We start from the raw sequence: 140535 nt of genomic DNA, 5'->3' as shown, positions 1-140535 counted from the left end.
GGGCTCCAGGCTCTGAGCTGTCAGCCCGGAGCCCGACGCGGGGCTCGAACTCGTGAACCCTGAGATCATGACCTGAGCTGCAGTCGGACGCTTAACCGACTGAGCCACCCAGTTTCTCCATATCTGCCTATTTTCTAAAGCCATTGCTTTGGAACCAGGGCACGGGTTCAATGCCGCCTGGTGATTTGCCTGGGGTGGGGGTGGGGGGGCTGTTTAGCCCAGACGTAGGAGAAAGGGTGTGGGAAAGTGGTTGGAAGAGGCTTATGGGGAAGAGGCTGGGATTACTGGGAAGCGTGGCGCTTGGACCTTCCCTGGACTCCCGTTCAAAACGGTTACTGGGCATCACTTCTATACCCGCACGGCTGGGAGACCGCGCCGAACAGCTCGCTCACGCCCTCATTCCGCCTTCAGGCCAGGAGCGCAGGCCATTCGGAGGCTTGCTAGAACCGGGTGGGGATGAGATTGTTTTTAGGCCGGCAGAATCCAAACCCACTGCGCTGGGCAAAGGACCAACGTCGGGCGGGCCAGCCCTTGGCAGCTGGAGGTGTGTCTGCGGTTCCCTGCTCCCCTCTGTCTCTTTAAAGAGCCTTCTTTCTTTCTACTCCTTCTCCCAGCAGAGGCCCAACCCAACAAGGAGGGTTCTCTCCCCGAGGGCCAGGAGAGGGCTCGCTCCTTCCGTAAAAAATTGCCTGAGCTGGTGCATGGCCTCCGGGGACACGTACAAATGAGTACATGTATGTGTGTGCATGTGTGTATATATTGACCTGTTTACGGTTCTGAGACTTCTTTTGGCCATTTCTTCTTCTTCTTCTGTTTATTTTTCAGAGAGAGAGAGTACAGGCAGAGGAGTACAAGAGAGAGAGGGAGACACAGAATCTGAAGCAGGCTGCAGGCTCTGAGCCGTCAGCACGGAGCCCCGATGCGGGGCCCGAACTCACAAACTGCGAGATCATGACCTGAGCCGAAGTCGGACGCTTAACCGACTGAGCCACCCAGGCGTCCCTACTTTGGGCCATTTCTAAGTGGGTGGTTAGGACAACTCACTTCCCGGTGAGAGTACCCGCCCCAGTGAGGGGCAGAAGCCAGGGGAAGAGCCACCTCCATTTCAAAGAACATCAATCAACTCCGCCCACCAGGCAGTTTCTAGGAAGGAGGCTGGCAACCGGGAACAAGGCCATCGGTGGGAGGAGGGTCAAATCAGGTCCAAATCTGCCCAGTAGGTGTGGTTCTGGGCTCTGCAGAGGGCACACGAGGCAGCTGTAGTTCCCCTCCTAAGAAGCCATGTAACGCACATCTCGATTCAGAACTAGCTCCCAAGAGCTACTCAGGGTGATTTTGGCCCAGAAGAGGATGAGCTTGCCCACATTTCCTGGGCTGGAGGGAAGGGCAGGGGTCAGGCAGGAAGGAGGAGGGCACAGCAGAGCTGCTCTTCTCATCTATGGGATGCTTCCTGATGGGGCTTTTAGGAGCTCACGGAGTTGCAGATCTATTGGTCATTATTCCGCTTTGTGGACCTCCCTCCTCCTTCCCCCGCCCAGAGAGGGAGATGTCCTAGACTTTGGGCGATCGAAGCCCTTGGGGAGATTGCACCTGGGCAGACTGAGATGGGCTAGGTGGCGTTCACTGTCAGCAACTTTGAGTGGGGAGAGAAGGGAAGGTTCTTGTGGAAGGGACCTAACTGAGGCCATCTTGTGTCCTGTGGGGTGGATGTCTTTGTACAACTTGTGGTCCCTGGGCCCCATTCGGAGAGGGAACTACCTTTTACCCAAACACCTCCAAGTACTAGGGAGAAGCCAGTCTTGCGTTTCACGAAACCAAATGAGATTTGGGTTTTCTTTTCACGGCACCAGTTTTATTTTGACGGGCTAGACTGGTAAATCCAAAAAGTCAATTTGACTTTTTTGAAGGTAAAAATCCTGTATGAATGATAGTCAAATTTTCTGATTGACATTGATTACTGCCGATTTATTTAGTTTGTAGTCCCTCCCTTCCTTCCTTCCTCCTTTTTTTCTTTCCTTCTTTCTTTCCTTTCTTTGTTTCTCTGTTTGTTTCTTTCTTTTTCTTTCCTTCCTTCTTTCTTTCCTTTCTTTTTTTCCTTCTTTCTTTTCTTTCTTTTCCTTCCTTTCTTTCTTCTTTCTTTCTTTCTTTCTTCCTTTCTTTCTTTCCTTCTTTCTTTTCTTTGTTTCTTTCTTCTTTCTTTCTTTCTTTCTTTCTCTCTCTCCAATTAAACAAGAAACCTGAATGTCGGGATTAGGTAATTTCTCACTTTCAATTGCTAGTGTTGATCTCCGCTATGGAGAGGGTTCCTGTGTGGAGCAGAGGGCGATCCGTGCACAGTTCATTTACATCATGCACTCAGCGGAAGAAAAAACCGCATCGCTTAGAGGTGCTGTATCACTTGAGAGAAGAAGGTGAGCTCCCTCTTCTGCGTCCACTTCTCCATGTAGTTTTTTCTTTTTTCAGATGGGGGTTGACCTGGCGGATGAAGCTGGCCAAGTCTGCTAGGAAGCTCAGAGACTCCGGGAGGCGACCGCAGCTGGAAGAAGTGCCAGGCCATGCTGAGGACGCCCTTGGCCAAATGGCACTCTGCCTTGTTCTTCCCTTCTTATCGTCTTCCCCCCATGGCGGGATGGACGAGGTGGTGTCAGGTGCTAATGGTCTTATACAGAATACCTGCTAATGAGAAAGAAGAGAATGAGGAAGGCCTCCCTGCCTGCCTTCTGTTCCCTCTTCTTTTCCTCCCTCCGTCCCTCCCTTTTCTTCTCTGCCCTTCCTTACTCGGTCCGCAGCCGCTCTAGTTCCCCAGCGGTTGGCACACAGGTGCTGAGGGTGCTCAGGGACCAGTGGGGGGGGGGGGGGGCAGTAGATGTGAAAACAAATCAGCGTGATGGAGTGTTCTGGAATGTCTGAGAGGCCTGTCGTGGCAGGGGTTCAGCTCATATGTGGTCGGTCCTGTGGGGGTGGGAGAGAGAGGAAAATTGGGAGGGGGTTGGGGAGCTCCAGATCGTGTCTCACCTCCCAGAGGCAAGATGCTGGGATTACACAGGGCCAGCCCCTCTGCTGGGAAGGGGAGAGAACGGGGTGGAATGGGGGGGGGGTGGTATTACATTTTTAAAGTTCATGACCATTTCTGAAGGCTTATCAAGATCCATGCCAGCTTTTAGAATGTAGAATTTATTCTTGCTGGGCTCCTTGGCCAGCCCATGAGGCTGTCAGTCCTGGGATGGCCGGGGGCGGGGGCGGGGGGGGGGGGTCCGGGATGCTTTGCTTTCCTGTTGTGCACCATGGGCTGCCTCTCCTGATTAAATCGGGGTTCAAATCCGTTCCCTCCTGACTTCTCTGTCACACTTAGTATGGCTGGCACCCTTCTGGAAGCTTCCTCCACCTTGCAGTCTTCTCAGGGTTGCTCCTTCCTCCACCTGGTCTCGGATGCTCATCAGGGCTGCCCTTGGCCCTGCCCGTGGCCCTTTCCTTAGCAAAGATTGGTGGCCATGCCTAGCCTTGTCCTTGAACTGCTCTGCAGGGTCCTTGGCTCTAGCATTGCCCTCCCCAGAGCCTTCCCTTTCTCTCCTGTTGGCTTCTTTAATAAACAGGGTTAGTGTTCTTTCATGCTTTTTTTGTTTTTTTTTTTTAAATCAAAGGAATCATGTGTCCAGTTTACAAAATCGGTACAGCTGAATACTCTTCCAGTGCGGGTGCAGACAACAACGTAGAGCCAAAGGATTCTGTTAGTTTTGGAAATTTTTTTAAGCGAAGCCTTAAAAAAAAAAAAAAAAAAAGCAACACCTGGGTGGCTCAGTCCCTTAAGCGTCTGACCCCGGCTCAGGTCATGATCTCACGGTTTCTGAGTTTGAGACCAGAGCCTGCTTTGGATCCTCTGTCCCATTCTGTCTCTGCCCCTCCCCGACTTACACTCTCTGTCTCTCAAAGCAAGCAAGCAAGCAAACAAACAAAAAAGCACCTCCACGCCCACATGAGGTCTCATGTACTTGCGTTCTGTTTGAAGACAGCCGGAGGCCCCCCCTCCCTCCCCTCTGGCCCCGAGAGGCTGTGTTCCTGCAGTCCCTTTTATAGCCTAGTGAGGAAAGGAAGGAGAGCAGGCACCCTTGCCGTGGGGGCATTCAGGATGGGGGGTTCTTCTTGCAGGAAAAGTGTGGAGTGGTCAGACTCCCTGAATTTCCCGTCCCCTTTTTTACTTGTTTTGTTTTTGGTTGTTTTAGGACTTTGTTGCAGGGAGAGAGGGATCCCTAGAGGAGGATACTGGCTAATAATTGGGAGTAGCTCAAGCTCCCTGATGAATGTCTAAGCTGTGAAAAGAGGTAAGGAAATTAACCATCTATTGTTGAATGATTGTTTGCTGAACATCGCCAGCGAAGTCCTGAGGTGAAATGATATGTACCTGGTTCCATAACATAATGAGTCAGAAAGATAAATAATTATGGACCACTGGAGTTATAAATAGGGGAGAGTTGGGGCACCTGGGTGGCTCCGTCGGTTAAGCGTCCGACTTCGGCTCAAGTCATGATCTCATGGTTCGTGGGTTTGAGCCCCGCGTCGGGCTCCGTGCTGACAGCGTAGAGCCTGGAGCCTGCTTCAGATTCTGTGTCTTTGTCTCTGCGCTCCTCCTCTGCTCACACTCTGTCTCTCTCTCACAAAAAATAAATAAATATTTTTAAAAATTAAGTAGGGAAGAGTCAATTATTTACAGTTACTGAAGCAGCTAGACCCACTCAGTGTTGAGTGGGTGCTTCTGGGGAAGGCGGTGGGGAGTGGGGAGGCAGGATTCCCTGGGGGATGAATGAGAAAGGCGTGCCCGGCTCATAGCTGTGTCTTGTTGGGAATTGTTTTCAAAGGGAACCACCTAGAACAAGGAGATGCTTCCTCCCCAGGACAGAACGCCTAACAATTGGTTGCTGTGGGGGGATCCAAAGCCCAGGTGACTCACGGAGGCATATCTTGGTCTTCCTTGCCCAGCTAGATGGTCAGTGGGCAAATACTGCAGCCACAGGTGAGAAGGGCATGGAGGTCAGGGACACAGACTTCAGGGACGAGGGCCAAGCCCCTCCACCAGGTGAGCCACATAAAGCAGCATCTGTGCTGGCCCAGGGTAAGGGAATATAGAATGGGTGGAGGGGGGAGCAGAGGGCTGCCTTAGCCAGCTGTGCCCCCGAGCTTGGAGATTGCAGTCTGGTCCACTAATCCTTTTCTTAAAGTTCTCCCAGGACCAATCTGAATCCTGGAGGAAGTGGAATCAACAGCACAAGGGGCTGATGGCCACAAAAGCCTGGATTCCCTCCTCAGGACCATGAATGACACCGATTCCCCCAGAGTCTGGGCGCCTGGTCTGGAACTGCCCTCATCACTCACCATGGGCACTTTGCTTTGAAAAGCCTATAAGCTTTTTGAAGGTAGAATCTAGTCATTTGTATCCCCTGGGGCACCATTCCCCAAAAATGTACATCTGGTTCATGATTTTAGATGGCGTACAGGTGAATGTTATGATTCATTATTACTGCTTTTGAATTTCAAGACTTGTGTAAATCATTTAGGACCTCACAATTCCCTCCAGGGGGAATGTGTGTGATTTTCCTCGGACACTCCTGACTACCCAAGAACAAAGGAAAGGGGTTTAAGGGCTTGCCATGGTGATGTGGGAAACTAAGGCAAATGAGAAATGAAATTCCCTCCCAATGAAAGTGACCTCCCTCTAGGAGCTCAGCCAACTCGATGGTGACACTTTGCTAGGGGCAAAAGGGAATCTTGGCTTCACGTTACCCTCACCAACCTCCCCCCCCCCCCCCCCCCGCCCCCAGGGTCCTATAAGTCTACTTTAACATATAAAGATTTCTTTGGAAACTTCCTTTATCTCAACTCCCCCAAGACATATGCTGGCAATCATACCCCAAACATATGGTCCCTGATATACATCTGAAGGGTCTCATGACTGAGGTTTTACCAAATGGTAATAAATAGCATATTCCTAACAACACCTAGCCTCAAGGTTCTGGAAACCTTGCTTCCCAAATACCTTAGAGACTGACTCTACCCCTAACCCCCCTCCCAGCTCAGGGTATATGATCATTTCTCCCTCACAACCCCAGTGCAGCTCTTTCTGCCCAAGGGTCCTTCCCCGTGCTGTAATAAAACCACCTTTTTGCACCAAAGACATCTTCAAAAATTCTTTTCGGCCATCGGCTCCGGACCCCACCATCACCCCAAACCCCCTCAGTGGGAACGGTTGCCTAGCAATGTGAAAGTACTGAAAAGTACCACTGAACTTTGTAGTTAATAACGGTTGAGATGCTAACTTTTATATTATGTATATTTAAAAAATATATATATTAAAAAATTATAAACAGATGATGTGGCTCAAATCGAGGTGGCATGTGATATCCCAGTTTGGAAAACACTGTCCCAGCCTCACCGGCGTGTGGTTACAGGTTATTTGCATGCAAATGGGAAGGCTTTTTCAATATTCTGAAGTTGCCTTTTTTTTTTTTTTTAATTTCCATTTCTGGGCAAAAACGCTCTAGTAAACAAACAGGCACAAAGCGAAGAATTGTGACATTTGAGAATTTCTGTATTAGTGCTCTGCTTTAGCTTCTTACTTCTAACACTGGTGTAGGGACTAGCCCAGGTGCAGACTGGGACACTGGGTCCCATAGCCAGTGCGGGGCTAGAATATACTTCCACACCGGGCAGCCCACCCCCATGCTGAGGTCTCTGGGGTGCCCCTCACTGCTTCCTGCTGACCCTACATCATCTTCTAGCCATTGGATACTGCAAAAAAAAAAAAAAAATCCCACCCCTTTGGGATTTTGTATCTGCAAAGGCATTAAGGTGGAGAAGGAGTTGGGGACCAAGCGGTACCTAAATAGTGGAAGCAAATGTCCTTCACAGCACAGCACACACACCAAAGCCAGAGACAACACTGGGTCTGAGCCCTTGAGTGTGATGTAGTTAGTCTTGCCCCCCCCCCCACGAAAACAGACGGCGCACACCCTTGCTGTGGAAAACACAAAGGTGCGAGGGAAAAAACCCACCACCACAAAGAACCTGTCAGCACTGCCTAGAAATAAGCACACGTCACCTTCTGGTCCATAGATTTCCCATTTTTACTGGGCATACTCACACACACAATCTATTTTAAAAATGGATTTTACAACAAATAGTCACGACAAAATAGTTTTACCACCTGGTTTACAACGAAATACATGTATTGTGGACATTTTCTTTTTACAACAGTTAGAATACTTGCAAGGTGTGGAGAAAACATAATTTCTTCTTCTTTTAATGTTTATCTACTTTTGAGAGAGAGAGAGAGAGAGAGACAGAGCGCCAGCAGGGGAGGGGCAGAGAGAGAGGGAGACACAGAATTGGAAGCAGGCTCCAGGCTCTGAGCTGTCAGGACAGAGCCTGACGCGGGGCTTGAGCCCATGAATTGTGAGATCATGACCTGAACCAAAGTCAGACGCTTAACCGACTGAACCACCCAGGCGCCCCTAAAGGTGAGATGTTGGTTGATTTTGGTCAACTCTACTCCTCAGTTTAGCCCCAGTTCCACGATAGGAGTAGCTTTTAATAATCTGAAGATAGAATTCAATTGTTTAAAGGAAACAGGAAGCCCTTGGTAAAGAAACATGTGTCAAGAAACAGAACTTGGTCACAGTGTAGATATGGCTGACTTTTTTTTTTTACAGAAGTTTTTTGGAGAGGAGAAGGCAGAGGAAAGTAGTTGGGACTTTAAGAAAGTGTTACGGACCGTGATGAAAATCCATCCGCTGTTTCAAGGCAACTAACAAATGATCATCTTCCAGTTAGGACATTAGGGTGACGGCCTTTACAGGTTATGGGGTTTGCATGGAAATACCCCATATGCCGGTGCCTGTTAACGGTAACTTTGTATAGCAAGGCAGATGCCAGCTAGAGAGAAAGTGATGCCTGAAGACGGTGCTAATTCTGGAGTCCTGGAAACCAGGAAGTGCTCATCCATCACGTGGCCATCTGAAAGGTAAGGACACTTGGTCATTAAAGGAAATCCCTCCTGCAGTTGATCCTGCGCACATGGCATATCTACACCCGCCAAAAATCAGTTGGGACCCCACATTTGGCGAGTACAGGGCGCTCATGGGACCAACAGTACCGATTACGTGGAATTCAGACTCCCATCTTTCAACACAAGTTGACATGGGTCTCCCGTTAACTTGGTTTTCCCTGGACACATGCCCTCACACCTGGAAAAGTACCCCAGCCGGTGACAATGGCAGGGATGAAGCCGAACCTGGTTAGGCGCTGATGCTAAGGAGACAGCACGTTTTGGGTCCCAAGTTCCAGGAAGAAAATATGGTCTCCACCTACCCATGCTTACCTATCCTGGGCCTGACATCCAGGATGTAAATGGAAAAGCCACAATCCCCGCCTGGGTCAGGGGTCCCATCTTGTAATCAAGTGAAGCATTTGCCTTCATTTCATTTCTGGACTTGACCATTTGCAGTTTCTAACATCTACACGGTCAGAATACGGGAGGCCTCTGAACTTGGGTGCACCTAGAAATCTGGCTCAGGTCAGGGCGAGGAGAGAACGCTCTCGACTCTTGTTCTCCCCTGGGTCCCTGCCCTTCTTGTTATTGTTTTCCTCAAATCAATACAAGGTGACAAGGTTGAGACCATTCACCCGGGGGATCCACGCGGGGGCCTTGGAGGATCCATGAGCTTCTCAAGGAGCGAGAGGGAGGTCAAGCATCCGGTGGAATTCAAGGGCGTGAGGTGGAGTTGGGTGGGCACTGAATTGTCTGCTTGGGGCTTGCCTGGATCTCCCTGCCCAAATGGAGAGCATCTCTTGGTGTTTAAGAGGCCAAGCGTTTGCTTGTTTACTTTTCGCAGAAGTCCACATACGATAAAATGTCAAACAGGCTTGAAATAACATGTCAATGGCTTGAAATAACTGTCTCCACCTCGAAGGCGACGTTTCTGAGGCAGTGAATTTAAAATAAATAGAAAGGACGTGCACGTGCCCACCCCATCTGGGGTCCTCGGTGCTTTCACAAGCACAATCTGGCTGCCAGGGTCTGGCAAGCCATGAGCTAAGAGGAGAGACCCCGTTAACCCAGTGGCCACAGGCACCTAACTTGAAAGCGCGAAAGAGGGGACTATCCGCTTACCACACCCGGGTAGAAATGTCTGAGGAAAGCAGTGAAGCCGGCCGTGCCAGCACTTACAAATGGAACATCGCCTGGGCAGCCAGGCGCCATGGGGTACAGACTCACAGTTCCTGAAAAGGAACAGACAAGGTGACGCATATGGGTTTTCACCCTCACCTCTTTCCCCCTCCATCCACCCCCCCAGCCCCTGCCTTAATGGCTTGCTTACTCTTTGCGTGAATCGTGCTCACAGTTCCGGCCATAGAAGGAGGGGGGGCAGGCACAGAAGGACCCCAGCATGCAGGTTCCCCCGTTCAGACAGCAGGTTCTGTTCAGCTCCTTACCTGAAATGGAAGAAGAGGCAGCTGAGAGGGTGGGGGAACGGAAAAGCTGAGGTCCTGGAAAAGCAAAGGTTAATACAGTGCTGAAGGCTTGGTCTTCCCAGTGCTTGGCGAGGTCTAAATATTGTGAACCTTACAAAATAGGGCTCCGCTGTTTTCTTTTTTTTTAATTTATTTTTCAGAGAGACAGAGCACAAGTGGGGGAGGGGCAGAGAGAGAGGGAGACACAGAATCGGAAGCAGGCTCCAGGCGCTGAGCTGTCAGCCCAGAGCCCGACGCGGGGCTCGAACCCACAAACCGTGAGATCATGACCTGAGCTGAAGTCAGAGGCTTAACCGACTGAGCCACCCGGGCGCCCCAGGACTCTGCTTTTTTGATGTTGCTTTGCTATCGCGCCTCTGCTTTTTTTCATGCTCAGGCCAGGGGTGGTTCCCAGAGAAGCAGGGGGGAGACCGCGTCCCGGGGAGGTGAAATGCACACTGTTGGTCTGGCCTCCAGAGCCAAGTTCAGTCCAACCATCCACCTGGCTCCAGCATCAGGTGGCCACTCAGGAGAAAGAGCATCAGAAAGACAGGAAGCACGGGGGATCAGGACGGGGAGAGTGCGCTGTAGATCTAAGGCAGGTATGTCTTACTGTCCTGGATTCCTAGGGACGGCACCAACTGCAAAGATCGATGGCGAATTGCAGGCTCCTCCAGGGACCGAAGGCCGTTATCTCTCCAGACGGGGTCTCCCTGAGGGGGACGTGCAAGTTCACGGGGGTGGCCCAACCCTGAAGGACAAAATTAGCTCGGTGGGGGTCAGTATTTCAGGCCACGTGAGAATTGCTACCGATCAAAATAAAAGTCCCTCACCGGCTGCGGCGGCGAGTTCCGGTTCAAACGCTTTGGAAATGGCCACGATCAAAATCACACTGGGAGGAGGAAATCAAACATCCGTTGGCAAAACAAAGCAAATCAAGCTCTTCGAGTTAACACCTGGGCTTTCTCAACGCGAGGACAAGACCACAGACCACCAGGGAGAAAATGTAGAACTCCACCTTTGTTTTCCTTTCCTTTCTTTTTAAATGGCTAATTCATCAAACAGCAGAAAGAATGATGAGAATAAAAGCCGCCTAAAAGCCAGTTCCTTCCAATATGTATTATGCCTTCATAGGCTCTGTCCTCATATACACATAATTTTAAGTAGGCGAAAATCTCTTGGCTTCGATTTCACAAATGACGCCGTAACATTCTGTGCAATTGACGAATCACATCTCGCAAACGATTTCACTTAAACCAGTCACTTAGAAGACTTTAAGGTTAGGACAATCCCTTCCCCACCCCCATCGCTCTTCAGGGTTTTGCAAGTATCGAATCTGTCTGTGCCTTTCAACTTTTTTTTTTTTAATTTTTTTCAACGTTTTTATTTATTTTTGGGACAGAGAGAGACAGAGCATGAACGGGGGAGGGGCAGAGAGAGAGGGAGACACAGAATCGGAAACAGGCTCCAGGCTCCGAGCCATCAGCCCAGAGCCCGACGCGGGGCTCGAACTCACGGACCGCGAGATCGTGACCTGAGCTGAAGTCGGACGCTTAACCGACTGCGCCACCCAGGCGCCCCAGTGCCTTTCAACTTTTTAGAAGCAGATTTTTCATTTGGTTGTGACATTGAGCTTTTCTTACACAAGAGAGGAAAGCCCTGGTCATTTGATAGATGGCGCCATTACCCCCATTGGAAAAGTTCAAAGCCAACAGGCAACGCTGGATGGAACTCTTAAGTGTGAAGTTCCAGGTCTCTCGGGAAAAACAGCATCACCGCCGGCAGCCCTTTTGAGGTTCGCGCAGGATGAAGTCAAATGACAGAGAGGCACAGACCATTATCTCTGAAGCTGGTAAGCTCTAGCGGTCAAAAGTTCACATTCAAGATGGGTTCATACCTGCAAGAGAGGCGCTCCATGCTTCTGCGGTCCATAGCTCCTAACACGCTAGGGGGGACGATGTCAGCATGACTTTAATTCACAGCCGTTGCTAGAACGCCTAAAGGAAAACATGGATTTCCTGAAGCGAAAATGGGATTCTAGAAAGAAGGGTATCCCAGATGAGAATTACACTTTGCCCAGAAGTTCTTAGGAGAAGCAGGAACCAGGATGTCCGGGGAGACTGGGGGCTCATCGCCGAGCTCGGTCCTGAGGAATGCTTTGACCTCAGCCGGGGATCAGCCTTGCTGGGGCCTCTCCTTCCTCAACAACCACGCAGGGCGCCAGGGAGGGCCCTCAGGTGGGCTCGGAGGCGGAGACCCAAGCCCATTACCATGGAAACCTCCCGGGAGCTGAGGTAGGAGGCGGTGAAGCCCTGGGACAAAGAGAGAAAAGGTGGGGTCTTATAAAGCTGGTTAACTAGCCCTTAGGTCTTTATAATTAGTTGCCATTTAAAAACAACAGATTTACTCTTAAAAAAAAAAAACGAAAAACAAAAAAAACAACAAATCAATTATTCTGTCCAGTTGGTGATTCCAGATTGGAGGAGCGGTGGAAAGGGACTGCTTTAATCAGGAAACCCTCAACACCTCGGATGGGTCTCTCAAGGAGCTTGACATTTAATTGTCAGGTTTTACCTGAAACTTGCTTTCATCTTTGTTTTCCCCAAAAAAGGTGTGTTGAGCCCAGTGCTTGGCCTTGGGTGTACTTAGGCGGCCCGGTTGGGCGTGTCTCCGCCAGCGGGAGGAGAAAGGCGGGGAAACTCTCAAAGGGGAAGTTCAGGGTCGCCAGGGGTCCCTGGCGGCTCCCGACCTCCTGCGGGGAAGCGTAAATTCCAGGCGGCTCAAATTGGGGGTGGAGTCTCCTCCGGGCTCCCCATGACACGGCAATTAACCCCCTACCCCGATTCCGCGTCCTGTGTTACCCCACCAGCCGTAATTTGGTGGCTCCTCAGAGCCCCAGACCCTGCGGCCGGAGAGGCGCGTCCCAGAGCCAGAGTCCCCACCTAACATCTCTGCTCCCCGGATGATGTCGTTTGTTACTAAACACATACAAAGTCATGGGTAGTTTCCAACTACCCTTTAATTCTCATTTCCAAAGGAAAAGCCTGCTGTTTGCCTAACGTTGCGAGCACACAGGTGGGAGGCTTTTCTGTGCTTCTGTTTTCACCCTTCTCTGTCCACTGAGTTCACACTTCGGCAGGAGTGGGCAGCATCGGGGCCATTTCAGCATCAGTGTCCCCTGTGCGCGCAGGCCATGGCACAGGTGCTGAGAGGCGCCCTTGTTTGCTTCCACACCTGCGTCTTGGGGGAATTACATTTGACATATATATATATATATTTTTTTACAGGGTGGGAGGGCCCCACCGGAGCAATGGTTGGGTGCAGCCCAGTCACCTGAGGGGCTATTCAGTTCTCTCTGAGCTTCAGCTCGAGGTGTGGCCTTTTGACTTGTTAAATGCTTCGGGGGACACGCTGAGTTTCCCTGAGGACGGGGGTCTCAGCTTAAAGCTCTGGGAGCTGGATGTCGGGGGAGGGCAGCGGTGAGGAGAATGCTAATCACCCAACCCCAGGAACTGCCAGGAAGCAAAGAAAGTACAGACAGGCACACCTCCTGTTTTCACGCTTCGCTTCAGGGCGCTTTGCAGACACTACCTTTTTTTTTTTTTTTTTTTTTTTTTTTTTAAACAAATTGAAGGTGTTCGGCGACCCTGATTTGGCCAGTGGTTCTCCCCACCCCCCCCCCCATCCGTCTTTCTCCCTCGCCTCGGGCCTCCCTGTTCCCTGAGACACAATATTGACTTCAGGCCAGTGGATAACCCTACCATGGGCTCTGAGTGTTCAAGGGAAGGGAAGAGTCCCGTGTCTTTCCCTTCAAATCAAAAGCTTAGCGAAGAAGGCGCGTCCAAAGCCGACATAGGCTGAGAGCTAAGCCTCCTTTGCCCAACAGTTAGCCAAGCTGTGACTGCGACGGGAAAAAGGAAAAGTTCTGGAAGGAAAATGAAAGGTGCCCCTCCAGGGGACACATGGATGATACGAAAGCTGATAGGGAGAAAGCTTTTCCAGCCAGGAAATGCCTGGCCCTGGAATTGCCTGCTTAAAGGGTGGGCACTTCAAATCATCTCCCAGGAAGGTTGCACCAGTCTCCTCTCCCCCGCCCACCTAGGCTCCCTTCCCCTTTGTCCTCGCCAGCTGGCTGCAGAAAGCACCTTAATTTGTACCAATTCTGTGTCCGAAAATAGTATCTCGTGGTTTGCATTCACATCGTCTCCGGGTTTTATTGGATGTTGTGTTTCTTTCTCTACGAGCTGCCAGGTAGTTCTTAGAACGAACTTGAACTGACTTCTTTCTTGCCATTTGCTCCGGGAAGCCCTTTCCTGAGGACAGTCCTCCCTTCCCTGGCTTCCGGTTAGGCCGGAGCCCCGACCCGGCGCCCGCTGCTGGAGTTGACCTCGTCTTAGCCACACTGTATTGTGAGCTGCTTATTTTCAGGTCTTTCACCGACCCGTCCCCCAGTGCCTTGTTCCCCAGACGAGGAGGTCCAGAGACCTGGTCAGCCCAGCATCGCAGCTTCCCCGGCCTCTTGTGCAGCGTGACCTTGGGCTGCCTTCCCTCCGGCTAATTTCATTCCGTCTGCCCCATCCCCGGGTGACAGAAATACGTCTCAGCCGTCGCTTCGGGAGGGGGTGGGGTGGGGCGAGGGCAAGGTCTTTGAGAGGCACCGCAGGAGGACAACTTGCTTGCCTCATCTCGAGCCGGGAAGTCCAACAAAGCATGCCCCTCCCCCCGACAGTGAAGGGAAGAAAAGGAAATCCTAAGTGCTCCACACTCTGCTGATTCCGGGCAACTTATTCGGGACAGCTGACTGTATATAAGACAAGATTATCTCGACGCGCTTACCGGAAGTCTGATTTAGGCTTTTAGCCATGTCTATGGTTTAGAATGCTTTCCCACCAAAACTGCTCTCCTGCCAATCAAATTCAACAAATATTGACTGACTGGCTACTGTGTGCTGAGCGCAGTGGGGGAGACAGAGATCTCCGGCACCCTAATCACCGGCTCCTTCCGTCATAAGACGAGCCCAGAAATCTACGCCAAGTGCCATTTTAGTTTCCAAAAAAAAAAAAAAAAAAAATGCTGATGGAGAGGGAACACCGACCGAGTCATGGCTCCAGCAGAGCGGTGGGGGGTCACAAGACCTGGAGAATCTCATTTCAAAGCGCTTCTTAAGTGGATTTTGGATTTGATTGCATCCGGGCATTCTTCACAGCTCTGAATGGTTTTGAAATGGATTAAAAGCAAGTGGAAGTTGAAGGCCGAAATGCAAATCCCAAGTCAAATCAGAAATGGATTAAAGTGAGCTTTCCCCTATGCAAACGACCCTGGGCACTCTGAAGCGTGCCCAGCTCTGGAAACCGTCCGAGCCAGGCTGGACTTCTGACCTACGGTAATTGTGATCCATAATCAGTGGAAGTTGTGTTAACCCAGTAAGTTTGTGAGAATTTCTTACACAGCAATATAGAAGGAATGCAAACACTTTCAGACTTTTTTAAATTGACGTATATCATGCATTCATAAACATGTACAAAAAAACAAGGGTTATAGGTAATAAATGATTCCAAAGTGCCACATAACTACTACCTAGGTCAAGAATAAGACTATTGTTTGGGGCGCCTGGGTGGCTCAGTCGGATAAGCGTCCAACTTAAGTCCAACTTCGGCTCAGGTCATGATCTCACGGTTCATAGGTTCGAGCCCCGCGTTGGGCTCTGTGCTGACAGCTCAGAGCCTGGAGTCGGCTTCAGATTCTGTGTCTACCCTTCCCCCTCTCGCACTCTGTCTCTGTCTCTCTCAAAAATAAACATTAAGAAATTTTTAAAAAAATAATAAGAATATTACTAGAACCCCAGAAATCCACTTCCCAGTTCCTGAAAGCCGACTACTTTTCTCATTCCTAATCCCAAAGATTGGTTTCTCCAGGGTTTGGAACTTTATGTGATCATAAGTGAGTATGTATGTCTGCTTCTCTCTGCTCAACATCATGCAGGTGAGATCCGTCCATGCTGGGTGTAGAACTTCGCTCATATTCATTCCTGTATAATATCCATTGCACTGAATCTGCACAAGGACTCAACACCGCTTATTGAAAAGATCATTCTTACATTTCCGCTCTACAATGCCATTTTCTTTTTTAAAGTTTTATTTATTTTTGAGAGAGAAAGAGCGTGAGCCGGAGAGGGGTGGAGAGAGAGGGAGACAGAATCCGAAGCAGGCTCCAGGCTCTGAGCTGTTACAGCACAGAGCCGGTTGTGGGGCTCGAACCCATGGACCGTGAGATCATGACCTGAGCTGAAGTTGGACGCTTAACCGACTAAGCCACCCAGAGGCCCCTCTACAATGTTGTTTTCATCAGGAATCATTTGTTCACATGTTGTGAGGTTTCTGTTTGTTTGTTTGCTTGTTTTTTAATGTCTGATTCTGTTGCCTTATTCTGTTTGGTTAGTCTCTGTCTCTTCTTGTAGAATACACACACACACACACACACACACAATATATTATTCACCAATAACGTGATTCTACATGTAGACAACCCAAAATAATCTAGAGATGAACTGTGGGGCTTGATAAGTGTTCTGAGCATAATGAGTTGTCCCAAAATGTATTTGTCGAAGTCCTAACCCGTACTGACTCAGAAATGAGTGTTGGAAACAGGGCCTTTGGTGAGACGGTTAAGGTAAAGTGATCTCACATGAATGGGCCTTAACCCAGTATGACTGGTGTCCTTATAAGAAGAGGAGGTTAGGGCAGAGGTGTGTGCACACACAGAGGGAGGATCCCGCGAGCACCCGGGGAGAAGATGCCCATCTGCAAGCCAAGAAGAGAAGCCTCAGAAGAAACCAGACCTGCCGACGCCTTGATCTTGGACCTCTAGCCTCCAGCACTGTGAGAAAACACCTATCTGTTGTTCAAGGCACTCAGTCTGTGGTATTTGCTATGGCAGCCTTAGCAAACTTACATAAGTAGATTTCACAACGGTATCGGATACAAGGTCAACAATGAGAAGTCTGCCACCTGGAACAGGGCCACCCCTCAACCATGCTGGCAACTTGACCTTGGACTTCCAGCTTCCAGAGCTGTGAGAAATGGATTTCTGCTGTGTATACGCCACCCCGTCTACAGTGCTTTATTACAGCAGCCTGAACAGACGGAGACCATATGTGAACAGACACACTGACGATAAATCTGACAGCGTAAGGCCACAAGGGGACTTAATCGGAAAGACAGCACAGGACACCAAGCAGACTAGCTGGTCCGGAACTGGGTCCTTCAGGCTAGAACAAGGCTATGGTGAATTCAAGATTTTAATAATAGGGGGAGAAAAGGGCATTTTTCCCATCTCGGTTTCTGAATATGTATTTTACCTTTTTCCTTATCCACTCATGAAAATCACCAGATCTCAAGTCCATTGTCTTATCCAGCCTCTAGATAAGCCATTCAGGTGTTCCTGAGCGGATCCCACCCCCACCCCCCGCCTCCCCCCGGCTCTATACAGGCTCAGGTGTAGTTGGATCAAGATTGGCCATTGACGTGGACCTTGTTTATGAAGGAGTATTTGCAGATGTTCTTTTCGTCCATGTTCTAGGTCACGCTGTGCCAGACTGATGCCAACACCCAAGGCCATGCTTCTTGGAGTTTCTCAACAAATATGTTTAATGCCGGTGAAAGGAGGAAGGTGAGTGCATACATTTAACCTGCTTTGAAGAGGTTACTAAACTCCAGCTTCGTCATCCTGCATTATCCTCATAAAATTGGCATATGAACACCTGCCCCACAGAGATGCCCAACTACAGGCTTCTTATATTTTTAAGCTGTCTTTTATCTTATCTTTATCAGGTAAAACACCTACTATCAGGCCGCCTGGGTGGCTCAGCCGGTTAAGGGTTAAGCATCTGACTTGATTTAGGTTCAGGTCATGATGTCATAGTCGTGGGATTGAGCCCCATGTCGGGCTCTGCAGTGACAGTGCAGAGCCTGCTTGGGATTCTGTCTCTTCCTTTCTCTCTGGCCCTCCCCTGTTCGTGCTCTCTCTCTCTCTCTCTCTGCCTCCCCTCAAAATAAATAAATAAACATTAAGAAAAAAGATAAACACCTACTAGAGTTGCGGCATATGTAGGCACTTAACATATGTCACTGCCTTTCTATCTCTCTCTCCCTCCTGAGGCAGGTGGACCGATGGTCCCACATTCATTCACTCTTCACTCCTACTGTGTGCCAGGTAACGAGCGAGGCGTGATGCCTTTCAGGATTCAAACAAACGATGGTTTCCATCCTCAGGCCGTCACAGTCAAGAGGAAATGGACATGTAATTAAGCACGTTTCATCAACGTTAGGGAGTCCGTGTTAATGATGCTGCGGTGGCAGGAAGAAGTGAGGGGCCACTTTTCTAGGGGGCGGAGGAGTCGGACAGGGGAACAGGCACTTGCAGAGCGAAGGCACAGAAGCATGACGGCCTGGCTGAAGGAGGAAGCTGGAAGGGCAGGCGGAGCTGGAGAAGTGTGATGGGGGCCGGTGACGGTGATGTTAGTGGCAGGGGGAGGCCAGCAGGGGGAGGGTCCCAGAGACCGGGTACCCCATGAATTCTGCCTTTCGATGTAGCACTATGAAGAATCAAGCAGGAGAGTGACCTGAGCTGGTCTGCGTGTTTAGGGGGGTCTCTTAGGCTTCAGGGGGACCTAAGGCTGGTAACAGAAGTTCTTCCAGGTGACTGTTGCAATAGAGCAGCCGGGGAATGCAGAGGCCTCGAGTGATGCTCAGCTGTGCGCCTGGAGAAGTGGCAGATATGGATGAGGGCGAGAAGGTGGGGTCTGCAGGGTCTGCTGGGATTCGATGGGGTCGGGGAGGGAGTGGTCATGCATTTTAAGGGCAATGTGCAGTTTCTAGTTTCCTAAGCGCATAGGAAAGAGAGATTCAGGGCATCTGAGTGGCTCAGTCAGTTAAGCGTCCGACTCTTGATTTCAGCTCAGGTCACGATCTCATGGTTTGTGAGTTCGAGCCTCGCATCGGGCTCCATGCTCACAATGCAGAGACTGCTTGGGCTTCTCTCTCTCTCTCTCTCTCTCTCTCTGCCCCTCCCCTGCTCTCTCTCCCAAATATAAATAAATAACCTTAAGAAAAAAAGAAAAAAGAGATTTGTGTATAAAATAAGCACAAATAAGCACAAACAGGCTTCTGGACACCATACAGTATGTCAGAAAGGTCACTGGCGTTGTGCATCACAGGCCTGAGACTGGGGTCCGTGTCCACCTGAGAACAGGGAATCCTTGGGCCTCGGAGCTTGGTCAGTGAAATGAATGGAGTAGTGCTTCTCTGCCAGTGTCTCGTGGCCAGCATGTGACCAGAGAACAGAAAACGCTGAATGTCATTTCTGCCACGTTAAGGACATTTTATCTCCTGTTTTGTTTTTGGTATTTTCCAAGGTTAGATATGTTACAAAGCACCTAGAACTGTGCCTGGCCTATAGTAGGCACCCAAAGAGTGTGAGCAATTATTTGTGTGTGTTTTGTCATTTTGTCTTGCCTTTGTGTGTTTCCTCTTTTTTTTAAAACATTTATTTATTTTTGAGACAGAGAGAGACAGAGCATGAACGGGGGAGGGTCAGAGAGAGAGGGAGACACAGAATCTGAAACAGGCTCCAGGCTCAGAGCGGTCAGCACAGAGCCTGACGCGGGGCTCGAACTCACGGACCGCGAGGTCATGACCTGAGCTGAAGTCGGCCGCTTAACCGACCGAGCCACCCAGGCGCCCCTGGCGTTCTTGATAATTACAGATTGGCTGAGTGGGAACCACCAAAGCATCCCTGAGTTTCTAGAGAGCCGATGCATTGGCAAAGTTCTCCTCCAGGGGGCGCTGGTCAGCAACACTGACTGCCGGTGGACCACAGGGCTGTTTGTTCTCGTCCGACTTACAGATGACAGATGACGCGACTCCCTGCGGTGGACCTGGCACAGATCTGAGTTCTGGCCTCTTGCCGTTGAATAATTGTATTTGTGAAGAGGTTTGGCCTCCTCCCAGAGGAACACTAACCCCGTGAAAGTCTTCGAGAGGGTGCCGCTTTCCGATCCCGGGTTCTCAGCGCTCTCTGTGGCCCATGCTGGTGGTGAGGGGAGCGGCCGTCAGGATGGCCCGCTGGGGTCACCCGGGTCTAGGCTCTGTTCTTTGGGGCATGCAGCCCAATAGAAATGCCACGCCAGCCTCACGTGGGATTTTCACTTTTCTGGCTAGCCACCTCGGCAAAGTGCAGAGAATCGGGTAAAATTAACTTTCATAGGGAGCCTGGGTGGCTCAGTCGGTTGAGCATCCGACTCTTGATTTCAGCTCAAGCCATGCTCTCATGTTTCGTGAGATCGAGCCCCACTGTCAGCGCAGAGCCGGCTTGGGACTCTCTCTCTCCCCCTCTCTTTCTGCCCCTCCCTCCCTCGCTCGTTCTCTCTCTCTCTCTGTCTCTCTCTCTCTCTGTCTCTCAAAATAAATAAATACACATTAAAAAAAAATTATCTTCCATAATATATTTTAATTTAGCCCAATTGATCCCAGAGAGTAGCATTTGATCACGTAGTTAGTATGATTCACTATAAGACGAGGGCCAGGGAAGCCTTCCTCAGCCCGGGGCGCCGTGCTTGAGGCTTCTAGGGCCGGGGCAGGTGAATTGGGCCCTCACCGCGCGCCCCTACGTCAGTGGGAAGCATTTTGCAACGGTCGCCGAAGTAGAATGAAACAGTTTATAGCATTTGGGGTTTTTCATCCTTCTGTCATTGTGTCACGAAACGGGAATGACAGGCTTGTGTCACCAGAGGTTTCCTTGGAAGAAGGCTTCGCGGTACGTGTGACTCAGTGTCCCCACAGAATGGAGGTGAGGAATGGAGTTGGTCCCTGGGGGTGCCTGGGTGTGCTTGCGTGTGGGACCCCCTCACACACGAGGCAGAGACGCTGAAGCTGCGGTCTGTGGACGTCGTGAGAGGCTCCCAGGCCCCCGGGGGCTGAACTGCACGAACAAGCGTCTGGCGGCTCCGTTGGTTGAGCGTCTGACATCGGCTCAGGTCATAATCTCTTGGTTCATGGGTTCAAGCCCCGGGTCAGGCTCTGTGCTGACAGCTCAGAGCCTGGAGCCTGCTTCGGATTCTGTGTGTGTGTCTCTCTCTCTGCCCCTCCCCCGCTCATGCTCTGTCTCTGTCTCAAAAATAAATAAAAGACATTTAAAAAAACCAAAACAAAGACCATGCGAGAGTCAGGGACTCAGGGGGACACTGGCGGGTGAAGACCACAGGCCACGGTCTTACGTGCTGCCCCCGGGAAGCTCAGAAGCTGGAAATGCTTTCTGGACACAGCCGAGAGATGCGGCCATCTGCACACGGTGAGTGCAATACGATAATAACAATTCCTTGTATTAACAGAAGTGCATTTTGTGCTTTAAAATACTTCCTGATTCATATCGCTACCTGTGAATGAGAGGCTCTGTGGAACATGCTGGAATATGGACCACTGGACCTCACCCCAGACTTACTGAGTCAGAACCTCCCAGCGGGGAGGGGTCCACCCAGGCCAAGCCCCCAAGGAGCCAGTCCCAGGTACCACTGCACCAGACTGTGCTAATTCCACGTCCTTACGGCCACTTGTGGTGTGGTCCTCCCAGACCAGCAGCTTTGGCATCGCCTGCGGCTTATTAGAGAGACGGACTCTCGGCCCCTCTCTGGCCTCCTGCGTCAGACTCTGCGTTTCGGTAACATCCTAGGTGGTTTGGGTGGAGGGTTGCCAGATAAAATACAGGACACCCAGTCATATTTAAATATCAGATACACCACAAATACTTTCTAAGTATGACTCATGCAACATTAGAAACATACTCATATTAAAAAATGACTTGTGGTTTGTCCAAAATTCAAACGTAACTTGAAAGTATTTTTATTTGCTAAATTCCTGAGTCCTAGTTGGGTGCACATTATAGACGAAGGAGCCTGGGCTAAACAGTGGCCTGCTTCTCTAACCCTGGCATCATAAAGGAAGCCCATTGTATTTGAATGTGTTTGGGGGTGGGGGCAATATTTTCCCCTTTAAATATGGTCGAGCTTTTGAATATGTAGCCCTCTTATAAATTGAAAAAGTATTTAAGCAGTGTTTGAACTGCAACTACCTTTTTCAATTTATATTCTTTGGTTCAGAATATCGTAAACAAAACAAAAAACCAAATGAAACCATTACTAAATAGGTAACTTACATTACGTATCAAAGGAGAAAGATACCGTACAAATTCTAAGTAATGAGAAGCTCATCCAACACGTGATTGGTATGATTTAATATTGTCGCAAGGATTTGGGGCACCTGGGTGGCTCAGTTGGTTAAGCGTCTGACTTTGGCTCGGGTCATGATCTCGTGGTTTGCGGGTTCCAGCCCTGAACTGGGTTCTCTGCTGTCAGCCCAGAGCCCACTTTAGATCCTCTGTCTCCCTCTCTCTCTGGCCCTCCCTTGTTCACCTGCTCTCTCTCTCAAAAATAAATAAAACATTAAAAAAGTATATTGTTGCAAAGATTTATCTGATTCTCATCAACTTGGTATACAATTTAAAAGGATAATTTATTGGGGCACCTGGGTGGCTCAGTTAACCGTCTGACTTTGGCTCAGGTCATGATCTCAGAGTTCTTAGGTTTGAGCCTCGAGACGGACTCTGCTGACAGCTCAGAGCCTGGAACCTGCTTGGGATTCTGTGTCTCCCTCTCTCTCTGCCCCTCCCCCACTCTCTCTCTCTCTCTCTCTCTCTCTCTCTCTCAAAAATAACCAATAAAAACATTTTTAATGATAATTTATTAAGATTTTTTTTGCCTAGTAAAATAAAAAAAACTTAAAATATTTTAATTCCAATATAGGTAACGTGGTGTTATATTAGTTTCAGATGTGCAATATAGTGATTCAACAATTCTCTACACCATTACTCAGTGCTCATTATAAGTGTACTCTTTTTTTTTTAAATTTTTAAATGTTTATTTATTTTGAGAGAGAGAGAGCACAAGTGGGGTAGGGGCAGAGAGGGAGGGAGACGCAGAATCCGAAGCAGGCTTCAGGCTCTGAGCTGTCAGCACAGAGCCCGACGCGGGGCTCAAACTCACAAACCGCGAGATCATGACCTGAACCAAAGTCCGACGCTCAACCGACTGAGCCACCCAGACGTCCCATAAGTGTCCTCATAATCCCTATCACCTATTTCACCCATCCCCTCCATGTGCCTCCCCTCTGGTTAACCATCAGTGTGTTCTCTATCATTAAGAGTCTATTTCTTTTTTAAAAAATTTTATTTATTATTGCTTCTCGGCCTTTTGGCTAAGATCACGTGTGAAAATTTTATTTATTTATTTATTTATTTATTTATTTATTTATATTTTCATTTACATCCAAGTTAGTTAGCGTATAGTGCAATAATGATTTCAGGAGTAGATTCCAGTGACAAGAGTCTGTTTCTTGGTTTCTCTCTCTCTCTCTCTTTTCCCTTTGCTCATTTGCTTTGTTTCTTAAATTCCACATATGAGTGAAGTGATAATGCTATTTGTCTTTCTCTGGTTGACTGGCTTCTCTTTGCGTGATACTCTCTAGCTCTTTCCATGTCATTGCAAATGGCAAGATTTCATTCTTTTTTTATGGCTAAATAATATTCCATTATATATAAGCAGCCCAAGTATCCCTGGAGAGATGAATAGACAAAGAAGCAGTGAGATATATATATATATATATATATATGGACCATAGCAGAGGGTCCACTTCTTCTTTGTCTATTCATCTCTCCAGGGATACTTGGGCTGCTTCCATAATTTGGCTATTGTAAATAATGCTGCTGTGAACATAGCAGATGCATGTATCCTTTTGAATTCGTGTTTTTGTATTTTTGGGGTAAATACCCAATAGTGTGATTACTGGACCGTAGGGTAGTTCTACTGTTAATGCTTTGAGGACCCTCCACACTGTTCTCCAGAGTGGCTGCACCAGTTTGCATTCCCACCAACAGCGCATGAGGGTTCCCTTTTCTTTGCATCCTCACCAACACGCGTTGTTTTTTTTTGTGTTTTAGATTTTAGCCATTAAGATAGGTGTGAGGTGGTATCTCACTGTGGCTTTGGTTTGTATTTCCCTGATGGTCAGTGATGTGGAGCATCTTTTCATGTGTCTGTTGGCCATCTGGTTGTCTTCTTTGGAAAATGTCTGTGCATGTCTTCTGCCCGTTTTTAATTGGACTATTTGGTTTTCGGAGGTGTTGAGTTGTACGAGTTCTTTATATCTTTTGAATACTGACCCATTATTGGATATGTCATTTGCAAATATTTTCTCCCATTTCCTAGGTTGCCTTTTAGTTTTTTGATCATTTCCTTCATGGTGTGGAAGCTTTGATTTTGATGAGGTGCCGATAGTTTATTTTTGCTTTTGTTGTCCTTGCCTCCCATGTTTCCCTTCCCTTCCTTCTCTAGAAAAATGTTGCCAGGGCTGATGTCAGAGAAATTACTGCCTGTGCTGTCCTCTAGGATTTTTATGGTTTCAGGTCTCGCATGTAGGTCTTGAACCCATTTCGAGTGTATTTTTGTATACGGTGTAGCAAGTGGTCCAGGTTCATTCTCCTGCATGTCGCTGTCCAGTTTTCCAGCCCCACTTGTTGAAGACACTGTATTTTTCCCATTGCATATTCTTTCCTGCTTTGTCGAAGATTAATTGCCCATATAACTGGGGGCTTGTTTCTGGTCTTTCTATTCTGTTCCATTGATCTAGGTGTCTGCTTTTGTGTCAGCACCATACTGTTTCGATGACCATAGCTTTGTACGATAACTTGAAGTCTGGAATTGTGATGCCTCCAGCTTTGGTTTTCATTGTCAAGATTGCTTTGGCTACTTGGGGTCTTTTGTGTTTCCGTACACATTTTAAGATTGTTTGCTCTCATTCTGTGAAAAATGCTGTTGGTATTTGGATAGGGGTTGCATTAATAAAATGATAATTACAAATTTTTTAATGTTTATTTGTTTTTTTTTTTAATTTTTTTTTCCAACGTTTATTTATTTTTGGGACAGAGAGAGACAGAGCATGAATGGGGGAGGGGCAGAGAGAGAGGGAGACACAGAATCGGAAACAGGCTCCAGGCTCTGAGCCATCAGCCCAGAGCCCAATGCGGGGCTCGAACTCACGGACCGCGAGATCGTGACCTGGCTGAAGTCGGACGCTTAACGGACTGCGCCACCCAGGCACCCCTAATGTTTATTTGTTTTTGAGAGAGAGACAGGGTGTGAGCAGGGGAGGGGCAGAGAGAGGGAGACACAGAATCCGAAACAGGCTCCAGGCTCTGAGCTGTCAGCACAGAGTCTGATGAGGGGCTCAAACTCACGAACTGTGAGATCGTGACCTGAGCTGAAGTCGGACCCTTAACCGACTAAGCCACCCAGGCACCCCAATAAAATGATAATTTAATTATAAGTGCCAACAAATAGAAGATGTTGCACACAGAAAATAGTCCTTTCAAAACCCAACTATTTTGTAATTAGAGTTATCTTGTCTATAGTAGGCAAAAGGTGTTTTTCTGTTTCGGATGAAAGTGTATGAGGAGTCTGTGGCCATGAAGTGGGGGTTATATGGACCTCTTGGAACAGGCAGGGGTAGAGGCTGGGCGGGGGGATGTGGGGGTGGGGGATGCAGTGAGGTGAGAGCAATTTCTGATGAACTGAATTGTCACAGTGTTGGTTCTTAGCAAAGCATCTTTGTCCAATTAGTAAGATCACCAAAGAGAACCCAAATTCACATATGTTTTAGGAAATTTATTGATTTATTTTTTTAAGTTTATTTATTTATTTTGAGAGAGAGAGAGAGAGTGCACTAGCAGGGGAGGGGCAGAAAGAGAGGGAGAGAGAGAGAGAGAGAGAGAGAGAGAGAGAGAGAGAATCCCAAGCAGGCTCCACACCATCAACGTGGAGCCCAACACGGGGCTTGAACTCACGAATCGTACGATCATGACCTGAGCCGAAACCAAGACTCGGGCGCTTAACCGACTGAGCCACCGAGGCACCCCTGTTTTAGGAAATTTAAAAGAAAAAAAGGGGAAATCCAGATCTCTGATGTCTGTGGCTTCAAACACGGAAAACAGTTTTACCTTCCCTGGGTCCTATCCCTTTCTGATCCCCCGTTTTGTTCGGTTCTTAGCTTGGAGTGCTGAGAGCACGGGGCCCCTTCCCTGTTTCTCTGGCCCGTTGGGCTCGATGCACTCCAGGATGGCTAGCGTACAAAAGGCCGTGCGGTCTGTACGGGAGGCGCGGTAATCCTGGGTTACAGGGCTCGAATTGGCCGGCTCGTCGTTTGCTCTGGGCCAAGCCCTCCCCTCTGAACTGTGTTTTGTCTCATGCCGGGCTGAGTCACATAGAATAGATAGATAGTTTATCAGCACATGTCCTACAGATCATATTCTCGACTGACAAATATAGCCCGTTAGCGCACAGGCCGGAGGCTCCAGTGTGTGTGGCTGCTGTGGGTGTCAACAATACTCCACAGCCCGGATTCCACCTGGCAGGCAGCGGGCAGGGGCCGGGACTGCGGCGCTCTCACGGGTAGGTGGCCGTCGTGGGCGTGGGGACGTGGGGGGAAATGGGAACGAGGGGGCTTGTGCACCTGCTGGTGGGAGGCTGGGGGGCAGTGCCTCCTTGTTTATATCTTTCCCACTGTGCCGTGCATGGCAGGACCCTGGCAAACATCCCCAGTGGAATATGGTGTGTGTGTGGGGGGGGGTGGATTAGCAATTTATCTGCGTTTTAGGGCAAGAAATGGAACTGAATGGAGAAGGAGAGACTGTGGCAGAGGTGGGTGGTGCCCAGAAAGGCTGCCGCTGTGGCGGGGGGTCCCCAAGATTCCTGCTCCTGGTTTGTGAGTCTTTCCCAGGAAACTGCCCTGGTGCCCGCGGCTGAGCTCAAAATGTTCCGGTCCAAAGTGCTGTCTAGGGGGAGATAAATCAACTTTGTTTTTGCCTTCGGTGCCCTGAAAGGGATGATTGACATCTGGGGGCGGGGGGGGGACACTTTCCTTCTGGGGATTGTCTCCCCGCTCTCCAGAGAGAGAGGGCGAGGGTGGGAAGGGGATCGGAGACCCAGAGGAAAACCATCTGGCTTTGTGAGCGGCTCAGCTGTGCTGGCGGCTCTTCTCCACCAAATCCTCTCCGGAAACTCAGGGCCTGGGGCCGTCTCCCAGAAAACCTCCGCTGACCATGCCCCGGGCACAAGAATCCAAGGGTGCTCACGGACCCCTGGTTTGTGTCTTACGTTTCATAAGTGATGATGTCCGTCTTCAACTCTTCTCTTTTTTTCCTTTAAATCACTGACATTTTTGGAGCTTTACTGGGTGCCAAATACTCTCTTACGCACTTGACTGAAATGATCACACGCGCTCCAGTCGCCAGTCCCGTGAGCTGGGTGCCCCTGTCAACCCACGTTCAGAGAAGTACACCGGGGCGCAGAGGGGTTAGGTGACTGTCTCAGGGGCGCACAGCCATAAATGGAGGAGGCGGGACTCCAGCCCAAGCAGGCTGACTCCTCTTAATCCCATGCCCGGTGGCCTCTGCCTCCCTGCTTGGATTTTCTGGTTTAACAAGTTACCAGGAAAGCAATGGGTGCTCCCAGGGAAACTCTGAACCTGTGACGTAAGATGTCATTTAATTCAGAATTTGGCTGAACTATCCTGACGGTACTGACCTCACTTGAGCACTTAGCCCTTCATAACCCTACTGTTTCTAGCCGAAAACTCACTCTGGGTGCCAGCTCTGGGGTCCAGGCAGCGGTCTTACATGAGGCTAGAACAGGATTTGTGCGACGCTGAAGCCCCTTGTTGGCCACGTTACCGCCTCTTCTGTGCGTTGGGGTCGCCAAGAATTCCCACTGGTTGTGGCTGTTCCCTGAGCTCCGGTGAGGCCGAGGTGGGTGTCTTCTTCCCGAGGTAGATACACTGGGAAGAATGCTGTGGAGGGTCTGGAGCTGGTCTGCCCAAGGGAAAGAGGGGGCCCGGGGGTTCTGAAGAGTAGGTCGGGGTGAGGGGCCGGGCCCCTCTCCCCATGGCTGTTCAGGTGACCTCCTGACCTCAGCTCTGTCCCTGTCTCCCCACCTCCCCGCACTTGCCGCTGTCCCTCCCCCAGCCTGGCACCCGGAATGGCTGGGCACCTGCACTGTGGGCTGTGCAGGGTCTCTTCCCCCGGGGCCTCTGCACCTTAGATTCTCAGAGATGTGAGCCCTCTACCCAACCCCCTGCCCCCTCTCTGTCCAGACTGCTGTTTGACAAGAAGGGAGAGGACTAGGTGACCAGAAAGTACCCCCCTCCCGCCTGGAACGCTGGCATATGTCTTCTGAGTGGGGACTCGTGCTCTGGTGCTAGCGGACGTGTTTTTTCCAGTCATGCCCTCTGGCTCGGACGGTGGGTGGTTCTGCGAAGTGATTCTCATGTGCCTGGCTTGCAGAGGGAGCGTGGACAATTACTCAAGCAAACCTGCACGGATAGTCCCCTTCCCCTTCCTCAGGGTCCCGTGGCGCTTCCCCAAGCCCCACTCTCCACACACACTTGAGGGTCTCCCTCCTAACCCGCCTCCACAGCGTCTATCCAGCCACCCTTGTCAAATCCCCACGCCGTGCTGAAATCCGTCTCTCTGAGCCTCTGTTCCCCTCTCCAGGGGGAGAGCTCTGACGCAGGGACATTCACCCTTCTGCATTTGACAAGCGCCCCCAAACGTCAGTTACTTGGGGTTCCCAGGAATCAAAGGACAGAAACGCACAGCAAAGGAACTGGCCCAATATGCAGGGTTTCTGTGTTGAGGTCAAGGAGCCGGACCCTGGCTGCACCCCCCCTCCAGGGCTACCATCATTCACCCGGTGACCTCTCGGGGCACGCGCCTGACTTGGAGCCCACCTCTGGGGCCTCTCCGGGGGCTGCTCCCGTCAGCAAACCGGGGCCCTTCTCAGCGCGGTCTACGGACAAAGCGAAATTCAACCAACCAGCGGGCAACTCAACTTGCCTTGTGTGCTGTGAGGTAAACAAGCAACAGTCTGAGGGAGAAAGTAACAGGGGGCTCTGGCTTAGAGGAAGAGGCCATGCCAAGGAGAGAACACTGAGTTCAGGGTATGGGGTGCAGGGGAGCCCCGTGGATGAGGGAAGGGGTCCAGGCCGAGGCACTGAGGAGGAGAGCAGTCAAGGGTGGACATGCCAGGGCCCTGTGAGGGGCTGGGATGTCCCTTCATCCGAAAGGGAAGTCTCTGGAGCACTTGAGCCAGGTGGCCGCGTGATCTCACCCTCGTCGGAAAATGGCTCTCGCTGTTGGGTGACAAATGGATTGGACGTGGGTGAGTGGGAAGTCGGGGCACCAGCTGTAAGGCTTTTGCACAACCGGGGCCAGCTGTGACACTAATCGGTGGTGAGAAATGCCTGCCCTCTAAGACTTGGGTGATAGATCGGATGCGTGAATGAATGTGTGTGTTTGCGTATGAGTTCATGCCCACATGGCGGGAGGGGTGAGGACACAGAAGGCGTAAAGGAGTGACCTCCAGGTAACGGTGGAGTCAAGGTGAGGAATTAAGGTGGCTGGGGACGGATAGATTCCGAGTGAGTAACTCTGGAAAGGAGTTGTGTTTCTTCGAGAAATGTGGGAGACATCCAGGTGGATATGTCAAGGAAGCGGTGCGATCCAGGCCCTAGAGGTTGCTGTAGATTGAGACCGGTTCTTTTAAGTGGCTCTTATTTCACTGTCCGCTGTATTCGTTATTTATCGCCGTATAAGAAATCGCCCCGACACTTAACAGCTTAGTACAAAAAACGTATTATCTCTCTCTCCGAGGGTCAGGAATGGCTTAGCTGAGCGGTCCTGGCTCAGGGTCTGTCGTGAAGTTGCACTTAAGATGTCTTCTGGGGCTGCTGCTATCTGATGGCTCAACTGGGGCTGGTGGACCTGCTTTTAGACAGCTTCTGCTCACATGGCTGCTGGCAGGGGGCTTCTACTTCTTCCTGTAGGAAGCTTCTCTATTCAGCCGCTTCAACATCCTCATGACATGGCGGCTGACTTCCCCCAGAGCGCGTGACCCAAGAGAGAGAGAGAGCAGTGCCTGGTGGGACTTAGTCTCAGAAGCTGCACGCCATCCCTTTGACCACATTTTATTCATTAGAAATGAGTCACAATCCAACCCACGCTCGGGGGGTGGGGGGAGGAATGAAATTCTACCCCCCTTTTTAGAGAGCAAGAGGGAGTGCAAGCAGGGGAGGGGCAGAGAGAGAGAGAAAGAATCCCAAGCAGGCTCCATGCTATCAGTGCAGAGCCCGATATGCGGCTTGAACTCACGAACCATGAGATCACGACCTGAGCTGAGATCAACAGTCAGATGGACTGAGCCACCCAGGGTCCCCAAGCCCTACCCTTTAAAATATTTTTTTCATGTTTATTTTTTATTTTTGAGAGAGAGACAGAGACTGAGACAGAACACAAGCAGGGGAGAGGCAGAGAGACAGGGAGACACAGAATCTGAAGCAGGCCCCAGGCTCCGAGCTGTCGGTCCAGAGCCCGACGCGGGGCTCAAACTCACAGACCTCGAGATCGTGACCTGAGCTGAAGTCGGACGCTCAACCGACTGAGCCACCCAGGCGCCCCGAGCTCCACCCTTCTAAAGGAAAGAGTGTCAAGGAATTTGTGGGTACAATTGCAAGCCATCACATCCACAAAACAAAATACATTTTATTGTTCACCGAAGCCGAGAAGCACAAACAGGGCTGGCACACGTTTTTGTATGGCGTTCGGACACTGCTGGAGGGGGCTGGTGCTGCGAGCCATGGAGACCGAGCTGGAGACCCCCCCCCCCGCCCCCTGCCTCCCCCTATTCCCCTTCATTCTCAGTGCCTGTCTGCCTGGCCCGCTGTATCTCGCGGCTGCCCGAAGCCCACGCTGGTTGCCACCTACATGTTGGAGATTTCGCTGTAGTTGCAAATGCCAGGCACCAAGCATGGAATCTCTGCTCAGGGGCTGGTGACTTAGCAAGTCCTCCTAGCCTCCAGCCAGCTACCCAACCTGAGCTGACACAGAGGAGAGAAGGACAGACCAGCATCTGGGCGTCACAGGGGCCAGGAGGGAAACTGAGCACAGCAGGTCCCCGTTCCCCGTCCTTCCGCGTGCTGGCCTGCCGGGGCCTTTCCCTCTTGGGCCAGTGGCTCTTGTCCTGAGTATGTCTCCAGCAGGTGGCAACTGATCACAAAACACGGAGGCAAGCTCAAGGCTGGGGCGAGCCCACGGCCAAGTCAGCAGGGAGGGGCAGGCCAGGAGCTTTGTCTTTTGTTATGTAAGCGCCTATATAATATCTTCCATTTTGCCGGTTGGCCCGTGAAGCCTACAGCATTTACTCTCTTGCCCTTTCCTGAAAAGGTTTGCTGACCCCTAGAGTAAAGTGAAAGATTTTTCCAGGAGGAATTTTCCTTTCCACTAGGAATCCAAACTTGGAGAGTCTCTAATTGTTGACGTTTTCGCTCAGGACCCGGGACACCAAGAGAGGTACACAAATGAGCCTGACGACACTCTGTCCCAGTGTCCTTTCTGTTGCCATGAGTGACGTCATGCTTATCCTCTGCTCTCTTCTAGTCCCATGTGGTTTCTTGTCGGGAAGATGCCCTGTGGCTGCGGACCTTGTAGCCCAAATCTAGGGATCTGTGTTCCCTTATGATTCTGCTGTAACCGTGCAAAGCCAGATCTCCAGCAGGGAACTGGGATCAGGCGTCTTCTTGGATTCGTGAATCTTTGCTGTAAAACTCAGTGAGGGCTCGCCCTAAAGCCCTGCGTTTCTTACGGTGCCTCAGGACAGTCTACTCGGACGTGGAGTTTTCTCTAGGAGGATATTGCTTTCTTTGAAACGAGGGTCTCTCAGACTGGATCCTGTAGAGGTGAATTTTTCTCTGTACTCCAGCTTTGGTAGAGTCTACCATGGTGCTATTTCTATAGTTCTGGAGAAAGTTAATGCTCAGGAAATTACATTTTACGTATTTGCAGGAAAGGTTGTGTTGACTAGAACTCATGCTACAAAGAAGAGATTAGCTTTGTCTCTCTTTCCTGAGACCGGCTCTCTTTCCTGAACCTCTTGAGTGACTGTCACCTGCATGGGTCCCTGACATCTGCCTGCTTTCTGCTTGCCCCAAAGTGGCTTTTTCCCTGGATGGGTCTCCTACCTGTCCTTCAATGACTCATGGGCTTTGTTGTAAAACCGCTTCTCGGATCTAGCACACATCCGTAGAGCTACTCTCTGAAGGGTTAACTTTGAACCTGACCGGTTGTTTAGGGAGGCTTCCGTGCTGCCCTGGCCCGCACAGGACACCAGGGGCTGGGCTGGACACGGCCTTCAGGCATTGGTATTTCTTAGCTTCCCTGGATTTCACATTATGTGTAGACCCCTAGCGAATGTGGTCATCTCTTACTGTTCTTAGAGCTTCCACATTTTGTCACACACGTTTGCAAACAGAACGTCTCACCGGCAAGACCTTGACTTAAAATCCTGGCACATTCAAAACCCTCTTCACTGAAGACTAGAACCTCCTTCACTGCTTTGCAAGACACAGGGGAAATGGGGAACGTGGTTGGATGGCAGACAGGATATACTCTTTCCCACCAAAACACTGACACTAACACTGATTTACAACCATTTAAAAATAGAACCCAAAGGATCAAGAAGAGACCATTCCTCTAAGACGCAAACTTGAATCATATTTCTCCAAATGAATGCATGGAAACTAATGAGCAATGGTTTTTGGTTTTGTGTTTTAATGCATGGGCAATTAAGGTACAGATCTGGCTACTCCCCAAGGATTTGCTGGTCTAAGAAAATGACAGACACTCAGCAATAGAGGCCGAGTCACGGCTGGTTGATCTAGAGCACACACGCTGTCCTTCAGCTTGAAGTACCCTTGACTGCCTGGGCTGTCCACGCTGCTCAGAAAGTCCCCTTTACTTTGGTTTTTGCTTTGCTTTTAATGTATTTTTTAATGTTTTTTTTTTTTAGTTTTGAGACAGAGATAGGGCATGAGCGGGGAAGGAGTGGAGAGAGAGGGAGGCGCAGAATCCGAAGCAGGCTCCAGGCTCGGAGCTGTCAGCACAGAGGCCAACGCGGGGCTCGAACTCACAGACTGTGAGAGCATGACCTGAGCCGAAGTTGGACGCTCAGCTGACTGAGCCACCCAGGCGCCCCCTTTTTGCTTTGTTTTTCCGTGTAGACTTGGTTTATGTGTAGAGATCGCCTCAAAGCAATTAGTCTAGCTGGTTCTTTCTCTCCTTTGAATTTTTCTCCATTTCAGGAGGGGGCCTTTGCTCTCTTGTTTGTAGGCTGGTGCCTTGCATGTTTTAATGGAAACTTTTTTTTTTTTTTTTTTTTTTGTCAAAAACCAAAACCTTAAGCCCTTGGTAGCTTAGGCACTCCGGACCTGAAGATGACAGTAAGGAAACTGATAGAAGACAAATTAAATGCAGCGGTTTCTGGTTCTGGGTGAGACGGAGTTAGGCATACTCTGCTGTGTCTCTCCCACCAAAGGCAGCTCCATAAAACCCAGACGGAATACATGGAATATGAAGACTCTGAAAAGTAACTGGTTGCAAGAGAATCAGAGGAAGACCCCAGAATTCCAAGTACCAGGAACCTGAGGTGTGTTTCCCATTTTCCCCTCCAGTGTTCCGCAGCCTGGACCCAAGGCAGCCTGGAGCCCAGAATTGGGCACAACGGTTCCTAGTCGTGCTCCAGGAATAGAAAAGGGGACTCCTAGTGCTCAGAGAGTGGGTGCAAATCCCTGTTCTTCTTTTCCCCATCCTGTCACGTTTCAGCCCCCAAAGGATTCTGCGGTAACAGGAGAGACAGGGAAGGTTGATAGCAGAGGACCTCGGTCACCCAAAGCTTGGAGAAAGGGGATCCTTCCATTCTGATCAGAGGAGTTACAGGCCCCAGAGGGTGGAGAACACTTTCATTGCTTTCGACAACGAAAGCGAGGTCTGAAGCCCTTCCAAGTTTTGCCCTTTCTGGGGTACTCTCCCTCTGCCCTCTGGTGTGAATGGAGAGGTAGGAAGTATCAGCAAAGACACAGAAGCTATAGAGAACCAAATGGAACCTTGAGAAATAAAATAGGCCATCACTGAAAGAAAATATTCCTTGGATAGGCTCATAAACGTAATTGGAGATGATATGATATAGGGAAGAGTGGGACGTTTGAAGATGGGTTGCTGGATAATACCAACCTGAGAAAAAAGGGGGAAAGAAATTTATAAAGAATGAACAGCCTCAAGAATCCACTAAATGGTAGTGAAAGGGTTCATATTTGTGTTGCCGGAGTCTCAGAAGGAGGGGAGAAAGAGGGCAGGGCAGAAGAAAATCGTTGAAGAAAGAATGGCTGAAAATCCCCCGGTTTGGCAACAGAACAAACCTCCTGACCAGAGGAGCAAGGCAAATCCCACACCGGATAAACTCAAAGAAATCCATGCCCGGATTCATCATAATTAAACCGAGGAAAACCCAAGACAAGGGAAAACTCTAGAAAAGTTGTGAGAGAATGATGATGTGTCACCTTGGTGAGAATTATGGTTCCAACAATTGCACGTTTCTCCTGGGAAACCACGGAGGCCGGAAGACACAGGCACAGTGTCTATACGGTGCTGAAGAAAAAGCATTATCTCAGGGTTCCAGAGGCAGCCAACACAATCTTCAGGGTAAAGGTGAAAACGAGATATTCAGATGGGGGAGGACAGAACATTTATCAGCAGACATCCCCTGTCTGAGGGGACATGGGACCACAGGAATGTGGGAGGAACAACAGATATGGTACATATCAGGGTAGACGTGATGGGCTCGCGTCCTCCTAGTGCATTCTTTAACGTAAGATTCATGATTGGAAGCCAAAAATAGAACACTGACAGGTTCGGTGCCTGGGAAAACCGCAGCACAAAGGCGAGAGAGCCTAGGGGAACCTTGGTGGGAGTCAGGTGTCTATGGCTCACTATCAGTGGTGAAATGTTGTTTCTGATAGACCGAGATAAGAAGTGAAGCCAGAGTTGATCCTCCGGAGGGCAACCATGAAAACGAAGAGGAAGGACACAGAGAAACATAGTCAAAAACACAGTAGAGAAGCGAAATTGAATACTAGAAGGCGTGAAACACAAAAGAAGGCAGCAAGGCATAAAGAGGAAAACAAAGGAGGGGGTCATGCAGAAATCGGGTAATAAACGAATGTAGACCTAAACGCAAAGTATCAGGCATTATATTAAATGTAAATGGCCCAAACACACCAATTAAAAGCCACTGTTGGAGTGTGTCTAAATAAATGATCCGACAAGATTCTGTCTACAGGGGAGCCTGGCTGGCTCAGTCGGTGGAGCATGCGACTCTTGCTCTCAGGGTTGTGAGTTCGAGCCCCACATTGGGTATGGAGCCTACGAACAAAAAACAAAAAACAAAACCAAAAGATTCTAGCTATAAAATCTCACATCAAATATAACCGTATACGTACTTAGGTTAAAAGTAAAAGGATGGAATTGAGAAAGTGAAAAAACAACTCCGAACACAGGAGAAAAGTTTTGCAAATCATCTATGTGACGAAGGACCTGTGTTTAGAATATATGAAGAAGTATTTATGACAAGTCAACAATAAAAAGACAAATGGCCCAATTGAAAAATTGGCAAAGGATCTGAATACCCAGGAAGGTATAATGCAAATCAAAGCAACTAGATAGCACTTCCCATCCACTGGGACGGCTCTGATGGAAGAAAACAGAAGAATGAGTGTGGAGAGGATGTGGAGGCGCTGGAGCCCCAAGCAAGGCTGCTGGGGTCATAAGATGATGAAGCTGCTTTGGAAAAGAGTCCCGTGGTTCCTAAAAAGGTTAAACACACAGTTATCAGACGACCCTCCAAAAGCTGCTCCCACGTAGTTACCCAAGAGAACCGAAAACATGTCCGTACAAAGACGTGTACCGTTTGCACCTGAATCAGAAATCTCCTGTAGGTAAAAGAGTTTTAAGGGAGACCAAAGACAGTCCCAGATGCCAGAAATGAAGGGAAAGACGGAAATAAATTGGAGCCAGCATTTTCAGCTCGTTAGACGGAAATTACGGCTCCTCAGCGCTCGGCTGCACAGACGAAAGCTGCGTCCCCCCCTCGGACAGGCAGGCCGTTTATGGCGAGGACACAGCTGAGTCAGAAGATTAAATATTTGGTTTTGTATCCCCACTGACTGCCATTTAGAAGCGTCTGGAACTGGAGCAGAGAGTATTCAACAGCCCTGCTATTGGCCAGCCGACACGCTGTGTGTGTGTGTGTGTGTGTGTGTGTGTGTTCTGATTAACTCACGAACTTCCCTTTGAGTATGTTCCAACCTGTGGGAAGATTAGTTGCTAGAAATTCAATAGAAGGCAGAACCATGAGGCTTGAGGAAGGAATGCCCAGGGGGCTCTGGGAACCCACAATTCAGCTGAGAGGCAAGGGCAGAAGTGTGAACTTCTAGAATAGATGCTTGAAGGGTGATGTTGAACTTGACTTCCCCAGAGTACGATCAGGCTTTAAGAACATTAGCAAACTGCCATCCTGGAAGTAACAGGCATTTCATCATTGCTTAAGAGAATTGATTCATTCATTAATTTTTTTTTTTTAAATTTTAGAGAGAGTGTGTGTGTGTGAACGGGGGAGAGGGACAGAGGGAGACAAGAGAGACAGAGACAGACAGAGACAGGGAATCTCAAGCGGACTCCACATCCAATGTGGGGCTCAATCCCATGACCCTGGGATCATAACCTGGGCTGAAATCCAGAGGTGGACGCTCAACCGACGGAGCCACCCAGGCACCCCTCATGTTTCATTTTAAAGTTCATGCTACAGCTATTTTCTTCTCTCTGTGTGTGCAAAGCTGACATAACGTATGTTTCTCAAATAGGTAATTTCACACGCCCAAAATGGGACACAAAGTGGTCGTATTCGACATTTCTGTCGTCAGAGCCTTGTGGGAAACTCGTGTCAAGAAGCACAAAGCCTGGCAGGAGAAGGAGGCGGAAAGGCTTGAGAAAAGCGCTTTGGAAAAGTATGTGTTTTCTGTACTTGCCTGTGGCTTCTCGGGGACACGGGGGCTTGGCAGGCAGCATAGTGGAGGGGGATGCCTTTCTTCTGGGATTTCTCAGGCAGTGACTCTTGCTCACGGACCTCAGAGCTGTCACGCTGTTGCCTGGCTAGTGAACGTTCGATTCCTGTTAACAATCACCCCCAGTGTCGTAAGGACCCACATACCTTCCAGGCGCTGTACTGGGCACCAAGACGACACAGGGAACTTGGTGAAAGGCTGCCAGGCTGGCCTCACTAGGCCATCTGATGCTCTCCACACCCGGGCGGCCCCTGTGACCATGCCCCGGGGCAGCTCAAGGCCACTCCCCTTCATCCATTTCAGCCCTCACCTATTGAACTGAAGGCTGCATAAGAGTCCCTGTATCAATGCATTTTTTACTCCGATTGAGATGATGTGATGGGACTAACTATTCGTGTCGACTCATGAAGTCTGAGGGAAAGAGAGTTACTTGTGTATGGAATTAAGTCGAGGGCTTTGGGAAAAACCACATTTACAAAAAATATGAGCCACACAATGGACTCTGCACTGCGCAAGTCTGAACATGACAAGCTGGAAAGGTTGCACATGTGGGTGGATTTGCATGTCTGTACTTTTTATTTCCTACGGAGGAACCCAAACCGGTGCTCCTGGCTGATGCGTTAAGGATGTGACTTACCTAAGAAAGGCGGAATGGGACTCCGACTGGCAGACCCATTTTCGGGGGAGGCCCATGACCCTGTCTCAAGTTGGCAGCTGGTGACCTATTTCTATGCTTGAAGCTAAAACACAAAATGCGTAAGGGGTCAATGTCTCTCTATCCTGGGCTCTCCATTTTTCTGAACTATTTGGACGCAACAAATACCTGTTCTGACCATGCTTGATAATTCCGCTGTGGCTGTAAGCCTCACCGCTGTCCCAGGGGGATATCATTATCCCCAGTCTGAAGACGAGGTGGTTGGGGCCTGAGTGACTTTGCCCGAGTTGATACAGCTGGTAAGGGGAGGATTTGGCCAAGCTCTTCCCCCGCATTGTGCTGTAATCCCAGAGAGTTGGGATGTTCTTTTCACCTGCACTCGTCTGAGGGTATCCAATATGATGTGAATCTTGAATTTAAGAACGGGAACCTCAGAGTAGGCATCAGTGGGTCTGAGCGATCTATACTAGCACGAATTATCTACACTAGCACGAATTACACGAGGGGCCTGTGAGCCCAGAGTGACTCTCAGCTCTGTTCCTCTCCTCCCTCCTAGCATCTGGGGTTACCCTAGGGTAGGACAACTTGCTGAATGGGGACCCAAGCCCTGGGGGTTTTGGGGAAAGTATCTGTAGCTGATGTAACCCCCCCCCCCCCCGAGGATTCTAAGGGAGCAGGAACCATCTTCAGAGAGCTGGGGTCCACAGACTCTTCTCCCAGTTGCTTTGGAGTGGTGTTTGCCTCTTGGACTCCGTCGTTCATTGTGGTGCTAAATGCCTTCATGAACAGGTGCGCATATCTCTTGTGCCCCAGGTAGGCCTTGAATTGGGCTTGGGGTCATTGGGCTTGTGCTGTGTCCTATCTTGTCCTAAGAACAGAAAACCTTTTAGGGATTTGTTAGGCTTTTCTAGCTCAAGATAAGAAAAAGAGCCATCCAACTGGCTGGGCAGGTGAGGGGGAAGTGGTGATGGTGGAGGGAGGAACTTAGGTGTTCAAGGAGGAAGCTTCTTGGTTTCCCAAGACCTGCAAAACAGGTAGTAAATTGACCTTTTTATGCAGGTAGCTGAGTTTCCATCATATGATTCATACTGTGATTATTAATACTATCTGAAGGTTAATCTTGAGTCTCTCAAGATCTGTTTCCTGCGGGGACATTAACTCGTCGAAAAACTGATGAATGCCTTATCGTAAGAGGCAATTATCTGGTTAATTTAATTTCACGAAAACAGGCCAAACCCTGCGGCTTGCTCTGTGACCTCCCTTCATGGTACTTTATTTTGTAAGACTGTATTTGTTCCATGAAGCATGTATCAAAACTTAGCAGTTATAAGTAGAGACATAATACAGAATATCCCTACCTGAATGAAATCCAATCACTGATGGAGAGAAAGAGAGAAAGAGAGAAAGTCGCTGTCAGGGTCCAAGGGATGATTTCCTCTTCCAACGAGGCTCCTTGCAACGTTTTGTTTGCACGTGATCGATTTAATTAGTAGGACCCTAAGGGCATTGTTTTACGTGTTTGGCTCATATTTGACGTTCTATTAAAATTGGGGGCGCCTGGGTGGCGCAGTCGGTTAAGCGTCCGACTTCAGCCAGGTGTACGATTTCACGGTCCGTGAGTTCGAGCCCCGCGTCGGGCTCTGGGCTGATGGCTCGGAGCCTGGAGCCTGTTTCCGATTCTGTGTCTCCCTCTCTCTCTCTGCCCCTCCCCCGTTCATGCTCTGTCTCTCTGTCCCAAAAATAAATAAACGTTGAAAAAAAAATTAAAAAAAAAATCTGAAAAAAATTGATTCAAGGGGAAGGTTATTCAATTATATGGGTGATAAAGTGTAAACACAATGACAGTTTATTGATCTCATTTGATCTTTTTTCCTCATCGGATTTTTTTTTTATTATTATTGAAGTGTAACTGGCATGCTATGTCACAGTAGCTTCAGGTGTATGACGTAGTGATTCGACAACTCTATACATTATGCTAGACAGCTTACTTATTTGAATTACTCTCAAGGAAGGGAATGGAATTAAAAAAAGTTTATATGTTCACCTTGACTCTCACTAAACAAGGGCTCATATTCTTATGAGGTTTTGGAAGGAATGAGACATAAAATATTTAAAAAGAAGTCCAAATGGGGCACCTGGGTGGCTCAGTCAGTTAAGTGTCCGACTTTGGGTCAGGCCATGATCTCACGGTTCGTGGGTTCGAGCCCTGCGTCGGGCTCTGTGCTGACGGCTCGGAGCCTGGAGCCTGTTTTGGATTCTGTGTCTCCCTCTCTCTCTCTGCCCTTCCCCTGCTTGCATTATCTCTCTCTTTCTCTCTCAAAGATAAATAAACATTTTAAAAAAATTAAAAAAGAAAAGAAATCCAAAAAACATTTGGTATATGCTTACTTTTTAAAGTCTGTTTATTTATTTTGAGAGTGAGAGAGAGAGAGAGAGCGCGCACACAAGCAGGGGAGGAACAGAGAGAGAGAAAGAGAGAGAGAGAGTCCCAAGCAGGCTCCCCACTGTCAGCACAGAGCCCGACACGGGGCTGGAACTCACAAACCATGAGATCATGACCTGAGCTGAAATCAAGAGCTGGATGCTTAACCGACTGAGCCACCCAGGCACCCCGTGGTAAATGATTATTTTTAATGAAATCTGTCCGATATCCTTTTTTTCTCCTTTTTATGTTGGCTGTACCAAGATATGTGAGCTACTTGCGTCGGTTTGTAATGTGTAATATAGGAAGGGTGTATTCTGTAGGGCTTAACGGGCATCATTTCATTACATTGGAAGGGCATCCCTTCAGGTTTGGTCTAAGAAATGAGGGTAGAAAAGCTGGAGGCATTAGCCTGAAAAGTACTTGGTGGACCCAAGACCTGGCGATGGCTGTACTGTTGCTCGTTGACAATTCGGGCGATTTCTTCTATTCGTTCACGGAGCATGTCTTAGACCCAGGGTCTGCCCCACATCCCTGACTGCTACAATCAGATCTAGATCTGTGGGCAGGTATTTGCATTTCTTTTTATCACAGGTATTAAAATATTTACATTATACAGAAGAGCTAATCATGAAAGGTAACGATGCCAAGCCAATCCCATCACTTTCCCCCAGGATTAAATTCATCTCTCTCCACGTGCTGGTATTTTTAAGTTTGTTGCTTTTATTGCATTATGTATAGACTTCTTTGTAGAACCCGAAGCCCTACCTACTTGGTTGCTGAGTGCTTATCCTCAGCTCAGCTCAGTGACTAGGACCCGGGGTAGGGTGGCAGCTGGGCCAGCCAGGGCCATCGGCGAAATACTTTTCTCAAACACTCCCCTTTCTCCCAGCTGAATGGCAAGTTGGAAACTCCAGTGCTACCCAAAGTGGTTTTGAAAGGCCGAAAAGTCTGCACAGAAACCTGGGGGTCCAGCTCTGCAGAAATCCAGGAACGAACGTTCCAGGCAGACACAACAGCAATGTGAATACTGAGGCATGCGTTGGCGTGGGTGTTCAAGGGAGAGCAAGGGGGCCAGCGTGCGGGCCAGAAAAAGCAAGTGACTGTGCAGTCGTGGATGTGGCCAGACAGGCAAGGCGACGGCACGGACCTGCAGGGCCTTGTCGGTGCGGGAGGACATTGCTTTGCTGTGTGAGATGAGGAATCGGGGACCTTGTGATGGGCTTACTCGAACCGCTGGGTGCATTTGGCCCGTAGGGGGGACAACAGTGGTGTCTGCAAGGAGATGATGGGGACAAGGGCAAGAATGGAAGCAGGGACGGTGGTGAGGCGTGCGGATTCTCGTAGAACCGATCACATCCCTCGAAGGATTTGCTACGAGGTGTGAAAAAAGCACAGAGCCAATGATGAGCCTGAGGTTTGTAGCCAGAGCCTCTGGAAGGCTTTTACGGCTTGAATGGGGCAGAGGCAGGTTTTAGGGTGAGGATCGGGAGTTTGGTCTGGAACATGTTGTTTGCGGGACGCCTTTTAGACATTCAGGTGAAGCTCCAGGGGAGGCAAAGAGGCTGGATTCAGCGAGGAAGTCTTGGCTAGAGAAACAGAACTGATCATCAATAGCATACAGATATATTTAAAGCCATAAGACCGAAAGACAGCCAAAGAATGAGTGTAGAGAGACACGAGAAGAGGCCCGAGGGCTGGGTGTTGGGCCCTTGGGGATTTGGAGGTTGGGAAGAGATGGGGGGCGGGGGGAGGCAGCCCAGTCGCTGGAGAGGCAGGAGTGGAGTCAGCAGAGAGAGGGGTCCTGGGAGCCAAGTGACAGTCAGGCTTCACGGGGGAGGAAGGGCTGTGTCAAATGTTGCAGATGGGTCCGCGAAGATGAGGACTGAATTTGACCGCTGGGTCTGGCAAAATGGAGGTCATGATGACCTTGGGAATAGTTTCTAAAGAACCGTGATGGTGAGTGAAGGGGGTTCAACAGAGAACGGGGGTGGGGTGGGGTGGGAAAGAAGGATTGTGGGTGCGAGCCAGCACAGGTCTCTCGTAGGGTTGACTGTAAGGTGGAGCAGAGAAGCGGGCCCCATGGGAGACGTGAGGTTGCGGGGGTGGAGGGGGGGTGCCCTTTAAGCTGGGAGAGGTAACCGCGTGCTCATGCGCTGATGGGAATGGTCTCCCAAAGCGAAACACTGAGGAGAGAGAGAGCCCCTGCAGAAAGTCCTTGAGTCTTGGAGGGCTGGGTTTAGCCCCGAAGGGAGTGAGGGTCGAAGCGAGGCCAGTTTGCAAGGCCCCAGCCCCGAGTCAGGGCTCTTTTGCCAGTTCTGCGCCGTCCCCGCGGCTTTGCCCGTGGTTTCCCTGCTCGCTCATCCAATGGGGGCTGCACATCGCATTTAGTCTGGGTCCAAGGGGAGCCCAGAGGACACACACATTTAGGTGGCAGGAAAATTGAAACCCACCCGCGCCCGGAACAGACTGTCTCCAGAGGTGGAGGAGGGCCGTCCGTCCACCGGACAGAATCGATTTGTGTGCCCGCCGTCTCGGGAAGTATTTGTGTTGCTGTCGGTTTTCTACAAGTTCACCTTGGTCTCTACAGAGTTGTCAAAGCCTGTCAGGTATCTGGAGAACCGGGGCTGCCTGTGTAGTTCAAATCAGATGGCCTTGAAAGATCAGCATGTTCTTTTCGCCCTGCGTTAAAAAAAAAAAACAACAAAACGAAAACCCTCTGAGGGTTTAAGGTCCCCCTATGTTCCCGCAGCAGAGGAAATGAGGGAGGAGGCTCAGCTGGGAGGACTGAGGGTTGGGTAGGTGCTTAAGTCCCCTAGGCTGGGGGCTGGGGGCTGGGGCCTCGGCCGGGGAGGGACTGTGTCAGCTCCAGGCTGACCTGCCCTCTGCTCCAGGGAGGTGAGGGCGGTTCCCCAGGAGAGTGACTGTGGCTTCTGCTGCCCGTCTAGGATAAAGGAAGAGTGGAATTTCGTGGCCGAGTGCAGGAGGAAAGGCATCCCCCAGGCTGTGTACTGCAAGAATGGCTTCGTAGACACCAGCGTGAGGCTTCTGGAAAAGATCGAAAGGAACTCTCTCACCAGGCAGAGTTTGCTTTCCAAGGAGAGAGACAAACGGAGCAGTGCGTTTGTGTTTGAACTTTCGGGGGAGCAGTGGACGGTGAGTGCAGCGAGGGGGTGCCCGGTGAGCGCTGCTGAGCTGAGCTCAGGGCGTTGGCCTTGGCCTTGGCCCCGACCCAGAGAGCGCTCCTGCCTCTAGAGAGCTTTCCCCTGGATGGGGAGGAGGCTGTTGCCTGCTTCGAACCGAACCGGTTTTCACATCCCTCCCTCTGTGTAAGACCCTGTCGTCCTGCGGGAGGGGGCAGCAGGATCCCCTTGGATCCCTCCGAGGCTGGCAGGGGCTGGGACCTGGGGGGGAGGGGAGGGGGGAGTGGGCCCTCCCCAGAATGGCGCAGCCTTTAAATGCTTAATCCTGCCATCTCTCCCCCAGACTTTAAAATCACTTTGTCTTTGAAAAAAAAAATTTTTTTTAATGTTTATTTATTTTTGAGAGAGAGAGAAAATGCAGGCGGAAGAGGGTCAGAGAGAGAGGGCGACACCGAATCCCAAGCAGGCTCCAGGCTCTGAGCTGTCAGCCCAGAGCCAATCTCTGGGGCTCAAACCACGAGATCACGACCTGAGTCAGTGGCTTAGCCCACTGAGCCACCCAGGCGCTTTTTGTTTCTGGTTTTTTTTTTTTTTTTTTTTTCTTTTTCAAATGAACTGTGACTTTCACCGAACATTTCCCAGCAGGTGGTGGTGACTTTGCTGAAGTGTCAGGGTATGCAAAGCAGTAAAGGAATTTCGGCAGACCCTTTAGCTGTTTTTCCTCTGAGATTCTGAGGCCAGGACAAAGATGCCCCCTTTCTTTCCTCCGGTGTTTACATCGGCTTCCTGCTCCCTCCGCCCCTGACCTGCTGCTTTGCTAGGAGAGGCACCTCCAGGGCTTGCCCTGTGATCCGAGGTTTACTCGTGGAAGCGGCACCTGCTGTGCTGTGGGCAGGTGAACCTGGGCTGTGGTCCCTTTCTGGGGGGCAGGGCTCTCTGGGACCTACCCTTCATTTCTTTCTATCCCCCCAACTTCTAGCTGAAGGGGCTCTGGGCCGAGAGACTAAATTTTGGGGGGTGATCCTGGGGCCGTCCTTTATTGGCCATGTGACCTGGGGCAGTTTAGCCCACTTTCATATATTTTGTGTCCCTCCCAGTAAGACGGTGCTAATGCTTGTGTCGGCCCCTGCAAGGGCTGTTGTGGCGACCAAATGAGTGGATATTTTCTGACACCGATTTCTTAGCTGCACTGCCCTCTGATGCTGGGAGAGATGATCACTGTATGGCCTCTAGTGTTCTTTCTCCTGAGCCCCCATCATTGAGATCCGTGGGTACTGGGTACCTGTCTGGATTTCTTTTCTTTTTTTTTTTTTTAATGTTTATTTATTTTGTGAGAGAGACAGAGCAAGGAAGTGAGAGAGCAGGGGAGGGGCAGAGAGAGAGAGAGAGGGAAAGAGAGAACCCCAAGCAGGCTCTGCGCTGTCAGGGCTGAGCCCGACGTGGGGCTCGAACCCACGAACCGTGAGATCGTGTCCTGAGCCGAAATCAAGAGTCGGACGCTTAACCGACTGAGCCACCCGGGCGCCCCTACACAGTCTTAAAAGTGGCTTCGTGAAGTGGCTGTCGAGCTGGCGAAGGTCAGGCCTGACGCTCTCCCGCGTGCTCTCTTGTCTTCTACATCGATGCCCCGATGTACGCGGCTTTGTGCACGCTGCCCCTCAGCCCCAACACGCTGAGGAACTTGTTGTGACTGACGTCGTTCATTTTGTTTCAGGAGCTCCCGGATTCGTTGAAGGAGCAGACACACCTAAAAGAATGGCACATCAGCAATACCCTGATTCAAATCATTCCTACCTATATCGAGCTGTTTCAAGCGATGAGAATTCTGGATCTGCCAAAAAACCAAATCTCCCATCTTCCGGCTGAAATTGGTATGTTCCCCAGCGGGAGCCTTCGGTGTTCTGGTCTGGGAAGCGGGCAGCTGGAGGGCAGGCAGCATGGCCCTCTGGGAGGCTGCTCGGACGGGGCTGTTTCCTGTGTTCCCAGAGCCGTTGGCTTGCTTGCAGTGTCCCCTTGGGGCAGCGACGCCACCGTCCCGCCTGCGGAACTCGGCACAGGCAGACGTGGGCCGGTTGCGCAGAAGCTAGAAGTGGCTCTGATCAAGGACCAACATGCTCAGGATGAAAGACGAGCTGGCATTTAGTGAAGTGCTTAAAAAAACAAATACAAAATTATGTTTCCTGTCTCCCCCCCCCCCCCCCACCATTTGTACAAACGTGTTGTATCTTTCTTTTGCTTTTGCCGTTAAAAAACCATAAGGGATCTACCCCATGGATGTTCATTTGTTCTGATGACAGGTCGTTTGAAGAACCTGAGAGAACTCAATGTGAGTTTCAACCATCTGAAGAGCATCCCTCCAGAGCTGGGGGACTGCGAAAATCTCGAGAAACTGGATTGTTCCGGAAATCTGGAATTAACTGAGCTCCCCTTTGAAGTAAGAAAGCGATCACGTTTGCACTATGATTTACTTTTATTTGACTTATGACGTGGGATGATCTATAACGTGGGGAAGATGTTTTACAAGATGAAATCCGTCTTTGTTATATCACGCTTTCTTGACATGTCAATCACTATACCAGCAATTAGAAGGTCCTTGAAAGCGTTCTTACACTAGACCAGGAGCTGAATTTAAGTTCGGAAAAGCCATCAAAACAAAACAAAAACAAACACTGGGGCGCCTGGGTGGCTCGGTTGGTTAAGCGTCCGACTCTTGGTTTCGGTTCCTGTTACGACCTCACGGTTTGTGGGTTTGAGCCCCACATTGGGCTCTGCACTGGCAACGCGGAGCCTGCTTGGGGTTCTCTCTCTCCCTCTCTCTCTGCCCCTCCCCTGCTCACTCTCTCTGTCTCTCTCTCAAAAATAAATAAACTTAAAAGAAACAAAACAAATAAAGAGCTACACAAAACTAGGCAAAATGTCCTATTTTCACACAGGATATTTTTATTTAATGCCTATTTAATGTAAGATTCCTGTTGTCTGTAATGCTTATCTGCAATTGTGAAATAAATCAGAAATGGAAATAAAGGGGGTAAGATTTTTTTAAAGTTTATATATTCATAAAAACTTAGAGGTAACAAAAATCATCTTACAGATAGGATTTTAAAAGTTCATTAATCGAAATCAAATGAATTAAGTTCATTACTTTTGGTCTGTATTCATTCATGATTTAACATCATATTCTGATAAAATGGAGCAGCTGAAAGGGAGCAGAGTTTATTGCCAAATAAAACTGAACAGGCTTCTTATGCTGAAGGGAGATATGGATCTCATGGTAACGAACTGGTAATGAACACACCGGAAACAGTAGTGCTCATGTGGTCCTGTCAACGCCCACCGATTATAGTCCTAGATGGGGTGTTATTGTCCTTGCCTGGAAACTTCTGGGTGGGAGGAAGTAGTCGCTTCTACTGTCGCCCCAGGAAATGCCCGACAGTGGTCCAGATGAGGGGTGCCCCCCCAAGGGCCTGACCCCCTTCATAAGACTGCTCATTCCCCAAGCCTCCTTAGTTTAGAAAATGGCTCTGGGCACCTGGGTGGCTCAGTCGGTTGAGCGTCCGACTTCGGCTCAGGTCATGATCTCACGGTTTGTGAGTTCGAGCCCCGCGTCAGGCTCTGTGCTGACAGCTCAGAGCCTGGAGCCTGCTTCGGGTTCTGCGTCTTCCCCTCTGTCTCTGCCCTCTCCCCACTTGTGCTGTTGTCTCTCTCTCAAAAATAAATAAACATTAAAAAAGAAAGGAAGGAAGGAAGGAAGGAAGGGAGGAAGGAAGAAAGAAAGAAAGAAAGAAAGAAAGAAAGAAAGAAAGAGACCCAGTCTTCTCTCAGTTGTCCAGGCTGGAAGCAAGGCAAGTCAACTTGACCTCTGTTGCTCCCATGCCCTGTAACCACTCTGTAAATAAGTCCTGTTGAGCATGCCCTTTAGAATATATTCTGTATCTGACCCCCGCCCAGCACCTTGCCACCAACACCCTAGTCCAAGACCGTGTTGTCCGTCACCTGACCTAGCCTCCTAGGCTTGCTTCTCTGTCCCTTCTCTTCGCCTGCCCCCTTTGTTGAAATATAATTCATACGGCCCCCAATTCAGCCATCGTAAGTGTACGATCCACCGAATTCACTTGTAGGATATTTCGATCTCACCCTCGAAATTCTGTCTTGCCTCCTCGCAGTTAATCCCCATGAGCTGGCATATCAGGCAGCACCAGGCGATCACCATTTGGGTTGTTGTTTTTCACCCGGTTCACTGAAACTATATTGACACCCGCGGGAGCAAATGGTCTCTGGATATAGATTTTTTAGGCTCTTTGCTTTGAATGGGATTCCATAAATGCACAGTATTTGTTATGCTTCCCCAGTTGGCTGCGTTCTAATAGTTCACTGATTCTTCTTATCTAGAACTTCGCGAATTCAGTCCTGAATGGTTCTCAGTGGCCATCATTGTCAACTATCTGTTCAAACTGTGGTTTATTCAAGATAGATGAAAAACCATATACCTGAAGACAGGCTACACGGTTGTGTTAAAGGGAGTGTCATCTGTGAGGGCATCTCAGCCTCACGTGTCCAACTTGTATTTACCCAATGGAAGCACACAGCACCCCAGGTTCTGATGTCTACAGACTCAGGAAACCACTGTTTGCCCGGATGCCATATCCAAATGCTAGCATTAAAAAAAAATTTTTTTATTGGTTAAAAAACTAACATTATGTTTACCATCGTGACCATTTTTATTATTTTTTAAAAATTCTCTTTCATGTTCATTTTTTACTTTTGAGAGAGAGAGAGTGAGCGAGCACAAGCAGGGGAGGGGCAGAGAGAGAGGGAGACACAGAATCCGAAGAGGCTCCAGGCTCTGAGCTGTCAGCATAGAGCCTGACGTGGGGCTGGAACCCACAAACTGTGAGATCATGACCTGAGCCGAAATCAAGAGTCAGATGCTTAACCGACTGAGCCACCCAGGCGCCCCCATCGTGACCATTTTTAAGTGTATGGTTCACTAGGGTTCAATGCCGCCACATTGTTGTGCCCTGTCTTCATGAGGATGCTTCTCTCACAAATAACTGACGTAATCCTGAATTCAAATTCAAATAGACAGCGAGCAGAATAAATGACGTATAGAAAGTTACGGGAAGGAACCGTCAGGAATTTTGAGACAAAGGTAAAGATAATGAAACTTCTGTGTAAATGCGTGTTGTATTTATTATGACTGAACGTCAGATTTTTATCTGGACAACACTGGAATTTTCAGACAAATAGAATTACCTTTCAAAAGAGTTTGTGAGTGTTTTGCTTTGCCCTTGATGAAAGTAGCTAGTGGGGAATGGCTAGATCTGGGCCTTCCGTCTCCTTGCTAGTTGAATACCACTGTGATTTTCCTTATTCTAATTTTCACAGACGTCTTACGTTATTTCCTTTAAATATCCCCAGTAATTTATTTTACAGTCCAAAAAATGTACTTTCTACGTTTATCATAAAAAGAAGAAAGACGAGAGACCGAGGATAGTTCAGTCTTGATTTTTCTGCCGATCTGATAACCCTGGCCACACAGTCAGGGAGTTCAGACTGAATCGTGGGCACCCAAAGCATCTTCTTTGACTGTCACATTACTGTCTTCATGCTCATTTTTTTAAGGTGTTCCCCAAATCCTTTTCTGATACCTTGCACATTTTATTTTTTCGAGAGAAGGGGAGGAGGGGCAGAGAGAGGGAGAGAGAGAGAGAGAGAGAGAGAGAGAGAGAATCCCAAGCAGCCTCCGCACTGTCAGCGCAGAGCCCGATGTGGGGCTCAGACTCACGAACTGTGAGATCATGATCTGAGCTGAAATCAAGAGTTAGTCCCTCAACCAACTGAGACACCCAGGCGGTCCTTCACATTTCTTTTTATGAACTCAAAACAAGAGCAAAATTAGGATGTGCCCGTTCAATAGGACCACTTTGGACTGCGCCTCGCTTGGGCGAACTTGGCAATATGGAATTAGGTATTATATTCAGGTAAATAGAGGCATAAACCTACTGCTTCCTTCTTCTCTACTTTTCACTAATTCCTCCTATTGGTCCAGTTGGTCCCATATTGTGGAACTGTTTTGAAAATGTATTCTGAGAGGCAGGGCAGCTCAAGTTTTATTTCTGGACTCTCAGAATAAGCCAGTAAAAGGTAGCTCCTTATTATGTGTTTCATAGTCACGACCTGACTTACAAAACCAAATCCAAACATGAGAGACATTTTCCTGCTTTATTCGCTCTTCATAGATTTGCATTTGAAAGAAAAAAAGTATATCTCCCAGGGCGCCTGGGTGGCTCTGTCGGTTGGGCGTCCGACTCTTGATTTCAGCTCAGGTCATGATCTCATGGTTGTGGATTTGAATCCCGTGTTGGGCTCTGCGTGGACAGCATGGGGCTTGCTTGGGATTCTCTCTCTTTTCCTCTCTCTCTCTGCCCTTCTCCCACTCGTACTTTCTCTCCCAGAATAAATAAATAAACTGAAAAAAGTATATTCCCCTACAGATTCAGTCACCATGTTAAAAACACAGATTATGGAGATAAGACATAAATAGTAGAGATCGAAATTATATTAAAAAAAAAACCCTGAAATAGTAGAGATCTCTGATCATTTGCCTTGTCCCTTTCTGAGGCTTTTTAAGATTTGTTGGAACTCCTTTGGCTGTCTTCAAGTCATTCTATTCTCGAAAGCTTGTGCTTTTTTGTTTTCTGGGACTTTGCACAGGCTGTTCCCCACCTGGAGTTGCCTTCCCTGTCTTCCCACCTGTCGAGGAACCTCAGGACCCAGTGCAAATACTTCATTCTCCATGAAATCTTTCCTGACCCCTGACCCTTACTCCACCTTGACGTTGGCATATTAGCCACTTATGTCTGTGTTACCGAACACTGCCAGTTGAAACCTTCTTCACGTTAGTTCTTGCTACATAAAAATTGCATTTCTTATTTTGGAAAGTGTGAACTCCTTGAGGGCAGCCTCTATGTGCCGACGATCTTAGTACCCCCAGCATGGAGCACATCCGTAGGTGCTCCAAAATTCATGTTATATGGGTCCGTGTTGCGTAGATTTCTAGAGGCGCCTTTGAGAAGAAACATCACCTAAAAATTATTAGTCGAACTTCATTCTAGAAAAGTAATTAGAGTATACCTGTTGTTATTCCTTTCTAGTTAAGTAACTTGAAGCAAGTGACATTCGTAGATATCGCGGCAAACAAGTTTGCCAGTGTCCCGATCTGTGTCCTGAGGATGTCGAATTTGCAGTGGTTGGATATCAGCAACAATAGCCTGACCGACCTGCCCCAAGATATAGACAGGTAGCTACTCGCGTTCTGAAGGTGAGGTGTGTATGCATTAGTTACTAACGCCTTAAACACCGTTGCCACTTTAAACATGTGTAACCCATGAATGGTCTTCAAAATCAACGAATCTTCCAAGAGTTTGTTGTTTCTGGGAGATGTGTCTGTGGGAAATAATAAGACAATTTCCAGTCTGTGTCATACGTGTGTGTGCACATAGATGTGCATTTGAACACACCTTCATGGTCTTGGTGAACTTTAATTTACTTCTGTCCTCAATAGAATGCTATCATTAGCTTTCTTTTATTCCACAGAAATGGAAAAGCATGCTTATTATCTATGGAATAGAAACCTATCACTCTGTGTTTTTATACATATTACCACTCTGTTTATAGTATCAGTAAGGATCATTTTTATTGGTTTCATTTATTGGTTTATTGTACCAAATCTTTCAAACGAAATTGATACGGTTAGTAAGTTTTTTCCAATTATATACTTGTATGTCATTTTTAAAAAAATTTTTTTTTCAACGTTTATTTATTTTTGGGACAGAGAGAGACAGAGCATGAACGGGGGAGGGGCAGAGAGAGAGGGAGACACAGAATCGGAAACAGGCTCCAGGCTCCGAGCCATCAGCCCAGAGCCCGACGCGGGGCTCGAACTCCCGGACCGCGAGATCATGACCTGGCTGAAGTCGGACGCTTAACCGACTGCGCCACCCAGGCGCCCCATTTGTATGTCATTTTTAAAAAAATAATCACACTGGGGTGCCTGGCTGGCTCAGTCAGTAGAATATGCGAGTCCTGATCTCAGGGTCGTAGTTCAAGCCCCACGTTGAGTGTAGAGCTTACTTAAAAAAAAAACAAAAAATTACACTGGATCATGTAAGATTCATTCATTCATTCATTCATTCCACCAATAATATTAGGCTCCTGCATGGCTGGTCCAGAGTTTAACATGGTTTTAAATCCACAGTCTTCATTATAACAATATAGTAATAAGTAAGTAATACTACTCTAAGTATACTTAAAGTATATAATAATAAGTAAGCTGTTATGACACAGAGGCCAAAACTGGCTCAGTTCTGAAGGTCACTCACATGACCTTTGTGTACTCTTGGCACCTGTAATGCATCGGTGCTTTCCAGGTTGTGAGACTAAGTGGGAACTGCTCTACTTTGAAACACAAGGGGAACTCTGTGAAATATTTGTGGGATCAGGCAAGGTTTTGCAAGTGAATGCAAGAAAAAGCTGGAGGGGGGGGGTGTCACTGAGTTAGAATAAAATGGGAAAGAAGTGAAACACAGCTGGAGCGTAGTTTGCTCGTTTCCTGCTCATTCTGCGGGTTGCTTTTCCATTTCAAAGATAGGAAATATGACGGGGGAGGAATACTGTGCTTTCCAGACGTGCACAAGGCAATATGTTGCCCAAATGTGTTCGTTCTCAGCCCAGCTCCAGGGCGGGTCCTTTCCCACGCCCCGCCCCCGCTGACCCCGGGGAATGCGACGGCTCCTTGGAGGGATGACCGGATGACCGGGTGTCAGGCCCCCTCTCGGCCTCGGGCACATTGTGCAGTTTGCTCATCCCGCTGCTCTCTTTGGGTCTTCGGCTGGCAGTTAAGCCAGCGAAAACTTAAAATTCACATCACCTGGCATGACTCTATTTAAATTTTGAAGTCAGCTTATTCTCGCAGGGGTCGCCTATACAAGGTAAACTGCGTAGGGATTTCATACCAGAATTGATGTGTCATTCGCTTTGGTTTTTCAGCTGTGAAGTCAGTCCTGATTTGATTGCCTTTTGCTCCTTCTTAGGCTAGAAGAGCTGCAGACCTTTATCTTGTATAAGAACAAGCTGACCTACCTTCCGTACGCCTTGCTTAACCTAAAGAAGCTGGCCTTGTTAGTCGTCAGTGGGGACCGTTTGGTGGAGCTCCCCACGGCCCTGTGTGACTCGTCCACACCTTTAAAGTGAGTAGATCCCAGTAGAGACAGTCAGACACAAGGTAAGGAGTGCCTGGAGCCTGGAGCCTGGGCGCCCGCCTGTTTCAGGAACCAGATGAGGTGGTTCTTGTGCTCTGAGGACCTGATCCCTGTTCACAGAGGTTCCAATGCCTTTTTACAGGATTTTGAAGGTTTTGGCCACTGGCACGGGGAGGTAGAACTCAGAGGATTTCTGGGCAAATGCTACCGCTGTTTGAAGCGTGACAGGGCAGTTGTCCAGGGCTCCATGGTCTGTTGTTGAGCCTGGAGGGTCAGTGGCTTTGAATGTTTCCTGGTGGCCTCGCTCTCTGGTTTCCTTAAAGGTATGTGTAAACCACCCCAAACTCAGAAAAACCATCCATGCAAATGTGACACAAACAGATTCCAATCTGGCGTGAGACACTGAACCGTCTTTCTTACCTTGGCAGTGGACTTGAAAAGCCCCTGCTCCACCCTCCCCTGAAGCTGACCCCAGGGCACATCCCCTCGGCTCCCAGCTGCCAGAATTTGAGGCTTTGGGGGTCCCCCCATCACCTCTCTCCTGAGCCCGTTTTGACCCATTCCAGGAAGCTTTACACGAGGCCACTCCAGTGACAGCCATTTCATCACTGTGTCCAGAGTGTCCACCTGCCTTGAGTACCAGTTGTTGGCGAAGACCATCATTCAAGGGGCTCTTTCCCAGGGGCGCCCAATTCTTCCACTGGTAAATGCTCACTATCAGCATAAATCTTCCTTGTCTTCCAATCCTGGCAATAAGATACCTAGCAGACAGAAATAAAGAAGTTGACAACTGCAAAGAGAGAGACTACATCCATCACTGTGTAATCACAAGATGAATGGGGTATGACATCTCCCCACTGCCCCACCATACTCTTTCCACTGGAATGGGTCCTCCCCTGTCCTTGGCTGTCCCAGGAATGTCTTCTGGATGAGAAGGGGCCCCCTGGTGAGAGGGCTGGCAAGACCCACCTGTAAGCCCCTTCCACATTCAGCCAGCTGGGAGCAGGCATGACAGCCTCTCAACCAAGGATGCACGGGAGGGAGACTTCCGGTCAGGAGACTTCCGCTCAGGGTAAAACTGACCTGTGTGCAGGCAACTAAAGTCATGTCAAACGATAATAATTGTAGGACTTGGAAATCTCAAAGAATCAGATGGAAGCTCTTTGAATTAATAAAAGTGTAAATTTTTTTTAATGTTTATTTATTTTTGAGAGAGAGAAACAGAGCACAAGTGGGGGAGGGACAGAGACAGAGAGGAAGACACAGAATCCGAAATAGGCTTCAGGCTCTGAACTGTCAGCACAGAGTCAGACAAGGGGCTTGAACCCATGAAGTGTGAGATCGTGACCTGAGCCGAAGTCGGACGTTCAACCGACTGAGCCCCCCAGGCGCCCCTAAAAGTTTAATAAAAAACCCCCTAGATATAAGTTTGCATTAAGACTTCTATAAATAACCTATAGAAAAATAGTGGAAGGGAATAATGACAGTAATAGTATTAGCCAAAAATATAAAAACCTAGAAAAGAAATCTAGAAATCTAGACAAAATGCTAGCAAAAGAGCTCTTTATAAGAAACTAAAAAGTGCTCCCAAAGCCTATCGAAGAGGTCTTGAATGTTTGGAAAGACATACTGTCTTTTCTGGATGAAAAGACTATAAACATATGATTTCTTCCAAAAATTATACTTAAGTGTATAACATGATCCCAACCATAACTCCAGTGGAATTTCTTTTTTTGGAACTTGAAAAGCTGATGTGAAAGTATACCTAAAAGGCAAAAAGCTAAGAACAGCAATGATAACTTTGGAAAACTAGAGTGACGGGGCAGAATTTGCCTTACTGAGAATTATGATGGGTTTAAAAGGTATAATAACAGGGCACCTGTGTGGCTCAGTCGGGTTAAGCATCCGACTCTTGGTTTCAGCTCAGGTCATGACCTCACAGTTTGTGAGTTCGAACCCCGCATCGGGCTCCATGCTGACAACGTAGAGCCTGCTTGGGATTCTCTCTCTCTCTCTTTCTCTCTCTCTGTCCCTCCCACGCTCACTCTCTCTCTTTCTCTCTCTCTCAAAATAAATAAATAAACTAAAAACAAAAAAACTGGCATGTAATAATTAAAATGAGGTCGTGTTAGGCAACGATTCGTAGGTGAATTATTAGAACAGAATAGGTAGTACTGAAATTAACCCTAGTATATGATACAGGGATTTTCATAAACCAGTGGGGAAGGTATGAGTGACTTAATACGCCATTAAGGAAGTTGGCTACTCAGGGAAAGACAAAGTCTGTTCGTCACTTTATAGCATAAGACGGCTTACGGCACATAGCCATGTATGTGCTGTATATCGTATATAGCATGTAGGAAGACATAAAGCCACAGATTAAATGTAAAAAGAAAACTATAAAAGGAATAAGATGTTAATTATGATAGATTGACCATGTATTTAACACCTATCCTTCTGGAGACCCCGCTGAGATGAGGAAAATAATAAAACCTACAGTCGACAATGATCAGGAAAGCCGGAGAAGGCTTTCCCAGAATGAGAGACAATAACACAACTTTGGGAGACAAATGGCAGACAGAACAGTGGTGACTGATAAAAATTGTACGGAGTAGCCTCAAGTTTAGAAACCAAGAAACTGAGCCCATTTGCCCTGGAGAACTCCGAAGAAGCTCGAGGTCAGAAATTCCAGGCACGTGTTGGTGCAGCCTGAGACATGGTGCTAAAAATAAAGGAAAATCTCATGTAAACAGATGACCCCCCCCACCTTCCAATCTCCTCCTCGATTCCATCCGGCAGACCACTCACCCCCCGCAGTCTGGCCCCCTGACCAAAAGCCTGAGGTTTCCTCTAGGGTGGCCCTGGGGGAAAGACCCCGGAGTTCTGTGTCTGGAGCCTCCCCAGGGGGAAGGCATCACCAGGCCTTCCCAGATAATTGTCCCAAGAATACACATTTTTCAACTTTAGAGTCAAACTTCAGGCAAGATAGAAAAGTTAAATACGGTTTTGGATCAGGATGCGGACAGCGTTGGTGTTAATGCAAAAGTAAAAAGTACGTGATGTCTGCGATGTGCTAAGTACGTGATGTCTGCGATGTGCTTTGAATGCATCAAAAAATAAGACGGCCTGACGAGTGGATGGAGGGAGGACGGCCGGGTGTGTGATAAGGCAAAAGCCATAAAATCTTACGTATGGAACCTAGGTGGTGGGTATGGGGGTGTTCACTGTAAAATTTTTTCGACCCTTTTGAACGTTGGAAAAATTTCATACTAGGATGTTGAAACAGTAAAAGTATGGATCGTAAAAACTGGGAGGTGGGAGGGTCGGGCAACTGAAGGGAAGAGAAGGGATGCCTCCACTTGATGTAACAACATTGAAGTATTTGTCCGGCGTAAAAGAGATTTCCGGCAGGTTAAGTAAAAATAATGATTCACAGATGAAAGAGCTTGCCTCTGGGATCTGAGAGACAGAGGCAGGGTGAGAGACCATGGCTTTCAATAAAAAGTATCCTTGTGCCTATCAAATTTCAAAATACATACAGGGGCGCTTGGGTGGTTCAGTCGACGAAGCATCTGACTCTTGATTTCAGCTCAGGTCGTGATCTCACAGTTCACGGGATCCAGGCCCTGTGTCGGGCTCTGAGCTGATGGCCTAGAGCCTGCTTGGGATTCCCTCTCTCTCCCTTTCTCTCTTTCTCTCTCTCTCTCTCTCTTCCCCTCTGCTCTTGTTCTCTTTGTCTCTCAAAATGAATAAATAAAGCAAAAAATAAAATACAGACAGCGATTACTTGGATAAAACATTGAAGAATGATAACCTACAGGCTTTTTTTTTTTCCTGGATAGCGAAGGGTGATAAAATTAATTCAATGAAAGAGCTTGCAAAGGAAATTACAACTTTGTTGCTCTCTCCACGTTAGACATTAAATAAAGTTAAAAGGGAAATGAACTAAGGAATATGTGTACTGAAATAGGACAGATGGGTGGCTTTATATTCCATGTATATAGAACTTCTACAAACCAATGAGAACAGCTACCGCCCAAGCCGGCCGGGCTCATAGACCAAAGAGTATTTGAGGGATTTCCTTTTTTTTTTCTTTTTATGAAAAAAAAATTGTTTTTTAACGTTTATTTATTTTTGAGAGAGAGAGAGAGTGTGTGTGCCAGTGGGGGAGGGGCAGAGAGAGAGGGAGACACAGAATCCCGAGCAGGTTCCAGGCTCCCAGCTGTCAGCACAGAGCCTGACGCGGGGCTTGAACCCACGAACAGTGAGATCATGACCTGAGCTGAAGTCAGATGCTTAACCCACTGAGCCACCCAGGTGCCCTGAGGGATTTCCTATTTTGAATTGAAATAATAACATCGCCTTTCACATCAAAACATCTTTCAAAACTGTGAAGACAGATCAAATCCCATTTTTGTTTCTTTCCTTTCCATATTTTTTGTTTATTGAGTGTCCTCTGTAACTTAACCCACCTTGTTTTAGAGTTGGATAACACTAATTGGGAGTCATAGCAAACATAGTAGGACATCACCCAGTTTATTACTTAAAAAATTTTTTTTTTCAATATATGAAGTTTATTGTCAAATTGGTTTCCATACAACACCCAGTGCTCATCCCAAAAGGTGCCCTCCTCAATACCCATCACCCACCCCCCCCTCCCTCCCACCCCCCATCAACCCTCAGTTCTCAGTTTTTAAGAGTCTCTTATGCTTTGGCTCTCTCCCACTCTAACCTCTTTTTTTTTTTTTTTCCCTTCCCCTCCCCCATGGGTTTCTGTTAAGTTTCTCAGGATCCACATAAGAGTGAAACCATATGGTATCTGTCTTTCTCTGTATGGCTTATTTCACTTAGCATCACACTCTCCAGTTCCATCCATGTTGCTACAAAGGGCCATATTTCATTCTTTCTCATTGCCACGTAGTACTCCATTGTGTATATAAACCACAATTTCTTTATCCATTCATCAGTTGATGGACATTTAGGCTCTTTCCATAATTTGGCTATTGTTGAGAGTGCTGCTATGAACATTGGGGTACAAGTGCCCCTATGCATCAGTACTCCTGTATCCCTTGGGTAAATTCCTAGCAGTGCTACTGCTGGGTCATAGGGTAGGTCTATTTTTAATTTTTTGAGGAACCTCCACACTGTTTTCCAGAGCGGCTGCACCAGTTTGCATTCCCACCAACAGTGCAAGAGGGTTCCTGTTTCTCCACATCCTTTCCAGCATCTATAGTCTCCTGATTTGTTCATTTTGGCCACTCTGACTGGCGTGAGGTGATATCTGAGTGTGGTTTTGATTTGTATTTCCCTGATGAGGAGCGACATTGAGCATCTTTTCATGTACCTGTTGGTCATCCGGATGTCTTCTTTAGAGAAGTGTCTATTCATGTTTTCTGCCCATTTCTTCACTGGATTATTTGTTTTTCGGATGTGGAGTTTGGTGAGCTCTTTATAGATTTTGGATACTAGCCCTTTGTCCGATATGTCATTTGCAAATATCTTTTCCCATTCCGTTGGTTGCCTTTTAGTTTTGTTGAGTGTTTCCTTTGCTGTGCAGAAGCTCTTTATCTTCATGAGGTCCCAATAGTTCATTTTTTCTTTTAATTCCCTTGCCCTTGGGGATGTATCAAGTAAGACATTGCTACGGCTGAGGTCAGAGAGGTCTTTTCCTGCTTTCTCCTCTAGGGTTTTGATGGTTTCCTGTCTCACATTCAGGTCCTTTATCCATTTTGAGTTTATTTTTGTGAATGGTGTGAGAAAGTGGTCTAGTTTCAACCTTCTGCATGTTGCTGTCCAGCTCTCCCAGCACCATTTGTTAAAGAGGCTGTCTTTTTTCCATTGGATGTTCTTTCCTGCTTTGTCAAAGATGAGCTGGCCATACGTTTGTGGGTCTAGTTCTGGGGTTTCTATTCTATTCCATTGGACATCGCCCAGTTTAAAGGGCCTGACTGTGAGCAAGTGTTAGCGTCTGTCTCAGGGCCTCCTGTCCACTGTCCTTTGCATCTAAGTAGCTCTCATTTTCCCAGAAGGCCCTGAGCAGGCAGGACTGCTCCCATAATCCGGTTAGATTTTTCCACAGGGCAGTTCCACTGGTGACGCTAATATTATGTGGCCGGCTGTGACCTTCAAGGGTAACCAAGAACTTGCGATCCGGTACCACAAAACTTCACTTCATGTGAGAGGAATGTTGTGGTTAAAAATGCACAGGTGAAAATGTGATACTGTCCATATTTTCTCAAATAGATTTGTAAGCCTTATGGACAATCCTATTGATAATACCCAGTGCGAAGACGGTGTGGAAGTGATGGAAAGTGAACAAGATCGTCAACACTTTGATAAAGAATTTTTGAAAGCCTATATTGAAGATCTTAAAGAAAGAGGTACGTCAATCACCTTTAAAATTCTTTTAAATGAATATACAGAATTCTGTGCACTCATGCGACACATTTGACACGAGTCACATCAACAACACGCTAATTGGTTATTTTTCCAGGTACCAAATATCTATAGTTTCTCTAAAATACTAACATTTTCTAGTGTACTTGTCATCAACTATTTGACAGGCCAGGGAGCATACACTTCAGACGTGGCATTACTGACTGTATATGAGTTTTTAACTAAATGACATTGACAAAAGGCTATCCTAGTTAATGGGAAGGTAAGATTCCATTTCAAAGTCCATTTAAGTTCAACTTTAGAAAAGTTGGGTTACATAAATCAAGGTCCACTTATATATAAAAATCACAAAAGGAGAAACGCGAGGTGGCAGACTGGTACCTAGGTTGGGTTAGCTCTGGTTTTCCCATGGGTGGTGATATTACAGAGGAGCACGGGCGGTCACAGGACCTCAGGAAAGGGCGGGAAGCCTTTTCCCCAGTGGCGGTTTTCCAAAGACTTTTCCGGAATGTCAGAAGCCCTTCTTTCTGCCACAAGCACACAAACACAGGAAAAAGGCATAAGTCACTCTTTGTTTTTCTAATCGCCACCTGCTTCCTGGGTATGGATGCCTGAGAGTTCTCTCTTACTTTTCCAGGTCCCTTGTTTTTGTGAGTTAGGTAGGGACCTGCCAGAAAGATGTCCCGCAGGTGGATTTAGGGAGGAGGTGGCCCTGGCCCCCAGAGCTTTGAAAATGTGCACCTCGGTCACCCTCAGAAAATTTGCATGTGGGCTTGCTGCCCGCCCCCCACCCCCCATTCATGGACTAAAGATGATTGATCACATGTAGCTATTCAGGGGTTTCATGACAGCACTGGAAGACACCATTTATTTGTCAAATTAAAACTTTTACCTCCGATCTATTCGGTCATCCCTAATCTTGGATGTTGAAATATTATGAGATAGGAGCGCCTGGGCGGCTTGGTCGGTTGAATGTCCAACCTCAGCTCAGGTCACGATCTCACGGTTCATGAGTTTGAGCACCACAATGGTCTCTCTGCTCTCAGCACAGAGCCGACTTCTGATTCTCTGTCTCCCTCTCTCTCTGCCCCTCTCCCACTTGCTCTCTCTCTCTCTCAAAAATAAACACTAAAAAATCTTTGAGAAAACCAAATATTGTGAAATAAATTAGAAATTTGTGTGAAACATGAAACAAATAGAGAACCATTTATTTTGTCAAAATTTATCTTTGGGTTGTATAATCTTCCTCTTGGGTAAACCTTCATTGTTGTATTTTGTTGATTTGTTCATAGTTACATTTTAGAGTTATTGTTTAAAAATGCAAGAAAGAATTAGAAAACACAGGTATTTAGCTTTGGATCTGTTGGTCAGCGATAACATAATTTGCTTTTAAAATTTAACTTTAGTGTTGATAACTTTTTTCATTTTAATTTTTTTAATGTTTATTTATTTTTGAGAGACAGAGTATGAGTGGGGGAGGGGCAGAGACAGAGAGAGACCTAGAATCCAAAGCAGGCTCCAGTCTCTGGGCTGTCAGCAGAGAGCCTGACGTGGGGCTTGAACTTATGAACCCTGAGATCAAAACCTGAGCCCGAAGTCAGACGCTTAACTAGCTGAGCCACTCAGGCTCCTCTAGTGATGATAGCTTTTGAACTCATTCATTTATTTCTAAATAATTATAATAATTCTATCCTTCATATGTTCATGTTGGTTCACAGGACATTGCCAATATTCAGCTGGTTTTTACCTGTAAAAATGACAATTTCTTTGTTTTACATTTTTTTTAAGTTTATTTTTAAGAGAGAGAGAGAGAGAGAGAGAGAGAGAGAGAGAGCGCAAGTGGGGGAGAGGCAGAGAGAGAGAGAAAGAGAGAGAGACAGAATCTGAAACAGGCTCTAGGCTCTGAGCTGTCAGCACAGAGTCCGATGTGGGGTTCAAACCCATGAACCGTGAGATCATGACCTGAGCTGAAGTTGGATGCTTAACTGTCCGAGCCACCCAGGCATCCCCAAAAATGACAATTTCTTAACAGTTCAACTTATATGTGGTTGGGCATATTTTTAAAGTTTGTTTTCTTTTCTTCATCGTGGTGTCTTCCCTCTTTTCTCTCCTTCCCCTTCACTCTAATGTCTGAGTCAGACCCAGAGTCCAAAGCTGAAAGGAAAAAGGGTAGCTTTAGTGAGACATGTGACCCTCCAACGTCATGTGATTCAAGCATGATGAGGAAGTGAAACTCCTCACTGGTCCTCAAGCATTAGTGAACCTAAAAAATCACCTGCAGGCCCCACCCTCAGAGATTTTTGACTCGCCAGGTCCGGGGTAGGACCTAGAACGTGCATTTCTAACAAGTTCCCAGGTGATGTTGATGCCTTGGGTCCGGGAGCCTCACCTGGAGAGCCACTGGTCTAGACCATCCTTTGACAGAATTTGGCTGTGAAGACAGAGTGGGCAGTAACCTGTGTCAACAGCAAGACTAAGAAAAGGCACACTTCCTAAGATCCTACTTGGTTTAGGAATAGCCCCAACTTTGCTCCCAAACCATCTTCCCTTCTACCTGGTGTCCACGGTCTCAGGTCCTTGGCCTTTGATTTCTCTTTTGTCAGTTGGTATTATTTTAGGGTCATAAAGGTTCCCAGATCCGGATGCAGCTGTGTGAGTCTGTTGGAGAGATTGCAGAAGAATGAGGGTTAAGAATTCTCTTCTAGATGTAAATGTTTCTAACGCACGACTAGGATTGGTGAAGGCAAATGTCACCCTTAATGGGGACCGGAGAGTGCATTTATCTCTACCCTTAACATATGAAGCAGTAACTTGTGTGGTGACCTAAGCCATGGCTTGTAGCTACAGTTGGTGATAAAATGGAGACTGGTTGAATCGACTTGTTCCTCTTGTTACAGAATCTGTTCCCAGCTATACCACCAAAGTATCTTTCAGTCTTCAGCTTTAATACTATCCATCAGAAGACTGCAGAATCTCCCTGTCCCGTGGAGCCAGCAATCTTCGTGTTGTGGAATAACGGTTTGTGCGTAAGGACAAAGTCCAGACACCACGGCCATAGGAAAAATGGATTTCAAATTTCACATTTATGAATACTTCTCTCTGGGGGCTGGAGAGTTGATAAACGGGTTTCTAGAAGTAATATGTAAGGGTTCATTTGCATATACTTATTTCCAAACAATCCACCTTTAATATTTTAGAAAATGCGTTCATTTTAAAAATTATAACTCAAAGACCAAATTAGGAAGTTGATCGCACTGATTTTAAGAATCCAGGAATAAAGAAAGGGGTGGTAAAAAGAACATTTGTATCGGGCTAGTCAAATGAGATTTTATTTTATTTACCTTTATTTTTTTATTAAAAATTTTTTTTTAACGTTTTATTTATTTTTGAGAGACAGAGAGAGAGAGAGAGTGTGCAAATGGGGGAGGGGCAGAGAGAGGAAGAGAGACACAGAATCTGAAGCAGGCTCCAGGCTCTGAGCTGTCAGCACAGAGCCTGACATGGGGCTCGAACACACGGGCCGTGAGATCACGACCTGAGCTGAAGTCGGACGCTTAACCAATTGAGCCACCCAGGCACCCCTATTTTGAAGGAGTTTTAATGTGTGATTTCTTTTACTGAGGAGAGTTTTCCTTGGGCTTATACAAACTGCTATTTTCATATGTTTCAATGATGTTTTGTAAGTGTAGGGTCTTGGGAGAGACTTTGGGCATAATTTGGGCATTGACTGTAGAAAGAAGGGCTGGATTGTCTGCCCGTGCATTGGGCACAGGACATTCAGAGGGTGCACTGGGGGCCCTAGCAGAGTCGGGGCCTGGCTGGTCCTGGGAAGCCTTACGTGGGCTGCATGGATGGTCCCCCTGCCCTGAGTGGGAACCTTGGGGGTCCTGGGACCCACCTTAGACCAGGGAGCAGAGGTAGTACCCTCAGGGACTCCTCCTCCAAGGTGGCTGCACAGGGTAGCAGGGATGGCTAGTCCACCATGGTGAGGAGCCCTTAGCAAGGCTTCCTTGCAGATACCACAGCAGAACTCTGCCCATGGCCATAATGCTGCGGTCCGCAGGAAGCTCATGAGACTGTTTTATGGTGGCAAAGATGGGATTCATTTTAGGGCTTTGGACTCTTACAACACATCGTATGATTTGGAGAAATTGTACAAATATCTATTTTTATACCATTGTCTTGAGCTAAAATCAACAGGATTGTGAGTTGAAGATAAGCTTTAACAAGTAGCTCTCGTGACTAAGAAGGAAAAAGTGCATATTTCACAGATTTATATATGAATCAACTCCTACATGGTCTAGTTCAGTGCTGTTAAGTAGAATTTTCTGCAGTGATGGAAATGTTCTATATCTGTGCCGTCCAAATGTAGTGACCCCCAGATACATGTGCTTTTTGACCACTTGAACAATGACTGGCATAACTGAGGAATTTTTAATTAATTTAGAATTTTTAATTACATATAATTTTAGATTGCCACAGGTGGCTACCATATTGAACACGCACGTCTAGCCAGTTGGGTTTTGGGGGAAGAAACGAAGGGTGATTTTTATTTTCTCTTATCAGAAGGGCTACTATGACACCCCCCCATATTTTGTCTTGGTAGACTGAATCAAAATTCCAAGTATTTTATCCTCAACAGATGCAAAACGGGCAGAGCATTCTAGAATCACATGGTAATACTTCAGCGGAGGATTGCCTCAAGTTAGAAACAAACTCTGAGAAGTAGGTTAAGAGAAGAAAAGAGTAGGAAAATGAGAAATCACTTCAAGTGAACAGCAAACAATTATATTTTTCTTTTTAACTCCTTAAAAATGGGACTGAAATTTATTAATTGAACTGCTCGAATAAGTTTGAGACTTTGTTTCATGCCAAGGTATATGTTGTAGATAGTCAAATAGAAAATAAATCTTAAAGCGGGGGGGGCAAATGGGGCTTTCATGAAAATTGTCCATGACTTCTGTAAAATTTATTTCAATAAAACCAGTCTTTTGTGCGAAAACCTTGTGTTGGTGTTACATATAAGGGAAAAAGTACTGCACCGATATATAAATATCTCATGCTACATAATATCCCAAACCAAATATATTGTTTGAATATGACGTTTGTAGGACACCACTTAATCTATTCATATATGTATAAAAATGCAGCGACGTTAAAGGGACAAAGACACTTAGGTGAAATCATTCAGTAGTGCATTTTACTTACCAGCAAGGTCCGCATCACATTTCTCGACTGGAGCTTTCTAGAATGACCGGTTGGCGTGCTTGCCAAACTCCAGTTTAGGGTAACTTCGTGATGATGGCAAACAGAAAGGTCCAGAAATCAGTTACTGTCTTTCTTTCTCTGTATCCTTTCCTTCCCACCTCAATGTGTCTCTTGAATCTCTCACTACTCCTGAGCGGGAAGGAAAACGTACTTCGAGGTACTGTTTTGTGGTGGCTGTAGGTTTACTCGATTCTAATTTCCCGTGTCCTAGGTCTGCTCCATTCCTGAGGCACAGGGACAGCAAATAGTTTCCCCCACCCTACTTGTCAGTAGCAATATTTGGTATCAGGGTAAGTTTTCATCACGTGACAACACTTCTTAGGATTTTAACGTACTTTCCAATTCTTTCTTGAAATGAAAGTTCTTGACTCTAGTCTTCAGTGAGCTTACAAGTTGTTCAACATCCGCTTCCCTTAATGTCCCCATTATCTAAGTTTTCTACCGTGCTCTAGTTTGTTTTCCTTATTGACATACACTAAATCATTCCACCCATCCCGCCTATGTTCGGATACAGTAGAGTCTTTCTGGGAGGGATATCGGCACGTGTTTCCCACCTCCCTGTATCTGCAATCTCTTTATTGTGCAAACGTGGACTCACACGCACGTGCCCGTTCCAGGCTCTTCTGCAGTCTGGTCACCACCGGGACTCAGGGATCCAGGACTCTCTCAAGAAGTAAAAAGTAAAATAAATCTTTATGTTTTTAAGTTTTATTTATTTTAGAGAGGGGGAGAGAGAGAACATGAGCAAGTGGGGGAGGGGCAGGGAGAGGGGGGGACAGAGGATCTGAAGCAGGTTCTGTGCTGACAGCGGAGAGCCTGATGCGGGGCTCAAATCCACAAACTGCGAGATCGTGACCTGAGCTGAAGCTGGATGCTTAACTGACTAAGCCACCCAGGTGCCCCGAGAAGACAATTTCTAAGGCTGATTCCATCTTAAACATTTTATGATTTGCCTTCCACTAAAAATTAAAAAAAAAATTTTTTTTAAGTTTATTTATTTTGAGAGAGACAGTGACAACATGACTGGGGGGAGAGAGAGAGAGAGAGAGAGAGAATCCCAAGCAGGCTCTGCAGTGTCAGCACAGAGCCTGATGCAGGGCTTGAACTCACAAAACCGTGAGATCATGACCTGAGCCGAAACCGAGAGTTGGATGTTTAACCAACTGAGCTACCCAGGTGCCCCAGAACCCCTTTTTGTATTAACGACCCACCATGTCCTTCCTACCTCACTGGTCACTCAGCTGCCAGCTGTTTATGGGGCTACTAGGTACGCTTGTTCCTTAGACATGTGTTTGTAACTGTCTTGTCCACTATCACATTTTAAGTTTCTGGGGTTTGCTGAATAGGTATACAGACTGGGCTCAAATATTTGAAAACAAATAGCAAGCCCCAGAAGAATTTGCCTACACATTTCTTTTGTGTTCCCAATACTTCTGTCTGTGCTGAGATGTACAAATATTATTTCTGATATTGCCTTGAAAGAGTAAGCTTGCTGGGGCGCCTGGGTGGCTCAGTCGGTTAAGCATCCAACTTCGGCTCAGGTCATGATCTCACGGTTTGTGAGTTCGAGCCCCGCGTCGGGGTCTGTGCTGACAGCTCGGAGCCTGGAGCCTGCTTCGGATTCTGTGTCTCCCTCCCTCTCTGCCCTTCCCCTGTTTACACATGCTCTCTCTCTCAAAAATAAAAAATAAACATTAAAAAAAAAACAATAAAAAATATCTTTCCTTAAAAGAAAACTTCCATGGCAAAAAAAAAAAATTGCATTTTCTAGAAATTTAGCACACCCATTGGTATAGCTATTATAAAGAAAACAACAACCCAGAAAATAAAGTGTTGGTGAGGATGTGGAGAAGTTGGAACCCTTGTCCCTGTTGGCGAGAGTGTAAAATGGTGGAATCACTAGGGAAAATAGCATGGCAATGCCTCAAAAACTTAAAAATAGAATTACTGTATGTTCTACCATTTCCACTTCTGAGTGTGCCTCCAAACGAGTTGAAAGGAGGGTCTCAAAGAGCTATTGATACACTTGTATTCTTAGCAGCACTACTTACAACAGCCGAGAGGTGGGAGCCACCCGGATTCTACAGATGGATAGACAGAATGCGGTATACACAAACCATGGAATATAATTTAGCCTTAGAAAGGAAGGAAATCCTTCCCATGCTACAACGTGGAGGAAACATGAGGATATTACGCTAAGTGAAATAAACCAGTGACAAGAAGACCAACGCTGTATGAGTCTGCCTATATAAGGTCCTCAGGGAAGTCACATTCACGGGGATAGAAAGAAGAATGGTGGTTAGCAGGGATTGAGGGAGGGAGAAAACGCGAGTTGGCATCTAATGGGTACAGAGTTCTGAAAATGAAGAAGTCAGTGACAAGCTGAGCACGCGCTCCAAGTGGATGTATATTTGTTTATTTACACATTGTGTCACAATACCATTCTACTCATACATCAACATGCATTATAAGCCACACAACAAGAAATAGTAAAGGAGAAAGAAACAAAAAATGGAGTTTGAAGGTTCTATCCTCAACCTGGGTAGATGGTCCTACCTTGACCACACAGGTGGTCCTGCCTTGGTCCCCCCTGAGCTATGTGGACCCTGCTGTGGAGACCACTGCTTTGAGACTCAGGTTTTCAGCCTAATGAAAACCACAGCAAGTGCCTCCACAGACTGATGTCACAGGGTCTGGTCAAGCTTCTCTGGTGAGAGGACCCATGAGTCTCCTGAGATTTCCAGATGGTTCTGTGGGCTATAGTGGTTTTGGTCTACAGAGAATGAGCAGGATTTCAGTGTCTTTTAAATAACATTGAATGGAGGTGAAATTAACATGAAATTAACCGTTAAAGCTCACATGAAATCAACCATTTAAAAATGAACAATTCAATGGCGTTTACCGCATTCGCAGTGCTGTACAGCCACCTCCTCCATCTTGGGCCAAACATTTTCATCACCACTCACCACCTCCCCCCACCCAAAAAAAGCCCCCGTACAGATTAATCCCCTTCCCCACAGCCCCTGGCAGTCACCAATCTGCTCCCTGTCTCTGTATTTACCTATTCTGGAAATTTCCTATCCTTGGGATCATAGTACATGACTTTGAACTTGGCGTCACGTTGAGATCCACTGAATAGTCTCTACGATAATCACCACCACGATGACTAGGACGAGGCAAAAACAGCAAACATTCCCATACCTGCACCTGGGATTCGGGGCTCTGTGGGAACAGAGTCCCTCACGCCAGCGGGTGACCTGAACTCGCCTCTCCACGTGGTGGTAGGTGTTTGCTCTCGGGCTCCAGTGGGTGGGGAGGCTGGCAGCCTGCGTGGGCCCTGCATACGAGGGTCTGGGTAAAGGCTTTCCCTTGTTGGCCTGGGTGTTCACCGCGTCCACTGTGGTGCCACTCCCTGCGGGAGAGGGCATGGGAATGATGGTCCCGAAAGTAGGTGAGCTTATGGAGGCAAGTGCCGGGGACATCGGTGCCTGCACGGCTGGACCCACCCCACTCTGAGCACAAAAGCCCTGTAGACATGCCTCACAGTTGTTACTGTCATGCGGCCCCTCAAGAGAGATTTCCTTGATCATAGGAAGCTCCTCCATCGACTTAAATCCTTCTCTGTAGCATTTCTTCAGAATTCGGAACACCAAGTTATTCAGGATCCTTGAGATGTTCTCTGTGGTGAACTCGGGAACCTCAAATGGAGACTGACAGCACTTCCGACATCTCTGGGCAAAGACCCTCATCTTCACCTTGCCCTGGGGTTCCCCCTTACTCTTGTGCATGTGGAAAAGGACCTGAACTTGGGAAGAGGCCCAACGACGAGAGCACAGGGAGCACTGGAACCTGCGGAGACAGAAGATGAGGCCCTCAGCTTGGCCCAGGAAGGCTGAGTTGGGGGCTGGGCCAGAGGGAAGAAAGGGGACCCAACAACACACAGATGTGGTTTCACCGGGGCTGTGGTGAGTGGGGAAAGAACTCAGCGAGCCCCTCACTCCTGCCTCCATGGTGTTGCCAACATGCCCTGGGACCCACAGGTGTCTGTCATGAAAATAGCTAATCACAAGGTGTCTGTGCTGGAGGGGATTTTCTAAGTCCAACTCGATCACGCTGGAGATGAGGCACGTGTTGGAACTAATCGTGTGCAGAGACTCAGTGGGCGTAAGAAGCAGGACTAGACCTCCAGGCTCCTGGCCCCAAACCAAGGCTTCTTCAAATGTAGACTGAAGTGGGTCAAAAAGCTACAGGTGCAACAGCAGCCGTTAAATCAGCCCCCAAGAACCCTGAACTAAAATCCACCAATGGTACAAATGGGTGATGGTTAAGTGTTACCATCTGAAAGTTTATGCCTCCCTGCAATTCACATGCCGGAATCCTACCTTCAGAGGTGATGGACGATGTTAGAAGGCCTTTGGGATGTGATTAGGTCATGGGGGGAGCCCATGCAAATGGGATTAATGCTCTTATCAAAAAGATCCCATAGAGCTCCCCAGCTCCTCCCACCACGTGAGGATACAACAGAAGTCAACCCAGAAGCCACCCAGAAGAGGGCTCTCACCTGACCAGCTAGCACCCTGACCTTGGACTTCCGGCCCCTAGAACCATGAGCAATCATGTCTGTTGCATATAAGCTGCCCAGTCTGTTTTTTCTTTTTTAAAATTTTTTTAATGTTTATTTATTTTTGAGAGACAGAGAGAGGCAGAGCGTGAGCAGGGGAGGGGCAGAGAGAGAGAGGGAGACACAGGATCTGAAGCAGGCTCCAGGCTCTGACCTGTCAGCACAGAGACTGACATGGGACTCGAGCCCATGAACCACGAGATCATGACCTGAGCCGAAGCCAGATGCTCAACTGACTGAGCCACCCAGGTGCCTCTGTTTTGCTCTGTTCTGTTTTTTTGTTTTTCTTTGTTTTTTTATAGCTGCCCAAACAGACTAAGGCAATAAGTCATAGCCCCACAGATCAGGGAGGGTCTAGTGTCCTAGGAAAAACATTGCTCTGCCCTGTTGCCCAGGGTCCCTGATCTGCCAGTATTTCAGGGAGATCACAGTGTCCAGATGTCTCTCCTTTTACGCCCCTCCAACCCAGTTGGGTTCTGTGTGTGCCTGGTCTCAGGGTACAAGAGAATGACACCTCGTCTCCACAGGGAAGAGGGCAATTTCCTGAGCTCAGATATTTGGACACGCACGGCAGGAGAGATGGAGAGAGGGGAAGGAGGCAGGGAAGCACATGGCTGCCCCCACGATGGGCATCATGGGAGACACAGAAGCTGCAGGGTGGCAGGGCCGTCTCGCGCTGATCAGCTTGCCTGTGTGCTCTCTCCTGCTTCGCAGCCCAGTTAGGTTGGGCAATGTGACCGGTTGCCCAATGGGAGGTGGGCAGTGACACGGGCTACTTCCAAATCTAGTGCAGAAGCTCTTGGAAAACGCTTCACTCTTCTTCCTCCGCCTCGGTGACCCTGGGACCATGTGTTAGGTCAAATCACCGACAGTTCGTGGTTCGGGGCGGGGGGGTGGGCGCTGGGCTCTGCTCTTCTGGCTGCTGTCCCTTGTCCCTCCCTCTGGGTCATGCTGCTCTGCTCACGTGCCAGCTCAGAGTTCAAGGAAAGAAAGGAAAGAAAGGAAGGAAGGAAGGAAGGAAGGCAAGGAAGGAAGGAAGGGAAGGAAGAAGAAATGAGCTGAGATTTTGCTCGGGTGCTCCTGGCTTGGGAAGCCGTGGGCCACCAGGAGAGGAGAGCTCTGTTTCCTCTGCCCAGACCCTGTCCCGGAGAGGAGGGCAGTGGGCAGGGACCGAGCCCCTGCCCCAGTCCTAGGAGAGAGTCCCGGGCTCCCAGCCTCTGGCAGGTGGGCAACCCCACCCACCTGACCCTTGGAGCTCTGCTTTCCCACCCGGATAAAAGGGTGGGGCTTTGGATGGACTCCTGAGGGTCTTAGTTTAGAAGGATCCATCAGCCTGGAGCAGAGGGGACAAGATGCATATTCCTCAGCTACCCCTATCCTCTGCCCTCTCCCAGAGGGGCTCCTCAGGCCTCTCCCTCCTAGGCTCCGTCGTGAGCCCCAGGTCCCCCGAGGCAGGGAGCGTATGCAGGGAACGTAGCTCTCCAGTTTTCCTGCTATCCCCTCCCCCGATTTCTCTGCATCAAGGTGTCTGCCTACACCAGTGCCCGGTCCTGCTACGGTGTGCGGTTCACTGTAGTAAGGAAAAAGCCTTCACCGAAGCTAAAGCTTCTTGGGTGACGGGCATCTTACTTCCTGTAGCGCTCAATTTGCAAGCACAGAATGGAATAAGAAAAGTAGCAAGTAGGGGCACCGGGGTGGCTCAGCGGGTTAAGCGTCCGACTTCGGCTCAGGTCGTGATCTAACGGGTCGTGGGTTCGAGCCCCGCGTCGGGCTCTGTGCTGACCGCTCAGAGCCTGGAGCCTGCTTTGGATTCTGTGTCTCCCTTTCTCTCTGCTCCTCCCCTGCTCTTACTCTGTCTCTGACTCTCTCTCTCAGAAATAAATAAACATTAAAAAAAATAAATAAGAAAGAAAAGTAGCAAGTATACACAGCAACGAATAAACAAGAATGTTCTGGAATACGTCCCCTCCCGTTCCCCACTCACCTGGCGAAGGCCCACTGCTGGTACTGTGACCACCCTGGCCGCAGGGTGTTGGGAAGAAGGTCTTTGTCTAGTGTCAAGGTCCATTTGTGCCATGGTTTCAGCTCCTGAATTAATTCCTGGAACACCTGCTTCCATACCTCCACGTCCTCACCCATCGCCGCTGCTGTGGAGAGCCGGGTGCGTCAGGATCTCCTGGACTCTGGACTCTCCTGGATCTGGAAGCAGGACATGAGGTTTCCAGCTTTACAGAGCAAGGGCTGGGGCCCGCTCTCCCTTTGTGGACCTGAACTGGGCCCGTGGACCAGCTCTTTGCCTCAAGGTCAGAGGTCAGTCGAGTCTGGCTCCCAGTTCCGAGAACAGTGCTAGCCTCCGCAGGGAATTTCGAAAGACGCGGCGTGCATGGTTCCGGCCAACAAAATACTACCAAAGGCAAGGTCGGGACCCTGGGTTGGGAGAAGTGGACTCACTCTGGCTCTGAGCACCTGCCCCTTCATCTCGAATGGATAGAGGCTTCCCCGGGCTCTTTCTGGTTCTAGCACTTGAAAGCCCTTATCCGTTGGGCTGCTGTGCTCCCGACTGGGGAGGAGAGCCGCAAAGAAGAGGGCCGTGGCCATCGTGTCCCTCCCCGGCTCCCTGCATCCCTGCTCTGTGCTCTTCGCTTCCCGTTCATAGGACCAGATTTCACAGCCCCCAAGCTGTCCAAGGAGACTCCTGAGGCTCGTCTTCCTCCCCATTAGAAAACAAAGCTGACGCAAACAAAGCTGTGTGTCCAGATGAGGCTGCAAGGTCCCCAAGGGGGTGAGAGGCCAGGGGCCACACCCGACCCCACTTCCTGGAGGGGAGGCTTGAAAAGGAAGGACAGAGGAGCAGGGGGCAGGCAACGGCCCAGGGAGCGTGGGCGAGATTCTGGGGACGACCCCCTCCCCGGCCAGCCTGGTGTTGACCTGCGTCACTTTCTCCTTTCCAAAAGAAAAGCCCCGCCCTTGGCCATCCTCCAGCGTGGCCTCGGCCTCAGCCTCTCGCGGCACAAGAGCCTCTGTCCTGGTGTCCCCCCCAGGTGCCTCTGTGTAGCTCCAGCCACTCTCCGCATTGCAGCTGGGGGAGGAGTGGAAGGCCCCACGCGCACAGTGCACTTCAGCATGGCCTTTGAAGCCCTCACAGGCCACCCTTGGCCCTGCCCAGCCCATCCTCTCCCAAGCCCATATCCACCCCTACACCCTAAGCCACAGCTCCTCACTCCGTGCCACCCAGCCCTGCGTCCTGTGCTCACGTTCGCCCCACGCAGAGCACCTGCCTTCGCTGACGTGGCTCCTGCCCCGGGTCTAGTTCCAGGGCCCAATAGCGCATGCTCCGTGTTCCACGCCCCTTCCCTCGTCCCCCCCCCACCCCCCACCCCGGGTCCCGCACCAGCGTCTTAGCTGCACCCGAGAAAGAAATCTCACCCATGGATAGTTGTATAAATGCAAAAGCTTTTCTGCATCACAGAGGTGATTCAGAGGGAGGTGGAGACCAGAGGGTACTGAGACAATGGCCTGTCTTAACTTTTGGGTCTGGTATGAGGTCTTGTGTGAAAATGTCATAGGTGGTTCTGTGTTGTTAAAACTACCCTTGAAAGCCAGTGTGCAAGGAGACCTTGAAGATCCCCAGATGGCTCGGTGTTTCTATGTCCTGTGAAGATTACCTTTGGCGTCTTGCTCTACTAAGAATATTCTATTTATGTATTTATTTTATTTTATTAAAAAAATCTTTTTTAAAAGTTCTTTTTACTTATCCTGTTAGAGAGAGCACAAGCAGGGGAAGGGCAGAGAGAGAAGGAGAGAGAGAACCCCAAGCAGGCTCCTCACTGTCAGCGCAGAGCCCGATGCAGGGCTCGTATTCCTGAATCGTGAGATCATGACCTGAACCGAAGTCAGATGCTTAACCCACTGAGCTGCCCAGCGCCCCATCAATAAGAACATTCTAACTGGAAAATTCTGAATTCTTAAATGATATAAGTATTTGAACACAGGCATTTGATGATGTGAGAAAGTTTGTCACATTTACGTTAACATAGGCTAAATGTCCTCCCTCTGACTATCGTGAGTAAGGTCATTTACCTGATCTTCCAGAAAATTCTGGGTGTCTGGGACAGGAGCGGGGTGTCAAGGCCTAGGAAGAGGCACATAAACTGAGCAGGCCTGAAGACAGCCAGAGATTCACATTCCTCGGACCAGCCCCGAAGTTCTCATTGAACTGGTCTGGGCCTCAGATTTCTGAAAACTCCTCAAGCGATTCCGAGGCCTGCTTATGGTGGAGACAGGGAGGCTGAAGGGAAAGACAACACGGGCAGGTCCTGGCCAGCAATCGCAGACTCAGAGGCAGAGATTTTCCCCGTCTCTGTGCCCCCGCCCAGTGCTGTGCCCGAATCAGCCAGGCCTAAGACAGCCTAAAACTGTCCTAAGACCGCCTGGTTGCATCCACCAGCGGGGTCGCTGGCAGTCTGAGCTGTGGGGAGGAGGCAGGGGTGGGGTGGGAGAGAGGAAGGGGAGGGAAGGAGGAAAAGGAAAGGAAGGAGGGGCGAGGCAGGAGGGGTTTGCTGGTCAGGTCTTTGGTCTGGGGCTCCGACAGGCTGTGTGACGGTGGACAAGTCACTCTGGGCTTTTATGAGGAAGGCTACTAGGCATCCCTGGTGCAGAGAAGGGCCCAGAAGGCAGCCACCGCTGGTCCCTGAAGCTTTACAAAAACAATTCCCAGGACTTCGCTTGGGCCAGTGACTCTCACGGAAACCCCTCCACTCTGGAAATGGGGGTTTAAGTGTATAAACAGCAGCTCATCCCACTGCCTCTGCCTGGCAAGGGTTCTGTCCCTCCGTTCCTCGTGGGCAATGGCTGGGGCGCGTCCCTCCTCACTCCCAGCTTCTAACCCAGAGGCCGTTCTCCTCCCAAGGTCCCAAAGGTCAGGGACCCTTGCTGTCACTCTTTCTGACCATCGGCTGGGCCCTGGCTCTGCTGCTGGGAGGGGGCCGCCATGTCGGAAAGCTTGGGATGTGCCCCGCTGACCTTGAACAAACAAGACGACCCTCTGCCTTCTTGCGCCAGCTCTCGCGCTGAACACAAGTGTCCTTTTCGTGGTCTACTGGTGCCATGTTTTCCAGAGTTTTGCGGTTTGGGGTTGGTGGCTTCGTGGTTCGAAGTGGCCACGAGGCGTAGTGCCTGAGCTCTGTCTGGTGCCCCTAAGTTCAAGTGCACTAGGCGCGAGCAGACTGGGATGCGCCTCACGGAGAGAATGCGCGTGTTAGATAAGCTCCATTCGGGCACGCGTTCTCGTGCCGACGGCCGCGAGTTCAGCGTCAATAAATTAACAGTATTTGCTACCTAAGGTGTCTTTAGACAGAAGCAACATAAGGTTCTGTATTGAGTAGTTGAACACAACAGTACTAGACGCTGGCAGGAACCCAAGTCTGTATTTCCCCTGGGAGCGATGGTTCAGCATTTCTATTCCAGTGTTTTGGGCACCTTTACGGACTGTGACCACAGCAAATTGCGAGAAGAGCTGCATTTTCCTCGTCCACCCCGTGGTTTGTCTTCCCTCCCACCCTTCTACCGGGGGAGCTGCTCTGGGGAAACGAAATCACTTCCGAGCCTTGCCCTCCCCTGGTACCCAGCTTTCGTCCAGAAAGTTGCTGACGACGCGTGCAGTTAGCTCTAGTATTAGCCCCTGCCGGATCTCCAGGCCCTCTGCTGGCTCCTGTCCTGAGTCTGAGGCCCAGAGACCCAAGTGCCACTTTCTTACCAGCCGGGCTTCTGAACCGGTGGTTAACCGAAGGTGCACCCCTCGCTTTGGCTATAACTGATCGAATGCACCGGGAACTCTGAATCTAGCCGTTTCAGACTGCAATTTCTTTTTACTCCCGTGTACCAAATTGCCTGGAATCTGGGGGGTGGTGGGGGGTAGTGGTGGTTTATATATTCCAGGAAAGCAAGTCCTCTCCATCCTCAGCTTAGGGCTTTCCAAGCCCTGTGCCAAAGGCCGTCCGGCCACTTCTGGCGGTTCCTTGTATCATCATTTCCCCTGAGGCGCTCTCTGCTCTCTCCCCAAACAGCAGAGCGTTCTGTAACCTCTGCTCAATCCCCCAAGAAATCATCTATGTGGGGCGCCTGGGTGGCTCAGTCGGTGAAGCGTCCGACTTCGGCTCAGGTCGTGATCTCACGGTCCGTGAGTTCGAGCCCCGCGTCGGGCTCTGTGCTGACAGCTCGGAGCCTGGCGCCTGCTTCGGATTCTGTGTCTCCCTCTCTCTGCCCCTCCCCTGCTTGCACTCTGCCTCTCTCTGTCTCTCATAAATAAACATTAAAAAAGAAAGAAAGAAAGAAATCCTCTGTGTGATGTCACAAGGTGCCGACAGACACCCTAGGAGCCTCCCTCATTTGTTCACTATGTGGTAGATGAAAAGACACCGACAGACGTCATTAGAGTGTTCCTCCGTTGTTCCGAATATATTAGGGTCAGTTTCTGTGTTCTAGACCCCACGGGTACAGTGGCAAAGAAAACAAAGACTGCCATCACAGAGACAGACAGTGGGCCAAATGTGCAAGGTCGTGTCAGGCAGCCGTGAGTGCTATGGAGGAAAACAGCAGGGTGAGGGGCTAGAAAGAGGAAGAGCGTGGACTGGGTGGCAGGAGGGATGGCTGCTCAAAGGGGGCAGTGCTAGAAGGCTGCCCTGTGAGATGACCTTTGAACCCAGACCTGTCGGAAGCGAAGGACTGGGCCAAGCATATATGTGGGGGAGGCACATTCAGATCAGAGGGGATAGCCAGTGTCAAGGCCCTGAGGTAGAAGCGAGCCTGGTGTGTCTGTGCAGGAGCAGGAAAGCGAGCGTGGGCAGAATCAAGCGAGCAGACGAGGCGCACATGAGTTTGGAGACACAGCTGAGGGCAGCAGGGACTCGCAGGATTTTATTCCACGCGTGACGGGAGCCCACTGAAGAGTTTCGGGGAGGAGGGCGATAAGGCCTGATTTCCCGTGGCGATCTTTGCTGTCTGACCTGTCCACCCAGGCTCTCTGCTGTCTCCGCATTGAGCTGAGGACGGAATGGACTTGCCTAGTGGGTCAAGGACAAAGTAGGGAGACCCCCCCCCCCCCAGGAAGCTGCCGCAGAGGGACAGGTGAGATGCCACAGAGATGTATACCAGAGTGGCCATGGGGGAGATGACCAGAGGTCATGATCATCCAGATGCATTTTGGACGTAGGACCTATAGGTATGCTGATGATTTGGATGTAGCATGTTAAGAGCACGATGAGTCTAGGATACTTTAAGCCTTTTGGCCTGAGCCAGAAATGAAAAATGAAATGGAAGTATCATTTGATGAGCTGCAGACATTGAAGGATTAAAACAGGATGGGCAGGGGAAAATCAGATGTTTGGTTTGGGGTATGCTAAGCTCGGGATGCATATTAAGCACCCGGGTGGCAATAGTAAGCAGGAGGTTGGATGTAGGAATCCCAGCTACGGGAAGACTGAAGACACAAACGTGGGAGTCACTGAGATATAGACAGTCTTAAAGCCATGGGAGTGGATGAGGTTATCTCTGCAGGGAGTGGTGACCCAGAGAGATGAAGAGGTCACAGGGCTCGGTCCTGAGACAGCCCCCCCCCCCCCCCCCCCCGCCGCCCATTGCATAGAGCTGGGAAGAGGAGGATGATCCAAGAAATGAGATATAAAGTTTCTCAAGGTGGGTAGAGTGGGGGTTGAATTGTGTTCCCCCCCAAGTGTTCACCTATGAATACGACTGTATTTGGAAAAAGGGTCTTTGCAGATATAATTAGATTAAGTATCTTGAGATGAGATCTGTTTTATATGGTTTAAAGTTTCTTTTGATGGTACAACACGAGGACCTTCAGATGAAAGGCAGAATTTTTTGTGATTTACAGTTCAGAAGGCCGCCAGAGGGCTGCACCCCTGGGGGGCAAGGTAACAATAAGCTGGAGCTGTAAGGGGCAGTTTGTATATGGCGAGCAGGGCGGGCTTAGCTAGGTTTCGGGGGCTCACTGTAGATTGGCCAACTTGAATAATTTCCTGGGCTCCTGGGCATACAGGCTGTCCCATGTTGTCTAGTATCTGTCCCCACTTCCCCCGGGGCGTGTAGGTACTGCATTAGGATAAGTACAAAATGCTTTCAAGGGTGAGGCCTTTTTTTTTACAGTCCCAGCTTTTTAGTCAAAGTAAGCCTCTCTTCTCTTTCAAACCTGACCACTCTGGCTTCTGCGATCTTATTCCCCAAGGAAATTGCTAAGTCAAGTTTAAAATGACTTCCACTATTTTTCTTTGATTTTGCGCTGTCCCTGTGCTGAATGCAAGAGAGAAGATAAAACCAAAACAGACCTTTAAGAGACAATTTAGTTCCTCTAGAGATTGAGAAAACCCTCATCCGTCTCCTCATCCCTGTATTTCACTCTTGGGGCTTTTGAAAGTTCCATTTGAACCACTGGTTTTATTATTCAACAGAGAATTCATGACTTCAAGACAACAGGATGACTTATCTGGTATAGCATAAAAGTTTCCATTACTGATTATCTGTTCACTGACACAACTTCCCCACCCCCCTGGGTTCACAGCCCCGGGGCCGGGGCTTAGGTAATGAACAGACCCGAACCAGCGTGAAACCATGTGACTTCAGAACCCTGGGCAGGGCCACAGGAATTGCTTCCCCCCCCCCCCCCCCCCCCCCCCCCCCCCCCCCCCCCCCCCCCCCCCCCCCCCCCCCCCCCCCCCCGGCCAGGCAGAGGCCTCTCACGCTGGAACTGCCGGACGCGAAGGTGTACAGGCTGTAGCTGGGGTACAGGGGTGCTTGAGGCCGCGAGGCCTCTGACTCCGCACGGCTCCTGGCCTACGCGGGCCACAGGACGGGGACCCCCAGGGTGGGCAGTGGTCCTCCCTGCTCAGTCTCTTTGTCCCCCTCCTGGAGCATCTTTGGGCTTCAAGTTTCTTATTTTTAAAATTCAAAACACACGTTTATTTCTGTTGTTAATGGCGAAAAAAGGAGCCAAACACCAATAATAATAATTATTATTTTTAAAATATGTTGGTAGTAACAGGCCTCACAGCAGTTCCCCGCTCTCCTCCCCCCCAGGCGCCCACAAATAGTGTAGAGACAGGGCGGCCTCAGTGGAGCACCAGGCAGGCAGCAAGGCAGCCTTGGGCGCTGGTCCCGCCGATCCCAGGTGGGGCTGCCAGGTGAAACACAGGGTCGTCTGGATCTGAACTTCCAATTTCAATAACAACGAATGATATTCTTAGCGAATTTTACACTAAAGTTAGTGTAATCAACTAAGAGTTGATTCGCCGCTCGTCTGAAATTGGAATTTAAGTCGGGGGTCCCGGTGCTGGCTTTGGGCTGCTAAATGGGGCGACGGTAGTCGCGGGGCTTCGCGCCCCTCGCTGTCACCCTAGGAAAGATCCGGGTCCACCACTGGGGGCGGCAGCGGCGGCGGGCGAGGGGGCGGGGCGCTCGCTAGGAGTCGCGCGAGAGGCGGAGGAGGCTGGGGGCGGGCCGGAAGTATGGAGGGGGCGCGGCCCGCGGGCCGGAAGTGTGCTGGGCGCGCGCAGGGCCTGGCGGAGGGGGGCGGAGCGGAGGGCGGAGCGGAGGGCGGAGCGGAGGGCGGAGCGGAGGGCGGAGCAGAGTAGCTGCTGGAGCGCGCTGCTTGGCCCTCTGGGCCAAGGACCCTCATTGCGGACCGACTCAGACAAGGGGGAAAAGCCAGGACCCTTCTATCTGAACTGTACGCTGATGAGTTGAGGTCCAGAATCTACGTAAAGGAACAAAACACACGTAATATTTCAGATTATTCAAGTCTTAGGGTTTGTGCCCTCTCACCCCACAAAACATACTTCAAGCCTCACGGCGTTGGGAAGAAAAGGCAGCATTCAGGTCCCCTGCAGGGGAGGGCTGGCGGGCCCTCCCCCGCGCCACCTGCGGCCCCACCGGTTACAGATTGAAGGGACTGAAGCTCGGGATTAACACGCCCCCTTGATATTCATCCCACTCTCGCCCGAAGCGGAGCCTCACCTGTTGCAGTAACTTGTCCTGAAGTAGAAAGGACATTCTGAAGATATGCATATTCCACAAAATAACACATTTTTTTCACAGTAAGTTTTTAAAATGAAAATCAGCACTATTAGGATTAAGCGAAGAGGAGTTAACCATGTTCTTGGCTGGTTGAAGAGAGAATAAAACACTGCATAGAGAATGAAAGGTAGTTTACGGTGTTTCGTCCCCAGCTAGAGAACTGGGGACTGCCCACGGCTTCACCGCTACACCCCCCAGTTCACCTGCTGTTGGCTCCTGGAAAGCCAGTCCAGTTTAATCTCTGATATATTTCATTCATCCTATTTTAAATCTTTTTGAGCTCGCAGTCGCTGTTGTTGTCTAAATACAGCTAGAATATCCCCGTTTTGACCATATTTTAAGAAAATAGGTGTGAGTACCCATCTTTAGGCCATTCATATCTGTCCACTGTGGCTTCTAAGATCTTGACTTTTATTTTTTTCAAAAGTGTTTTATGAAATAGAAGAATGGGTAAGACATATATATGAGCATAATGAGTAATTATAAAGCAAATACTTGTATAAATACCACCAAGTTCAAAAAATAGAATAATATTAGGAAGTCTTACTCGAAATTGAGTTAGGAAGCCATGAAGGGAGCGCTCTCATGCACTACCACTCCTCATAGCTTACCTAGTTCCAGCAAGAGGAAGGAAAATCCTCTTCCTGGCCAGAAATGGCAAGCATAGTCAATGAGAGGCCACCAGTGAACTTTTAAAAAAAATGTTTCTTTATTTTTGAGAGAGAGAGAGAGAGAAAGAGCACCCAGAGGAAGGGGCAGAGAGAGAGGAGAGGGAATCCCAAGCAGGTTCCAGGCTCAGGACTGAGCCTGACGCGGGGCTCGATCCCATGACCCTGCCATCATGACCTGAGCAGAAATCAAGAGTCACAGGCTCAACCAACTGAGCCACCCAGGGGCCCTGTTTTGCTTCTGTTAATTAACTGAGGAGGCCATTAGACTGAGGTGGCTCAATGCTTTGGTAGCATATATTAGCAAACTGAAACCTAAGTCAGGGTCAATGCCCTGGAATCTGAGAAAGTGAAACTTCAGAATTATGTAGCACAGTCAACCAGACTCTCCCAAATAAGGCCACTGCTTAAGCTATAGCCAATCAAATAATTCCTTTGCTTGGCTTCTCAGTCTTCTCTATAAAAACCTCCCCCCTAGCTCCTGTGGGTGGAACATACTTGTAGCCACTTTGCATCTGTGGGCTGCCTGATTGGAATTGGTATAGGCTGAAATAAATTCTTGAAAAATGTTAGTGTACCTCAGTTTATCTTTCAATGCTTCTTTTACAAAATAGTGTACTTGTGGGATTCATCCGTGCTGTTCCATTCCATTCTCAACCCTGTATATTCCATTGAATGAAAACGACAATATATTTATCCACACTACTGTTGTTGCCTGTGTGGTTTGTTTCCAGTTTTTGCTTATTATGAATAATGAGACTATCCATATATTTAGACATATCTTTTTTGTGCCTTTTTATGCCTTTTTGGTGGGTATACAACGAAGAGTGGAAATCCTTGGCTATAAAGTATGCATATGTGAACCCTCAGTAGATACGACAGTTTTGGAAAGTTTATGAATATTTCAATTGTGTCAGTACTCACCAACACTTGATATTGTTGTTATTAAAAAAGATTGTTTTTCACATTTATTTTACGAGAGACGGCGGGAGACAGAGAGTGAGTGGGGAAGGGGCAGAGAGAGAGGAGGGACACAGAATCCGAAGCAGGCTCCAGGCTCTGGGCTGTCAGCACAGAGCCCGACGCAGGGCTCGGACTCACACATGTTGAGATCATGACCTGAGCCGAAGTTGGACGCTTAACTGACTGGGCCACCCAGGCGCCCCTGATATTGTTATTATTTTAAAATGTGACATTTCTAGCGGTTATGGAGAAATATCTCACTATGATTTAAATTTATGTTTGCCTGATTATTGTTGAAAATCGAGTATCTTTTCATAATGTTGATGGACAATTTGGATATTCTCATTCTGAACCACTTGGTCAAGTCTTTTCTTCATTTTTTTTTAAAATTTAGAACTCTTTTTAAACGTTTGCTTACTTTGAGAGAGAGAGAGAAAGGGAGCAAACAGAGGAGGGGCAGAGAGAGAGGGAGAGAGAGAATCTCAAGCAGAGCGTCTCAAGCAGGTGCTGTACCAACAGCTCTGTCAGAGGTGACAGTGCAGAGCCAGACATGGGGCTTGATTTCACCAACCATGAGATCATCACCTGAGCCGATATCAAGAATCAGGTACTTAACCAACTGAGGCACCCAGGCTTCTCTTTTACTTCATTTTGAAAACGGAGTGGTTTAACTTTATTTTGTTGGTTTGTTGGAATTAAAATATATATATATATATATCTTCCATATTCATTCTTTTTCAGCTACGTGTGTGACACATATGTGTTTCAGCTTTCTACTTTGGAGATTTTGATAATATTAAACTTAAATAAAATAAATACATATTACCTAAAATAAATAAAATAAAAAGAAACAGAGGAAACAAATAGCTGGCCAAAATTATAAAACATCACAGTTAGCATTGGACTGTTTCGATAATTATTAAAGAAAGCCACCCAAACTGGGACTAGGTTGTGTGATCTACGTTTGTTTTCTAGGTGAGTTCTATAAAACATTCAAGGAAAAGGTAATTCCAAACTTACACATTTTTTTTTACATGTATAGAAAAAGAAGTCACACTTGATAACTCATTTTAGTAGCGCAGTATAATGTTGATTAAAAAACAGTCAAGAAGACAAATTGTAGGCCATGTCACCGAGAACTTAACATATATATATATATATATATATATATTTATTATTATTATTTTTTAACTTTTTTTTTAACGTTTATTTATTTTTGGGACAGAGAGAGACAGAGCATGAACGGGGGAGGGGCAGAGAGAGAGGGAGACACAGAATCGGAAGCAGGCTCCAGGCTCCGAGCCATCAGCCCAGAGCCTGATGCGGGGCTCGAACTCCCGGACCGCGAGATCGTGACCTGGCTGAAGTCGGACGCTTAACCGACTGCGCCACCCAGGCGCCCCAACATATATATATTTAAAAAAAAAACCTATATACAATAAGAAAAAACCCCAGCAAAGTCAACCTTGCAATGTATTGTAAAATGCATCTTGACCAACTTGAATTTATGCTAGAAATGCAAGAATGTCTTAATAGAAAATTATTATTGTAATTCACCCGATTGACATATAATCTTCAAAATAGTATAAAATAAAATAATGGTATTTGGTAAAATCCAACATCCATGTAAGACAAAAAGAAAAAAAAAATCTTAGCAAACTAGGAATAGAAGGGAATTGCTTTGTTTGATAGAGTATCTAATAAAACTCAACAGCAAAATCATTCTCCCAGCTGAAACAATAGAAGTTTACCCTTAAAAATCAGAAATGAGACAAGGGTACCAGCCATCATTTAACATGTGAAATTCTATTCCACATTGTAATAGAGGCCCTAGGCAGCCCAATAAGTTGTTAACAAAATGGTTATAGGGATTAGGAAGAGAGAAAGAAAACCTGCCATTATTCACAGACAGTATGATTGTTTGCATAGGGAAAAAAAATCCCCAAGGAATTTATAGATAAATGATAAGAATTATTAAGAGTTCAACAAGGTTTCTACATATAGGGTGCACAGACCCAAATTATGTGCACTTCTATAGAGGCTCTTAAAAAAAAAGATTTTTTTAAAGTGACATTTACAACAGCAGTAACAATAAAAAATTAAGGGACCTAGGAATAAATCTAACAAAGGATGTTGAAAATTTTATGGAAAAATTCTATAATTTTATAAAAGACATTTTAGAAAGACCCAAATATTTCCCAAAGGAGAACTATGACATATGAACAGGTTAGGTAAGTCTGCATAAAAATGTCATGATTTCCCAAATTAATCTAAAAGCTCAATGCAGTTTCAGTAAAAAATCTAACAAGATTTTTCATAGAACTTGACAAGTTTGATTCTAAAATTTGTACAGAAGTAACTAAGACCATTTAAAAAAAATTTTTTTTTTTCAACGTTTATTTATTTTTGGGACAGAGAGAGACAGAGCATGAATGGGGGAGGGGCAGAGAGAGAGGGAGACACAGAATCGGAAACAGGCTCCAGGCTCTGAGCCATCAGCCCAGAGCCTGATGCGGGGCTCGAACTCCCGGACCGCGATATCGTGACCTGGCTGAAGTCGGACGCTTAACCGACTGCGCCACCCAGGCGCCCCACTAAGACCATTTTAAAGACGATCAAGTTGGGGCAGGAATTCCTCCTTATTAGGTATCAACATTTAATTAAAACACACACAACTAGTAAATCAAAGCAGTGTTCACCAACTGTCTAATGAAACAGAATAGACAGCCCAGAATAGACCCACCCATATGTAGAGATGTGATATATGAGAGACACAGCCCTAAAGATTATTAGGAAATGGTAGAGCTACCAATCCATTTATCCAGGACAATGTGCTATCCAATAAATTCAGTTAGATCCCTACCTTAATTTCCTGTAGATTAAGAACCTAAATATGAAAAGGAAAATTTCAAAACTTTTTCAAGTACATGCTTAAACAAGACACAAGAAGAAGAGCTATGCATTTAACTAAGCTTTTTCCCTCATAAGACACACTTGAACATGGAAAATAGAAGCCACAGAGCCACAAACACATTTGAACTAAAAAGGGGTTAATCGATGTATGAAGAACTTTCACAAATCAATGAGAAAAATATAAACAACTCAATAGAAGAATGGGCAAAAGGTATGAACAGGCAATTTACAGAAGAGAAAGCATGAAAGGTCAACGAGCATTTGAAAAGATATTCAACCTCACCTGTAATCCAGAAATGAAAATTAAAGTAAAAATGCCATAGTATCATACACATATTTGAAAAACCTAAAACACTGATAATATACCAAGTGTTTATAAGCATGTGGCCCAGCACGTCTACATATACACTGCTGACTTAATAGAAATTAGTATACCCACCTTGGAAGGCAGTTCAGTATTAAAGATCCACATGCCCTATTCAACTATTGACAGTTCTACTTCTATGTATGCTACCCAGAAGAACACTTATACATGTAGTGCACAGATACAAACTAGACTGTAGAAATAGCATTTTAATATCAAACAACTGTAACTCCTCCATTCCCTGTGAATAAATGAATGCATTTTTTAGAGTCACCCAATGGAATTTTATACAGCAGTACAAATAAATGAACTAGGGGTCAGCAAATTACTACCTGCAGCCAAATCTGACCCATCACCTGTTTTTGTACAACCCAAGAACCAAGAATGGTTGATAAAGATGAACAATTGCAATAGATAGGGAACATTAACTTTGATGTTAATCTAAAAGAATTTCAATATGGTAACTAACTTGGATTTAAGTTAAGTTAAAAAAATAAAATAAAGTGGCAAATTCCAATGAGGTATATAATGGATATAAAACCAATATTTCTTTCCAGGGTAAATGCTACCGGTAATTCGGTATTAGTTTTCTACATTTTTCCAATTTGATTTGATAATATATTTTGAGAATTATTGTATTTATGTGAAGGAATATTAGTTTATAGTTTTCTCCTTAGAATTGGTGTATATGTTTTCAGGATCAGGATAACACAAAGATGTTGATATTACCTTAATACTCTTTTTAATGTTTGTAAGATTTGCAATGATGTTTTTAAGCATATGCGCATTTATTTTGTAATCAAAGATGGAAATATATGATTATGTCAGAGCAAAAAAAAAAAGAGAGAGAGAGGACACAAATTACTCATATTAGGAATGAAAGTGGGGACATCATTGCTACAGATTTATTATGATGGACATTAAAAGTTAAAAAAAATTTTTTTTTAATGTTTATTTATTTTTGAGACAGGGAGAGACAGAGCATGAACGGGGGAGGGACAGAGAGAGAGGGAGACACAGAATCGGAAGCATGCTCCAGGCTCTGGGCCATCAGCCCAGAGCCTGACCTGGGGCTCGAACTCACGGACCATGAGATCGTGACCTGAGTTGAAGTCGGACGCTTAACTGACCGAGCCACCCAGGCGCCCTGGACATTAAAAGTTTAATAAAAAATACCAGGGTGCCTGGGTGGCTCAAAAAAAAAAAAAAAAAAAAAAAGAGAGAGAGAATTTCAGTCTTCTTGTTATTAGACCTATATTACAATTTTTATTCAATTATTATTACCTTTTGAATTGCATCAAGAAAAGTTTTGTAGAAATCTGGTTTCCCTTTTGTTACATCAACACATACATAATACCCTCCATTTTGCCTCTTTCATACAGCGAAAAATACCTATTACCCGGCCGTTTACTGCTGACCTCTGAACTAGAGCTACGTATATCAACGTGGACCTATCTCCCAATCGTAGTGTGGAGCAAAGAATTCAAGTTGCTGAAAATAGATACAGTATGATACCCCTTAAGGAAGAACAGAACCCACAGCAGGGTAGTCTATGTCGTGTAGGGAATCACTTGCACTAAAACATAAGGAAATTCATACAACCTAAGGGTGGGTGCCATACTTGGGCAGCTTTGTTAAATTAGGATGCTTCCTCTGAGCCCAAGACCCACCTTCTCTCCCGGGGGGGATGCCCCTAGGGTAGTAGAGGAGTTGATACAGAAACATAAACTATACCATAAGACTAACCATAGGTAGAGGGCCACTCTCTATGGCACTGCGGAGCGGGAGGAGACTTTCAAGCAAGGACATACTCGGAAGGGGTCAGGTGTCTTTGGAGAAGGTGTGGTTCACTGGGCACCAGTGGGGGCAGGAGGCCTTCTGGGTGCCTGGGCCACGTGGAGGCTTGTACGGGGGGGCTGCAGGTGAGCCTGTGACCCTTGGGGCCACAGGTCACTGCGTGCAGGCCACACGGAACTTCCTGAGGGGGGGAGCCTGGGTGCCAGCGCTCGGCAGGCCTGCGGGGCACACAAGTTCCACGGGGCTCCAAGCTCTGAGTTGCGAGGGTTGCTGGGTTAGCACCGGACCCAGTCTGTAAAGTGGCAGCCCCGAGGTCAGTCCTCACATCCGCCCTCCCCCCGCCCCCCTCCACTCTGAAGATGGCTGAAGGGTTTCCTCCTGCCGTGTCCCTCCAGCGCCCTCTACCGAGAAAGCTTACTCGAAAGTGATCGTGCTCCCTCCCAAGGACGCTGAAGGGTGTGTTCAGAGGTGGGAGACCTTCCGTTAGGACTGACCCAAACTTTCTACAAATGCGTGACAGAACCTCCCCGAAGCCCCTGGAGGAAAAGGTGCCCATCCAACTGAGTTTGGAAAGTAGGGTTTTGCCCGGGTGTGGTCGGGCTCAAGCTGAAAGGGTCTGCAGGTATCGCATCTAATTGCTGAGTGTGGTTCCCGGAGGGGAGCATTCTGAAGTTGCTTCATAGGCGTGCGGGGTGGGGGTGGGGGTGGGGGCAACACACAAGTAAGTACACGGACGACAGAGGTGGGGGCCAGGTTGTTCGCACTGTAGGAGAGGGAGGCTGGAAGAAGGCTGGGATGAATCCTGAGGGCTGGATTGGAACTGGAGACGGTCCCAGGGAGCTCAGTGTGTGCTCAGATGGGTAGATGCAGAAACAGGGGACGTATGTCTGTGTCCAGACTTGCGTTTGTTACCCATGCACGCATCCACCCAGCCCGGTCTGCGGAAGGTTCTGGAAGCAGCAAGCACACCCAGTGCTCACAACTTGGTTTTTAATACCATTGTCTAGTAAAAGAATGGCGCTCCTTGGTGAGGTGGTAGGAAATGCATAATACAAGATGAGCCCGGAGCATCGTGTAGTGCCCGAAAGTAAGGAAGGGCTTAAAAACCAGAAAGATGATGCACGGTGGGGACCAACCTGACTGAGCTCCGGAAGGGCAAAGCTGGGACGATCTGAGCCACAAAGTAGCATAGTATTGGATGATAACCCAAAGTATAACATAAACATACATGAATTCACACTGATAGAAATAGATGATTGGGGGGATTAAAAATACGAGCGAAAGACCAATCTTTACAGAAGAATTCCCAGGAACATATGTAGAGATTCCCACCCCCCTCCAGGAGGTGAGATTTGGTTTGGTCCCCTCCAACCTCTTCTGGGTTGGCTGGATTTACTTCCAGGGAATAGAGCCTCAGCCCTTCTAGGGGCAGAGCCCCAAGATGTGAGTGAGGACAACGGGCTTCCCCCCCCCCCCCCCCCCCCCTGCTGCCACGCCTCGGGCTGTGTGCCCCAGGATGTGCCACACCCCGCTGGTGGAGAGAGATGCTGAGTGAGCATGCTACGGCCCCCTGCAGGAAACCCCGTGGCAGCATTGAGACCTTGGGGGCCACCAGCCTGAGGTGGCTCCAGTGCTGGGGCATCCCTTATACCAGCAATCCAAAGTCTGAGCCTGTGAAGGCCTCAAGGTTTTGAAGTCAAAATGATAAGGAACGGGCTCCTGGGGGGCTCAGTCAGTTGAGTGTCTGACTCTTGACTTTGGCTCAGGTAGTGATCCTGGGTCATGGGATCGAGCCCCGCATCAGGCTCTGCGCTGCTGGCCGAGCCTGCTTGGGATTCTCTCTCTCTCTCTCTCTCTCTCTCTCTCTCTCTGTCTCTGCTCCTCCTCTGCTTGTACACGCTGTCTCTAAAATAGAACAAACAAACAAACAAACAACGAAATGATAAGGACAACCCATCACAAACAGCCAACGAGACTTTCAACTACAACCACTCAAGAATTTTCCTTTCTTTGCTCGCTGCTCCTGTTGCTGGAGCATTCCTAACCCCTTCTGGCTTGGCTCTGCCCGCCTGGCGAGGATTTGTGCTCGGATAAACTCTTAAAATTTTTAGTATGCCTCAGTTTATCTTTTTTTTTAATGTTTACTTATTTTTGAGAGAGAGAGAGAGAGAGAGAGGGAGATTATGTGAGCTGGGGCGGGGCAGAGACAGAGGGAGACAGAGGATCCCAAGCAGGCTCTGCACTGTGAGTGCAGAGCCCGGGTGAACTCACCAACTGGGAGATCAGGACCTGAGCTGAAATCAAGAGTCAGATGCTTCACCGACTGAGCCCCCCCCAGGCGCCCCAGCCTTAGTTTATCTTTCAAGAGTTCCGGTCATGTTTCTGCCCTAGGATGTTGATGTCATCTGCCTTTCCCCACTTCACTGGGCCCGGAATGTCCGCTAGAGGGAAGGGACTTTGGTTGTGTTCGAACTGGTAGGTCCTCCGCCTAGCCCAGTACTTGCTAAATGCTACTTGAGTGAGTGGATGGCAGGAGTCCCCCCCACTGTGTCTTAGCCCCAGGGAAGGAGAGCAGGTGGCCAGCTGCCCTGCTCCTCCCCTCTACCTTCAGGGAACTAGCTGAGCTGGAGAGGCCTTTCAGATTTCTATTTTTTGCTGTTAAAACCTTCCTGAATCCTGGCTGCCTGAAACTTCAGCCCCTCTGCTGAGGGCATCGGGAATAGGACTTCGGCTTGTCCTCCTAGAGACAAGTTGTGGCCGCCCTTCCTGCGGGGGTCCAGGCTTCTGGGGCCTACAGCTCTCTGCCTTCTGGGAAGGGTGTCTGATCTATTTGAGAGAGAAGGGGAGAGGGGGAGGGCAAGGGAGGAGGGGGAGGCCGGGGAGGAGGAGAGGGAGAGAGATGTAGCACAGGTACAGAACACTTCCGCAAAGCCGACCAGACCCCGTCCAGACCTAGTCCCTCAAGCCCTTGTCCCTCTGGGGTACCTGTGGGGCCACAACAGAGGCGAAGAAACATTTATTGAGGCTTTGAGAACTTCAAGCACTTTTGTGCTTATGGGTGATGCAGCCTGGCTCTTGCTGGGAGCCTCCCTCACCCCCTGGAAAGTTCAGCAAAGTTTGCAGGCCTTTGACAGGCCCTCCGGCTGAGGTGTGACAGGGGGAGGGCTCAGGGTGGGGAACAGCCCTGGCCCTGGAGCCCTGGCTCAGCCTGGAACTCCCAGGGAGGCTCTGAGCAATTTGGAAGTGGAATCTGTATTGTTGGCATTCCTAGTGTCTACCCTCCTCCCTTTCTTCCTTGTTCCCTTTCCTCCCTGCCTCCTTTCACTCATTCATTCACTCATTCGCTCATCCATCCATCCATCCATCCATTCATTCACTCACTCATTCGCGGATTCATTGATTCATTGATTCATTCATCACTTATTGACTGGTTGATTCATTCATTCACTGACGCATTCATCACTCGTTCATTCATTCGTTCATTGATTGATTGATTCATTCATTCTTATACCCAGTGGTTGTGACACCCTAGCAGCATGTAGCTTGGGTGCCCGGCAGACGGGACAAAAAGGAAGACTGGAACCAACATTTCCTCAGTGCACCAGACACCATGTTAAGCTTCTTATAAATTGTCCAATCCTCACCACCACCATGGAGATTACCGTTCCCATTTTAGAGGTGAGAAAACTGAGGTCCCAACTGGCAAACTGGAAATGCCACTCCTGTGGGGCCGGATGCACCAATGGAAGCTGAAGGCAGCTATTCACCTTGTGGCTGGTTTACATCAATCAGGCTCTGGGTGACTGCCCCGCCCGAGATCATCCCTCCCCACCCTTGGCAACATTTCTGCCTTGGGCCTTCCTCCCGCGAAGCCCACGAGGGCACTGCTGCGGGCCAGGAGGCAGGAATCCTTGGAGCTTCCTTGTTCCTGCCAGGGGACCGGGGTCTGTAGTGTGGCCTGCGGGAGAGAGGGTTTCTGGGCACAGATGTGCTGTTCCTTCTTGAAACCGCGGCCTCCTTTCACTGAAGGAATGAACACACGTGTGCTCTGTCCCGTCACTCCTGTCCTTCTGTCTTTCCTCTCCCAGGGCTGCAGGTGCCCTCCGAAGCTTCCCGACGGTTCTCTGGGACACCTGCTCTACTGAGCTCCTTCCTGAGCCTTTGCGTAGAGGGTGGCAGTCCCGGTGTGCCTCACGCCCAGGGCCTCCCAGCTTCCTCCTCCTCCGAGAAGTGAGCCCGCAGTGTAGACCTGACACGCAGTCCCAAGGGAAGGTCTTCACCCGGTGGCCACAGCACGCACCCTGACCCCGGCCCCGGCAACGGCGGGTCGACAGCCACCTGACCGGGCCTTTGTTTCTACTCCTAGCCAATAGTGGCCGCAGTTAATGCACCATAAATTCCCAGCGTTACTGCCACGAACTTTGACCTTTTGAGGAAGATGTTTAAATAACCGCTTTACGGGTGTGACTGCCAACACCCATGGGCATAAAGGAGGCAGCCAGCAGGAGTGGGTTCTGTAAAATCAGAGGAAGGGAGAGGCCGGAGGGCCTTCTAGGCGGTGGATACCTCCTCCGCCCTCTTCTCTAGAAGGCCCATGACTCTCCCTAGGAGCTGTGTTGGGTTGGGTCCTCGGAAGCCTCCCCCACCCCCGCCAGCCTTGTCTGTGACCTCAGTGTCTCTGTGATTGACAGGAAGCGGGCAACGGTCCTCCACAGCCACCGGCGGCTGTCACGGGAACTGTGGGTGGACATCTTGCGCCGGAGAAGCCCCTCTTTCCCACCAGACCTCCCTCCTTGCCCCAGCCCCCCATTCCTGCTCATGCCTCCTCGCCAGCAGGGAGCCCAGTGGACGGTGGGTCCGTCGGGGGCCCAGAGCACAGCTGGAACCCGGAACCTGGGAGAAAAAAAGCCTGCAGTCCAGCCAGCCCGACTTGTCATCACTTTCTGGGCCATCTGCCTCGGGCTCAACCCGCCTGTACCCCTGACCTTCCTCCTTTCCTGCTCCCTGAAACTCCAGCTGGGGCCTGGACTGAGATCCCACCCGACTCAGAATTGAATCAACAAAGAAAGGAAGAAGGCATGCTCCTCCCGGAGTTGGCTGGGCTCGGGCGAGCTGGAGGCTGGCCTGGGAGGAAGCATGGCCCCAGGGGACAGACCCATAGGTCATGGTGACTCTTTCCAGTCTGGAGTGTTCGGAAGTCTTGTCCTCTCTGCCCTAAGGCGCAGGCTCTCCCCCTGCCCCAGGAGGTGGGCCGGGGTGGGGATGTGAGATGGGACAGCGCCTTTGCCTTCGGGGATCAGCCCTGGCTGGGAACAGGTGTCAGCACCTGCTGGGAACATTTGACTCTGATTTTTCTTTCGTTTGTTTCCTTATTCCTCCTGTGTGCTCCTTTGAAGTCCCTGCTTCATCGACCACAGTTAATCTTGATCAACAATATCCTGGGGGCCCCAGATCATAAGGGCTCAGTGCGAGTGTGGGAGGAGTGTGGACATTGGCAGAGCATTCTGGGGCAGAACATTTCGGGCCCTTCTTGGCACTGACTTCCCAGCAGCGATGTGCAGTTTTCTAGGGGAGTAGGGGGAGGGTATGGGACCTGCGGTTGTCTGGGGGGACGTTTCAGCCTTCCCTCATTCCCAAGCCTCAACCTCCTCATCTATGAGATGGGCAGAATGATGGCAGGATCTACCGCACAGGGGTGGCCGAGGACCCAACGAGTAGTGGAAGCACAGTGTCCAAAACAGTGCCTGGTCCTGTGCTCAAGGGCTCGCCAGAGTCTGCCAAACATCTTTGTTTTTCTCCCTCCCCCTCCCTCCCTCCCTTCCTGCCTCCTTCCTTCCCTCCCTCCCCACCTTCCTTCCTCCTTCCCTCCCTCCCTCTCTTCCTTCCTTCCTTCCTTCCTTCTTTCCTTCCTTCCCCAGAGCCCATGCCCCAGCTCAAGCACCCATCCCACTGTGACTTGGGCAACCATAACTTGTGTCCATCTACAAATATTCATCCCTACTCTCTCCCACCCATCCCTTCTGTCTTCAGGCACTGGCAAGGGTTGACATTTGAGGGAGGAGGTGGTTTTAGCTTGCAGTTTCCAGAGGGCTCCTGGAGGAGCATTTCTGACACATCCTGAACATGGGCAGCACCTGTGGGGGACCAAGGAGGCCGCGGCCAGGCTTGCAGCCATGCGTATGCCTTCACGCTGGTGCCTTTTAAAAATAAGCTTTTACAGGGGCGCCTGGGTGGCGCAGTCGGTTAAGCGTCCGACTTCAGCCAGGTCACGATCTCGCGGTCCGTGAGTTCGAGCCCCGCGTCAGGCTCTGGGCTGATGGCTCAGAGCCTGGAGCCTGTTTCCAATTCTGTGTCTCCCTCTCTCTCTGCCCCTCCCCCGTTCATGCTCTGTCTCTCTCTGTCCCAAAAATAAATAAACATTGAAAAAAAAATTTTTTAAAAAAATAAAAATAAGCTTTTACTGATGTATAACAAATGTCTAGAAAAGCGCATCGTTAATATTTGTACAGCTGGATGAGTTATCACGACATGAATCCCTTCATGTGATCACCACCCAAGTACCTCATGTTACCAGTACCCCAAAGCCCCACTCCTGCCCCCGTCAATCACTTTCCTGCTCTCCTATTCCCCAAAGTTACCACTCTTCTTCTTTTTTTTAATGTTGGTTTATTTTTGAGAGAGAGAAACAGAGTGCAAGCAGGGGAGGGGCAGAGAGAGAGGGGGAGATGCAGAATCCGAAGCAGGCTCCAGGCTGTGAACTGTCAGCACAGAGCCTGACGTGGGGCTCGAACCCATGAACCACGAGATCATGTCCTGAGCTGAAGTGGGACGCTTACCCAACTGAGCCACCCAGGCTCCCCAAAACCTTCTTCTAAAACAAAGCTAAATGAGGGGCGCCTGGGTGGCTCAGTCGGTTAAGCGTCTGACTGCAGCTCAGGTCATGATCTCACGGTCTGTGAGTTCGAGCCCCACGTCAGGCTCTGTGCTGACAGCTCAGAGCCTGGAGCCTGCTTCGGATTCTGTGTCTCCCCCTCGCTCTCTGCCCCTTCCTCACTCACACTCTTTCTGTCTCTCAAAAATAAACATTAGAAAAATTAAAAAATAAACTAAACTAAAGCTAAATGAAAAGATGATCCAGAGAGATTTCAAATGTTTGATATACTATAATCAAGGGCTATGAAAATCAGCACCCACACTTGAAATATTCCCTGGAAAGCTATCTGACATGTGAAGGTCAATTTGTTTAGAGAAATCCAACTTGTTTAGTTTTTCTAGTAACTGCTACCAAAAGTCTGTAATGTGCTGACTCATACCTCCCATATCCATCACATATGTCTTCTGAATAACAGAATATCTTAGTCTCATGTCTCTGACGGAGTCTAAAGATCATCTTTGGTTGTTTGATGGTCAATACAACAGACAGGTTTTATTCTAATTTTTTTTTTTACATTTATTTTATTTTTGAGAGACAGAGAGAGACAGAGCACAAGCGGAGGAGGGGCAGAGAGAGAGGGAGACACAGAATCCGAAGCAGGCTCCAGGCTCCGAGCCGTCGGCACAGAGCCCGACGCGGGGCTCGAACCCACAAACCGCGAGATCATGACCTGAGCCGAAGCCGGACGCTTAACCGTCGGCGCCCCCCAGGCTCCCCTCCCACTCTTGTATCTTGTGACATCACAGGCTGATTTGACCTGCCCTTGAGCTTTGTAGACGCAGGAAGGTGACAGTGCTCCTTTCTGTCCCCTCTCTCTTGCTCAGCTCTGTATTTGTGAGATTCAGCCATACAGTAGCAGGTAGCAGCAAGGGCCTCGTGCTCCTGGCTTAGTTTATGGTATTATTATTTACTTTGCTGATTTCTTTATCATTTATGTCTTTTCAAGCCTATCACTCGCAGACGTTTCGGATGGTTGGGGGAAAGCTCTGACGCACCCTCCTGTTGCGTTTTGGGTGCTCTCGCGTGCTCACGTCTGTCGGGCGGAGTTCTGTGACAGGAGCTGTGCTGTGTTGGCTCCTGGCTCGTGAGAGCCTGCTGTTAAAGAATTTGCAAGATTGTGCCCCCTTCTCACCTTCCTTCCCTTGCACTCCTGGGGCTCCTGAGGTTGCTTACGCCTATTGTATCTGTGCCATATAAGGTGATATTGCTTCTCTCTTTCCAACCCCCTCTTTGGAGACAACCATCCACGTGGGTGGCGTGAAACCAGCCACGGGGGAGGTTTTACACCGCGGCACTCGGCAAATGTTACCGGTCAAGGCTTAATAGATGCCTCGTTTGGTTGATGGTCTAGGGTCAGACTAAGGGAAGGGTGATAGAGCAAATGTGGATAATGCCGATTAAGCTCCGGAGGGGGCTACCTCCACAGTGGTGACATTGTGACTGGCGCAGCAAGGCAGGCTATGGCTCTCCAGTTTCGGGAAACCGTGACCTGAGTCTGGAGAGAAGTCAGTTGCTCACATCGGTGACGAATGAGTGACGTTCCAGGCCGTCTCTCTTTCGCCTTACATTGTAACACAAACAAAACTATGAGCCCCCAGTGGTTTTGTTGGAGCCGCACTCCCAGAAGCAGCCGTGGTCAAGCGCCCATCTGCCTGGCGCTGAGCAGAGGGCGCGTTCCGCCGGGCCTGCCAAACCCTTCTCCGAAACACGGTTCTGCCCGTGTCTGTGTCTGCTGGTGGGTTTTTAACAACAAAACTCAGCTGTACTTTGTCCCCCCATCTCAGGACCAGCAGTTCCCTAGAAACTAAGGCGACGGCTGAGCAAACAAGCCGACGTGGGCTGGTTGGTGATTATTGGCAACAGATTCCATGAGCAAATACCGCTTGGGTCGGGGCCACTGTTGGAAGTGGGGGTGCAGGCGTGGCCACTCGGCTTCCTGGAGGGGGCTGCCCTCTGATGGCCCCGAGGGTTCGAATGGGCAGGGGAGGGGGGCTGTCCCTGGGGCAGAAGCCTGGTTTGAGGAAGCTGTTTCCTTCTCAAGCCTTCTCTTGCACGTTCACTCCTCATGTCTTGCGCATCACCGCTCAGTTCCAACCTCAATACGTTCTTTTGTGCACTGACATCCTCGGGCAACAGCGAGTGGCCCGTACCTAATGAGTAAACTTTGTCCCCAAATGCACACAAGCCCCTGAGGCTTGTGAATGTGCCCGTTGTTCTTGCGGCCAGGGTGGACATTTCCTGCTCTTTCTCTCATGCGGAGGCTACGGTGGGGTCAATGATCAATCACGAACAAGTTTTAGACGTGAAACCGGAAGAGACAGGCTCTGCGTTCCACACGGGCCGGATGGAGAAAACTTCAGCCTCCTCCGGAGCTCCTGTGCAAAGAAAGACCCAACGTCCGTGACCAGTGAGATGAGCCAGAGGCCGGAACGGGAGCTTGTCTGCGCCCCACGGCCACGGGCACGGGAGGGGCGGGGGGCACGGAGGTCAGAGTGGGGCTTGAAGGAGTGGTCAGGAGAGCCGCGGAGCCTCAGACGCCCAGCCCGTGACAATGACCCGCGGACAGGATGCGGAGTGTTTCGTGAGCCCTGGAGCCAGAAATGGTATTTTGCGTCGCTAGACAGCAGCATTATCCTGGGGGAGAAAATGGACCCATGCTCCAAAATAAATTTTAAGTCAAGTGCCAGACTTCTATCTTTGACTCCTGTGGTGCCAGAGCCACTCTGGGTGGGAGCGAGTCAGGGGGCTTCTCCCATCACCCCCCCATCCAGAAGTCTGTCTGCTCCCCTCCTGCCCCTCCCTCTTAGTCTCTTCCCAGCCCCCCAAAGGCCCCTCTCTCCCCCAGAGTGAATGCAAAAGTTCTTCCGGTTGCTCTCAAGGATCCCCAGTTCCTGGTCCCTGTAACCTCTCCCTCGCTCACTTGCTTCTAACCAGGCCCACCTTGTGGAGGTGGCTGGAAGATGCCAGGGTGGGGGAGTGTGAGGGCTTTCCAGCCCCTTCCGGAGCTGCCCCAGTACCACTCTTGTCTGTCATCCTTGGGGGCAGGGATCAAGTCTGATGCGTGTTGATGACCTACAACACTTGACAAGGGCCTGGCCCAGAGCAAATGCTCTGTGAGGACGTCTTTGGCTGAAGGGAACCCTGCCTCTCCCCACTCTCCTCTCTCCACCTCGTGCAAGAGGTCAGGAGACCAGAGTCCACCTTGCCCTACCCGGGCAGGTCTGGGGAGGCCACATGCCCCTTCTGTGCACAGAGGCTCCATTTTTAAAATGGTGTCAGGGGAACCATGCAGCTCTGAAAGGGTCTGATTTTTTGGTCAGCTTATTTCATGGGCGTAACGTCAAGCCAAAATATTTCCAAATATCCTGGAAATTGCTCACTTCCCTGGCTCTTTCCTCCATTTCCAAAGAGCCATCAGGTTCTGCTTCGTCTACCAGGTCCCCATCTACTTTGCCAACCACTTCCTCGTTCTATAAGTCATCTGCCTTTATGTCCTCACAGTGGCCCTCTGGCATCTGTGTTGTATCCTGCCGCTGCTTTCCCATCAAGGTGTCACTTCCCTGGTGACCAGGGAATGGTGGTTGAGAACCAGCTGGGCCTGGACTCACGTGGACTCACTTGGACCCAGTCCCTGGGGCTATCCATGGCCCCTGCCATCGCCTGCTGATGGGCAAAGCACGTCACCTGTCCTTAGTCACCAATACAGTGAACTTCAGCTCTTGGGGAAGAGACCAAGTGGCCTCAAGGGCTCCAGGAAAGCTTCCCCCGTAGCCCGGGGAAGCTTGCAAGTGGGAAGGAGAAGGCATCATAGAGCAGAGGCAGGACCTGAGAGCCGAGAGGCAGCAGGCTGGGAGATAGACCAGACATTGCCGAGGAGAGTGACTGGGGCTGTGGGGCTGAAGGAAGGGGGCAGGGGTGATGTGAGACAGACAGATGTAGTGAGAGGACAAGGCAGAGAGAAATCTGAAGATGGAGAAAGAGCTAGAAGTGATACCAGAGAGAGAATGGGGGAACAACAGAGAGTTACAGACAGATAACAGGATGGGACCAGGGATCAGAAAGACAAATGCCCTGGGTCAAGCATGGGGGACACGCTGCTTGGTTCAGCTTCAAGAGGGAGATGGTGGGAAAGCAGCTCCCACTCTGTCCTTGGTCCTACCTGTGCCCCCTCCCCCTCCCTGGCCCCTCCCTCCCCCCCTTGAGTGCTTAGTCTCTAAGGGTTTGGAGATTTTCTTCTTTTTGTTACTGATTTCTAGCTTGATTTGATTTTGAGCAGAGAACATATTTTGGATGATTTCGATTTCTTTATATTTGTTGAAGTTTGTTTTACGTGTCCCGGGACACGCGCAGTCTTGGTGAACGTGCCGTGGAGAAGAATCGTGTTCTGCTGCTGTTGGGCCGAGTGCTTCATAAATGTCGCCTATGTCCTGTTGGTTGATGGTGACGTCGGGTTCTTCTGCACCCTTGCTGATCTGCTGTCCCTTTGTTCTCTCAGTTGTTGGGAGAGGGGTTCGATGTCTCCCATTATAATTGTGGATTTGTCTATTTCTTCTTTCGGTTCTATTGGTTTTTGCTCCATGTATTTTGGAGCCCTGTTTTTTGGTGCATGCACGTTCAGGATTGCTATGATCTCTTGGCGTATTGACCCTTTTATGATCATTCAATGTCCCTCTGTCCCCCAACAGTCTTCTTTGCCCTGAATTTAACTTTATCTGGTCTCAATACAGCCACTGCTACTTTCTTTTTATTAATATTTACTTGATATATATTTTTTTCTATCCTTTTACTTTCAACCTAGCTAGGTTGTTATATTTTCTAGTGAGTTTCTTATAGACAGCTGACAGCTGGGTTATGTCTTTTTTAAAACTACTCTGCCAATCGTAGTCTTTTAATTGGAGTGTTTATTTACATCTGATATAACTATTGATATACTAGGGTTACCTCTGCGATTTTATTTTTTTGTTTCCTTTGTTTTTACGTTTTCATTGTTTTCTTTTCCTACCGTCCTGTGGGTGACTTAAACATTTTTCACAATTCCATTTTGATTTATCTGTAGTGTTTTTGAGTGTATCTCCTCGTATAGTTTACTTAGTGGTCGCTCTAGGAATTACTTTGCATACACGATTTATCATAATCCACTGGCTTGTTGGGCTGAATAATGGTCCCCAAAGATGTCCATGTCCTAATTCCCAGAACCTACAAATATGTTACCTTATGTGGCAAAAGGGACTTTGCAGGTATGATTAAATTAAAGATCTTGAGCTGGAGAGAGTATTCTGGATTATCCAAATGGACCCAATGGGATCACAGTGCTTTTATAAGGAGGCAGGGGAGTCAGAGACAGAGGTGTCACGATGGGAACAGAATTAGGAGTAATGTGAGGCCAAGACCCAAGGAACTCAGTCAACCTCTAGAGGCTGGAAATGGCAAGGGAATGGATTCCCCCGAGAATCTCCAGAAGGAACACAGCTATGCGTTCTTTAGCTCACTGAGGGTGATCTGAACTTCTACCTTTAAAACTTTAGGATGATACATTTGTGTTGTTTTGAGCCACAATAGCTATCCTCCCCAGGGGTTTTTGGCTGTACTTGGGGCGGGGGGGGGGGGGGGGTAGGGAGAGATGTGTCTGCTTCATCTTGATCCAGAACTGGAAGGCGGACATGCTGGTTTGAGGTGCTGCTGGGACCCCCAAGCTGAGCTGCCCAGCTCATGGTTGAGCACACCTCCATCAGGGGAGACGAGAGCTCTGGGTGGGCAATGCGGTCCTGGGAGCGTTCAGCACAGAGAGGGTAGTTCAATCCAAAGGAGAAGGGGGGATGAGCTTCCTCTGGGACAGAGCCTAGGGAGAAGAGAGGAGGGGCAAGGGAAGAAGCCGTGGAACCGCTGTCAGGTCTGTGGTTTCCAGAGAGTTCCTTGGGGTCGAGAGAGGCGGGAGGGTGTCAAGAGCTGAGGCAGGAGCCCAGGACCATCTCCTGACCACAGAACGGAAAGGGACGCATGGGCACGAGAGGCAGGATGCAGGAAGGCTGGGTGCATTTGTGCGGCAGATGGCACCGAGCGAGTGAAGGAGAGGGGGAATCCGAAAACACACACAAGTATTGATCTAGAGAGATTGGGAGCCAGGCCCAGGCCTGCCAGACTGGAGGGAAGAGAAAGCTATAAGGGGGCAGGAGTGCACGGAGAAGGGGCAGGAAGGACCAGCAGAGAGAAGCTCTTTGATTGCTGAGTTTCCTTTACGAATGAGGCAACATTGGGCAACAATGTTATTGGTCAGAGCCTTGCTCCCCGTACCCGGCCCCCCCCGCCCAGCTTCCCCCAATCCTCCCTCAAACACCACACACGCCAGGATGGGGGGTTGGTTTCAGCTCTGTCTTCAAGAGGGCCAAGCAGGCGGCTGAGTTTTGTCTTTTCCCAGATGGATTTCTCTGGAAGTTGTTAATACTTTATGGAGGAAGATTTTGCTTGGGATCAAGACCCATTTGGTGGATCCGGAAAAGGGGGCATCTTGCTCCCGGCCTCTGCCCCTCCTTTCACTCCACGTGAGCACACAGGAGGTTAAGGAGGAGCAGACAGGGTGACCCAGAGAGAACCCGGCTAGTGCTCTCTGCACCCTTGGCAGAGTGCAAGTTCAGTGATAACATCCATTTGTAGGACTGAATATCGCACCTCACGTGCAGGCACCCCCTATAGGGACCTGGGTTAGTGCAAGCTTTACCTCTGGTTTCAGCTGAACCAAAGTAGGTGGGGGGCGGTGGGGTGGGGAGGAAGGGGACTGACTCTGGAGCTGGGAGGGAGAGGTGGGGGGACGGGAAGGGTGGGTGTCCCTGGAGAGAAGAGAGCACCGAGAAGGAGCTAGAAGGAGAGGTCATGCCAATAGGCCTCTGGCTGCAAACTAATTCCCTAAAATAAGAGTATCTCTGGTCTGGAAAAGGGGGTGCATTAGAGCCGGGGGGGGGTCTGGCCCCCCTGCCTCCGCAGTCCTTTCAGCTCATGTCTATTTCCCCGGTGCTCTCCTGGTGCTCCCCCTGCCTCGTCTTTGGAAGCTGATTCAGGCTGTGGGGGAGGGAAGAGGGCTTTCAGTAGAAGGGGGTCTTAGCCTCCCTGTAGGAGAGGGGGCCGGGTGCTGGGCATGATGGAGGAATCTCTCCCCCAGCTTTTCCCATCACCCCCTCCCCCTCACTCCCCCCCTCCCCCCAGCTGCTGTCCTCACACTGAGGCTGCTCAGATGCTGTACAGGGCAGGCCAGGGGCAGGACTAGAGTGCCCCACCGGCTGGGAGGTTTCTGCAGGGCACAGACTGGGGAGAAGGAAAGATGGGGTGGCCACCCCCACACCTGCCGCGCTGGAGCTCAGCGCCCCGGTCACCCTCACAGGCCAGCCTTCCTACCTCGTGAGGATGAGAAGGGTGCTGTCAGACTTGTAATCGAAGGATTTGGGGGTGGGGATTTTGGCCTCTCCACCTGCCTCTCTTCACACTCACCCACTGAACGATCCCCCCCTCCCCCCCACCCCCCCGCGAGGCTCTCCTCTGAGCCAGGCCATGAGTGGACCTTTGTCCTTGAGGATCCAGAGATGGGTCCGCTGCAGCCCTTTCCTCCCAGAGCTCGGCATCCGGGGGCAGGTACAGGCAGGTGGGTCAGTGGGTCAGTGCTACAAGCACCGCGACAGAAGGAGGCTCAGCCGGGGTCGGCAGGGAGGAGAGGGGAAGAGGCCGGGATCAGACAGGGGTGCAGAGATTCAGAAGCTGGAGAGGAGGGCGGGGTAAGACCCACACTCGAGAAAATGCGGGCAGCTGAGGGCAGCCACGTGCTCTGTTAGAAGGAGGGGCATGTGGGAAAAATAACTCTGCCCTGGTCTCCGCTCCGGGGGGCCACCTCCCCCTGGCCGCCTGCTCCCCCCCCGGATGCCCATGCCCAGCCAAAGCCCACTCATCGGGGGCTCGTGAGTGTCTGCTGAGCATTTCGTAAGCATCTCAAGCACCAGATTTTAACTCTGCCCACTTCATGAGGTGGGTATCATGTTTATGCCTCTTTGACCCGTGGGGAAACTGAGGCTTAGACAGGTTACGAGACTAGCACGGGTCCAGGTGGCTATTTAGAGCGGAGCCGGTTCTCCCATGCTTCTAACCATGTGTCCCTGTGCCCACTGGCCCGAGAGGCCTTCCGGTGAAGCAGTGAATGGGGGGGTGCAGAAGAGACGTCTGCTTGGAGCAGGTGGGGCTGGCCACTCCCGGCCTCGGGGAGCTGGGGAGGAGCAGCACCGGCCTTGCCCAGCGGGATGGAGACCGACAGTGACTCCTGGCTCCTCCGGGAGCCCGCTCAAGCTCCTTCTCCTTCCCGCCAGAATGCGGCCCCCTGGGACAGGCGGCTGCGGTGGCCTCAGGCTCAGGTGCTTCCTTCCCTGGGGCTTTCTCTGGCAGGGACCTCATTCCTGCTGGGAAGAAATTTGCATGGTTGACGCTGGGCCAGCCCCTGCCACCTTCCAGGCTGCCCTTGGCTGGCACCTTCCAGGAAGACTTTCCCTGGGCCTGGCCTGCTGCACATTCTCATCTCCGTGGATATGGTGATTAGGCGTTCGTGGAGTTGGGATTTCTGCCAGGGACATGGGGTTCTATTCTGGCAGGGAGAATGGAAATCTGCAAGTGGAAAAGCCAATTTCCACTGCCCCTTGGACCATCGGACAGAACGGTGCAGTGGCACTCCGGAGGTCTGTGGGGTGCTGGCCCTGTGAAGGGAGGGTCCAGAGGGGCAGGGAGGGTCCCAGGAAGGGAGGGTCCTGATTACGAGGGGAGGTAGGTGAGGAGGAGAAGGAGGAAGAGACAGAAGCTCTTTGTCTCTGTGGGTTCTCTGTAAATTAGGCAAGGTTTGGCAACAAGACATATTAGTTAATAAAGCCACCATTTTCTTGCCCGCCACCCTTCAGCTCAGCTTCTCTCCCCATAGCAGCCCCCACCGCCCACCGACACACCTGAAGACTCTCCAGGGCCTTCGGCTACGTGCAGGGGGCCGCCTCGGGGCCGAACGTTTGGGCCTTGTTCTGGAAATCATGACCATCACACTGGCCAACGAGCAGGGGGTTCTCTGTCCACCTCATCCTCAGTTTTGCTCGCTTTCTGCTCTCCCTTCAGGGTGGTCAGCAAAGGAAGGGTCGATAGCAATAGAAGATCACTGGATAAGGGTCAGGGGTCCGTGGCGGATTTCTAGATCTGACCAAGTGGGTGACCGTGAGCAAGTTGCCTTGCCTGATTCCGCCCCGTTTGGAAAGCAGGCCTAATGAGGCAGGTCACGGTGCTTCGATGAGGACCGAAAGCCCCGGCCGATGTGCAGAAGTCTCTGGATAGCGCCTCTGCTCCACAGAAGGGGCTCAGGACCTGTGGGTTTTCCTTCCTGACGAGATCAAAAGCTAGGGGTATCCCCGGATCTCAGCTTCTGCATCCTGAGCTCTCAGGGAGTTCTGGGCCCTTGAGGGTGACGGATTGGTTGTGGGCCTCAGGGGAGACTCAGGGTTTTGGGTTATCATCTTGTCTCTCTCCTGGGACGGCACCCCAGCCCCAGATACCCACGCTAACGTGGGCACTGCATGCCTCCAAACAGGGACAGACCCAGGCAGCGATGTGCTGTGAACTGGCTCTCCAGGAGGGAAAAAGGCCCTGATGCATAGCGTTTGCTAGTTTCCATGGTGTAAATCCTCCCACCATGAATGATTTCAAGCTACCGATGGTCCAACAACCCGCCACGAAATTCCTAAATATTTAACAGGTGGCTCTCTGCCCAGCCGGTAACCTCACACATCGGCAGGGGCAGGATCCCTGGTCTGGGGTCTCTCCTGTTGGCCAGGCTGGAGCCCCCGGGTGAGTAGCTATCTCAAGAACTCCTTTTCTCTCGTCTATTCTATCTAGAGTGGGTTCTGCCCAGATCGGGGGTTCTTCCCAGAGCTCCTCTTGGGTTTGAAGCTAGAGGACTCCATAGAGGGCAAGGTGTGGGGCTTACGGCATGCCTGTGTGGAAGGGCTTACCTCGTGCCAGTCCCTGTCCCGGCCAAGGGTCCCCGTGTGAATTTCAGGGGTGGAGAGGAAGCCAGGATGCGGGAGAAGTTAGCTGACTTCCCTCGCCTGCCTGCCAAACACCAGCTTCCGCCACCGCCCAGCGGTTTGTACCATAGCCACCGGGCTTCGCACCCTTATATTCACGCCATGCCACCGTCTCAGCATTGGGAAACCCGTCCCCTGCTCCCCTGCAGGCTGTGCACGATCTGGCCCCGCTGTTCAACGCCGGGCAAACAGGCAAATTAATGACTCCATGCACACTGGCCCTGGGGAGGCCCTGGCATAGCCAGCTCTGGGCCTCGCTGTCTTTCAGACTCGACACATTGCCAACAGGATCCTTCCCCCACTTCCTGGCCTTCCTCCCCATTCATTCACGCATTCATTCAACCAGTATTGATCATCAGCTGCCCATCACACATACAGGGCTAGCTCGTCAGATGATTTGAGGACCACTCTGAGGCTCTCTGTTTGGAGGGCTTGGTGGAGAGAAGACACCGGGCTGGAGGGGGTGGATGAGTTTCGTTTCAGACGCACTGAATTTCGGTACCTACAGGCCCTGTGAGAGGAGTGGTTCAGAGGCTGACAGACACGTGGTGTGGCGCTCAGGATAGAGGAGGTGACTTTTTTAATCCTTCTTGCAAGAAGAGTTCCCGGCCAGAAAGCCCCGAGTATTTTTCCGTTGTTCCTCACGCTCAGCTAATTGGTCACGGCGTGCCCACGCTCCCGAGCCTTTACTCGGCTGTTTCCTCCACCTGAATATTCTCCTTACAGAAATGCTGTCCTTTCTCCAGGTATCCGGGTCAAATGTTCTTCCTTGAACTCTTCTGGAACCCTCGTGACGGGAACTGATTGGTCATTTCTCCTGCCAGCCTCACCTTTTTTTTTTTTTTAAGATTAAAACAAAAATGCTTATTTATTTTAGAGAGACAGGGTGCGAGCGAGGGAGAGGCAGAGGGAGAGGGAGACACAGAATCCGAAGCAGGTTCCGGGCTCCGAGCTGTCAGCAAAGAGCCTGATGGGGGGCTTGAACTCATGAACCACGAGATCATGACCTGAGCCGGGGTCGGACGCTCAACCCGCTGAGCCACCCGGGTGGTCCCCACCCTCACTTTGTTTATGCTGCCTGGCCTTTTCCCAGGTGCCTGTGCCTGGCCCCCGCTCCTTGACTGTGCTGTGGGCTCCTGAGGTCACGGACAGCCCCCTCTTCTCCGTGTCCCTCCTGGAATTCACCAGTTATGACATGCATGAATGAGTGCTGATAATGCATCAGTTGAACCTCGTCGTCTTTTGGGTAGATCCCTCCCTTGTATCAGCTTCCTCTGTGGATGGAGCCCTGTTCTGCGTGTGTGCAGCTGAGCACATGCCTGGCCCGGGGCTGGGCCATTCCCTGCAGGCACAGCATAAAACAGTCTGCCCTGTGGCCTAATGGATCCCAGTCCTGCCTCGAGGGCACCCCTGAAACTCAGCCTGCCGGTCGTGGCCGCAGGTTCTCTGTGTCCCTGCCAATGCTGTAGCAGACATAAGAGGGTCTAGGGGCCCCTCATCTCACAACCCACCTTTTTTTTAGAATTTGCGCTCAGGGACAGACACGTGGGATGTGACATTTCTTCATTCTTCTATAATCATGGAAAGGCAGAGCCGAGTTGTTGATTGAGGCCCAAAGATGCTTCGGCACTCTCGAGAATTAGTCAATTGCGTGTTTCTTCACCAATTTTGAAATGGCTTATTGCAATTATTGATGAAAGCAACTTTCAAGGTTGTGACACTATGTTTCCAAACCATAGGAGACCCTGGATCTGTCACCCCCAAACCCAGGTGTTGCTTCTAGGGCTGAACCCCAGTCCCCACTCTCGTGTCCGGGCAGCAGGGTGCCCGATCAGACCTTACTCTGTGCCTGGCCAGGCTCCACACCTGGGGCAGAGGGGGCCCGCGGATTCCTTGAGGGTCTCACGGATTCGGGCCAGGTCTGCTTCTTCGTGGCCGAGAGCCTGCTGTACCCCCACCCTACACAGGGCTGCCTCCCTAGCTACTGCCCGGCGGCTCCAGGAAATCCTTGGTGCACCACGTAAGCAAACAGCCCAAAGCAGCTTCCCCGGATGAGCAGATTCCAGACTAATGTATTGGCAAGACGGACCTGGCAAGAGCCAATGTCCAGGTGCCTCTGATCTCCCTCCCTCCTGCTGCCTTACTTCTTCACTTCATATCTCTGGGCGCCGACTTCACATGGATACGTACAGGATGGCCCGAAATTTCTGAGGCTGCAGGCGTGTCCCACGGCATGCGTGGCACCACACTCGGTGACCCCCCCCCCCCCCCCGGCACGGACGTTTAATTTGCTTCCATTTGGTTAATGACACACAGTGCTGCCCCGGAGACCCTTGTATGTGAGCCGCTGTGCATCATGGGGGTGTATTTTTACCATAAGAGACTCTTAAAATTTTTTTTTTCAACGTTTATTTATTTTTGGGACAGAGAGAGACAGAGCATGAACGGGGGAGGGGCAGAGAGAGAGGGAGACACAGAATCGGAAACAGGCTCCAGGCTCTGAGCCATCAGCCCAGAGCCCGACGCGGGGCTCGAACTCCCGGACCGCGAGATCGTGACCTGGCTGAAGTCGGACGCTTAACCGACTGCGCCACCCAGGCGCCCCCTTTCTTTTTTTTTTTTTTAAATTTTTTTTTTTTTCATAAGAGACTCTTAAATGCAGAGAACAAACTCAGGGTTGCTGGAGAAGGGGTGGGTGGGGAATAAATGGGTGATGGGTATTAAGAAGGGTACTTGTGACGGGCACTGGGTGTTGTATGTAAGTGATGAATCACTAAATTCTACTCCTGAAACCATTACTGCCCTATATGTTAACTAACTTGGATTTAAGCGAAAAAATAAAAATAAAAAAAAATAAAATAAAAAATGAGGTGCCCATCTCCCACCTCACGCTGCCACAAAACAAAACAAAAATAAAACAAGAGTTAGGACAGCCTTCTCACTGGCAAATGAGGGGCCAAGGGGACAGCCAGTGGGCAGTGGGTGGCTGTCACTTCCTCTGAGACCGTTGGCTCTGGTTTCTGGGAGCTGTACTGTGTTCTCCGTGGGGCCAGGAGAGACCCGGTGGGCAGCTGGGGTCAGACTCGGGGCAGCGTCTGTCACCTCCACTAGCTGTCCCAGGCCGCTGACCCCAGGCAGCTGGGTCCTCTGCAGAGTTGTGGGCTGGCTGCTGGCCGGGGTGCCGGGAGGGGGGGTCCCCCTGCCTTGACTGGCTCCCCTGCGCTTTAGACCCATCTGCTAAAGGCTAGGCAAGTCCCACAGTTCTGATCACAGATGACCACAGATATTCCCCTTAGGATGCCGGCTCTGTGTCCAACCGTCTAGGAGGCGCTGAGACCAGACTCAGGGGCCGCGACTCCCCAGGGGCTTGCAGACTGACAGAGGGGATAGACCACCCCAGTAAGCGGAAGGGACCAGAGGCGCAGGGGTTGTAGGCTGGGTTTTCTGAGCGGCTTGGCACTCACTGGTCCTTCTCCCCACCTGCCACTGTTCCCCCTCACCGCCCCCCCCCCCCACCACTTGGCCTTGAGGAACTAGTTGGGGGTTGAGCGGGGGAAGGCAGGGGGTGCCGATTGGGCCACAGGGCGGGCCACACCCCGTGAGGTCACCCAGCCCTGGATAAAGGGGTGCAGAGACTGCTCAGGTGGCAGAGCCTTCGTTCGCTGGTCGCCTCCCGAACCCAGAATGAAGCTAGTCTTTCCTGCGCTGCTGTTCCTTGGGGCCCTTGGTGAGTGCAGGGACTTGGGGGTGCGCCCTGCGGGGTGGGCGCCCTTGTGTCCGCGTCGCACGAGATGGGCTCCCGTGTCCCTGCGCCCCGCGGGGTTGGGCGCCCGAGTCCCTGCGTCGCACGAGATGGGCTCCTGTGTCCCTGCGCCCCGCGGGATCGGTGCCCCTCTGTCCCTGCGCCCCGCCGGGTGGGCGCCCAGAGCCTGCAGCGTGGGAGGCTGCGGGGGTGCGGGGGTGCTGGGGGGTCTTGGGGCCGGGCCCCGCCCACCTGCCTGGGGAGGAGCCAGAGCCGAGCTCCTCCAGGCGGATCCGGGAGTTCCCAGAGCTGCGCAAAGCGTCCCAAAGAGCCTCCTGGGACCCTGTCCCATTGCGTCCCAGCAGGACCTCTGGTAGCCATAGGACTGTTGCAGGCTTTTTGCATGGGAGGAAAATGAGACCCAGAGAGCATGAGCGACTTGCCCAAGACACACAGGAGACGGGAGTCAGAAGCCAGCGCCGGCAAGGCTGTGCGACATGGGCAAGACAGAGCCCCAGTTTCTTCAGTTAAAAAACGAGTCCAGCCACCTGCCCACACAGTTGTGAGGTGGAGGCCGGCTGCCCGCTGCTCAACGGTGGGCCAAGGTGCACAGGCTTCCCACCCCGGAAGGGCAGCGCTGGTGGCACAGACAGCACCCCCCCCCCCGCCCCCGCCACCGGACCCCACTGTCAGAGGGTCTAAGGGAAAGATGATTGATTTCTGTTCTCTTTTTAAAGCTTATTTATTTATTCTGGAAGAGAAAGAGTGCGCGCACGAGTGGGGGAGGGGCAGAGAAGAGAGAGAGGCAGAGAGAGAGAGAGGGAGAGGGAATCCCAAGGAGGCTCCGCACTGCCAGCACGGGTCCCGATGGAGGGCTCGAACTCACAAAACGTGAGATCATCACCTGAGCCGAAATCAAGAGTCTGATGCTTAACTGACTGAGCCACCCAGGGGCACCCCCCTCGCCCTGATTTCTGGTTTTCAATGTGCCCAGACTAGAATTATTTGAAACAATTTCTGGGGGTTTACAGAGGGCACTCACCAGTCGTAGACATTAGTGATGTAGATGTGTGAGGGCGGGGCTTCCGGCAGGGGAGGGGCGGGGCTGTGAGGGGCATGAGTGCCTGGACAGTAAGTGGGGGGTGGGGGGCGAAGGACAGGTGTCTCCCAATTCCCAGGCCCCTGCCAGCCCAGGTCAGCTTCCTCTGAGCTGGGCGCTCCCTGGGTGGAAAGGACTAATAGAGCGCACAGTGACCTTATGCCCCCAAACCTAGGGACTGTCAAGCCATCTCTGTCCCCACCTCTGGTCCCCTTCTCCAAGTTCCTTCCTATGGTATTGTCATCCCTGTCTTCTCTGAGGCAGGATCGGGTCTGCCAAAGCCAACTTCCCTTCTGCTCCCTGACCTGGGGCTTGCTGGGTAGCACAGCACAGGGTTGGGGCTGCTTGGGAGAGATCGAGAAGCAGGAAACCTTGCTTTCCTGGATGTGGTCACAGGTCGCAGCCACAGATCCTGGCTCAGAGTTGCACCCTTGGGTTCCACTTTCACTTGAATCTTTGGTTGCCTCGCCCCCTCCCTTCACCCCCTCCCCCCTGCTGAATCTGCAGTTTAAGTCCTACAGTCAATAGAATGGTGGCTAGCATCCTAAAGTGTCACTGAAACCCTGTCACCTGTCCTGGGGGATTCCTGCCCTGCCCCCATGGCTGTGCTGGCTGGCAGAGGCTTGCTGGGCCGAGAAGGGTAGCTCCATCCCAGCCCCTGCCCTTTGAGGTCAGAACACCGCATGTCTGCATGGAAACAATCACAGGATGCCTACTTTCAAGAAGTTTCCATCCAGGCTCATGGGGGCAGCGTCTGAGGGGCAGATAGTTCAGATGCTAGGTTGGGGATACAGGAGGGGCCAGCCCTACACCTGCTTTGGGGAACATATCATCTTGAGGGGAGGGGATGTGTGGCTTCAGAGCTGGCTGGTGAGAGCTCTTGGGGTGGGGGGGGGATGAGCTTGTGGTGCACTTGGTGCCCCTGGTGTTTGGGGGGGCTGGGACGGTGGATCTTGGAAAACCCCTCGGTGGTCCTTTAGTCTCCTAGTTCAGCCAAGGGAGAAATGAGCTCTACCCGTGGGTTCCCCATTCCTGCTGCTGTTCGTGCCCTCCCCCCACCTTGAAGCATGCCCTTCTGTTTGGCTCTCCCTCTTCACCCCCAGATCCCATCCGTCACCGAGCTAATTTCTGACGCCAGCTCCCTATTCCTGCCCCTTCTCCATTCCCAGGGCCTTTCTGCTTGGTTCCCGGCTTTCAGTCCACTCCCTCCCCCATTCTAGGCAGAGCCCTTATCTCTACTCTCTTCATGAGCGAGCTCTACTCCCTCTGGAACCAGACCTCCTCTGACCAGCTTGGAGGGCTTTCCACGCTCTGGCCCCAAATCCTTTGCCAGCCCCATCTCCACTGCAGCCCGATTCTAACCTAGCCAGCCTAAATAGACTGGCTAGCCTTGTGGTAAGAACAGGGCGGGGGTTTGTCAGACTGCGTAGATTCAAATCCTAGACCCAATGCTTATTAGCTGTGGGACCTCGGGCAAGCCACGTAACTAGCTAAAGACACGATTTTCTCACCTGGAAATGATATTAGCAGAACTCAGAGAGTTGGGAGATTCGATGTCCAGAGAAGATGTGAAATGCTTGCAGCATTAGCTGTGTGCACATGGGTCCATGGTTCTCGCCTCCAGGAACGCCACCACCGTCATTCCTGGTCCCCAGGAGCTCACTTCTGGTCTGGCATTTGTCTCTTCTAGAGCATTCATCATCCTTAGCTTCCTCTTTTTTGACTTTTTTTTCTCTCCAGATGGGAGGGGAGATCTTGTCCCGTCTGCTTACATGAGACACGGTGCTGTGTATACAGACTTCCAGTAAATGCTACTGGGTCACGAGTGGCCGGATAGGACCAGGTTAATATTTTTATGGCAGGACAGTTCCCTGAGGGCCTCGGGATCGATTACATCCTTTGGGATTTCCTGGGACGACGGTCAGTGGGGAAGGAGTGTGGCAGCATATGCCCCTGAGCCCCCGCTGACTCAGCCTGGGAGCCGCTGCCCTCCTCCCCTCACCCTCCCAGGGAGCCTCAAATACCTTGGCGGGTCTGACTGCGCAGGGGATCGTTCATGAACAGGAAGTAGCAGAGGGCTGAATGTTCCACTCTAAAGCGTATCCAAGTGGGAAAGGGGCTTTTGCAATCACGTGTGTGCATGTCTTTGTGTATGTGTGTGTGTGAGAGAGAGAGAGAGGGAGAGAGAGAGAGAGAGAGCTTTATCGAGCTATATTTTACATATCATAAGATTCACCTACTTCGAGTGTACAATTCAATGATTTTTAAGAATTTTACCAAGAGGCACAACCATCACTGTAAAATCTTTTTAGTACATTTCCGCCCCGCTGATAAGATTCTTCATGTCCATTTAGAGTTACTCTCCGTTCCCGCCCCAGCATCCGGCCCACCGCTAGTTACGTTCTGTTTCATCAGTCTGCCTTTTAGGACCTTTCACATACAAGCGGAGTCATACGGCAGGTGGTGTCGTGTGTCTGGTTTCTTCCATTTAGCGTGAATGAGGCTCATTCATGTTGTAGCGCATGCTGCTGGTTCTTTCCTTTTTACTGCCAAATCATACTCTGTTGGGTGCATGCACCGCATTTTGTCTAGCCATTCACCCGTGGCTGGACTTTCAGGCTGTTTCCCCTTTTTGGCTTTTCTGAATAATGCTGCTGTGAATATTCATACACGAGTCTTTATGCAGACATACGCTTTTATTTCTTTTGGGTACATATCTAGGAGTGGAATTCCTGGGTCAAAATGTTTAACATTTTGAGAAGCTGCCAATTTGTTTCCCAAAGTGGCTTCAACTGACTGAGCCTCGCCCCAGGCACCTCTGTGTTTGTATTTTCTTAACTGACTTTTGAAACACAGAAGTTTTGGATTTTGAGAGGTCACTTGATCAAGTTTTTTCATTTATGGACTGTGCTGTTGGTGTCATGGCTGATTAAACTTTGCCCATCCCAAGCTTGCAAAGTTTTTCCCTGTGTTTCCTTCTAAAAGTTTAATTGTTTTATCTCTTATACTAAATTCTATGATCCACTTTCTGTGTATGGTGTGAGGTAGGGCTCTAAGTTAATCGTTTTTGTATGTGGATATATGTTCTGCTAGGACCCTTTGTTAACAGACTGCCCTTCTGCCAATGAATTGCCTTAGTGCCTTTGTCTACAATCAATTGAATGTACATATAAGCATTCTATTTCATTGATCTATATGTCTGTCTTTATGCTAATATCACGCCCTTTTGATAACTTTGGCTTTATAGTATGTTTTGAAATTAGGAAGTAAAATTTCTCGAGGTTTGTTCTTTTTCAAAATTGTTTGACTATTATGTATAAATTATACAAAAATAAATTGTCAATGTAAATTATACAGAATTATTTTGGCTATTTTGCATCAATTTATTTATCTTATATAAATTATAGAATCTGCTTGTCAACTTCTGCAAACCTCCCCCTCCTCCCAGCCTGCTGGAATTGTGATAGGGTTTGTGTTGATGCTCTATCTCAGTTTCAGGAGAATTACCATCCTAACAATATTGAATTCATAAAGCGTGCACGTAAATGTTTCTGCATTTATTTAGATCTTTAATTCGTCTCGGCAAAGTTTTAATTTTCAGCGTAAGTTTTGTATTTTTTGGTTAAATATTTCCCTAAGTATTTAACTCTTTTTGATGTTATTGCGAATAGAATTATTTTCTTAATTTTATTTTTGGAGCACCCAAGGCTTATCTGCAAAAATATAATTGCTCTTTGTGTATTGACCTTGAATCCTGTGACCTTGTTATATTTGTGTATTCGTTCTAATAGCATTCTGTGCACTCCTTAGGATTTTCTAGAGTCATCTGCAAATAAAGACAGTTTTACTCCTTCCTTTCTGGTCTGGATGACTTCTATTGCATTTTCTTATTATCGTGGCTAGGATCTCCAGTGTTTTGTTGCACAGGAAACCTGAGAGTGGAGACTTGATCTTCCGGGGGCAAGCCTTCAGTCTTTCACCATTTTAATTTAGTGGTGAAAAACTGTAAGTGTTTCATAGATGCCATTTATCAGGCAACCATGTGTTGGTTAAGAGCTGTGAGCAAATCTGGTCCAGGCTCCTTCCTAATTGCATCGATCCTATCAGCAAGGTAGGAGAGCCAGTCTTTCTGATACAGAGGCGAATGGTGGTAACTCGGGCACATTGACCCATTTGGCACACCACTCGGTATAGCTACTGACAAGGAGTCCGGTGCGGTTAAGTTGCCTCGGCATCAGCGGGGGGCGGTTCTTGCAGTTACAACCGTCTAGGGACACCTGGATTCTTGGCTAGATTTTGCCACTGTTGAGCCGTCAGTCCCTCAGCCTCCTCAAAAGCCAGATTCCACATTAACAAAACAGGAGCAAGAATCCCTTTCCTGCCTACCTCCCAGCTTCAAGCGGGACAAAGCTCCACCAACTGAGGCAAAGGAGCGTCACCAGTTCTTAGAGGTAGGAAATGTGTCAGTTACAGGAAGGAAGGTAACCCAGAGTCTCTGACTGTCTCCTTGAATTTGCGGAGAATCAGAGCCCTCTGGCCGGCAGAGAACGCTTGTTAGACAGTCAAGACACTTCCACTTGAGGAGACCGGCCTGACTTAGTGGCCGAATGGGGCAGAAGGAGGAGGAGCAGAGAGATGAAGGAGTCTGGATAAGTCTGGCAGGGGGTGAGGTGGCCTCTCCCGTGGGCAGTGGTTGAGCCCTTACTCTTTCTCCCAGGACTGTGTCTGGGCACCCCTGGGAGAAGTGTTCGGTGGTGCACCATATCGCAGGCAGAGGAAGCAAAATGCACCAAATTCCAACAGAATATGAGAGAAGTGGGTGGCCCCCATGTCTCCTGCACAAGGAAAAACTCTCGCCAAGAATGTATCCAGGCCATCAAGGTAAGTCAGTACCATGTGTTGGTCGGAACCAAATTGAATGGAAAGGAAGGGAAGGGAATAAAGTAAAAAATGTATTTCCCCCTTCTTCTGCTTTTCTTCCCGGGCACCGATGGGTTGGGAGTGCTCCTTCCTCATAGGACACGAGACTATTTGGAAAGCAGATACTAACATTCTAAAGCGGAGACACTACGTGTGGGGAAACTGTGGTTGCAACACAATTTTTTTTCTTTTTTTTATTGTTTATTTATTTATTTTGAGAGACAGAGGCAGGGAGGAGCACGAGCAGGGAAGGGGCAGAGGGGGGCGGGGAGAGAGAGAGAGAGAGAGAGAGAGAGAGAGAGAATCCCAAGCAGGCTCCACGCTGCCAGCTGCAGAGCCCAACATGGGACTCAAACACCTGAACTGTGAAATCATGACCGGGCCGAAACTGAGTTGAACGCTTAACGGACTCAGCCACCCAGGCGCCCCGGAACTTGCATTTTCTTAAGTAATGGCAATAAAATGAATCCTACCTTGCTGATGATTTTATAAATAAAACGAAAGCCTACCTTGCTGGTGATTTTATAGTGAAACCGGTCTTCTTGGTTGGTGGCCTTCCAAATTGGCATTACAAATCTTCTGGAAAGTGGACTAACAAGAACAGCCAGAGCCACGAAGATAAACAAGGTCACTGTCTGAGCGAGTCCACGCTTAGTTGCCTATCCCAAGGTGACAGGCCATCGGAAGGAAAAAATTCTACGAGGACAAAGCTACCCATGAGAGCGTAGATTTCAGAGCAAAAAGAAAGTGCTGAACATCTGAGGGGTTATTTGACAAACTATGGAACAACCACATTGTGGTAAAATATTATGAAGTCAACAAAGGCCCTGCAGAAGTGTGAAAATGTGTGCCATTTTAGAAGAAGAAAGCAGTCCACAACGTATTATCTGTACCAGATTGCAAATATAAGACATATGGAAACATACGAGAAGTAATACGCTAAAAAGGATGAACGTGATTTATTATGATGATTTTAAGATAGCGGAATAGTTTTATTTTCTAATTCAATAAAAAAGAACTTAAATCAATATAGGGCTTTCTAGAGAAAGCATCTAGAATAAACAACTTCATTTATTATTACTTGTATTTATTTATGTGAGAGAGAGAGAGAGAGAGAGAGAGAGCATGAGCAAGGGAGAGGGGCAGAGAGGAGAGAGAGAGAGAATCCCAAGCAGTCTCCACGTTCAGCTTGGAGCCTGATATGGGGCTCGATCCCATGACTCTGATCATGACCTGAGCCAAAATCAAGAGTTGGACACTCAACCGGCTGGGCCACCCCCGTGCCCCTAGAATAAACAACTGTAAGTATAAATGACTGCGAAGGGCAGGAACCATGAGACGATACAGGCGGGGACGCTTATAAGAAAGAGACAATATGCCAACGTCCATAGTTAAAACTATTGCCCTCAAAAGAGGGAACTTTGACTCGTGCCACCAAGCGAACATGAGTGAGTATGCCCCAAAGGAGACCCTTTTGAAGATCCTTCTAGATCTTTCTGACCTCCTGAAATCCAGTTGCCTGGGTTGCCTGGGCTCTCTCCTGAAGCTGGCCTGGCCTCTTTGCTTTCAGGCGAACGAGGCAGATGCTGTGACCCTTGATGGTGGTCTGGTGTACGAGGCAGGCCTGGACCCCAATAAACTGCGACCTGTAGCGGCTGAGGTCTATGGGACCCAAGCGGGTGAGTTCTCCCTGGAGACCCGGAAGCTGGGGTGGCCCTGGCCTTGGCCCCGGGCTCTGTGCAGAGTGGATGACATCTAGAGGTGGGCTCACGGACGGCATCCCACTTGCAGGGAACTGAGTCCCTGGGCTCTTTGGGCCCGATGCTGACCCGCTGGGGGAGGACACGTGTGTGCTCCCTGGGGAAACAGAGCAGGTCCCAGGAAAAGCTAGCATATGGCTTCCTTTTCCACCAGGGCAAGGTCACGTTGGGCTGTTTTTCTCCCTCTGGTCTGGGCTAAGAGCTTTCAATTCTCTCTGTCCCTTTGCAGAGCCACAAATCCACTATTATGCTGTGGCCATAGCAAAGAAGGGAGCCAACTTCCAGCTGAACCAGCTACAAGGCAGGAAGTCCTGCCACACAGGCCTTGGCAGGTCCGCCGGATGGAACATCCCTATGGGGTTGCTTCGTCCATTCTTAAACTGGGCAGGGCCGCCCGAGCCCCTTGAGAAGGGTAAGATGACTGGAGGACTGTGGGCAGTCTCTGGGCGTGGGGAGGGGGGGTCTCCACGCTGGTTGCACGCGCAGGCCACTTTGTAAACGTGGGATGAACCCCAGTGGGCCCACCGCACCAGCGGCCCTTTGGGAGGCGGCAGCTGAGTCTGCTGTCGGCCAAGGCGCGGCTCTGAGCGCCCAGCCTCACGTAAGAGGCTGTCCCGCAGGGGTGGAGGAAGGGGCTCAGTCTCCACCCCCCCCGCCGCCCCTCCCCAGTTTGTACCAGCGTCCCTGGGAGATGTGATGAGCTGCGGCCGGACTGGCTCACACCCTGTGGCCTATTTCTCTGTGTTCAACAGCTGCGGCCAACTTCTTCTCTGCCAGCTGTGTGCCCTGCGCGGATGGGAGAGAGTACCCCAACCTGTGTAGCCTGTGTGCGGGGACAGGGGAGAACAAATGTGCCTGCTCCTCCCAGGAACCATACTTTGGCTACGCCGGTGCCTTCAAGTGAGTGAGAAGGCCCTCTTCTCCCCAGTGGCCTGAGCACCCTGTGTCCTCAGGCCGGGAGGCCTTTTCTCTGGCCCCAGTCACAGCTCAGCCTGCTGGCAGGGACCGCAGAGCAGGTGTCATTCTCCTGAGTCCAAAGAGGGCGCTGGCTTTGCCCAGTGCACGTGCCCCTCCAGCCCCCTCCCCTCCGGATCCCCCTCTACGGGCCCTTTACCTCTACCCCAGCCTCGTGAGCCGTCACCCCGACAGGGGTCATTCCTTGTCCCCAGAGACGAGGCCGTGGCTTTGTTTGCACTGGGATGTCCTGTGTTTCCCTGCTGACTTCCGCCCTCTCCCTAGCCACAGAGGGACTGAAGGGGTCTTGTCTTGAGACAACCAGGCCCTCGCTCCCGGAAGGACAGCTGGAGCGTCCAGGCTGAGGTGGTCTGCCCCGCGCGGGCTTCTCCTCCAGCCGGGGGAGAGCGAGCTCTGCCCGACTGCCCCCTGCACCCCCTGCCCCCCCATGCCCCGTGCTGAGGCGGATGCTGCTTCTCTCCCCACATCTGCCTCCTGAGCGCAGGCATTTTTGCAGACGGAGGCCTCCCCGCTTGGCCGCAGCACATTTCCCCACTCGGTCCTGGGAGAAAGGACCACATACTCAGGCATATAGAGGCTTCAGATCCTTTTATATAGAAAGACCCGTTTTGCCCTTTCAGGCCCTAACGCAGGAGGTGGGGGGCTCTGGCCAGCCCCTAAGCCGTCCTCCCTCACAATCTATCTGGAGGTGGCCGCCCTCCCAGACAGGTGCGCTCCAAAGCCTCAGAGGAGGGGAGCCCGGGGCCCTGCTCCCCTGGGAGGCCTGAGGAAGAAGCTGGGGACAGCCGGCTCTGTGCTGACCCTTCTGTGACTTTCTCATTTCACAGGTGTCTGCACGAAGGAGGTGGAGATGTGGCTTTTGTCAGGCACACTACAGTGTTTGGTAAGAAGTGGGAGGAGACCTAGGGTACAGCCTCCTTTGGTTTTATTTCCCCATAATTCTGAGCATTGAGCAAATTGGACTCTTCACTTCTTGGCACGCTATTATCAAGGTTCTCTACGGGGCAGGCCTCTTGTTTGATATTATTTTGTTTTGATATGTTTTACTTTATTTATTTATTTATTTATTTAGCTATTGATATGTTTTACTTTTATTATTTCCTTTTGATATGTTTTACTTTTATTTAAAAAAATGTTTTACTGTCTATTCGTTTTTGAGAGAGAGAGAGACAGAGAGAGACAGAGCACGAGCGGGGGAGGGGCAGAGAGCGAGAGAGGGAGACACAGAATCCCAAGCAGGTTCCAGGGTCTGAGCTGTCAGCACAGAGCCTGACGAAGGGCTCGAACCCACAAACCATGAGATCATGACCTGAGCTAAAGTTGGACGCTAAACCAACTGAGCCACCCACGCGCCCTATTTTATCATTTTTTAAAAAGTTTATTTATTTATTTTGAGAGGTGGAGACAGCATGGGGGGGGGGAGCAGAGAGAGGGAGAGAGAGAGAACCCCAAGCAGTCTCCACGCTGCCAGAGCAGAGCCCGAAGTGGGGCTCGAACCTACGAAACCTAGATCATGACCTGAACTGAAATCAAGAGTCCGATGCTTAACCGACGGAGCCCCCCAGGTGCCCCTTATTTCCCATTTTAAGCCATCAGCTTTCTCTAAATCCCCCAATACCCACTACCTTTCTTTTCCTCAGAGACACCCCCGCCTCTGTCCCCGACACAGGTTTTTGGGTTCTGAGACCACAAAAGTTTCGGCATTAGAAACCATGCTGCTGCCAGGATTTTCCATTCAGCGTCTTGTTTTGGAGATTTATCTGTGTTGTATGTCTAGTTCAGTGTTTCTGACAGCTGAGGAATGCTCATCGGGTTCTACTTATCCGTCACCCTAGGTCACCTTGCCTTTCCCTGTACCACAAACAGCTCCATGACTCACGTTCTCCTGTGTGTCCTCTTACTGTTGTGCAGAAGATTCCTGAAATACCACATGCTGCTGCACCCTGCTGGGTGTGCACGGGCTGAACACATGCTTACCAGGACCACCAGAGACAGACCCACCCCACTGACCCGAGACCTCCGGAGATAGGCTTACATTGATCATCTCAATATATTTGCTAGTCATTTTCTAATCTTGACTATTTTCCTATTGAGTTTAATGCCTGTTTCTTCATGATTTTGATTCAAGGAGAGGCCTTCTTTCTTTAGTTTATTTTGAAAGAGACAGAGAGAGAGAGCGAGCAGGGGAGGGGCAGAGAGAGAGGGAGAGAATCCCAAGCAGGCTCTGCGATGGGAGTGCAGAGCCCGACGTGGGTTGGTGGAGAGAGAGCTCACCCTACACTTGGCTGTTCGTTTTCAAATCTCGTTCAACGAAAAGTGTAGAATTCTTTTGCTGGCTTTCTAAAAACGTCATCCTTTAATTTTAATTAGAATTGTTTTGAGTTTAAATTGGTCCGTGGGGAACTGTATTTAAGGTCAAGTTGTCCAATCCCTGATCACGATGAATCTTCCTCCGTTGATCATACCTCTTCTATGTCCTTTAACGGAACTTACAAAGTTTCTCTTTGTTGGTCTTACTGTGCGAGGTTAGTTACTAGCTCTTTCATGGTTCGGGTTGCCATTACAGTCTGATATTCTATCTTAGCTTCTGCTTGGTTGTTGCTAATGAGGATAATACTTGGTTTGGGAAGTTCTACCCTGCTGGATACCGTTATTGGTTTTATTCCTTCTTCCTTGGTTTTGTTGGCTTTTCTATGTAGATGACCACATCATCTTTATTTTTTTATTTTCAGTTTTTGAGGCGGGGGGGGGGGAAGGGCACAGGGGGAGCGAGAGAGAGAATCCCAAGCAGCCTCCACACCCAGCGGGGAGCTCAGTCTCACAACCATTGAGATCATGACCTGAGCGGAAGTCAAGAGTCAGACGCTCGACAGACGGAGCCACCCAGGCACCCCCGTGGATCGCATCATCTTTAAATAGAGTTTGCCTTTTTCCTTCCGGTGGTTCCATCTCGTTTCTTTTGTCAGTTGCGTCCGGCACTGTGTTGGCAATATGACAGCTGACATTTTTGCTTTGTTCCTGATTTTGAAGCGAATGCTTGCATTTTCTCCTGCTAGTATGATTTTGCTGCAGCCATTTTGATGAAAGGCATTTCTCAGGTTCAAGAACTTTACCAAATTCTCCATATTACTAGTTTCCTGAAACAAACAAACAAAAAACCCAACCACAACTAGATGTTGAACGCACACCTGCTTTTTCTGCATCTGTTAAGATTATCTCATGGTGCTTATTAATGACGTGGAGTACTCTGGCTTTTTAGATGATTGACCGTTCTTTGTTAATGAAATAAGCTGATAAACCTTAACCCTGATCTATTTTTAAAACACTCTGTTAGGTTGAGTTAGCTAATGTATATTTGAGATTTTTGCACGTATGCTCATAAGGAAAATAGGCCTGTAATTCTTCTCTCCTGTACTGCTCTCTCTGATTTTGAGCTCAAGGTTGTACTAATCTCCCAAAAGGACTTGGGCAGGTTCCTGTCACTTTACCTATTGTCACTATACATGCTCATGTATGAGATACATTGGCAGTTCCAAATTGGGCTGAACTCACTCATAAAAACAGACTTTCCCCTTCTTTTGATAACACCTCAGGTTGGGAAGTGATTCGACTGTACATCCTGCCTTAAAAATGTTTGTAACTTTTTATTCTTTCTAGAGAGGTGGGTAAGGCAGCGCCCCCTGGCTGCTGCGCTGGGATTGCCTCTACCCTGGGACCCTTTTCTAGGAGGAGTTGCCATAGAAACAGATGGGGTCTGGTTCAGCCTCCTTGGCTGGCCAGGCAGAAGGTGCATCAATCCCAGAGCAGCCTGTATGATCCAGAGGAACACTGGGCTAGCCCCCAAGGCTTTCTGGTTACTATCGTTACTTTTTTTGAGTGTTCCGGAGCAATCCACTGCCTTTCTGACCCCCCCCCCCCCCGCCCAGTTTTGTAGAGTGCCTATGATGTCTCCTCTAGCTCACGATGTGGGAGAAGGGGAGCTCCAGCTCACGGTTAATGCCTACAGTGGGCTCATCCAGGCTCCCTTCCACCTCCACCTTTCCTCCAGAGAGCCTGCCAGACAAGGCCGACCAGGACAAGTACGAGCTGCTCTGCTTAAACAACACTCGGAAGCCAGTGGACGCGTTCAAGGAGTGTCACCTGGCCCGGATCCCTTCTCACGCTGTTGTGGCCCGAAGTGTGGACGGCAAGGAGGACTTGATCTGGGAGCTTCTCAACAAGGCGCAGGTGTCCACCTCCTCCACCCCTCTCCCACCCCCCACCCCCCCCCTCCACTCCCGAGGCCCTCCCCACCTGCCTGGATTTGCCGTGGGGAGCTTCCTTCCCGAATGTCCTGCTGCTCTACAAGTCTTTCTGCGGCCTCTCTGCACAAAGGCTAACAGATTCAGTGGGCTCTGGACAGCAGAAACAATAGAGGTCTCTCCAGCATTACTGATGAACGGTGTCTCAGGGGCTGGAGCAGCAACAGGGGGACGATGAGGCAGTATTCTCAGGACTCTAAGGTGCCCGGGCCCTAGCGACTTTTGAAGCCACAGCTGAATGAGCCACGGGGCCAGTCCCTCCACACGAGGAAGTGAACCAAGGTCCCCAACGCTCAGAATCATCCCCAAGCTCCAGGCGCTGAGGTTCAACATTGTGCTTTTCTTTCCTGTCTATTTCCCACTGACACTGTAATTCCATTTTTCCTTAATTAGGAAAAGTTTGGAAAAGACAAGTCACCTGCGTTCCAGCTCTTTGGCTCCCCTAAGGATGAGAAGGATCTGCTGTTCAAAGACTCTGCCCTTGGGTTTTTGAGGGTCCCCTCGAAGGTCGATTCTGGGCTGTACCTTGGCTTCAACTACCTCACTGCCATCCAGGGCCTGAGGGAAAGTGAGTGAGGCCCGGGCAGGCCCTGCGGGCAGGCTGGTGGGGGTGCTAAGCCAAGGGGCAGGCCTTCCAGAAAGTACTCTCCCTTCTCCGGCAGCAGAGCCCTGCTCTGGAGCGGCCCTTGTCCATTCGAGGCAGATGCCAGTGTGCCGTGAAGCAAGCCAGGGCATTTTAACATGCGGGAGAGTCTCGGGACTAATGTGACAGACACCCAGTTAATGTGGTTGTATGTCCCCGGCTCCCCGGCCCGGACAGAACAATCAACTTGCCTCCCTATGAAGTAAGAACCACGCACATGAACCGAGAGAGCCAGGGCCCCTCCTGGGATGAATCTGGAGGCCTGGTGAACGCAGCTCTGGACTGGGGCCCTGGACTTGGCCGGGGTACCACAGGGGGCCAGCTCAGCCATGGCTCCTCCTCTCCTGGGGGGCTGAGATGGAGTCAGCCTGAGCGAGGACACTGCGATGCAGTTAATGGTGGTGCCTGACTGAGGGGAGGTCAGTCCCCTAGGCCATCTCTTGGGGCTGCCGCTGCCTGTGTCCTTGGAGCTTTAATCCCGTGGGACCCAGATACTAGGCAAGTCACCACACTAAGGCTTGAAGGGTGGGTTAGAAGCCAGGGAAGCCTCCAAAGGAACCGAAATAGGAGGCCCGGGGTTACGCGCGCCTGGCCAAGGGGTTGGGCCCCTGGGAGTGGAGGGGGAGAGCGGCAGGGGGCAGCGAGCGCAGGGCTTCCGGGCGGTGGGCGGCGCCTGGGTGTCCCCGCCAGGCTCTGGGCCCCACGACCGACCGCTGTGTCCCTGTGTGTCCCTGTGCGCAGCGGCTGCGGAAGTAGCGGAGAGGCGCGCGCGCGTCGCTTGGTGCGCGGTGGGCCGAGAGGAGGAGCGCAAGTGTCAGCAGTGGAGTCGCGCGAGCCGCGGGAACGTGACCTGTGTCTCGGCGCCCACCGGCGAGGACTGCATCGCCCTGGTCCTGGTAGGGGCGCGGGCTCCACCGGGGGGGTGGGGGGCGATCGGGACCGGGAGACACCGCGCAGGCCCAGAATGCTTGTGGCCTTTCCACTCCCTTGCTTCGAGGAACAGTCGTGATTGTTGCAGGGCGCTGGGAGGACATAGAAAGGTAGCTCGTAGAAAAACAAACAGCAGAGATACCCCACGGCTAAAGTCTTGATAATTTCCTAGCCCCGGATTTCTCCGGACACGCGGGCGCGTGCCCGCAACCGTCCTGGATCGTGCCAGTTCGGTTGGGTTTGAGTCCTTGCCACTTAACGGGACATCGTGGCCATTCTCCCACGTGAATATCTATTCCCTGAAAACACTGAAAAATGATTTGAGGATGTCTTTCCCGTGGCTGTGGCTGTTCAGCCACGAACCTATTCTGCTTTGGCCCGTTATTTTGTTATTACCATTAGACCCCCCCCCTGCCCCCCCCCCCCCCCCCCGTGCTGCATCCCTGAATAGAAATTTTCATCCATATCTTCATATCCCCAGTTTTTAAAAATTTTTGTAAGGTTTATTTATTTTGAGAGAGAGAGAGAGAGAGAGAGTGTGTGTGTGTGTGTGTGTGTGCAAGTGGGGAAGTGGGGGAGGGGCAGAGAAAGAGGGAGAGAGAATCCCACCCAAGCAGGCTCCACACTGTCAGCACAGAGCCTGATGTGGGGCTCGAACGCTCAAACTGGTGAAATCATCATGACTTGAGCCGAGATCCAGAGTCAGAGGCTTCACCGGCTGAGCCACCCAGGTGCCCCTCCAGTTTCTTTTTAAAAAGTTTTAACGTTTATTTATTTTTGAGAGAGAGAGAGTGGGGAAGGCTCAGAGAAAGAGGGAGACATAGAATCCGAAGCAGGCTCTGAGCTGGCAGCACAGAGCCCGATGTGGGGCTCGAACTCACAAACTCATGTGGGATCGTGACCTGAGGTGAAGTCGGAACGCTTAACTGACTGAACCACCCAGGCGTCCCTCCAGCTTTTTTTTAAATAGAGTTGTAAGAAAATTATTACTGAGCCGAAGAGCGAGTTTGCAGTCTTGATGAATCCATACTCGAATGTTGGGGTGTGGGTGTGTTCATTCCCCTGGCGAGGCAGCTCAGTCGTTGCTGCTCATTTGTTGAACAACTTCTGTGTCGAACTTGAGCGTAACGCCAAGGGGCTGAGACCAGACGAGGCGGCTTGTTCGATCCGTCTCCTCACTGAGTGAGGCTGGTCCAGGAGGGCGTCCCAAGAGCGTCTGGGGGACAGAGGGTCAACGCAACCTGTGCCTGGTCCGTCCATTGGGAGCGACCACACGAAGGGTGCGCGGGGCTGATAATCGAGAGTGTGCCAAGTGTTTCCTTGGGTGCTCAGTTCAAACAGGCCCTGTCTCTTTCTGCTACCTCGTCGGAGCAGCTGACATTCTCTGACCTAAAGCCGTTCTCTCAGACAGCCTAGAAATAGGCGAGACGGGAAAGCGCCCCTCTGTATGGTGCCGACGATTTGCTTTGGTTTTACAGAAAGGAGAAGCCGACGCCCTGAGCCTGGATGGAGGACTGATCTATGTCGCGGGCAAGTGTGGTTTGGTGCCTGTCCTGGCAGAGAACCAAAGTAAGTCGGTGTTGGGGGGGGGGGCGGGGGTGTCCTCTCTGGTTTCTTCCGTCTGGCCCATGGGAGCAGTAACCCCACTTGGTGGGTCCAGGGACAGATGCTGAGATGGACGGATGCATTCAAACAGGAGAATCGGGGAGGGGGAGCAAGAACGGATGAAAAGGGCCTTTACTCACACGGCCTGTGTGTTGAGAAGTGACAAAGCACAGACTGGTTTCCTCTTCTTCATGTAAAGCGGGATTTTAGTCAAGTACAATATACATACAGAAAAGTGCCCGTAAGTGCAACTCAGTGACGTGTCACAAACTGGTGGGTCCCCATGCCCTAGTGCCCCGATCACGGCAAGTTCCAGATGGCCCCCGGCGCCCTCCTGCCACCAGCCGCCTTACTCAAGCGAGGGCAGTAACCCCTGACTTCAAACGGCACAGATCAATTCTGCCTGTTTAAAAAATATTTTTTTTAAATTTTTATTCATTTTTTGAGAGAGAGATGGAGACAGAGCGTGAGCAGGGGAGGGGCAGAGAGAGAGGGAGACACAGAATCCGAAGCAGGTTCCAGGGTCTGGGCTGTCAGCACAGAGCCCGTCGCGGGGCTTGAACTCACGAGCTGTGAGATCATGACCTGAGCCGAAGTCGGACGCTTAACCGACTGAGCCGCCCAGGCGCCCCAATATCTGCCTGTTTTTTTTTATTTTTTTTTAACGTTTTATTTATTTTTGAGACAGAGAGAGACAGAGCATGAACAGGGGAGGGTCAGCGAGAGGAGACACAGAATCTGAAACAGGCTCCAGGCTCTGAGCTGTCAGCACAGAGCCCAACGTGGGGCTCAAACTCACGGACCGTGAGATCATGACCTGAGCCGAAGTCGGCCGCTTAACCAACTGAGCCACCCAGGCGCCCCAATATCTGCCTGTTTTTAAACCTTCCGTGCGAGACACGTGCTTTGTACGTCTGTTGCTCAGTGTCATGTCCGTGAGATTCATCCAAAGAGTATTGAATCTCGCTGCTGTATGGTATTCTGTAGTTATTCGTCCATCTATGGGGGAGAGGCGTTCGGGTCATTTCCAGTTGGTGGCTGTTGTTTGGGTCGTTTCCAATTGGTGGCATCTGCGTCTGTGTCTTTTGCTGAACACACGCATCTGTGCCTTTCTGCTGCACGGGATTGCTGGACGGTCTCTTCGGATTTGATCCCGCATCGCTGAGATTTAAGAGTTTGTGGCTTCTCAGTAAAGCTGAGTGTTTAATGACATTTTGCTTGTTTTTGCTCCTTTCAGAATCACAGATCCCTAATAATGAACCTTGTGAGGATAGACGAGTGGAAGGTGAGTTGGAATCTGCTAATTTCAGGGTCATGGGGTAAGTTCTCATTGCTGGAGGAGGAGGAGGAGGCGGCGGCCGGGAACTTAAAAGAAAAAAAAAAAACCTCACAGAAAGAGATACAGCCACAGAAGCCGTAAGCTCTTTTGAAGAGGCAAATAATTCATAGACGAGTAATTGTAATTAATGTTGTATTGACCTTCACGCTTAGCAGAGAACTGTCAGAGTTCTTCACCGTTCTCACAGCCATGGACGGTACTGCGGCAGATCCTGGCCTTGAACCGGGTCTCCCGGGCTAGATCCCGTGCTCTGAGCGGTACCCCCACCCTCCCGCTGGAGCCTGGGCTTGCTCAGCGCGAGAGGAGCTCCGTACTTGTCCACGGCTGGAATCCGTCAGTGACGCACCGTCAGGAGAGGGATTGCCACCATGTGGACCCTCTCACGGTGCAGGGCTGGTTTGGACTCGGCACGGGGGGGGGGGGGGTCCTTGCAGACACACTCCCCGCACCTACACAGCACTTAGTCTGGTGGCCATCGTGGCTGTGGCCCAGTGTCTGTTGCAGCTGGTGATTTATGCACTCTTGGGGTCACGCTTGTTCAGTGTTTTTTTTTTTTTTTTTTTGCCTTAGTGGCTCACGTCTAATTTAGTAGCTCACAATGTGTGCCTGGCCAAGGACAGTCCCTAGCAATCACTTAAAGGATCCACTTTTCCTGGGGCGCCTGGGCGGGTCCGTCGGTTAAGTGTCCGACTTTGGCTGAGGTCATGATCTCCCAAGTTTGTGGGTTCGAGCCCTGCCTTGGGCTCTGTGCTGACGGCTCAGAGCCTGGAGCCCGCTTCGGATTCTGTGTCTCCCTCTCTACCCTTCCCCTGCTCGTGCTTTGTCTCTTTCTCTCTCAAAAATAAATACACAGGAAGGATCAGCTTTTCTTATTATTTCGTCTCATAGCCTACATCGTTCTCACCTTCCCATAGAACAGCAGCCGAAGCTTCAGGCAGTGGCCGGATATCTGGGGGCATCATCGCCTGGCGATGCTTCTTGACTTATTTTGGCTTGGCTTGCAGACGGATGCGCTAGAGTCCCATGCCAGGCACCCTGGAGGTTAAGTCCTGCTCTTCTGTTGCTCAAGGGTACCTTGCCGTGGCAGTTGTCAGGAAATCAGATGCGGATATCACCTGGAATTCTCTGAGAGGCAGGAAGTCTTGCCACACCGCCGTGGACAGGACTGCCGGCTGGAACATCCCCATGGGCCTGCTGTTCAGCCAGACGGGCTCCTGCAAATTTGGTGAGGCCTGAGGGAGTCGTGGGTGGGCCACCCTGGGCGGTAGGCACATCGAGCTGTGGAACCTCAGGGAAGGGCAGGGGCGGGGATGTGCAGGCTGACTGCGGCCCGCGGGCCGCTTTTGGGGTAAGCGTGTTCTCTGCGTGGCTGCCTCCTACAGTCATAGGAGCACTGAGTGGGTCTCTACCCAACATGTCCCATGCCCCAGCCCCCCCAGCCCCCCCAACCCAAGATAAAAATTCTGGAGTATCAGTCTGTTTCTCTGCACCCTAAGAACGGAGGCAGGTTCTGAGAAGTACGGATGTTATTATTATTATTATTATTATTATTATTTTAATCTCTTGGAGCCCTGGATCCGAATTTCTCTTAGGCGCTGGCTTCCTAACTTGGGGAAAGGCACCTGCCTGCCTCATGAAGCTGACTTCTTGCTCCACATGGCAAGGAAACCAAATTAGACCTCCAGGGTTCTGGCTCACCTGCTTCCGGGGCCTTCTGTCCCGGCCGTACCCCAGGCTCACACCCCGTGCCCTACCTGCTGTGGGCCTGGTGCCGTGGAAGTATGTGGCATGTTCCCGCCGGGGCTCACCTCTCGTGCAGGGGTCTCCTCGGGTGGGGCCCTCCTGCATTTTGGATGGGTTAGGGACCCTGGTTCAGGCAGGTTTCCACGTGGCTCTGCTCCTCACCGCGAGCGCTCGCTGTGGTTGCTCTGCACAACCCCCGCGGCCTCCTCCGAGCTGGGGGAAAGCCGCCAGGACCTTAGCGGGGTGCTCCCCAGCCTCCTCCGGAGGTCGGCACGCGGGGTGGCTCTTCCGGGGGCGGGGGCTGCACGCGTCTCAAAACAGGCTCTCGCTGCTCATCGAGGCGGGGCTTTCTTTTTTTTTTTTTTTTTTTAATTTTTTTTCAACGTTTATTTATTTTGGGGACAGAGAGAGACAGAGCATGAACGGGGGAGGGGGAGAGAGAGAGGGAGACACAGAATCAGAAACAGGCTCCAGGCTCTGAGCCATCAGCCCAGAGCCCGACGCGGGGCTCGAACTCATGGACCGCGAGATCGTGACCTGGCTGAAGTCGGACGCTTAACCGACTGCGCCACCCAGGCGCCCCAAGGCGGGGCTTTCTTGTCCGCATCGTGTTCTGTCTCCTCAACCCACATTAATCCATGTTGACTCCCTAACGCGGGTTAAACCACACGAAGGGCTAGTGCAGATTACGGTTAAGCTGCTGGGAGAGAAAACCCTGACTGGCAGAGGCTGATTTCCCTCTCGTGCAAGTGCAATCCAGAGGTGGATGGTCCACAGCTACTGGGACAGCAGCACAGTGTCAGCAACCCGGGCTCTGACAATGTGGCGTCCATGCTCAAGGTCACCTCGTGGCCCGTGGAGGTCTAGTTCCCGCTTCTGCTTTCCATGTGCAGAATGAAAGAGGGGAAGGAGAAGAAGAGGCAAAAAGCAGGTGCCAACTGTCTATTAAGGGTGTTTCCAGGACGCTGGCACGCAGCGCTCCTGCTTGATGCTCCCTGGCACGTCCCTAGCCACATGGCTCTACTGGGCACGGGGTGGCGGGGGAGGCCGGTCTTTATTCTAAGGGACCAGGAGCCCGGGTCAAAAGCTGGCTTTCTAGTTCGGAGGCAAAGGAAAATCAGGTCCTGCAGGGTGCCACCAAGTTCATCAGCTGAGTCCCCAGCTCGAGGCTGTCATCATGGGACCCTCTGTCCAGTGACAGACTCTTTTCTCCGGCCGCAATCAGGATTCCCGTCGGTGCCTACAGGGAGAAGCTTCTCCGATTTCTGGCGGGCCTTCGGTGGGTGGGTGGGTCCGTGTTGCCGTTCGCGACGGTGAGCGTGTTCTGTCTGTCCTGGGCCGTGTAGTGAACCCAGACCCAGTAGCAACGCCTGCTGGGCAAAGGCCTCTTACGTTGACTCGGGCAGGAAGAGCTGACTCCCGGTGTTCCTTCCCCGCAGGAGAATTCTTTAGCAAGAGCTGTGCCCCCGGGTCCGACCCGAACTCCAATCTCTGTGCGCTGTGCATTGGCGACGAAAGGGGTGAGAACAAGTGTGTGCCCAACAGCAGCGAGAGATACTTTGGCTACACTGGGGCTTTCAGGTGAGTGCCGCGGCCGAGCCTCCCCCAGGACAGGGACTTGTCCTTCGTCCGTCATCCTCTTTCATCCTGGCAGTGCATTTCTAAGGGGTCAGATATGGCCTGTCACGGCAGAGGCAGGGAGCAGCCTGGAGGTCCACTGATGGACTGTTCCTCCCCCACACAAGCCACTGCAGACAGTGGAGGCTGACAGGGTGCTGTCTGACCTCAGCTCAGCCGGGCCCTCCCTGTGGCCTGGGGCCAAGGTCGGCCTCAGTGGGCCTCAGGGTCCTCATCCTCAGAATCAAATGGGGAGAGTACGTGGCCCCTTAAGTCCCGTCTATAATTCAATTTTAGGGGGAAGACTTCTCTGTCCTGTAGCTGCCACCCTCTAGGCCAACGCCAAGAGTCGGCCGCTTAACCGACTGAGCCACCCAGGCGCCCCTGGTTTCTCTTTAAACTGTGATTCGTAAATTACAGACTCCTGGGTTAGCATCTCATTTTCTTCTTATTTATTTTTTCATAATTGCTTTTCTTTATCTTCCAGTTTCTGGGATATTTGCTCAGCTTAACCTTCTAATTGTTCTATCATTTTTAAGAATTGTTATGATGATGATTTTTTCTTTTTTTACTTTCTAAGAACTCTTTGTTCTGACTGCTCCTTTTTCAGACTTTGCATTCTTGTTTCATGAATGCTGCCCCTTCTCTTATCCCTTTAAAGACATTCATTGTCGTTTTTTTTAAAAAAAGTGTTATTCTCTCTCCCATATTGTCTCTGTATTTTCTGAGTATTGCTTTGGTCTCTATTTATTTTTTCTGGTATTTCTTCAACTATCCAGCGGTTTCTGGCCCTTTGTCCCTATTTAAGAAGGAAATAATGGTGCTGTCACAGTTCTGCATCAGTTACCACATCTTGGCAAGTAGGGGCCTCACCTGTGGTGCAGTTGGTTTGTGTCGTTTCACTGTGGGGCATCAAATATCAGAATCGATAGCCGTTTTCCTTGGGTTTATCAGCTTCTCCAGAGAACGAATCACCCCGTATGCTCCTCGGGAGGCTGAGTAGGGGAAAGGGGTTGTGATTTAATCTTCCAGAATAGAGATTTTCAATCCCCTTTCTTTTCTTCTTTTTTAAAATGTTTTATTTATTTTTTGAGAGCGAGAGACAGAGCGTGAGCAGGGGAGGGGCAGAGAGAGAAGGAGACACAGAATTCGAAGCAGGCTCCAGGCTCCGAGCTGTCAGCACAGAGCCCGACAGGGGCTCGGACCCACGAACTGTGAGATCATGACCTGAGCTGAAGTCGGATGCTTAACCGACGAGCCACCCAGGCGCCCCTTTCAATCCCCTTTCTGATTTTAGTGTTGGGCCTCTGCCCTCTGCGGTGCTTGGCTGTCTGTCCGTAGTGTTGTTCAGGTTCAAGTTCCTGTGAACAAACCTTCAGTCTTCTGCTGGGTGGGGGGAGGGGGAGTGCTCTCCCGGGTGCATGGGATAGGAGGGTACCTGCCCACTCCTCCTGTGTCAGCCACTCTCAGGGGTGCCTGGTCCTACTAACCAATGAGTCTTTCTGGAGCTCTGCAGTGCACATCCGTTTTCTTCTGGGCTTCCTACACTTCCGGCTTATGGTACCGCTGTTCTGTGCTCTGCTGAGGAAATCACTGCTCATTGATTTGCTCTCCACCTTCCAAACATGGTCATATTATCTTCTCTCCCTGCTGCCCTCCTCTTGCTCATGGTTTATGGCTTACAAAAAAAAAAATCTCACTACTGTAAAAAAAAAAAATCTCACTAACGGTATTTTATTGGGATCTTAGAAGCAGGGAAGGTTCACATGCGTGTTCAAGCTACCATTTAAAATCCTAAGTTCCAGGAATATTTGTTTTCGTCTGTGCCACGCATATGACAAATATTTATGACAACCCTAATAGTTTTTCTTCTCGGGCAATGTGTTTATTTTAGGTGCCTGGCTGAGAAGGCTGGAGACGTCGCCTTTGTGAAAGACTCCACTGTCCTGCAGAACACGAATGGTGGGTGAATACATCCCAGTATTCAGATGTGCAGTCGGGAAGCTATTAGAACCTTTTCCAGGCTTTGGATCAAGTTCATTCCAAAATTCTTTACCTCATATGCAACATGGTGCATCTGTGAGTGTCACGTTGCCTTTGAAACCAAGTTCCCTCTGTCTCACTCTCTCTCGCACACACACACACGCACACAAACACGCACCAGCCGTGCTCAGTAACAAATGTCTCCCTGGCGTTGTCTAGTCACCCACGAAGCACACCGTCTGCCTGTTCCCACATGGACAACTGAATGTGGATGCTACCAAAAAAAAAAAAAAAAAAAAAGAAAGAAAGAAAAATTGATATGCGCAAATACAATGAATACAATTTCCTTTTTTTATTTTTTTTTTTATTATTTTAAAAAAAATTTTTTTTTTTTAACGTTTATTTATTTTTGGGACAGAGAGAGACAGAGCACGAACGGGGGAGGGGCAGAGAGAGAGGGAGACACAGAATCGGAAACAGGCTCCAGGCTCCGAGCCATCAGCCCAGAGCCTGACGCGGGGCTCGAACTCCCGGACCGCGAGATCGTGACCTGGCTGAAGTCGGACGCTTAACCGACTGCGCCACCCAGGCGCCCCGCACAATTTCCTTTTTTTAAATGTGTATTTATTTTTGAGAGACGGAGACAGAGTGTGAGTGGGGGAGGGGCAGAGAGGGAGACACAGAATCCGAAGCAGACTCCGGGCTCCGAGCTGTCAGCGCAGAGCCCAACACGGGGCTCGAACTCTCGAGCTGCGAGATCTTGACCTGAGCCGACATCGGACGCTTCACCGACTGAACCGCCAGGTGCCCCAAACTTCCCTTTATAAAAAATGGAAGTAAGGGCCTTCATTGGGACCTCATGGGAGCCCTCAGTCTGGAAACTCCTTGGGAGTCACTGGAGACAAAGTCACAGGCAGATACAGATGATGGAAGATGAATGGTGATAATTGCCAACTTCCGCGCCCGTACATCCGGCTGCCTTCCGAACTGCAGCCCCACTCGGCCCCCACGGCCCCCAGCGGATAACTTGCCACTTCATCCCCTGAGGAAGAGCCACCTGGACTTCCTGCCTCTGTCTTTCAAACATCGGCACTCACAGCCCCTCTTCCCTCCTCCTGCCCCTCTCCATGGAGATGGACTGAGGACAGCCATATAAATTTGGAATGATCTCAGTATCAAATAGACAAAGCCAAGAGAATGGATGAAGTGTTTTTAAAAAAATTTTTTTAAATTAGAGAGAGAGAGAGCATGCAAGCTGGGGAGAGGGGCAGAGAGAGAAAGAGAGAGGGCCTCATAAGCAGGCTACATACTCAGCACAGAGACTGACGCAGGGCTCGATCCCACGACCCTGGGATCATGACCCGAGCCAAATTCAAGAGTCCCATGCTCAACTGACTGAGTCACCCAGGCGCCCCTTTTTTTGAGGAGAGCGAGCGGAAAGAGAGACGCAGGGGTCTGAGCAATGAACCTGTATTTGCACACACTCAGACATGCATACGATTACATTTTGAATTTGTGAACCGTCACTCTAAGTGATGTCCAAGGATCAGATTGATGTCAGCTTTTTTTTTTTTATACTGAAGGATAATTAACATCCAGTGTGATAACAGTTTCAGATACACAGTATAGGGATTCAACACTTCTGTATACTTCTCAGTGCTCATCCCAATCAGGGGACTCTTGATCCCCTAGATGGATGTCAGATTTAATTGTCTGTCAATTTCTTTGGGATTTCACAACTGCGTTTTATTGGAATTGACTGAACATATTTGAGAAATGTATAGAGGTTCCTCTCCTTTTCCTAGTGACAGTAAGACCATTCGAACACGAAAGGAAGGAGAAAGCAATTTCTTCTCGGACATAAACCAGATGGTTCTTTTTCTGGAGCTCACTAGAAAATGTGGCATAGATGGAAGGTTTTCTTTTTAAAAAATCAACAGCTCTATTGAGAGATAATTCATGCCACGAAATCCGTCCGTTCAAAGTGTGCGATTCGGTGGCCTCCAGCACATTCATGGAGCTGTGTGACCCACCCACACAGTCCGATTCTAGAATACTCACACAAGCCCATAAAGTGACCCTGTGCCCTTCCCCTCTCCTCCAGAACTGGCAACCTTCAGTTTGCTTTCTGCCTCTGTAGATTGGCCTGCTCTGGACATTTCACACAAATGGAACCATGTGGCCTTCTGAGACTGGCTTCTTTCACTTGGCATCGTGTTTTCAAGGCCCATCCACGTTGTAGAACGTGTCAATGATTCCCTCTCTTTGGTTGTTGACTCCTAATTCCCTTGAATGGAAGCAGCCCTAACGTTTGATATGTTGGAAGTTCGTATCGTCGGTGCCGACAAAGCTTCCTTCCCTCTCTCTCGCGTCACTGAGACCCGCCTGTGCGCGTTTCAAGAGGCCGGTGGACTCGTCCAGCCCACCCAGGGCGGACCTTTGACTAAGCTGGACAGCCGTGGCTGATGCCGCCTCTTTTTCTCTCCCCAGGAAGGAGCTCTGAGGCATGGGCTAAGGATTTGAAGCTGGAGGACTTTGAGCTGCTGTGCCTGGACGGCACCCGGAAGTCTGTGAAGGAGGCGGAGAGGTGCCACCTGGCCAGGGCTCCGAACCACGGCGTGGTGTCTCGGGAAGATAAGGCTCAACACCTGGAGCAGGTGCTGCTCCAACAGCAGGTGCGGATCCCCAGGGCCTCCGGCCCTTTCTTAACTGGCCGGGCTCTTGGGGGGCGGGGCGGTTGTAGGTAAAGCCGCCTACCCACGGCCCTTGTGTCTTGTCCCTCTGCCTGGCGCCGGTGGCTTCATGTGTTGGCTTCATGCTGAGGAGCTGCCCGGAGTCTCCGTGAGAACAGCAGAGGCATCCGCCTTTGTAATCTCGAAGGACAACAACAGACCCAGAACTCCCATAGATTGAAGGCTGTCTGTGGAAAGTGGTTTGAAGCAAACTGTGCAATTTCCTTAAAGTCTGGGATTCTCTTTTATTTTTTAAAAATATTTTGTAATGCTTATTTATTTTGGAGAGAGAGAGAGACAGAGACAGAGCATGAGCAGGGAGGGGCAGAGAGAGAGGGAGACCCAGAACCCGAAGCAGGCTCCGGGCTCCGAGCTGTCAGCACAGAGCCCGACGCGGGGCTCAATCCCACGAACCGTGAGATCACGATCTGGGCCGAAGTTGGATGCTTAACCGACCGAGCCACCCAGGCGCCCCTGGGATTCTCTTTTAGAGCTTCTAGTTTTGTATTAAAACCCCATGCGTCTTAAGTGTGCTTTAAAGACAGTACCCCGGCCTCGTAATAAAAGGCGCGGTAATCTCACTGTTGGCACACTCACTGGGGCTGATAAGAGGTCTTTAATCATCAAGGTGTTTTGCTCTGACTCCTGGGCATAGAGGAGGATCTATGGCCACGGGAGGCTGAGCGGCCCGCCCAAGGCAATGACCTGCTCAGTGGCAGAGAAGATTTCCGATGCAGACAGTTTCTCCAGGAAAGCTGACCTGTGGGAATGCCGTAGGTGATCTCGGAAATCCTCAGCTGTCACCTGGCCACCCAGAGGTTCTAAGGGAAGAGACCACAGATTAACAAGGAGGGGACGATGGTGGGAGGTGGGTCAGAGGTAGTGGGGGGGGGGGCCCAGGCCCTGCCCGGTGGGTCGGCCACCCGGGGCACGGGCTGCGGGATGACACGGGGGTGGCAGGAGGCTCAGCTGAGGCAGTGGAAGGACTCCAGAACTCAGCTCCAGAACTCAGGGCTGAGCCTGGCTGGAAGGAATGTCCTTGGCCTCTCCTGGTCCACACGTTCTCCTGTTTCCCTCGGCGACTCGCTTACTTGTGTGCCCTTTTGGTACAGACTCATTTTGGAACAAACGGAGACAAATGCCCGAGTGAGTTTTGCCTGTTCCGGTCCAAAACCAAAAACCTCCTGTTCAATGACAACACCGAGTGCCTGGCCAAACTCCAAGGCAAAACGACGTATGAAGAATATTTGGGGTCGGCATATGTCACGGCCGTTGGTAATCTGAGACAGTGCTCAACCTCCCGTAAGTAGGACGTCCCGGAGAAACCATCGCGCGTGAAGGGCAAGGTTGGAGGGCCAAACGGCATTCCAGGAGGGAAGATGGGAAAAAAAAATGTGAAGGCAATGCGATATCCCCCGACCTCGGGAAGTTACAGCCTCACCGATGGGGTGGAAACACTCAGGAAAAGTAAAGCAGTAGATAATATGCTAAGTTTTTATAATCCTGATTGTAAGTGCCTGTCAGGGAGGTTTTAGACACTGAGAATTCATTGTATTCAGTAGAATGAAGCGTGTGTATATCTATATGTAAGTATACACACCTGCACACATATATATGTATGTGTATACGTGTATGTATTCAGAAAGGACAAACCCCGGTCTCTAGACAATTACCATATATGCCAACTGTCGAGACTACAAATTCTCAGAAAGTATCTTAGCCAGGAAAACATATTGACAAATAACTTGGCCCTCCAAAAACATTTCTAAGACATCGCAGAGCGTTGTAAGGCTCCAGGCGGTGATTCTAAAATTTCAACGGGCACTGCCTCCCCTGTGCCGGGGGAGGCCGGGCGGGAAATCACCCAAAGTCTTATTTCTGGCACCTCGTCCAGACAGCTGGAGGCATCGGGTGGGGTGGTCCAGGGGTGGGGCGGGGCCAAGAATCTCTGTATCAGCTGTTCCCAACCAGGCACAGTTCCCCTGCCCCACACCGAGGGGACATCTGGCAACGCTTGGCGGTGTTTTTGATTCTTACAACTTAGGGGGGTGCTGCTGGTGTCTGGGGGGCAGAAGCCAGGGATACTACCAAACAAAGCACGGGACGGCCTTCTCGATGAAGAATTGCCTGGGCCCAAACGTCAATAGCGTCACTGTCCTTAACCACCCGGCGTCTCGGGATCGTGGTCGGGTGGTCCTGGCACTGATGACATTTTGAGAAAGAGGTTGTAGGGCTCTTCTTGGGAGCAGCCAGCTCAGGATTGCACAGACTGCCTGCCCCTTGAGGGCAGGGCCTGTGTGTCCCTGCCGAGCCCCCAGCACTTAGCGCAGTGACTCACGCAAAGCAGGCCCCCGCGAGTATTTGTGAAGGGCTGGGTGAACACGAGTGGAGACAGATTTGCATAAAGACGAGGGCGTGGGTTGCCCACATTTCAGAAGTGAGAGGACCATCGTGTCACGTGAACTCGAGGGTGACACTTGGTTCCGTTAGAGACAAATGGGGTGGGGGCTGTGTCCGTCGGGCCAGGGCGGGACATCACCCGGGTTAGCCAGGGCCCGAGCGGCTGGGCTGGCCTGAGGAGGAAGGCACAGGGAGACAAGTGAGCCGGCACCGCCGAAGGCAGGGGAGGGTCTGTTTCTTTGTGCCCTCCTTGATTGATCTATTGATTAAAAGAAATCAGTTACTGACTCTTCTGCTTTGGTGTGTCCCACAGCGCTTCTGGAAGCCTGCGCCTTCCTGAGGAGGTAAACCCACCCGCAGACTCCGTGGCCTCCCCTCCTGTGGCACCCCAGGCCCGCCCGGCTCTCAGCCCCGCCTGGGGCGCTGGGCTGTCCCCCTTCCCAGCCAGTCACCTGCTTTCGCGGCCCTCAGCGGTCATCCCGGCAATAAAGGAAATGAGAAAGGCTGTCGGTTTTCATTCTTTAGAAGGCGTCCTTTCATCTTCTCTAGAATTTTATACTGAAATCCTGTGTCTGATCGAATATGAGCACAGCTGGGCCTGTTCTTGCGTGTTTTCCAGGTTCAGCGCCTGGAGTTTTGGGTTCGGGGCCTGCTGGTCTGGAGCCAAAGGACAGGCCCGGCAGCTGGCTTTCTCAGGGGCATCTGGCTGGTCGTTCACATGATCGGTGCCATGTGTGTGCGTGTGCTCGTGTATGCGTGTGCGCGTGTGTCTGTGTGTGCACTTGTACCTGTGTGTGGGCGTGCGTTTGCGTGTGCATGTGTTTCTAGGGCAGAGCGAGGGAATAGGGAGTAGACAGACAAACCCGAGTAGAGAACAGACAACGACAAGGATCATAGGGAAAGGTGAAAACCTTTAAGACATTTTTAAAAAATATTTATTTATTTATTTATTTATTTTTATTTTTATTTTTTTTAATTTTTTTTCCAACGTTTTTTATTTATTTTTGGGACAGAGAGAGACAGAGCATGAACGGGGGAGGGTCAGAGAGAGAGGGAGACACAGAACCGGAAACAGGCTCCAGGCTCCGAGCCATCAGCCCAGAGCCCGACGCGGGGCTCGAACTCCCGGACTGCAAGATCGTGACCTGGCTGAAGTCGGACGCTTAACCGACTGCGCCACCCAGGCGCCCCCAAAAAATATTTATTTTTGAGAGAGGGAGAGCACAAGCACGGGAGAGAGAGGGGGACAGAGGATCCAAAGCAGGCTGCAGGCTCTGAGCTGACGGCAGTGAGCCCGATGCAGGGCTCGAACTCGCAAACCTCGAGATCATGACCTGAGCCGAAAGCAAGAGTTGGGCACTCAACCAACTGAGCCACCCAGGTGCCCCTGTTTTGATTTTTAGATTCTACCTATGAGTGAGGTCCTATAACATTTGTCTTGAGTCTGACTTATTTCACTTAGCATAACACTTTCCAGGTCCTCCTCTATCTTTGACTTAACTTTGATAGCACATGGGAAGTATATAAAGTGTCTTGACGTTTCTTGTGATTCAAACATTAGTTGTCAAGTGACTTTGCTACAGTGTATGCTTCATATGTAAGTGCTATTCTGCCTCGTAACGTCAGGTTGAGTTTATTAAGAAACATAGTGAATTCGGCAGAGAAATTTAGTTTTCAAAGCCATTCCGTGTTCTATAAAGTAGATACGGACCATCCTTCTTGTTCAGAAAAATTCCCGTCGTGGCCCTGAACGCAATCTGCCACTGCTAAGCCACAAAACTGCTGTGAGGTAGGGTGAGTCACGATATAAAATTTTTATTTCAGAAAAAAAACCCCAACAGAATTAAGGATAGGTAAGCCCATGGCAGCCAATGAACCTCACTGTTGAGACTGCTGGTTTAATTCACATCGTAAATTCCAATTATTTCCCACAGAGTACCGGTAGCGGATGACCATTGACTTTACCATTTTTACAGATTTTGTAAATTTGGCCAACTGAGCCTTTTCCTGCTCAACACAGACTTGAACTCCCATCGCTTATAACACGTATTGGCAGATCGCACTTCAGATTGTACTGAATTAGTGTTCTCTCAACTTCCTTGAAAATATTCTTGCCTGTAGTTACTTTGTGCAGGCTATTCATGTAGCAAGAAAACCTAGTGAATTCCACAGACCAGGTCGCTTTTACCTCTTTACCCATAGCTTCAGCCGGCCAGTTCTTTTAATTACCCGCGAGAAAATGCGCCTGAACAATTGCTTTTATATGAACAGGTTGCTTCTAATTTGGAATGTGGTCTGGTTGTAAGAGCACATATTTATTTCACGTGTTTTCTTGCCCGGTGTTTGGAAGTTTGGGGTGCTGGACAAAGCATAGATTCTGCAATGAATGGCAGTCATATTTGGGTCCCAGCCTTGCCACTTTCTAGCTGTGTGAGCCGAGACCAATTTCTGAGCCTTAGTTTCCTCCTTGGCGAAATGAGACAAATGCCGTCTACACCCACGGACAAGCACTGAGCCACGGAGGAGCTCACGTTTGCCAAGGACCTGCCTCGCACGACACCTAAGACAAATTCAGTGCTCCCCACTTGTCTTCTCATATCCTATTTTTAAAAATATTTTTAAGTTTATTTTTTATTTATTTTGAGAGAGAGCGAGAGAGAGAGAGCACACGGGAGGGGCAGAGAGAGAAGGAGAGAGAGAGGATCCCAGGCAGGTCTGGCACTGGCAGGGCAGAGCCCGATGAGGGGCTCGAACCCACGAACCATGAGCTCATGCCCTGAGCTCAAGAATCCGACGCTTAACCGACTAGAGCCACCCAGGCGCCTCTCTTCTCGTATCCTATTTTGGACACAGATGTGTAAAAATAAATACACACACGACGCAGCAATACAAAACCCGATGTTTATTTATCCCGCCGTTGACGGAAGCCTGTTTACACTCTGGTGAAATCGTCATGTTCTTCCACTGACGCGTCTTGTGCGGAGCCCTCAGCCCCCCGAAGCGGACTGTCACCCCGCAGACAGCACAGGCGGCAGAGGTGTCTTCGGAACGTGGTGTCGAGGACCGCGTGGAGCACGGGGTTGACGCAGCAGTGGGTGGCGGCGACGATCCTCACGATCTGAACGCTTCTGTCCAGGTGGTAGTTGCTCTGACAGTCGTGCAGGGAGAAACGCTCTCTGAACGCGGACAGGAAAAGTGCGATATTGTAGGGGCCCCACATCAGAAGGAAAACAACCACTATGGCAAACACGAGCTTGTGAGGGTCATACCTCCTCCCCCTAGAGCTCAGCGTTTTTTCGCAAACGCGTGTAGCAAGACGTGAGAACGCACAGTGGGAAAAGAAGGCCCAGGATGTTCATCTTCAGGGTCAGAAAATGCTTCCAGAAAGTCTCCTCAGCTGGCAGGAAGGGAGGGCTGCTAACAAAGCACTCGTATTTCTGGCTCTCCATCTGAGGTTTGTAAAACACGGATTCAGGCAAAATGACCAGCGTGGCCAGGCCCCACGCCAGAACAGTCGAGGCGATGTTCCAGCGCACCGTCCTGGTCGGGGGAAACCTTCTCATGTTGCAAGACACCAGGTACCTTTGCACGGTCAGAAGGACGTTGAAAAAAGCCTCACTGTACAGGCCTACGGAGGAAAATACGACGAGAGTCTTACACACGGGGCTGCCCAGAACCCCCCCATGGGACGCGGTGTAGGCCCAGAGAGGCAGGGAGAACAAGAAACATAAATTCGAAACTGCCAGGTTTAGGAAATAGACATTTTCCGTGCGCCTGAGTCCTTTGTGCTTCGCCAGGATGAGCACAGTCAAGATATTGCCCAGCAGTCCAGCCAGGAGCACAGGGATGAAGAGCTTGGGGACCACCCGGCTCAAGAGAACCTTGGCGTCGTATGGGTGGCACGTTTCTATTTCGTCGTCATTCAGGTCCCCCTCTATGAGGACGTCATAGTTATCCTCCGGGGCCAACGTGTAATTAGCCATCGTCAGCCTGCCCTGTGGAGAAGTGAAGGATTATCTTCCCTTCATACAGCTGGGTGGTCCTGCAGGGGGAAAAAAAAAAACTGGATTAGCATCCACGAAGCCATACTTACCCTCTCCTGGTGCTTCCTTGTACCCACAGTAGGTGTACATCTCAGGAGACTGAAACCGGTGCTGACACCCCGGGGGGAATAAAAGGAAGCCTTCCACGTCTTCAGAGAACTTCAGCTCTCCTGGTGGAAACAAGACTTGCCTGTCTGAAGACACCATCTGAGAAAACAGAGCTCTAAAGAGAGCCGAGAACTGTGGTCTAGTTTCCTCGAAGTCGGTCCCGGTCCTAATTTCTACGTGTGCAAAAAGCCTGCTCACCCTGTGAAGGAGCTTCCTGTGACCGGCTGGGCTGATGACTGAGTCCTTCTCTCCAAGGAGAGAAACAAAGGTTTGCAAAAGTGAAACCATCCCCAAGCACCAACAGGAACGTCACTGGATGACTTACCACTTGACCGAGTTCCAGGGGGGCAGGGCACAGCCTCTTGACCCACCATCCGAGCTGCTGTGGGAATGGCCTGGGGGCAGCTGGGAGACCGGCTTTCGTCTGAGCAGACGGTCCTGACCTTGAGGGGCAAGAGAAGCCACTTTTAGCCCTTGGTAGGTCTACGTCTACACCACAAGTGCCCGGTCTCGGGGAGTAACCCAAATAAAGCAGCTCGAAAGCTCCTCCAGACCCCTAGAGTGTTTCTCAAGCCTTTGAGCCAAACCAGGAAGTTGTTTTCTCCTCCCGGTCCCCCCCCCCCAACCCCGCCTTTGATTTCCCTGTGGCCTTTAGACAGGCGTCCGGCTGGCTGCCCTAGATAAGGGAACTGAGTTGTCACTGCTCCCCAGTGATACCAGGTGGGGTGGCAGGAGGGCTCTTCTGAGCAGGTAACAGCCAGCAGCGGAGGAGAAAGGGTCCTGTGGTAGCTCTATGTCCGGACCCCAGGGCCCGGCGCTCCCCTGCAGTGGCTCATCCACAGCAGCAGAAACCACCCGGCATCCAGAACGCTCGGGGAGAACCACAGTGAGTGGCATGTGCTTGGATTCTCCTTGTCATTGTTGAGAGACACTGAGCTGTGGCTGAGGGAGGAGGGGGTCCCGAGAGAGAACTTGGGGGACAAAGGAAGCCACGGAGGGGTGTCACTTGGGACAGGGAAGGGCGTTTCTGCCGAGATGCTCAGTACCAGTGGGTGTGGGGCCGCTGTGGGATTTGAGGAAAACTGACAGTGGGGAAAACCCGGAGTTAGGCAAGCCGTGAGGTGCTGACCCTGCTCTGAGAAGATGCCAGGAAATTCCACGGAAGCAATGCCAAGTCTGGGCTACAGAGGCGGCGAGGGAACGTGCTACCCCCTGACTGAGGCAGGGGTGGGGTGAGAGGTCTGAGGCCAGAGAGGAAGGAGGCCGGGAAGATTCCAGATTTGGGAGAGTGGGAGGAATTAGCGGGCGGGGGGCTGCATGGGGGTGGCTTGGAAGAAAGGTGGGTGGAGAGGAGGAACGTGAACCAGCTGGAAAGTCTGTATGAACTTCCTCCGGATCAAGTCCCTGTACCTGTGATTGACCTAATTTGGGGACCAGACCTACACCGTGGTTTAGCATTCACAGAGTTGGTTAAACGGCGTCCTGTCAACGAATGCCAGAGACGTGTCCGAGGTGAGCATTCACTGCAGAGCGTGGACCTGCGGAGATGGAAAAAGAACTGAGCACGCTATTAAAAGAAAAGGAAAACATAGATAAAAGAGCTCAGACGAACATGTGGTCGAGCATTAAATTTGCCTCGAAGATGATGTTCCTCTGCGTGGAGGGGTTTGGTGTCATTGGGAACCCTGGCTGTGAGCACTTCCCAAGCAAGTCTTGCCCCACTCACTCCCCCCCAATCCCCCAGGCTTCTGTGAGTGAGTGGGAGTTACCCATCCCCGGAAGCCTTGCCCCCTGGGCACAGCTCTGGGACCAACAGACATGCCTGGGCTATTTGGAGCCACACCAGCCCTACGACCCCAGGACCTTGGTGCCTTACTGTCTGATGCTCACTGATCCATCCGGGGTGAGGCAGCGAGTAGTCAAGTCAACTCTGAAACCTAAAAAAGCCCCGTGGACGCACACACACACACACACACACACACACTACATGATTAATGATTATTTCCTCTATTTAAAGGAAAACAGCAGCCAGCAGGACCTCACGTATGTCACAGAATTACTTGAAATTTGAATTTCCCCAGGAAAAACACTAGAAATTCAGGCTCACCCTAACTTCCTGATATTAGTACGGGCTTCACTTTCAGTATTATTTTATTTTGGCTTGACTCCCAACATTCTGCTTATTCACACTCAGGCCAGGGAGCTCTTCCTTTTATTTTATTTTTTGTTTTGTTTCCTTTAATTGAGATATAATCGACATATACCATTGTGTAAGTTGAGAGTGTACAGCGTATTGATTTGATACGTTTATATTGCAAAAGGATTGCCTTTGCAAGGTTAGCCAACACCTCTGTTCCCATCACGCGACCATCATTTCTTCTACTAGGAGTGGGAACAATTCAGATCTACTCT

The 140535-nt window shown here is 50.0% G+C and overlaps 5 protein-coding genes across 6 annotated transcripts; 2 read left to right on the top strand and 3 right to left on the bottom strand.

Moving 5' to 3' along the window:
* Window positions 1–7532: 7532 nt before the first annotated feature.
* TDGF1 (teratocarcinoma-derived growth factor 1) lies at window positions 7533–11433 on the bottom strand. Its single transcript, XM_043585934.1, has 6 exons — window positions 11399–11433; window positions 10335–10393; window positions 10115–10252; window positions 9369–9483; window positions 9161–9270; window positions 7533–8004 (listed from the first exon to the last, which is right to left on the bottom strand). The coding sequence occupies exons 1-6, from the start codon at window positions 11431–11433 to the stop codon at window positions 7889–7891; spliced, it is 573 nt and encodes a 190-aa protein (XP_043441869.1). The 3' UTR covers window positions 7533–7888.
* A 14493-nt stretch (window positions 11434–25926) lies between these two features.
* Window positions 25927–61895, top strand: LRRC2 (leucine rich repeat containing 2). Of its 2 annotated transcripts, none has more exons than XM_043587236.1 (9): window positions 25927–26053; window positions 36405–36548; window positions 42631–42838; window positions 44540–44696; window positions 45123–45259; window positions 49980–50125; window positions 51918–52073; window positions 58329–58465; window positions 61379–61895. In XM_043587236.1, exons 2-9 carry the CDS (start codon window positions 36424–36426, stop codon window positions 61426–61428), a joined length of 1116 nt encoding a protein of 371 aa, XP_043443171.1. In that variant the 5' UTR covers window positions 25927–26053; window positions 36405–36423; the 3' UTR covers window positions 61429–61895. The 2 variants fall into 2 exon arrangements, with proteins under 2 accessions (XP_043443171.1, XP_043443172.1); XM_043587237.1 differs by lacking the exon at window positions 25927–26053 and adding an exon at window positions 27070–27408.
* A 4254-nt stretch (window positions 61896–66149) lies between these two features.
* RTP3 (receptor transporter protein 3) lies at window positions 66150–71251 on the bottom strand. Its single transcript, XM_043587234.1, has 2 exons — window positions 70355–71251; window positions 66150–67598 (listed from the first exon to the last, which is right to left on the bottom strand). The coding sequence occupies exons 1-2, from the start codon at window positions 70507–70509 to the stop codon at window positions 66866–66868; spliced, it is 888 nt and encodes a 295-aa protein (XP_043443169.1). The 5' UTR covers window positions 70510–71251; the 3' UTR covers window positions 66150–66865.
* A 34561-nt stretch (window positions 71252–105812) lies between these two features.
* Window positions 105813–134477, top strand: LTF (lactotransferrin). The gene is made up of 17 exons (XM_043587233.1): window positions 105813–105910; window positions 111742–111905; window positions 113515–113623; window positions 113934–114116; window positions 114457–114604; window positions 115507–115562; window positions 118728–118906; window positions 119374–119548; window positions 120365–120519; window positions 122032–122122; window positions 123396–123443; window positions 124567–124722; window positions 126680–126821; window positions 128752–128819; window positions 131331–131515; window positions 132685–132874; window positions 134286–134477. Exons 1-17 carry the CDS (start codon window positions 105868–105870, stop codon window positions 134318–134320), a joined length of 2127 nt encoding a protein of 708 aa, XP_043443168.1. The 5' UTR covers window positions 105813–105867; the 3' UTR covers window positions 134321–134477.
* A 2381-nt stretch (window positions 134478–136858) lies between these two features.
* On the bottom strand, window positions 136859–138709 carry CCRL2 (C-C motif chemokine receptor like 2). The gene is given in 3 exon segments (XM_043587232.1): window positions 136859–137267; window positions 137269–138014; window positions 138449–138709. Coding segments are annotated over 2 exon segments (1050 nt in total). The 5' UTR covers window positions 137956–138014; window positions 138449–138709; the 3' UTR covers window positions 136859–136904.
* Between the last annotated feature and the right edge of the window lie 1826 nt (window positions 138710–140535).

This window comes from Prionailurus bengalensis, chromosome A2 (genome assembly GCF_016509475.1).
Source record: "Prionailurus bengalensis isolate Pbe53 chromosome A2, Fcat_Pben_1.1_paternal_pri, whole genome shotgun sequence".
Lineage (NCBI taxonomy): Eukaryota > Metazoa > Chordata > Mammalia > Carnivora > Felidae > Prionailurus > Prionailurus bengalensis.
This window is presented reverse-complemented; position numbering and strand designations above follow the sequence as displayed.

Excerpts from the sequence above, each read along its gene's own strand:
- TDGF1 (XM_043585934.1), bottom strand. The coding sequence starts at position 11,433 with ATGGACCGCAGAAGCATGGAGCGCCTCTCTTGCAG. Across the intron at positions 9,484-10,114 it reads GTCCCTAGGAATCCAGGACA|GTAAGGAGCTGAACAGAACC; the intron begins GTAAGACATACC and ends CTTCCATTTCAG. Across the intron at positions 9,271-9,368 it reads GAGCACGATTCACGCAAAGA|GAACTGTGAGTCTGTACCCC; the intron begins GTAAGCAAGCCA and ends GTTCCTTTTCAG.
- LRRC2 (XM_043587236.1), top strand. The coding sequence starts at position 36,424 with ATGGGACACAAAGTGGTCGTATTCGACATTTCTGTCGTCAGAGCCTTG. Across the intron at positions 44,697-45,122 it reads CCATCTTCCGGCTGAAATTG|GTCGTTTGAAGAACCTGAGA; the intron begins GTATGTTCCCCA and ends TTCTGATGACAG. Across the intron at positions 45,260-49,979 it reads TAACTGAGCTCCCCTTTGAA|TTAAGTAACTTGAAGCAAGT; the intron begins GTAAGAAAGCGA and ends ATTCCTTTCTAG.
- RTP3 (XM_043587234.1), bottom strand. The coding sequence starts at position 70,509 with ATGGGTGAGGACGTGGAGGTATGGAAGCAGGTGTTCCAGGAATTAATT. Across the intron at positions 67,599-70,354 it reads CAGCAGTGGGCCTTCGCCAG|GTTCCAGTGCTCCCTGTGCT; the intron begins GTGAGTGGGGAA and ends CTGTCTCCGCAG.
- LTF (XM_043587233.1), top strand. The coding sequence starts at position 105,868 with ATGAAGCTAGTCTTTCCTGCGCTGCTGTTCCTTGGGGCCCTTG. Across the intron at positions 113,624-113,933 it reads GGTCTATGGGACCCAAGCGG|AGCCACAAATCCACTATTAT; the intron begins GTGAGTTCTCCC and ends GTCCCTTTGCAG. Across the intron at positions 126,822-128,751 it reads GGCTACACTGGGGCTTTCAG|GTGCCTGGCTGAGAAGGCTG; the intron begins GTGAGTGCCGCG and ends TGTTTATTTTAG.